The sequence below is a fragment of the Lampetra fluviatilis genome, chromosome 39, assembly GCF_964198595.1.
Source record: "Lampetra fluviatilis chromosome 39, kcLamFluv1.1, whole genome shotgun sequence".
Taxonomy (NCBI): Eukaryota; Metazoa; Chordata; class Hyperoartia; order Petromyzontiformes; family Petromyzontidae; genus Lampetra; species Lampetra fluviatilis.
This window is the reverse complement of record NC_136313.1, coordinates 1,508,471-1,630,514: the sequence shown is the minus strand read 5'-3', so window position 1 is coordinate 1,630,514 and position 122,044 is coordinate 1,508,471. Positions and strand designations below refer to the sequence as shown.

The following is a 122,044-nucleotide window of genomic DNA, read 5'->3' as shown; positions in this document are numbered from 1 at the left end:
GGGGCTGGTCACCCCGTGGTGCCCTTATAAAACTCAACGTTTAACCTACTCACGCCGGCTTGTGCCCGCCCTCACAGTCGGGCATATTTGCGGAATACACCACGCCGCCGTTGACCCTGACCATTGACCGAGCAACCCAACGTTCCTACCAGCTCCCTCCGCAGGAATGTGTGTTAACCGTACTTCACCATGATGGTCAATGCGTGTTTGCGATGGTCGGTGGAGAGGCGGGGGATAACCGGTTCAGATATCGCTCATTTTATTGACCATGATCAGGAATCAAAACTCTGGCGGCTGGGTTCGGTCTGTAGTAGCGCAGTGCGCTGGCCACCGCGGCGCCACCCCTCCACTCCAGAAGTTAAAATGTCTCGGTGCGATATCAAAAGTGATTGGCTTCACTTGAAGGTCCGTGGTGGGGGGAGAGGCGGATGTTTCCCTGGCCACTTGCTCCTGACTTGAGACGTCACTCTTCACGGCAGTTGGTTCTTATAACCTTCACTGCTGCTTTTTCACCCCCTTCGCTTCTCAATAGTTCATGTTAATAAATACGTAAAGTTTGATTAAACGAAGGAGTTGTACCATCGTGCCCGTGCTTAATTTGCGTTTCAACCTTCTAAGAACATCTGGCCATGTCTCGCAGCCCCAGAAAGGGCATTTCGCACCCCCAAGCGGTTGCGTGCACGCCAGGTTATAAGAACCACCGCTTCACGGGATGGATTATTAGAACACTCATCCGTACAGGAACTGCCCCCCTTAAAGGCCCTCTCCCCCCCCCCTCTTCTTTTCCCATCGCTAAAAACAAGTCTGATCTCCTGGCAGCAAATTTATGGAATTGAGGGGGGAACCAAATTGCAGCGCGCGTGGCTTTATCGAGTACAAATTATTTGCAGTTTAAAAAAAAAGAATGAAGGTAGGATTATAATGTTTTTTTACACCAAACAAGCAGGAAAAGGATGTCCCAGATCTAGCTGAAGTCTTGACTCACGCGGTTTAAAGAGTGACTGACGGAGTACCTGGGGCTTTCCTTAGCCCGACGTCTCGTGCAGGGGCACAGCAACTGTGGGAATCCGGACACCCACGTGCTTATATATGGCCAAGACATACAAACTACAACAAACAGCCACGTGATTTGTTCAGAAACATTTTGTGTGAGTAACGCGTTAAGCGAGGCCTTACCGTAACTACGAGTTGAGCAGAACTCGTGTGTGACGGAAGTCAGGGGGCGAAGGTCGCCTGCAATTTACCCAGCGTCCACCCGCGACACCTTCGCTCGGGAGACTACCACCCCTCCCCCAGCCGCTTCCAGGTAGGGCTGAACGATTTGGGGAAAATGTCTAATTGCGATTTTTCTGACAAATTGCGATTTGGTTAGCGATTACATTTTTTTAAGTCAAGCTTCAGTTCAATATTCACTGTGTAATAGATGTAAAACATGTGATGGAGCATTACCACATGATACCATCAAAATATGAACTGCTCTATATATTCTAATGCAAGGATGAGAACTTAAAATACATTAATTGCTTCCAACATGTATCTATCAAAATGTTTTAATTGAAATAGAACAATCAAACATAGAACAATTGTTAAGTGAAATAAATCAAGTTATAATAAACAATAAAACAATTCCAATAAGAAAGTCACAGGACTTTTCAAATCGCTAAAAATCGCAGCCTTTGCGATTTGCTAATCGCATTGTTTCAAATTGCGATTTCGATTTAAAATCTATTAATCGTTCAGCCCTACTTCCAGGGCGACTGGGTGTCACCACTTGCCTCGTGGCACAACAGTGTTCCTCTCGGGTTCCACGTCCTCCACCACCAGCATCGCCACGGATCGATCGAGCGAGAAAGCCTTCTCACGTGAGTCATCTTCCTCCGTGGTTGTGTATCTCGAAAAGTGCCTTTTAGCCCTCCCGATGTGTTTCCACGTCGTTCCGCGCCTTCTTCGGCACGGCGTCCCGACGTTTTCACTCCGGCACGGCGACCGAATTTGCAAATGCGGACACTTTGTAAGGAAGGCGTAACCTGGCGAGCACCTTTCCCCCGATTCGAATCGGGAGCGACATTGCCCCGTCGCTCCCGAGCGCGTTGAGAAGGCGAGCCGGGCGTTGGATGTGAACTTCATGCAAGACAACAACATCATCATCATCATCACCACTGGTTTAACGACAGCACGTGCCGTAGCAGCAGCTGTTGTTGAACGAGAAATGTGAGTTGCGCGCGGTTTGAATGCAAAGCGATTTGCCAGTGAGTGACTTCAGCACCCCAGGTCTGGAGAGCGACGCGAATTGCTCAGTGACAGGGGTCTGAATGGCTTGGGGATGCATGTAAAGGATGTACGTTGAACTTCTTTCGCACTGTACGTAGCCAATCATGCTTCACGGAGGTGCGGGGGAAGGACGACGAACTAAACACAAAAAGCCGTTCTAAAGAAATGAATCGGTCGGAAGGGGCGTATGTGTGTACACAATTGTTTAAGTTATAATAAGCTTGCGTTGGTCGATTTTATTGTTGTACGCAATTGGACACTTAAGAGCAAACAGGTAAAATATGACATTAAAAATATAAGCACAACAAATATGTTTTGCTTTGCTGTAGATTTAATGCAATTAACACACGAAATAAGCCACGCGGAGAGGAAAAGTGGACCGATATAAAACGTGTGCTTCTCTTAGGGATAATAAAGTTGTAAGGGTTGTGCCCGCACACTTGTATTCATGGTTTGAACATTTTGGTACACTATAAAGCCATTTTACACTCGCACATACATGTTATGGGCAGTTCCTGTTAAAAACGTGTCTCTTAATAATATTGCCAGCACGATTCGAATTGCAATACTGCAATGTGAATTGTACAATTTATTCGTAAATATGTCAACTCTTCTCCAGAGCACGTAACATTACCATTCAGGATGATTACAAATGTCTCCAGAAATGACGGAGGCTTACATTAAATTATTATCCAGTCCTCAAAATAACTCATGAGCACGTGGGGTCCTGGAGTAATTTTCCCATTTCTACCATTATTATGCCTTTCTCTATTCAGATTCCTATTTCTTTTGTTCAAGCAGTAGGAAAATTCCCAAAATGTGTCTGTTCAGATCGATGCTGAGCAGTGCATGTCGAACAACCGGTCAGTAAGAAGCACAGCGTAGAGGTGAATCAAAATAACACACATCGATAACACTGGTCAACACACTTTTCTGGCATAAGGTATTCCAAGGGTTTTAAGGTAATTTTGGAGTGCTGATTCCAAATCTGGCATCAGTTTTTGTCTATCACATCAGGTTTTTGAGATATCAAATATTGCATTTTCAATAAAAACTGCAGAAGAAAAATATTAAATAAATGTGGATATCTACATAAAATGATATTATAAACAAACTCTCCTAAAAATACAGCACCATATTTTAACACTAAAGCAGTCACTGACTCGCAACAACTTGCAATCATAAAATCAATGAAAATGTGGTATGCCGATAGCATAAACATGAGATGTGATAGCGCAAATCTGAGATCAGATTTAGAATCAGCACCCTGAAATTAGTCTAAAACAGCTGCAAAAGTCCAGGCCAGATTTTTTATTTTCATTGACCAGTGGAATAACTCTGCAGCCAGTTGCACGGCACAGATGTGACGTGGGCCCTGATGCAAAGAATGAAATGGGGGCCCCTGTCCAAAATCCCCTTTCTGCATGGCCCCAGTAGCAGGACCCCTCCATCTCATAGGTGCCAGTGTCAGATGCATCTGCACACTCGATCGCTGCACCACTGACTGAATCCATACCTGTGACATGTCCATACCTCAAGCAGAGCCAAGGTGAGGGTCGCCCAGGTGTGGCTGTGTTCCAACACCTACTGCCCCCCCCCACCTCACTCCATCAGTTATGCATCAGCCAACACCTCTTTCATGCGGTTGAGCATCCCACAAAGCATCGTCGTGTGATGAGGTGACATCACATTTTCCTTGCGACACACAACTTCAACTGTTGTGCATTCGTACATTCGCAAATGAGCACGGAGCACCGACAAGCAGACACGATGGCACCATTTTTTTGGGCAAAAAAGCAAAATCACATGTAACATGTGCCACGCAGTCTCCTCAAATGTCCCTTAACAGCGCCTGAAAGCTACACTGCTACGGTGATAACTTGTGGACAATTCCGTGGTTAAGCGGCGTTAGAAAGGTGAATTATTGCGCTGTTCTTGCAATGACGCAACAAACTAAGGGTGAGGATCAGTGCGATGAGTTGTGCATGGGAACGCGAGAAGTCGTTTTGGTGCGATGTCGTTATGCCTGTGTAATTGTGGTGCCATCTCCATTACATATACACTGGACAAGGTGACGGTGGTGGGGGGGGGCAGCCTGGGTAGGGGAGCCGATAGTGGCTCACTCATGATGGGAAGGCAGGAAAGTGACCGACCTGGACTGTGACTTCCTTTGATTTAAATTGGATTTCTTAGAAAAGTTCCACATTGCAGTCAACCGCACGCCCGGCAATGAGCACCAAGCAATCCAGTCCGGGTTTTTCAGCCACCCGCAGATTATGAAAAATAACCCCCACAGATATGATGTGTGTTCCGTTATCACGTGTTCATTAAACTCTTGGGAGGGAAAAACATCGACGAGCCTGGCACGGATCATTGTCATACTAGTCGAGAGTCATCTCGTATATTCCTGGTGTCTATGATTTACAGAGCCACTGTAGAAGGCAGGTGGAATTACTTTGTGCGCCCAATCGCATTGTTGTCTGTCATTGAAGCAGAAATATGCGTTGCCAATCCAATACATGCCAGAAATACGTGTGTGCTGCACTTTGTACGCGTCGTCTAATAAGTGAACGGCTGTGATGACTTCAGCTAAATCCAAAATGTGCAGGGGCTGGTTTATTAAAGGATTTGTACTCAAAAAATTGTAGTCAGGGCTTAAGATTCCAGCCGGCTCTGCCCTGGTCGACAACGCAGCAACATTTTTCCAACGGGGCGCCAACTTTTGGCAAAAAACCTCTCGCGATATATCCTCGGCTGCTCGTCGCACGCCGACTCCGGTCCAGCAGCGACCTGGAAATGATTTGGCGAGAGACGAAGGCCCGGGCATTGAGCACGTGACGTCGGGGAGAGGAAGCCGCTGCTGAGACGAATCCCCTCCGCGCGGCTCAGATTTGCGAGCGGAGCCAGTGGCAGCCGTGCCCGTTGATGTCTCCGCGGCGCTCGCACGCCACCCCCGCCGCCCGCACGGTCCCTTTGTAGTCGTCCCAGCTCAACTGCACATCGCGCACGGAGATCGCCTGCAGGCCCCTCCTGTCGTCGCAATGGACCTCCTCGCACTTGACGTGAACGGGGCTCGTTTCCGTGCCCTCGGAGAAGGCGCGCGCCTCTTCCGGCGCCGTCCCGCCCGGCCTCTCGGCCACGCGCGCCGCCGCCGCCGCCGGATCCCCCCCCGTGCACCCCGCCCGCGACAGATCGAACGGCTCCACCTGCTCCCAGAACGCCACGATGGCGCCGTCACGACCCCCCTCTTGGGGGGTCACGCGAAGCCCTCGCGGCAACTTGTCCGAGAGCGCCCGAGCTCCGGCTCGCGCGTTCGCCTTCGTCCGGCAGCGCACGCGGTGCTGAACCGCCGCCCGCGCCACCGATGCCGCCGCAGCTGACGACGACGATGTCGCGGCGGATTGGCGAAGCGACGCCTCCAGCGACGCCGGCTCGATGCGGCGGAGGGGGGCGGCCGTGACGGAGAGGGGGGGGCCGCCGGCGCGCGGCGCCCACGCGGTGGGGGGCTCCGGCAGGAGCGGCGCCGTGGCGTCGTCGCCGTCCCACGCGGAGCCGTGCGGCGCGCCGTGCTTCATCTTGGTGTGCCGCGTCAGGTTGCCCTTGAGCGTGAACTTGCTGGGGCAGTGCGAGCACTGGAAGGGCTTGCGCGAGGCGTGCAGGTGCAGGTGGCCCATCAGGTTGTGCAGGCGGTTAAACTGCTTCCCGCAGATCTGCCGTCGACAGCGCGGGGTTAGCACAGCGGACGCGCGACTCGGTGCGAGGTTGAACATGCGGCGGTAGCGCGGAGCCCGGTGCAAGGGATGAAATGCGCTCTCCTGTACAATCCACCTCCCCCTCCCTTGTGGGGCCCTATGGAGATGCATGGCCTGCACGAGTATATGCAGCGTACATTGTTATTAGATGTTTCCATTTACAAGCATAGACTCGGTAATGTTCATGCCAAATATTGAGCTACGTGATTTCTAGGACGCGATTCATATTCGCGGCAGGCACTCCGTCCCGATTGTCTACACGTATTAGATGCACGGCCAACGACCACATCACCTTGAATGTGCCCAATTCCACCAGTACTCAGGAGCTAAGCGGGGATCAGCCCGGATCGTGCGGGGATGGGGTGACCACACTGCATGGCAGGGTGTGGATAGGCTGCAAGAGCAGTGCAGCAAAATCCACTGTTGTCCCGTACTTCTACGCTCACCAACCCCACACGTGCCAGTGTGGGGAAGCGTGCTCAGGTGACCCCGACTCTCCGCACACCCGGGCGAGCCTCTCCTCATCCAGCAGTTGGATATCGACGAAGGGGGCTGTGCGTGCGCGTGCGTGCGCGTGCGTGCGCGTGCGTGCGTGCGCGTGCGTGCGTTCCCACCGGTGGGGCCGTCACGAGCCGCTGCTCGCAGCGGGGGTGATGTTCGCACGGGGTGGGGGGGGGGGCTCGTCAAGGGTGAATTGAATCAAACGGCGATGGAGTGACACGCTGAAAGATTTCAGTGATTTTTTGTGTTGCTCTTTATTTTGTAAGTGCACTTTGCGCGCAGGGACGCGTCGGGCCGCCGGGACCTCGGGGCCCGCGTGGTTCTTTTTGTTGTTTCGAGGGCCACGAACCGCGGAGCTCTGCGCGCGGTCGCGGCGACTGCAAGTGGGGGGGGGGGGGGGCTTGGTTATCGGCGATGGGGGAAGATTGCAAGGGCGGCCGTGGCACATTTATTTACCTCTATCTCGCCTCTCCCATCTATCGGCCTATCCATCCTTCCCTCCGTTGCTCCATTGCCATTGTACACACGTGCCAGTGCTGCACAGGTAGCACGTGTACACGCGTGCGTGTATGCGAGACGCACACGCACGTGGGCGTGGTGGCTAACGGGCGGTGGCGCAGTGGTTAGCACGCTAAGCGATGTAACCGGGCAACCCGAGTTCGATTGCCAGCGACGGTTGCCGTCGGTGGCAATCGTCTAGAAGCCATCCTGGGCCTCTATGAGCTCGACTTAGCATTACATGAAGAACGGGCACGCTGTGTGTAGGGCATCTGGTGTGGCCGGAACCAGGCGTCGTGTCGGCCACACCACCACCTCACCCCATCACCCATTCACGCCGTGCCTCAACAGTCCATATGGCGACAGAGGGATGTCTCTCTTTGTGTTTTTTGCACAACACGACTGTGATCCTGTGCTGTTCCACCGCACTTGCTATTGAAAGTGACAATCTGCTTTGGCGTCGGGACTCAGAGCACCGTGAGCCACGTTGACAGTGACTCGAGCTTTATTGAGCTGGGACTGCATTTGGATTGAAATGCGATCCACTGAGAGAAGTTGGATCGAGATGTCCGATGTGATCAAACGATCTAATAGGATTGGCATAGATCAAAGCTGCCGTTGCATTCGTAAATGTATTTTTTACTGTACACGCTATATATTTAAATGAATTATAGTTATAGTAATAGGTTTTTACCCTTTCAACTGATAAAAACCTATTACTATATTTTGCCACTGGTAAAGGAGATGTCTCATAGAGTGAATACTAGTTGTAAGTAAACGTGTCTTTCTGATATTGAGCGCATGGAGTGGGCCCGAGCCAGTGACATATATTCCACATCACTGTGGCAGGGGAAAGTCTCCCCACGGATAGTGTATTACAGAGTCGGCACTGCCGCTTGCCTGCGTCTGCTGTGATTCAGTTCCGTGGGAGGGTGGCCCTAGGTGTTAAACGTCTACAGGGACTCCTCTACTTACGAACGAGTTAGGTTCCAGAGGTCTGTTCGTAAGTCGATTTGTTCGCGAGTCCAAGTTCACTCCTGTCGATTCCAAACACGTTGTAGGGCGTGTACACTAAACGCGGGGAATGGCTTTAAAAGTTGTATAATCTCCTGTGTATGTAGATGCCACTGGCTCCTTACGTTCTGCAGATGCAGATGCCAACACCACCGCCATCTATTGCGCAGCGGTTGAACTTACGACTCTCGGTCCGAACAGGCAACTGGACATACGGACCAGGGTGTTTGTACCTCTGAAAGTTCGTAAGTAGAGGAGTCCCTGAACACCAAATGTAGTGCTTGTCCCACTCTTTTTTTATCTTTTCGCCCCCTTTTATTGGAACAAACTTCCCCCTCCACGCTAAGTCGTCGCCTTCGCTCGCTACGTTTCCGCTCCTCACTCAAAGCGCACTTGTTGACCCTGAGCTCACCCCACGACGACTCCTTTCATCTCCCCCTCGTAAACACAACCCTTAGCGTTCCCTTCTTAATATTCTCATTACACGGCTATCACTCATTCACCCCATTCATTCACTCATTCACCCCATTAATTCATTCACCCCATTAATTAATTCGCCCCATTCATTCACTCATTCACCTTATTCACTCATTCGCTCATTCACCCCATTCATTAATTTACCCCATTCATTCATTCACTCCGTTAATGCATTCCACTCATGGTCATTGACTGTCATCAATTTCACCTTCACCGAGTACACGCATCATCGCAGATTTGCCCCCATTACTTCCTCTCCTCGAATTCATTCACCTAGTCTCCACCATTACATTCACACACACACACGTTGTTGTACCGTTGTTCATTCTTTGTAAAGCGCCTTGATTATGGAGCCATATTAAATTCCGTTAAAATAATGACAACTCCAGTAAAAAGGGTTAATTCTGAACAATTACCACAATCACTATCCTCCTCCCCTGTGCTCCTCTCTGTGAGCTTACACACGTTTATTTTAAATATCGCCAGGATGCAGAGCTCACATTTGTGCTTTTTGCGACGGGAAGTCGGGGCAAAGACAAAAAAAATAGCAAAACGGGGAGGGAGAGAGAGAGAGAGAACAAAGCGAGAAACATTTTTTTTAAGACAAATTATTTTTTGACGAAATAACACATTTTGGCAGGATCAAAATTGGAAAAGATGCAAAGAACAGCGCGAGGACAAATAGTGAGGTCATGGGAAGAGGGAAGCTTGGAAGGGAGTGGGGTTTGGAGAGGCGACTGGGAGCGGGAAGTCGGCGAGGGAGGGACCTCCTTCCGAAAGCACTCATTGCGGGCCGCAGTGCGCCACGGGGCCTCGAGACTCCGCGCAAAAACAGCTCCGTGCCAGGAGACGTCAGGAGACGTTTGCTGATGCCGCTGCGTGCGGGCGCAAACGTCGCAAAGGCCGGGCCGCCAGCCCAGCCTGCCTGCCTCGCGTCCAGCATTTTACATTTTTACGTTTCCCCGAGGTCGTTTTTATTTCGCCTGGTTTTTCTTGTTTCATTCACCCGAAGTTTCATTCGCAGGTGCGCCGTTGGCGTCGCGTGATCGCCCACGTGAAGTGTCCGTTACACACTCGCCGTTTCGTGAGCAGCCCATCGCCTCCGTGTTATGAGAGACTGGTCCGCGGAAGGCGATGCCGCAGAACTACTTCTGAGAACCCTCCGAGCGGCATTTTAATTCAACGATGCCGAGGGCGCTGCACTTTTCCCGCACGCCCTGCCCTGCAGAAATGTGCGTCGCATGGCAGTAGAACCACAATTTTGAACAATTCTAAGCTGGAATTTAGCGAAATAAACCAACAGAAATGTATTCAGTGTGGTGCATTTTTTGCACAATCATTAAAGACGAGGCTGTGGGCATAAACTCCCTGCACTTGAGAACCCGAGTCAATGGCTACTCAGTGCTCTGACACGACAATTATAAACCCCCTAAGCCACCAAGTAGAGCCTGACCAGATACCCACCATACCCGCAGGTGACCTGCAAAGCGGGAGGGCCGAATCTACTGCTGCATGTTCACGGCGTGCTCGCTCGGATGCGGGTCGGACGCGACGAACGTGAGCCTCGTGTTCACAGCCGGCCCTGAACACGACTTGGCGCCGACCCACTTTGCCGATGACCCTCATCTCCTGGCGGGTACCCGGCCCGACGCCGGACTCGACCCTCAAGCCCCCTCGCCCTGCGTAGTCGTTCGCCACTGCACGCAGGAGGCGAAGCCACTGCTCCTCGACGTTCCACTCGGTCCTGGCTCAACGCTCGCCACTAAAGCAACCGATCGGCAGGCTAGCTCTTATTCTTTGGTTCTTTCGGTTAAGTCACGTCTAAAGATAAAATAATAAATTAAATAATAGCATATTACGACGTTTCGATTGCAACACAAGCAATCATCATCAGGCATAAAAGAAATAGCAACAAAAATCTAACTACAAAACTATAGACAGACATACAAGCAGACAGACATCACAAGGACACACAGAGAGAGGACACATATCGGCACAAAGAGAGAGGTCGTTTCTGTGACGGTGCCTTAAATTTTCTAGTTAGATTTTTGTTGCTATTTCTTTTATGCCTGATGATGATTGCTTGTGTTGCAATCGAAACGTCGTAATATGCTATTATTTGATTTATTATTTTATCTTTAGACGTGACTTAACCGAAAGAACCAAAGAATAATTCCTGCAGTCACGAAAGCTCCAAAATTAAGGCTAACTCTTGTTTGTTCCCCATCTACGCACGGACTTGAGGCCACCATTTCTCGAATGAAGAGATCTTGACAGCAGACCGGCAGTCGAGTGACCTCCGTCTGTCAATCTGATTGGACGCTGCCGTCCCAGCTGTTCGCTGAGGGGAGCTGCAATCTGATTTTTTCAGATTTTTGCAAAACTAAATTCAGGCCGCGAAAATTTCTGCTCAACTCTGCGCTGGTGGAGCCCAGGTGTTTTCAGGTTAGAGGTGGGGAGGAGCGGTTGGGGTGGGGGGGGATGGCACAGGGCCTCACCTTGCAGTGGAAGGGCTTGCTGTCTGAGTGGACGATCATGTGCGCCTTGAGCGTCTGCTTCTGCGTGAACGCCTTGTGGCACAGGTGGCAGTGGTAGGCGCGCACGTTGGTGTGCGTCAGCTGATGGCGCTTCATGTTGGCCTGCAAGGTGAACCCGCGCCCGCACACGCCGCACTTGTGTTCCTTGATGCCCTGCGGGGAGAGCCGACAGCGGCGGCAGCGGCGGCGGTGATCGTCGTGAGCAGAGCAAAGCCAAAGTTTGGGGCCCGGGGAAGGAATTAGTAAATGAACGCACGCATCAAACACGAGTGAACGTACCGAGTGAATTAACATATACAAATCGAAGTCGTCGTCATCATCACGAGCCATGGACAGAAAGCACGTAATATTTCGTCATTTGTTTCCACTTTACCCTGTCCTATGCTCAAGTAGTGGCCACATCTTTCTGGCACCAATCTCTTATGGTGTCGTTCTCAAGCCATTCTCGGTTAGGCCTTCCTCCCTTTCCGGTTCCTTACATTTTTCGAACAACAAACACACTTTTTCAGTTGTTGTCCATCTTCCATATAATTCATCTCTGTAATCTCTATCACGTCTTCATCTCTCTTCTCTTATCTTACTCGAGTACATTTTTAGGTTTGTCCACATTCTGTGTATTTTTGCTACGTCTCTTTCTGCAGTCATCTCTCTCGGATTTCACCATTTTAAGGGGGGGTGGGGACACTAATTGACAACGCCGCGCCCCCCTCTGCCACTGTGTGTGTGGATCGGCTCTATGCTGCCAGAGCAGTGGACACCTGGACGAATGAGGGCTGTGTCTGAGCCCTCGGCTGATGTGGCGCCTCTTGCCGAGTGGGACCACGAGCTCCGACAGGAAGAGGGGAGGGGATGGGGGTGCTGCCGTTCCCCACGCTTCGCTCGTCGATCAGCGCGCGGCATCAGCTGTGGTCGTGCTGCCGTGGGGTGCGTGCCTGTGATCCGCTTGCCCTGGAGCCCCATGGCGTTGGTGGATCGTGTCGAGAAATTGTGAAACCCGCGAAGGTGGCCCGGGAGATGGTAGCACAGCGAGTTGGTGGTTCTCCTGCACCTCCGATTTGCATGGTTGGCTACGTACGGCGCGATGGAAGTTCAGCATAACACACGTGATGTTTTGTTTGCCGTTCGCTCGGCAACGCCACGAAAGACTCACAAACGAAGCGGGTCCATCACGCTCCTCCGTCCCTCTCTGTCTCCCTCTCATCCCCTCTCATTCCCTCTCTATCCCCTCTCCTTCCCTCTCTATCCCTCGGCCTCCCTCTCTTCCTCTCTCCGAGTCGTTGGCCGGGCGCGATCTCGAGTCCGCCCCGCCAGCATCCGTGTCGACTTGGGCCGTGAGAAAAACGTATCTGCCTCCCGCCCACACAAACACACGTTACCACCCCTCCCTCCCTCCCCGAGCCCCTTTCCGCTAATAACCTAACGCCCCTTTGGTTCCATATCTCCCGTGCTCTCTCCCCTTCTCCTTTCCTTCCTTCCTGGCTCCATTGTTTTTCGAGCCGCCCCATCAGCCTTTCTCAGGCCCTCTTGCGGCAGCCCCCATCCCACTCCCAGTTCCCACGTTCCGTGCTCCTCACCGTCCCGCTGTCACCCGCCCGCCCGTCGAAACGCCACGCCTGCCACATTCTTGCTCTTCCCTTTCAGCGGATAAAGTGAGACGTGGGGGGGGGCAAAGGAAACCGGGGGAGGGAGGGAGGGGCGGGGGGGGGATTTGTGCGGCGAGGGGCCAAATGTGATCCCCTTTTGTGAAGAGGAAATATCGGCAGCAGGAGTAGCGGTAGTCGGGTCTCATTTGTAACAAAAACAAATATATACATGAATTTACAGCCATAATAGAGGTGTTTTTGGGGGGTTAGATCACGTAAATGTGTCGTTAAACCCGCCACCACCCGACACAGACAATTAGTAAGGTTCGTCACGTAAACAGAACATGCCAATAGTCACGAATTGGCACGTTCTGTTTATGTGACAAACCTTGCTAATTGGCTGTGTCGGGTGGAGGCGGGTTTAACGACACACTGATATTTACGCGATCTAACTGAAAAACCTATCATGGATGATATTGGTCGTGGAAGCCTACTAAGTGTGAAACGAATCTATAGCCCTTTATCAATCTACAGGTGGATGAAGTCATCCCACGCTTATGTCGGCCGTAGGGGTTGTTTCACCACACCTCACCATACTTCACCATACTTCACCATACTTCACCATACCTCACCACACTTCACCACACTTCACCACACTGCACCACACTGCACCACGCTGGTCAGTGCGGGTTCGTGAAGCCGGATGCTGGACGAGTTGTGATATCGCTCGCCACTGACTTCAACCGTGGCTGGGAATGAAACTCGTAGCACAGCACGCTAACCACTGCGCCACTGCTCCACCCCAGTGACACACACTTATCTTCAAATGTCCCATCACCTTGTACTTTAGCAGTCAACTCCTTCTTCCTAACTCAACTATTTAGCATTTTATTTTATTTTACCAGGTAAGGCCAACTGAGCTATGTAGCCATTTTTTAGAAGCAACCTCGCCACAAATGATAGCTCAACGAAGTGGCTTATCATGTGGAAGTGTATAGCAGCCAAATACACTAAACGCGTGTTTTCTAATGTGGAGGGAATAAACCCGGAGGGCTTGGAGAACTTCCACGCAACCACACAGAGAGAGCGTGCAAACTCCAAATACAGAGGCGTCAGGGTTCGCGATCGAACCCATCACCAGTATACGAGGCGCGAGGTAGTTGACGTCTCGCCACCGTGGAGCCCTATGCTTGCAGGTTGGTGAATGGGTTAGGGTGTGGGGAGCACGGCCAGAGATGCGGTGCAGGATTGGATCCACTGTCACTGTTCTGACCGGGAATCGAACTTGCACATATTCTTAGGTTTTTTCGGTAAAGTCACGTAGGTAAAAAATTAAAATTAAAATTAATAAAAGTAAAATAAAAATAAAATAAAAATCACGACGTTTCGGAGGCAACACAAGCTTCCGTCTTCAGGTGGAACCGTCACAGCACGATAGCTGTATCACGATAGCTGTATCAAGTGATACAGCTATCGTGCTGTGACGGTTCCACCTAAAGACGGAAACTTGTGTTGCCTCCGAAACGTCGTGATTTTATTTTTATTTTACTTTTATTAATTTTAATTTTTTACCTACGTGACTTTACCGAAAAAACCTAAGAATATGAATCCTTGCAGTCACGAAAGCTTCAAATCTAGAACTTGCACATCTATGGTCCGGCTTGAAGTTGCGACCTGAAAACAACGCGGGAGGTTTCGTCCGTGAGAAACTGCAGTTGAGACGGCCGCAGAGGAACCTGTGACCATGATTACATCCCTTATTGTGCGAATTTGGGCAGGTGCGATTATGAACTTTTACCGCCGCACGTGTGCGCCCCATAAGGAAACCTACAAAACCTCGTAAACTTTCACAGGCTGCACTGCAGAAGCGTGTAAAATGCTCACATTTCCTTCTCTGCGTGTGAACAAAAACTATCCCGCAGCGCGTGCAAAGCGGCGCATGGAATAATGCCAATTCCGTGCTGGTGGACCGCTCAACGTGTCCTCGGTTCGACGCAGGCGAAGCTGAAGGTCCCAGGGTGTCGGCGTCTGTGCTCCAAGCCTACTGCTGATGATGGAATGGCAGCAACGGCAAAAATAACCGGGGCCTGCAATTGCCTCGTCCGCACGGAATGTAACTAGGCGTGTTGGTTTCAGTGAGCAATGCACGAGCCGCTGCAATCGTGGCCTCCATACGTCCAGGATAAAAAAAAATAAAGGACGTTTATCTTCTTGGTTCTTTCGGTAAAGTCACGTAGAAGGGAAATAAAATAATAAAAATAAAACATATTATTTTATTATGTTTAATTTTTATTATTTTATTATTTCCCTTCTACGTGACTTTACCGAAAGAACAAGAAGATGAATCCCTGCAGTCACGAAAGCTTTAAATCGAAAAAGGACGTTTACTCACTCGTACCCTATCCACTGGCGGTTGCAGACCTTTGAGTTGAGCAGGATTAGTTGCCTGGGTAACCCAAGGGACGAACGATTGTTTTGGAGGGAGAAAAATGCCGAGAGAAGCTAAATAATAATCCGAAAACGGAACTTGGATGAAAAGAAGAACTTCCATGCGACCGGAGAAGAAAATTTACTGCGATGGCATAAAACATTTATTATAAGCAGAAGTAGAAGCTGGGAGGGAGGGAGGGAGTTAGGAACAAAAGTGTTCATAGAATAATTTGGGCTCATCAGCAAGTATTCCAGTGACGAATTACACAAGTTAATATCTTGAAAATGTCATAACCCGTCATCGCCATCATCATCATGATCACGACCCGTGGGCAGATAGCCCGTTGGTGTCCACTGCACAATTTGTCATCTGTTTCCACTTTCCTCCGTCTCGTGCCAACATGCTCAAGGAGTGGCCACATCACGGGACCTCCTTTGCCAAAATATGAGAATAGGGTTTCCCCTTTTTTCTGGCAACAAAACAACTGTGTTAAGATGTTAAAACGCCAAACTGAAACCTTTTACAAGGAATCATGTCTGCACGCCTTTTGGCGTCCTCTGGTCTAACACCGTTTGAGACGAGGCTCCAAAGAAAGCTGTCTCTAGTGTGGACCAATCAGTTTCAAGGACGATGCATATATTATCAAAGTATGTTTTTTGTTTACATTCTGACCACAAGTATTGTGGTTAATGCAGACATGATTCCTTGTAAAATGTTTCAGTTTGGTGTTTTAACATCTTAACAGCTGTTTTGTTGCCAGAAAAAGGGGAAAACCTATTCTCATAGAGTGGCCACATCTGACTGGCACCAATCTCTTACGATCTCGTCAAGCCATTCTCTGTTACGTTTTCCTCTATTTCCTATTCCTTACATGTTTCCCCCGAACAACAACAACAACAACACACTTTAAATGCTCCTGTTGTTGTCCATCCTACATGCACAATGTGTCCAAATCGTGCCAGTTTCCTTCTCATCACTGCCTGCATCATCAAGTTCTCTTCTTCAACGTGCAACCTTTGTCTTACCTCTACGTTTCAACACTATGTAGGTCCAGTTTTGATTCAGCCTCCTTCTATAACAACACATTTCGAGTGCCAATATCATAGCTCTGTCAGTCTTGTCGTAACCTGCGTGCTTCACGTTCATGTCAATACGAAGTAGATCGTGGGGTTTAACGACCTCTTCATTTCGCCCTCGACGTGTTTTCCGGTACAAACTGTGGAATAGGTCTTTTTCATCCAACCAACACAAACGTTTATATTTCATGAGTAAAAATAAACATCGAACGACTCGTTCTACATGGAATCGTTCATGCAAATTGCATCTGACGATCGCGGAGGAACAAACAGACCAAGCTGGAAGTCTGCCAGGAGAGGAGCCGGTGCCAACAATTGTTCTGCAGTTCCCTACATATCAAGATGTTCTCGGCAAATTCGTGAGTGTTTATACACGCGGCAAGAAACCGGAGCACCTGGAGAAAATCGACGCGTGTGAGGGCGCAACGCTGTATCCCAGACAGCAGGGACAGCTTATATCAGTCCACACTTTGCTGTGCTGCATTGTGCCGGTAAGCCCAGGGTAACAGCGCCTCTTCGATCCCCACGGGAAGAGAGTCTCTCAACATTCGTTATTTATGCGGTGATCTGCCGACCCCTCACTGCCTCCACAGTGCCGGATTACAAGCCACGCGCGTAGCCACCACGTATTCCCTTTGTGGGGAAAAAATATACAGACACGGAAAAAATATATCAAACGGATGGAGATTGAGCGGTGGCACAGTGGTTAGTGCACTGCGCTGTGAATCCGACAAAGTCCACCTTGATTCCCAGCCACAATGAACGTTGGTGGCGAGTGAATACTAACTCAGTCCCCCTCCCCCCCTCACCAAACCCGCGCTGAGCAGTGTGTGGGGAAGTATGGTCAAACAATGAACGTGACCCACAAGGCCTCGGGAGGCTTGCATCCGGCAGTTTGATTGACAAATGGCTGCACGTTACATTACTTACAACTGGCAGTGAACACGGTGACGTCTTTTTTTTTTATGAAAAAGAGAATAGATAATACAAAATTTAATTTTCACAGGGTTCGTCTTGTGACATTCTCATTTACAGACGGCGGGGCAGTGTTTTAATGAGTGAAGTCGCTCTCACGCAGCTGTCTACCGATGGAAATTATACATTTTCATCACGAGATGTGTGTACCCCGTACTGTATGTAAAATAAGATTTCACAGCGCTAGTGGCCGCCTTTTGTAGGAACGTGGCCATTTTTTTTGTTTGGCCACGCTTCGTGATATTGCGTGCTTCCCGAAATGAGCATGGAAGTTTACTCAAAGTTGCGTGTAACGAGGGATACGGATCATGCGCGGATTCTGTAACGATTTGCACCGCGCGTTTGACCTCGATATAGTTTAAATTAGCGATAATGACTCTCGCCTTTCGAGCCGAGCAAACGGCATCACGCCACGCGGTGCGAACCTTTCATCACTGTGGGTGGTTTCCTTCAGGTTACGGTCCACAGTGTAACACACCCTCATTCTCAAACGTTATTTATATTTAACCATCTTCACAAGGTATATCGTGGCTCCCCGTTACAAACGGACCGAGCTGATTCATTATTGCTTTCAACCTTGGTTGGAGGGCATGGACAAGGGAAGGGACCTCGAGAGATGGCGAACGGCTTGTGCCTCCATCCAGCAGTGGAGTGATGACTTGCTGATCGATGACGACGATGATGATGACCGTGTGGCGGGGGGCTTTCCTGGGGAAGTGCGCGTTGGGAATGAAGGGAGATCGGTGGCGCTACCTCCTCACCTCGTCCGCCCGCCTCACCTTGTGGATGAGCATGTGCTGCTTGAGGTGGTGCGACTGCACGAACTCCATGCCGCACTCGGTGCAGATGTGCGGCCGCTCCCCCTTGTGCTTGAGCTCGTGGTTGTGCAGCTGGCTGCGGTACTGAAACGTCTTCCCGCACTCCCCGCACGGGAAGCCGTCGCGCGTCTCTGCCGGCGCTCCATGCTGTCCATGGTGCTGAATGCCGCCGCCGCCGTGGTGGTGATGGTGACGCACGACGCGGCCTCGGTGCTGCTGGTGCACCGAGGCCTTGTGCCTCCGCAGCAGGGCGGCGCTCGCGAAGGCCACCCCACACGCCGCGCACCGGCGCTCCGAGCCGGGCGCGGGCCCCGCGTCCCCGCCCGAGGCCGCCGCCGACGACGCCACCGACGCCGCCGACGCCGCCGCCGACGCCGCCGACGCGACGTGCCGGCTCTGGTGCGCGCGCAGCTCGCTGGGGTAGGCGAAGCCGCGGCCGCACACGCCGCAGTTGTAAGGCCGCACGGCGCTGTGCTGCATGAGGTGCCGCTTGAGGTGGCTCGTCTGCGTGAAGGCACGGCCGCACACGTGGCAGCGGTGGGGACGCGCGCCGGCGTGCGTGAGCCGGTGCGTGTTGAGGTGGCTCAGCTGCTTGAAGAGCTTGCCGCACTGGGTGCACGCGTGCGGCTTGACGCCGCTGTGGCCCAGCACGTGCGTGACCAGGTTGTACTTGGAGGTGTAGGACTTCTCGCAGAGGCGGCACTGCCAGCGCCGCTGCCCGTCGGCCGTCTCCACGCAGTGGGAGTCGTCGATGCGGTCGCTCACGTCCACGCGGTCCACGGGCGCCGGCTCGCAGGGCTCGGACCGGCCCTTCCGCCGAGGCCACTTCTCGCCCTGCGGCGGCAGGCGGGTTTCGCCCTCCCCGTCCGAGCGCGACGCCGCGTCGGCGGCCGTCGGCGGCGCGCGTCTGTCCGCGGCCGGGGGCCTCCCATTGCGCTCGACCTTCGGGTGCCGTCCCAGCCGCTCGGCCACCTCCCGGCGGTAGCCCCACACCTGGGCCAAGTGGAAGCTGTTGAGCATCATCTGCTGCAGGTCGATCATGGGGGGGTTGATCGGGGGCCCCCATGAGAGGGGCTGCCCGGCGCTCGTGCTTTCCAGCGGCCCGTCGCAAGGACTGGGCCCGTTGTAGAAGCCGGACACATCGTAAGGGCCAGAGCCGTTGCAGGGAACGGATACCTCATAAAGACCAGCGCCGTTGCAGGGGCTGGGTTCGTTGGAGGAGCTGAGTTCATCGGCGCGGCCGAATTCCTCGGAGTGGCTGCGTTCATTGGAGTAGCTGATTTCGTCGGAAGAGTGGCTGGGTTCATTGGAGCGGCTGGGTTCATCGGAGGAGTGGCCGGATTCTATGGAATGGCCAAGTTCATCGGAGGAGTGGCAGGGTTCATCAGAAGAGTGGCCTTGTTCATCAGAGCGACAGGGTTCATCGGAGGAGCGGGCGGGTTGATCGGGGCGGCCGGGTTCGTCGTAGGAGTGGCCGGGTCTGTCGCAAGGGCTGGAGGAGTCTTCTTCGCAGCGGCTGGGCTCACCGCAAGGGCTGCCCACGACATCCTGGCCGGGGCCCGGGCTGCGATGGACCAGCTTGTTGGGACGCCTCTTGCGCTTGCGAGAGCCGCACTCGCCGGCCGTGGAGCGGCCCTCGGAGTCGGGCTTGGGGGAGCCTTCTCCAGGCCCGTGGGGCGACGCGCGGCACTGCCCCGGGTCGTCCGGGTCGTACTGAGTGGCCGCCTCCTTAAACTCCCTGGTGCCGAATTGGCTGCGCGAGACCTCCTGTGTGCAGGGGAAACGCCTGTTTTTAAACAAAGCAATTATTTACATATATTTAAAATAGTGACACTGCAAAAGCTGCAGTATTTTAAAGTCAGAGAGGAGAGAGGAGGCTTTCAAAAAAGTTGACATGAAGGCCCTCTGCTTTTATATTTTTTATCGGTTTTTTCTGTGTTGGTTGAAAATGTTTCTTCCAGTCCTCAGGGACACAATCTGAGAACTTCAAACACGTCGAGTGTGTATGCGTTTGCGCGCGTGCGTGCGAGCGAGCGTGCGTGTGCATGGGAAGCAAAAGTGTCATGGTTGTCACAATGCGCCACGAACCCGGTGACCCGTTTTCAATTCCGGCTCGTGACCAATAACAGTGGCGAATATTTTAACTGGTCATGGGCCCTACCCGAGGTCGAAAAAGCGTTAAATAAGTATGCGGTGCGGTCTGTAAATATCGCCACTGGGGAGACAAAGGCGTGTGCCGTGTCGTCCTTCATAGCCACTCATTAACAGGGCTTACCCCAAAAGTCTGTTGAAAGCCATGCGGGGAGGGGGGAATTTTTGTCTTGGCACACACACACGTGTGTGTGTGTGTGTGCGCGCGCATGCGATGATATGGTGGGAAGAGAAAGGTGGCGTAGTGGTTTGTGCGCTGCGTTATAAACTCCCGTGACCTGGGTTTTTATTCCGGGCCGCAAAATAACACGAGCGGCAAGTGAAAATTGAACATCTTCTGGGTCTTTTGCAGGTCGACTCGGCCTTAAATGCATGTCTGGCATTGCGGTGTGTGGCCGCCGGCACTGGTGAGGCGGTCGTTGCCAGGCAAGGTTCTCGGCCACGTCGCTGATCGAGAACAGCACTGCCCTAACGAGCGTGTGTGACTACATGGGGGGGATCTTTGCCTTTGCGCACAATACCATGTAGAACAAATATTCACACGTGGAGAATTACCGTGCAAGGTGACGTGGTCATTGCGCGTGGTCGTTTTGTTTGGTGTTGCGACGAGACCGCTTTTATGTTTGCGCTTTATGGGCACATCCGGAAGGGCCACTGCACAAAAAAATGTCACCCGTTATAAATACGTTTATTTTAATTGTAATGGTAGCGTTAATGATGAATGTGTTGACAGGAGTTTGGCTCGAGCAAAGCTCGGTATTTGATTGATATGACGGTACTAACACCTCGTAGGCGAGTTTGATTGAGTTTGCGCACTTAGAGTCAGAGCGCCTCCCTGCTCCAACAAGCACGTGGTGGCTCTCCTTTGCAGTGATGCCCTAAAACCCTTGGTGGAATTTCCGCATTGTTTTTTCACACATTGTGCTTTCCCCCCTGATTTTATTCAAATTGTTTGCAATTGGCGTCACATCTTGAGATAAAGACGCCACCGGAAATCTCAAAGAGCGGTTGCGAAACCCCGTATTATATAATGGCCCACAGAAGCGGATATTACAGAACTACTTCTGAGACCCCTTCAAGTGACCTCTGGTGCACACAGCAGGAGGCAGCAATTTCCGACCCACGCTGCTACTGAGTCATGTTTGTCACCTGACAGCCAAACCGATAGAAATATTTAATTCTCAGCGGTGGAATTTATCCGAATTAGTTGCGAATCCAAATTTGAATATGACTATTTTTTTCTCCAATTAGTTTCTACTGTCATTGTTTGGTCGGTCTGAGATCATCAACTTGCTACACTGGAGAACTCGAACTTATCACAGACGGCTGCCTGGATTCAACCCCAGGATCTCAGTGGTGCCAAGTCGGCCTAGCGAGCTTGAAAAATGCCGCGCTGTTACTTTCTGCGGTCGACTTAGCTATCCATAGCCCAGTTTGGAAGCGACTCCCGTCGGAGTGGAACTCAACTTCCACTCAATTGCAGGGGGGTTCCGACGGGCTGACAAGAACGGGTCAAGGAGCGCGCACACAGAGAGAGCGCGGCTGCGATGGAGATCGGTGGCCACCACGCCAGCGCCCCACGAACGTGGAATTTTTGCACACAGCGTTGGTGTATGGTGCTTTTTCTGCAATATTTTGCTGTCTTTTCTTGGATTTTCTGTTTGCACTCAGTCACATATTCACTTTAAGATGTTTTTTTGTTCGTGTTTTTGTTTTTTGTTTGTTGCGGTTGCACCCGATTCAAGAACCGAATGGCTCACAGGGCTATACCAAATACATGAACTTGAACTTGAACGTGCCCGCGAGCATTTACCCGAGCGTCTTCGGCGTGGTGGGGCACGTCCGTGGTCTGCGTTGACGCCTCCGCTGTCAGAGCCATGGCGAGGTGGGCGGCATCGCCCCCCCCGCCCGCCGCCCCTGCGCACAGAAACCCGTCCGCGCTCAGCTCGTGAATTATGAATCGGCAAGCAGAGGGAGAGAGAGAGAGGCTTTTAATTGCAATAATTCAAAATAAAACGGGGCCTCTTGTGAGCCTCCGCCTGTGAGAGGAGCGTGCCGGGCGGCCGTCTCCTGCGCGTGACGTTCCCATCGGGGGGGAGGGGGGGCTGGGGGGGAGGGGGGCCTGGGGAGAAAGCGCCGGTGGGGGTTCTGGGGTGACTATCGGATGGGGGATTTAGAGCTCTAGAAATGCCAAGGAGGCAAAGAGGCAACTGCGGGTGGGCTCTCATTTGAGCAGATATTAACCACCCCCCCCCTGCCACCCCTCCTCCTCCCGCGAGAGGAGACGAGGTGTCAACATTACGTCGCAAACTAGCGCGACGATTACAACGAGAGAAGCGGGAACGTCGCGCGTCCGACCCGCTGGGAGAGCCGAGGAAGAGGCGGTTCGCGTGACGAGTTGGGAACAATGTTCATATCCCATAGGGAGGTGACAGTGGCACCGCGCTAAATAGGTTACCGGACAGAATAAAGCGCCAACCGCTCTAAACAGGGCGACGTGCTTCTCGGCGTACTTCAGAAGTGAGCGTACGTAATGCGACATTGAGAATGCTTCGGTGAACACGAAATGGTCAGATGTAGAAGCAACTTCGGCAAGCGACGGTCACGCGGCATCGCGCGCTCACATTGCACTTGGCTGTAGACGGCTCATGGGTCGGGGCCCAACGTGTGGCGCGTGACGTGTGGCACATGCGTGGCACGTGCGTGTGGGGCATACGTGTAGCGGCCCATATGTGTGGCGCATACGTGTGACTTGTGGCACATACGTATGATGGCCCAGATGTGCAATTGTTTCCAGTTTGTAATTTGGGGCTGTCCGCAAAGGTGTTGACCGCGTAGGGTAGCTGTGCCCTGCACCCTCCCTCCTCTCTCTCTCTCTCTCCCTGTGTCGCACAGCAAAATAAGCGTCCGTTGTTAACTGCAATCGAATTAGCAGCAGCAGCAGCAGCGTTTAGTTAATCCGCGAGGGAAGTGTGCTTCGATTGCACCTGCAGCGCGTCAGCGGGAACGGGGCTATTAATACAAACTGTTCTCTGTGAGCCGCTTGCCATCCCAATTATCATTTAACATTTATCTGAGAGAGAGAAAAAAAAAAAGCAAAATGTGGATTTGATGGCGTTGTCTCCCACTTGAGGAGCACGTGACAATCCCGAGTATTTGTGTGAGCGTGTGGCCGTGAGTAGTGTGGGGAGCGGTGGTGCAGCGGTTAGCGCTACGCTGCGCTCAGAACCTGGCGACCGGGTTCGATTCCTGATCACGGCCAACACCAGTGACGATTATCTGAACGGGGTCATAGGTCTCCCCTAGGTTGACTCGGCCTCAAATGAGTGCCGGCCTTTATAGGTGCTCGCTAACAGCACTTGCCCCAACAGCTTGTTCAGGCTATAGGGGGATCTTTGTCTTTATTGGTACGTGCATATGTATGTCTGTGGAACTTCTTTCGCACCGCACGTAGCCAAACGTGCTAATCCGAGGTGTGCAAAAGCGGTCGAGTTTTCAATCTCGATTTAAAAGTACACAGCGCCAGTGGCTTCCTAATACTATGCGTAGAGTCTGTGTGTGTGTGCATGAGAAGATGGAACTTGGAAGGCATCTCGAACATAGCTCTGTGATATCCGCTTGCGCTGACCGTTCTCCGGCACGATGGGTCGTGCTCTTCTGCAAGAGTTCTCAGCGGGGACCAGAGGTCGCAAACGGGTTTTGATTCCTTACCCGTACCCGTACCCGGCCGCACCAGGGTCGCAAATGGGTACCCGTACCCGGCCGGGTATGGGTACCCGTTCCCTACCCGTACCCGTACCCTACCCGAAATGAGTGACAAACGGTTACTCAACAGTGACTCACGGCCTACCTGTACCCGTACCCAGCCGCACCAGGGTCGCAAACGGGTACCCGTAACCGTACCTGGCCGGGTACGGGTAGCCGGGTATCGGGTAGGGTACGGGTATCGGGTACCCGGTTGCGACCTCTGGCGGGGACACCACGGCCTCGCCTCGTGGCGCGATGCCGATGGCACGTTCCGGACGGCGGCGAGCGGCCTCGCGAAGAGGGGGGGGGGGGGCTCTGGGGGGCCGATTGGTTGTCACGGCGGCCAGCACTCCGTGCTGTGAGCTTCGCGCTGTTTGTTGAACCGTGGGGCCTAGGGCACGCCCAATGTGTCCGTGCACGAGAGCCGTGAGCGGTTCGCATCCGTGGTAGAGGTTTTAGTGTGGTTCGATCGCGTGAGATGTAAATGCGTCGTTAAACCCGCCACGTTCCCGGCACAGGCAATTAGTAAGGTTTGTCACGTGTGCTGAACTAGACACGCAGTGGCCTGTTTTGTTTACGTGACAAACCTTGCTAATTGGTCGTGTCGGGTGGTGGAGGGTTTAACGACACGTTGATATTCACGCGATCTAACGAACAAAAAACCTCGGGAACGGAACCCGTTCGCAAGTCGGGGACCGCCCGCGTTCGTCATTTCCGAAGATTCTAAACGAATTATTCCGAGTGCGGTCTCAGCGTACGACAATCACATGCCGCCCCCCACCCCCTCCCGTGCTTCCGTGCGTTTCTCCGGTGGCCGAGACACGGACGCAGACGCGGGGACGAACAAGGCTCGCGCCGGCGCCACGAACGAGGAAGAGTCGCCGTGCACAGCCGTTCCGCAACGTGACCACGGGCCGCGCAAACTCTAAAAAAAATCTCTAAACAAGCTGCGGCTTATCGGCCAAAACAAGCTCTTCCCCCCCGCCCCCCATCCCGTTCGCCCCCTCGGTAACAACCGGCAGAGGCCACATGTCGGCTCCCCGCAAGATTTTTTGGAACGGGGTTAGGGGGGGGAGTGGGTGGGCGTATCGGCCACGCCAGAAGGGGTGAAGGGGTGGGACGCTGCCTCGCTGGATAACACGGCAGCCCCCGCGCTAGGGGGGGGGGCTCCACCTGATAGCATCGCTCGCAATTAGTTCCTGCTGATAGCCGTGCCAGCCCATGCCGCACAAACACACACACCGAGCACGATGTACACGCTCGCCCCTCGCCCCCCAACCCCCCACCTCCCCATGCCCCGACCCCGCCTCCTTTCCCCTCCACCCCCCCTTGCCCCTCCCGCCCACCCCCACCTTTCTTTCCCCCGCCCCCTACTTTCCCCCCACCCCCGCTGCCCCCCCATCTCCCCTTGCCCCCCCATTTCCCTCCAACACCACCTCCCCTTTCTCTCCCCCGCCCCCCTTTCCTCCCCCCCCGCTCCCTCTCTCCCCACCCCCACTTCCCCCCCCCACCCCCACATCCCCCCGCCCCCCACTTCCCCGACTTGCACGTGATCACCTCTACCTCTGAAACGCACGAACTGCCTGGCGCCTGCACACCTGCTGGGTCTGTGCACGCTGGAGTTAAGCGCTAATTGCGCTCTGTCGTGTTCAGTGACAATCATCATAACGCCTAAGTTTGGCGTTGTTCCGAGCGGGCATGGCGACCCGTTCTCAGGCGTGCCGTCGTTCGACCCCCCCCCCTTCCCGCAGGACTTGGGATGAGTCGGGGACGTTATTGGGATTGCTGCTCTCGGCAGAGAAAATTATAGATCACGACGTTTCGGTCGCAACAGGTGAAGACGATCGCTTGTTGTTGCGATCGAAACGTCGTGATCTATTATTTTTATTTCAATTTTTTTCTACCCACGTGACTTTACCGAAAGAACCAAAGAGTATGGATTCCTGCAGTCACGAAAGCCTCAAATCAAAATCAATAAATACGCTTTGACGAGCGCGATTCAACACACGTTATCGTGAGCGTCGGCTGCGTACATGCATCGAGTACGTAAGGAATGGCCAATAAGGCCAAAGCAACAGACCGCCGAGTTAATAATTATAAAGACGCGCGTAAGCATATTTAACATTTTAGAAAGTTCACCGCCGTAGAAGTTGACCGTGATTATAAATCGGCGCGAGTCGGCGGCGGTGCCGATATCCCTCTCCCGTGGGATGTCGCGCTCCCCAACGCACGGCAAACATCGCCCCACCACTTGGGTCCCTCACCCGGCGCAGTTGCACCGCCTGCACACTCAACAGCTACTCCGCTGTCCTGAGCTCCACGCGGGTCCCCGGGACTCCAAACTAAACTATTTATACGATATTCTTAGGTTTTTTCGGTAAAGTCACGTAGGTAAAAAATTAAAATTAATAAAAGTAAAATAAAATAAAAATCACGACGTTTCGAAGGCAACACAAGCCTCCGTCTTCAGGTGGAACCGTCACAGCACGATAGCTGTATCAAGTGAGATGTATATAGTCTTTGCCCCAACAGTCTGTTACAGGCTATGGGGGGAGGGAGGGGGGGGAGTTTGTCTTTGCATATGAGCAATGGGCATTACTCGTGAGATGGGACAAACTTTCAACTGTTAAACCATTTTTTTTTTCATTTTACCAGGTAAGGTCCACTCAGCTATTTTTCAGAAGAGACCTGGCGATCACAAATGATAGCTCAACGAGAAGTGGCTCATCGTCAGGCGGAAATCTATAGCGGCCAAATACCCTAAACGCCTGGTGATGTTGATTCTAAATTTGAAGGGAAAACCCCGTGGGCCCGGAGAAAAATCCACGCGGCCGCGGGGAGAGAAACACAGCACACTGCAAATATACAACAGGCATCAGGGTTGGGATTGAACCCACGACCTCCTGCGTACGAGGAGAGGGAGTTAACATCTCGCCGCCGCGGCGCCCGCGATGCCTGCCGCTGCTGCTTGTGGAAGGATCGCCTCTCGAGCGCCTCGAGCTTAAATCAGAAACCCCGGAGGGTGGCGGCCGCTCGCCGGCGTTTTCTCACTCTCCGAGCCCCGAAATGCCACGCGTTGGTGACGCGCGACTTGGGCGAACAAGCGACGCGGCTGCGCAGAGAGAGGAGAGATTCCGGGACGGAACCCACGCTCCGGACGCTTGAGGGCGGCCCGGCAAAAACGCGACCGTCGCGTTTCGCCGTAGGCCAATGCCGCGCGGATCCAGCGTGGTGAAGTATGGTCAGGAAACTCATGGCGAAGGCGGAGTGGGCAAAGCAAAGTGCGGTAGCCAAAACCGGCACTGACCGGCACGGTTGGCTATGGTCACACAATTGTTGTGGTATTCATTTTCTTGGTTCTTTCGGTAAAGTCACGTAGAAGGGGAAATAATAAAATGATAAAAATAAAACATATTTTGTTATATTATTGCATTATGTTTTATTAATTATTTTTATTATTTTATTTATTCCCCTTCTACGTGACTTTACCGAAAGAACCAAGAAGATGAATCCCTGCAGTCACGAAAGCTTTAAATCGAAATGTTCTGGTGTTGTTTGCTGTTTTCTGCATTGTTTCCCCACTGGACATCTGTGAAAAAGAGCTTCATAGCTCATCGGATTTCTCCAGCATGAATAAAGATTCCGATTCGCACAGCCCCTTACAAACCGCCATCCATCCAGCAGTGGATTGACAAGGGGCAGCGATTCGTACGTGCGGTGTTTCACGCAGCGCCCCGAGAAAAACAAACTGCACCTCTTGGTGGGACCGTGCACACGCCAAGTTGACGCTTAGCCAGACCCCGCGAGGACAGTAGATGAGACGGGCTCTTGCCATCCCCCCCCCCACCACTAACTCGTCCGGTGCTCGCTGAGCTGCATTGGCTGCCGAACGAACACATCACAAGGTCGCAGTCATCACACACAACGTGCCTGCCACAAATGAGCCACAATCACCTTGCTGGTGTCGTCAAGGAGCAACAACCGCCACGCAAACTCCGGTCATCCTCGCAGCCGCTTTTGGGCTAACCATTGAGCAAAGGCGGTCACTGCATCGCGTACTTTCAGATGAGCCTCTGCGGCCGTCTGGAACGCTCTTCCTTCAAGATGCGAGGAAACCACTGGAGCTGTGCACTTTTAAATAAAAATTGAAAACTCATTTCTAAACAATTGTTTACATACAAATGCCCCTTTCCAAGCCATTCGTTTCTTTGGAGCTGCTTTTTGTGTTTAGTTTGTTGTCCTTCTCCCGCACCTCTGATTCGCACGGTTGGCTACGTACGGTGCGAAAGAAGCTCAACGCACATTCGTACGAACGTGGCAACATCCCCACTGTGTCAGGGCCACGTGGGGTGTCAAGTGCAGGCGATGTGCGCGATAATGCCTTCCAGTTAACTTTAAATTTCCCTTATTTTAGGAGCAGCTGCCAGCCGGGCGAGATACGAGACTGCTTTATCTAGGGGGAAACCTGGGATTAAATGGGCACTGCTTGTGTACATTTAGAAACACGCCCGGGCCCATCAAGAAGTGTACCGTCTCTGTGGGGAAGGGGACACGGTGAACAACACGGGGTTTCATGATCAAATATTCGCAGGCAGTTCTTGATTTAGTGATCGGGCTAAATGGTAATCTGATGCACAACGTTTTCATTTCTGTCTTCTGATAAGTCACTTGGTGGAACGTGTCCCTTGGGGCCGAGCACTTGATAATGACTTAATTAATAAATGTCACTTCGGCGAATTAACTGGTATAATTCCGCACGTGGAAATGGTTCAACATGTGAGCGAAAGGGGCGTAAATATTTCGTAACGACGGTGACACTGCTAGTAGCTCTGCACCGCTTTCTCCCCCCCCCCCCCCCGTGTGTTTTTTGGATTGTACCGTGCGTCGTTTTGACATGATGTCACTTCCTGCAGTTCACTTCCTGATATTCAGTCTCCCGGCACGTGGGGCGAAACGTCGGACATCAGCCCCTGCAAACCGCACCGGAGGTTCCGAGCTGCTGCGACGATATGAAACGGGGGGTGCAGCGGGGGTCGTGCACTCTGACCTTTCGCAGCTTAAGGCCGGCGGCAAACTCTTAAACAGGTGCACAGCATCATTAAATACTCCTGATTGAGCACAACATGAAATATAGATCACAGCTGTGACGGATCGTATAATGTGCCCTGGGATTAATCAAATAAAGGTGATACTTATTAACACCTTCTTCCGCAGACCCCCGGCTCGTTTGTTATTTTTACAGAGCGGTCATATCGAGCTGCCAAACTGATGCCCAAGTGTTTGTGCGAGCCTGTTGCTCGAATGCAGACTTCTCGCTTCGCGTCGTATCGAGCCTTTCGCTCTACCTCCATCGGCCACGGCGGACGGGTGCACGGCGGTACATTGCGTACGGCCACGGTAGAGTTCTCCATCTGAATAAGATGGCTTTTTGAAAGATAAAACTAAAATGTTAAGGTTCATTCATATGATGATTTGGCAAGCCTTCAAGAGAGTGACGGAAAGTGTATATTTAATTAAAACTTATCAGGGCATGCTTTCTTTTTTTCTCTTGATGTCAGCTTTCTGTTATTCCCCTTTTCACGAATCGGCCAGCCGTTGCACCCAACTAAACATCCCCGCTCGAGTTAAAGATGGTATAGGTATTCCCAACACGGTTTTTGATGATTTGGGTTCGTACCGGTGCACGTGACCACATTACAACTAACGCCCTGCACAGCGCAGGGCAGTTCACGGTTGCCCGGGCACAGCAGCCCGGGCACAGCTGTCCTGGTACAGCTGCCCATGCCCTGCCCAGTGCAGGGCTTTAGTTTTAATGTCGTCACGGCTGCCCGTGCCCTCTGCCATCGACCCTCTCTCAGGTCGACTGTGACCACCACGCCGATTGTGACCACCACGCCGACCGTGACCACCACGCCGACCGTGAGCACGCCGGTCGTTCGAGACTTAAAACAGCACCGCTTCGCCACGTGAGCTCGACTTGAAACTCGCAACTCGGGGTCCCGACGAACCGCGTTACTCTCTCTCTCTCTCGCATTCTCACGTTAACGGTCGCAGATGGTGGAGACAAGAAGCCAATCGGTGATGAAAGCTCACGCTGCCGAGGTGTCACACGCCGGCAGCGACAGCGGCTGATGCGTCCGGTCCGGCAGCTCCGGCCAAGACTCGCGAGGGCCGCGGTCGTAGCGCGAGCGCTCTCCTCCCCCGACCACCCCGGCCTGTGACTGATGCGCCCCCACCTGCTGTTGCCCGGAGCGCTGCTTACGGGAGGTCGTGGTACCTCGCGGTGTCGACGACGCGAATCAGCGGCGCGATGAGCTCCAGTCGATCCGGCGCTCGCCTCGTGCGCTCGACGGCGATGACGAGAGAGAGGTCCCCCCAAGGCTCCCTCGCCTCCACGGTGGCAGCCTCTGTCGCTGCTTCCTCCCCGCACGCGTTCGCGCTGGTTGGAAAAATGGCAGCGATGAAACGATTGTTGGGGGAAAATGTCACGATTTTATACTCGGATGGCTCGGAGGTGACACTGGGGGGGGGGGGGGCTGACGCCGAGGGGGTTGAGAGCGCGGAGGAAGAGCACTTCGATGAGAGAGGGGCAGGGAGAGAGGGAGAGAGGGAGAATTAAGGGGCAGGGCTGTTTGGAACACGAGTCGCCCTCTCGGTTAAAAAAAGTGCACAGAAGGAAGGAAGGGAGGGGAAGAGGACTCGAACAAGCCTCCACTTCCTCTTTTTTTGTTGCAGCCACCAGGCCGCCCACCAGACATACAGCTGCACTGCAAAATGCCATCGACTGATAAGCCCCGTGTCGTCTACCGTTAAATTGGGGCATTTTGGGCTAAAACCGTCGTCCCTTTTCAGCGACTCGCATCTCCACGGGCCTTTCCGTTACAGAAATAATTAGCCGTATGAACACTGTCGTCGGAATGATGATGTTGTTCAATTACATCCCACTGTCAATCAACTGCTGGTGAAGTATGGTCAACCCCCCCCCCCTCCCCCCCCCTCATAACCGACATGGTGCAGGGAGGCCTTCGTCTAGCAGTGGATTTAAAAAGGGATGAAACTTTACGTAATCATTGCAGCAGCACATAAAATGTAGTACACATTATTTGGTATTATCTGCCAGAGGTGTGGACTCGAGTCATGCGACTTGGACTCGAGTCAGACTCGAGTCATGATTTTGATGACTTCAGACTCGACTTGGACTTGCCTCATCTTTGACTCGACTTGACTCGGGACTCGAGAGCAAAGACTTGAGACTTACTTGTGACTTGCATAACAATGACTTTGTCCCACCTCTGTTATCTGCTAACAGACATTGCATTGACTTTCAATCCTATCAACCCATACGGCCCATATTCAGGTCCATACGGCGTTCAGCCGTTTCAATTCGAGCAAAATCATGTTTTTTTTTTGTTCGTGTTTATCCCTTGTGATGGGACTTCGTAGGATGAACGTTGATGTTTATAAGGGCACGGGGTGACCAGTAAGGCCTAAATTGGTCTGTAATAGGGTCGGCACTGACAAGGGATTGGCAGGTATGTAGTGGAGGGCTAATCGAGAATCTGTCCTAGTATATATCATGCAAAGTGAATGTTCATGTGTTAAAAGCCATCATCAGCCAAGATCTACCAACAGCTGGCTGAAGGCCCTCCCCAAGCTGTCGGATCTCAGTCTTGCGATGCAACAGTTCGACTAGCTGTTGATTTGTATCGCTCCATCTCCGGGGTGGACGTCCTCTCAAAGCGCGCGTCCCTCCTTTGTCTGCTACTCCGCCGTGAGTCTCGACCACTGGCCACGACGTGCCCTGCGCAATCCCACTCACTCTCCTCCGCAGGCCCTATGACGGTATCTTTCACTCGCTCGCGTCCTCCGGTTCCGCGCGTTCCTCTTTCTGCCTCTCGGTGAAATTCCAAGGATCTCGACGCTTCTTTGCGCCAAAACTTTCAGGTTTCGTTCCATTCTTCATCGTCGTCGGTGTCCGCGTTTCATCGCCCGCGTGCTAGCGCTCGTGTCACCGCGGCAATAGCGGGCGGCGAGCGAACCGTGGCGGCCGCGTTGTGGCTGCCGCGGCGGCTCTGAGAAGAGCCAAATAATCGCTGTCGCGCACCGTGAGCGCCGCGCCACGGCGATGCTGCCGCACCTGTGCCAAGATCGGTGCGACACAGCGATCGAGTCGGGCAGGCGGCGCAACTGCCCCCGGGACACCACGTGCCGGAAGGCTCCGGGCGCCCGGCTAGGAAGAGAAAGCGGTAAATTCGAACGGGGGGGGACGGGGACCCATTTTAATTCCTCGTTTTGCACCAGGGCCCCATGCCGACGACGTGAAACGCAGCTGGCCAAGATCACGTCATCCCACCCCCTCGCTACCCTCATCATCGTTGGCCTCTTCAGCACCGCCGCCGCCAATGAACCGACGGGCTCTGATGTGCTGGGGGCACTGCTCGCTGGCGCTGCCAGGCCTGGCATTTCGCTCCGAGTCTCGCAGAGAGATTTGAAAGGAACCGATTGCGACGCGGAGCAGAAATGAATTATGGAATATTACGCGTCGCGCCGTCTGAATGCTGCTTGCGACGACGACGATAATTGATCAATGATAACAACAAAAATAAATAAATATACTATAGTTGTTTGGGGGCGGAGGAGGGTGGGTGGGTGGTGGTGGTGGTGGTTTGTAGAATAAAAGGCAGAAGAAAAGGAATGAAGAATGAGCAGATATAAAAGGAGGTTGGGGTAACATCGCGCACGCAAAAAAAAAAAATGTGAAGCAACGGGCAAAAAAATGAAGATAAAAGAACAGCGGGGTAGAGAGAAATAGGAGAGCGATGAAAAGCAGGATAATGTGACGGAGGGCGGGAATGGGAGGCTTGAAAGAGAGCGGCAAAGGCTCGGGCGTGTGTTTTGTGATTCTGCGCGGAGCTGAGAGAAAGGTCGTTTCAAAAATGGATAGATGTGAGAGAGAGAGGTGTGTGTGAGGGTGCGAGCGAGTGGCTTCCTCTCCTGCCGCTGCGAGGAGGAGGAGGCGGAGATGCATAGAGATTGAGGGGAGAGGCCGTGGAATGGGAGGCGGGGGTGGGAGGCAAGGGAAAGGGCAGAGTGATGGAGAAAAGGGGGAGGCTTGAGTGGGTGAGTGTGAAAGAGGTAGAGAGAGAGAGAGAGGAGGGCAATTTGAGAGAGTGGGGAGACGGAGTGAAATAGTGCGATGGGGAGGCAGAATGAGAAGGGGGATGGGGTCAGGGGTTTGGGTGAGAGAGGAAGCTGCATCAAGGGTTTGGGAGGAAGATGTTGAGATAAAAGCCGAGGCAGTTGTGGAGAAACAGAGAGCGAGCGTGGCTTAGCAACGGAGGAGAGGGGAGGGGAGATACACCGAGGGAAGGAGGAGGAAGGTGGAAGCGAACACAGGATAGGTAGAAGGGGCATGGTGGGAGAGAGAATGAACAGAGTGAGACAGGGAAAATGGGGTCGGGGGGGGGGAGTGTCAAGAGAACACATCCATAGAGAAGAGAGAGAAAGGCAGCCACGGAGATACGGATGCGTGCGTGTTTGTGTCTGTGTGTGTGTTTGTGAGACTGAGCGGGGATGATTGGAGACTGATACATTCTCACCAACGTGGTGAGATTTTAACTACCTCGCCTGGTATATGGGAGGACGTGGGTTCGATCCTGACCCTACCTCCTGTATATTTGGAGTTTGCATGTTCTCCTCGTGGTCGCGTGGATTTGTCTCCAGGTCCTCCGGAGTGTCCCTCCACATTTAGAATGAACATCACGCGTTTAGAGTATTTGCAAAACATTTCCACGCGATAAGCCACTTTGTTGAGCTATCACTTGCGGCGAGGTCGCTTCCGAAAAAGATCTATACAGCTCAGTGGGCCTTTCCTGGTCAAATAAAAATAAATTGTTGAGTCTAGAGATGGACATTTGGAAGGAGGAGCAGAAGCTGCTGGGAACGCGGACGACGGCCCTGACTACTATCCCGGGCTCATCCCCTTTGCTCCGGCACTGAGCATCGTCTGGGGTTCAAGAGGAGTGGCTAGTCTGTTTTTTTTGTATTTTCGTTATGAATTTGGAGGGCAGTTTTTTCCCTTTTCTCACAGCCCAGATGCAAATTCACGATCTTGGCACCCAGAAAATAAGGGGGCAAGCAGGATACCCTTCCTTGGTAAACATTTGCAAGAGTTGTCTTGAAGAAAAAAAACTTCCTATTTTATTGCACTACTTGTAAGTTAGGAACTGGAAAGAACGGAAGAGCTAACAGAGAATGGCTTGACGAGGACAAACAAGGCTAGTGCCAGAAAGACGTGGCACCACCTGAGCATATTGGCACGAGACAGAGGAAAGTGGAAACAAATGACGAAGAATGCAGTGGACACCTCTACAGGCTTATCCGCCCATGGATCGTGATGATGATGATTTGCCCTCTCATCATGAGATAAATTCATTATCGTATTGCAAGGCTGCAGCCAGCAGATCCGTGCGGTGTGAAATGGGTCCATTTGACCTGCTGCAGCCACTCCAAGTGTGACGTTAACCACGGCATAAAACCACAAATTGAATCTAGAGACGGTTGTGTTAAATCCTGAAAAGTCACCGAAGCACCGGTGGGCACGAGTGGGGCCAGTCAATAAATGTTTCCACCCCTAATAACAACCACAACAATAACAACCACAACAATAACAACCACAACAATAACAACCACAACAATAACAACCACAACAATAACAACCACAACAATAACAACCACGGATAATCATGCGTGCGATGAATTTGTTAATTTAATTTATTTAATTGCCCCTTGACAAGTGGCAGGCGGTGACAACCAATCAGCTGGGGCTTCGCTCGTGGGTCACGTGACCGACGATTCTGCATCGCGTGGAGCATCCTGAGCGTGAAGTGTCCAGCCGGAGCGGAGGTGTTGGCGTTTTGTTGTCCAACGTCGTGCTAGCGAGGAGCCCCACGTCGTTGTTTAATTTTTTTTATGTTTTTGAATCTTGCTTCACGTTCCGCGTGTGGCTCCAATCATTGTTGTTAATATTCGTCCTTTCGTGGCTCTGGTCCAGGTCGCATGAAGAGGCGTTAAGTGTTCTGCTTGCTACCCAGTTGCGCGCAAAAACAACAGCCTCGCAATCCTCCTTCCTCCCAAAAAAATAAGAAGGAAAAAAAAACTCTCCCTTCCTTCCTCTCTCTCTTTTTCATTTTTCACCTTCCCCTTCGACCTCTTGCTTCCTCCCTTGTGAAACTTCCTTCTACCCCCCGCCCGACGCACCCCCCCTCCGTCCCCACACCGCCCCTCCTGCCCCCCCCCCCCACAGTGAGTCGTTACACTTGCCCTGTCGGCCCCGGGGCTTGTTTTGTAAAAACCTCGTTGCCCCAGGGGTGACTGCAAAGGGCTCCTTCTCACCTCTGAGCTGGAGGTGGGTTCGAGCCCGGGACAGGGACCTGAGCGACACTACGTTTTTATCGATGGAATGTTTTCCCGAATAATTGTTTTTTCAACGTCTCAGTCAACGATGAACCGAGTGGATGAAGATCACGCGGCGTGACAATCACGACTGCGCGCCCGAGACCAGAGCACGACCCGTTATAACGATATGACACTATGAAGACGCGCACTGAGATAATTCGGTACATATTTTTTGAGGACTGCTGTGAAAGCTCGAGGAAGACCAAACACGGCAACTGAATGTGCGTGGTGTGTGTGTGGTGTGTGTGTGTGGTGTGTGTGTGGTGTGTGTGTGGTGTGGTGTGTGTGTGGTGTGTGTGTGTGATGTGGTGTGTGTGTGTGGTGTGTGTGTGTGGTGTGTGTGTGTGGTGTGGTGTGTGTGTGGTGTGGGGTGTGTGTGTGTGATGTGGTGTGTGGTGTGGTGTGTGTGTGGTGTGTGTGTGGTGTGGTGTGGGGTGTGTGTGTGTGATGTGGAGTGTGTGTGGTGTGTGTGGTGTGTTTTTGTCTGTAAACATTTTCACCCGTGTCACTCCACGGGGGAAGGGGAGTAGAGGATCGACTACGTGGGTCTAGAGAAGAGCCGCTTCCTGTGCGCAGCACGGGAGGGTTCTGCTTCCTCGCGGTAAGAGGGCCGAGAGAGGCGTGAGTACGAGCACAGGTACAGGCACAGGTGAGGGAACGGGAGTCAGAGTTGCTTTTGCCCACCCTTCGCGATTGGCCAAGTTGCCGTCGGGTTTAATTGCCTAGGCAATGCCCCGAGAGCACTGGAGAAGTCAAGTGGGGTAGGTCGTGGGCGCGTGTTGGTGTGAGCAGGGCGGAGCGGGGAGGGTGCGAGTGAACGCGATGGACAGAGACCTAACTGCGCAAAGTCGCGGGTGGTTGTTTATTGTTCCTCGAAGGGAAGGCTGGGGCAAGTTGACAGTGGGGCAAGATGACAGTGGGGCAAGATGACAGTGGGGCAAGATGACCCGCAAAGGGAAGGGAGGCCGCTTACGGAAGTGCCCAAGGCAGACATCGAGGAGGGCACGGCTCAAGATGAGCAGCAGGAAGACAGGAGGAGGAGGAGGAGCGCCGGGCAGGACTGGGAGTAGGGGAGAAGGAATGACCGCGCTAAGATGTCGGGGACCAGAGGGTGATGCTGAGAGTGGAGGGAAGATGGAGAGAGAGAGAGAATGAACGGGCAGAAATGAGCTGCACGGAGCAGCGTCTGTTCTAACATCGAGCGGCAGAGAGAGTGAAGGGGGTCGGTTTGGGAGTGGCCACAGTGAAGTCACGTGGTTTACGGCAAGTTTGAGCTGACTTAGAGATGTATGGGCAGGGAGGGGAGGATTACATTCCCCTAAACTTAGAGAAAAGTTTATTTCTGACTGTTTGAGTCGATGAGGCTTTGACTAACTCAAATCCACAGACGAAACCCTGACTACAATTCCACGGGTTGTTGTCAAAGAGACTAAGATTGTGACTGGAATGAAACATGAATCGGGTGTTATTGTTAATCAAACGGGAAGAATGATGGCACAGTGGTTAGCGTCCTGCGCAACGTGGCCATCGAGCTGTTTGACTCCCCTCCGATGTGACATCAGCGGCGAGTGACGTCTGTAGCGGCGTTGAGCCCCCACCCCTCCAACCTGCACTGACCAGCATGGTGAAGTATAGTCCAACGACCTCCATCGCTGATATTGTGTCAAGGACCTTGTCCAGCAGTGGATTGATTGTACAGTTTTGTTCACCCCCCAGTAGCCTCAATGCAACATGGGCATATCATGACCCTCATATCCTGGTGTCTCGCGTGTAATCTACAACAATGGACTGATGTCGACAGTTCTCTGAGTGAAAGAATACATTTTCGAACGTAAATATTTCCATACTCTTTGGTTCTTTCGCTAAAGTCACGTAGATAGAAAATTTATAGATCACGACGTTTCGATCGCAACACAAGCAACCGTCATCAGGTGAGACAAACACACCAGGAGAACTGCTGACGCAGGAGGTACATTTCTGGTAAATATTTCTGTATTTTCAACAATCAAAGCGTGGACGCGGAACCAGGATTTCAAGGGTCGCGTCACCTCGGCTCGACATGGATGGATCCAACACTCCGAGCTATGATCCAAAGCGGAGGATACGCCTCCCTCCTGGCAAAACAATCGCGAGCGTCGTCCTGGAGAATACAAGTACCAACATAAATAAGCGGACAAATCGCCTCCTTCACACCTCGGTCCCTCCACCGAACGAGTATCTTTTAAATAAATTAACGCATCCGGTTAACCTCACGGCCTTCTGGGAATGCGTAATTTCAGCAGCATTGCTTTGAAATGTACGCACTCCCAAAAAGGTCGTGCGGCTCATGGGATGCGGAAGGGGGGGGGAAAGACCTCGGTTTTTTTTACGTGAAGAGAAAGGCAAGTGAAGGAGTCCGCATCTTCAGCTTCTTTATTTTCGTCCATCGGAAATCGTGGCGAGCGTGGGCTCGCGTCGTGACTTGTGCCCGACCCTGCACAGCGTGACCCTTTGGCTCCTCAGCGTCCTCCCCCAACCCAGGCCCGTGCGGTGATCGGGCCGTAGGGGCTCCTCCAATCGGTGGTCGAGGTCCTCGTCAACGCACGTGGCCTTGGGCCGATCCCCTTTACCGTTAACGGTGATGGCTATAACACATCTGCGGGGACCGTTTTTACGTGGCAGTATCAACACGGTGAAATCAAGAACTTGATGCCTTGCAAATAGGTGCCTATTGGGTGTTTGAACATCTTAACGCCTGTGCTGTTTTGCCAAAAAAGGTGTCGGGGCTATAACGTGCGCAACAAATTGCGGGCAAAAGCAATTGAAAATGCCGGCTCAAAATTAAATCTAATTAAAAATGAATTTGCCTGGGCTGGAAAAGCCCTAGATGTGTTTTGCATCGGCTGCAGAGGGAACACCTAATGTGTTGTTGGTCAGAGCTCAATTGAGGGAACATCAATTAGGTGCGGCGGTGGCAAGATGTTAACCACCTCGCCTGGTAAACAGGAGGTCGTGGGTTTCATGTGTTCGATCCCTACCCTGACGCCTGCTGTATATTTGTAATCCGCTTGTTTCTCTCTCTCTCCCTGTGATCGCTCAGATTTGTCTCCGGGTCTATCCCTCTACGTTTAGAATCAACATGCGTTTATAGTGTATTTGGCTCTTCTAAATTTCCACTTGATAAGGCACTTAGTGAAGCTATCGTTAGTGGTCAGACCGCTTCTGAAAATGAGCGCTATAGCTCAGTGGGCCTTACCAGGTAAAATTAAAAAAAAATGTTTAGTTTAATTATCTGGAGAGAATGCTCCTGAAATATTTTGCACACGGATAAAACAAACTAAAGGTTTTGTTTATTCCTCTCTTTCACTTTTTTCACACGTTTTACAATTATCGTATTGAGTTTCCCGTTTGTCGTATAATTTGACTGTGCTTTATCCTGTTCGCCGCACTGTATAATTCTTTCATTTATTCCTGCAGTTTATCTCACTTTTCAATCACTCCTGTCCTCCTTTGGCTTATCTTTTCATACCCCCCCTTTCTCAATTTAGAGCAGAGAATAAAAAGGAGATTGCAAGCGATATGGAACGTGGGTAGAATTACGGAGATGCGTTGAATGAGCGCTCGAGTCGCCCACCAGAGCACGGTTATTGAAATTTTGGGAAATATTTCAACGGGATGTGTCCACACACGCATATTCGCACGCGTATATCTACATACGCGCTGCAGGAATTCTGTAATGTGTTGAAATGCCACTTTAACCCCTGGCCAAGGTTCCAAATCTAAAACAGGCTGAATTATCAGTCGTCAAAATATTGTGAAATTTAAATTGGCCCCAAATACTGGAAGTAAAAACACCACAAGTTTGGACACTGAGCCGCTCTCACGCTGCTTGAAGTGGCTGTGATTTGAGTAAAAATTACAGCAATTCCCAATCCACTGCTTGGTTGAAGGCCTCCCACACGCACCGTGGGTTTTTATTCACCAAATATGACCATGCTGGTCAGTGCGGGTTGGTGAACGCGCAAGGGCAGCACCGCTTCGGATGTCGCTCGCCGCTGATGTTAGTTGTGGCTGGCTCAGGTCACAGGGTTCATAGCGCAGTGCGCTAACCGCTGCACCACCGCTCCTGTCTTTCAATCCCAAATTTTGGCACCTATAACATCATTGATTGCTATGAACTGGAACGAATTAAAAACGCACGTGGGTTTTTAATTCACGTGGGGTTTTAAATGGAAACGAAGTTGCTGACAAACATCTATTCATCCACGTGATTTGTGGGAACGCCCTCACCCTTCACGTGTATGGCCATCACGCAGTCGTGCTCATGCGTGGATGCCACGATTTACTGTCAGCCGCACGTCGTTTCTTTCCCCAATTGATCATGACCCATTGCTCAACTCTGCTTTACAAACCCTCAATCTGAAGTGTAAATTCCACATTGTTATGGTCGGGGTGAGTGAATCTTCCCATGGGGGGCAACAGCCACTGCTGATTACCCCACAAAGCGTCACTTCGTTTGTCAACCCCCATCCCCCCCCGGAGTAATGCAGAAGGACTGAGTCGACCACCAGACAGGGTCTGGGGTGGAAACCACCCGTTAGCGCGCCGTCTACTCCACTTCCCCGCCGTGCCGCCGGAACGCGATTAAAGGTCGCGTCGGTTCAAAATGCCGCCCGAATTGTGCTCGAGAAAGTACGCGACCCGCACGCTCGCACGCGGAAGACGCGCGGTCTTGTTTTCGTGACGCGAATCGGATACAACGCGATGAGCGAATTTGGGAACGCGTTCTTTTTTATGACGCAGATGCGAAGTTGGATATAGAACGCGATGAAGCGAACAGAACTACTGGGAATAGGCGGTGGTGTGGCTGCCTCGGTGAAGCAACGCACAAGGCGGGGATGCTGCTGGATTCTTCTCGGTGCTATATATTATTTAGTATAACGCGATTTGTCCATAACGTGGTGTTCTTCAGGAACGCAACTACCGCATTATAGGAGAACAGAGTGTACTACGTGGATGTGTGTACTGTGTGTTTGTGTGTACTGCGTGTACTGTGTGCACTACGCGTCTGCGTGTCTGTGTGTAACGCACGATGAGTCACAACCGACACCCACGAGTGGGACGGCAGCGCGCTCCGTCCCCCGCTCCTACAGGTGCCGCCCTCCCACCTCTCCTCGTGGCGGCTTTGCTCCCCACACCTGGGCCGGCCGGAGTACGAGAACACTCCCTGAAGGTTCGTCACAGAATCTGTGACAGGCCTACGATTGTCGCGATCACAAACAGGCAAACAAAAACGAGACAGCGGGTCTTGAGTCACGCTGGAGACCCGGGCGGCTCAAACCTGAGACCCGGCGATCGCCTGGATTTCTCACCCGAAGCGAAGGCTGATGAGAAGTGCAAGGAAGGGCAGGAAGAGTTGGAGGAGGATGAAGAGGAGGAGGTGGTGGTGTTCCAGGCGTGCTGCGGCTCTCTCGAGCGGCCCTACCTGGGAGACCCGCAGCGCTGTGAACTCCAGAATCGCCCGGATCGTTATCGGCGCACGCAGGGCAGTCCACTCCCGGGGAACCCTCGCGTCGAAATCGATGAGACGGGTGGCAGGCGATACCGATCTCGCAAGCGCTCCCCTTGAAACGCTCCTTTTGTTTTCTCTCTGTGTGTGTGCGAATGGAACTTTTTGAAAAAAAAAATAATGGAAGTAGTTTTTATTCGCTTTAATATCGAGTGCGGTGCGCGAGTGCGCGTGGCGCGTTTCACGATGGGTAGAAGTCGGCGGGGCAAGTGCTGTGGAGCGACGCGCGATTATTAAACCCATCAACGCGGAGGGGGGGGGGGGGGGGTTCGGGAAGTTTCCCCAGAAAGAAATCGCTAGGTGCTTGCAAACGAACGGAGTGGTGTTTGATGAGTGTGAATGTGGTGGACAGCTGCAAACACCGGAGCATCGAGTGAGCAACTGATCACTGAGACGCACTCCCCAGAAACACGGCTTGCATACACTCTGCGTCTCCTAAAGCTCTTGGCCCGGATGTCAAATCCACACGTGAAAACGGTCAAATGTTCGCCGTTGCTCCCACACAGGATCATCAGCGGTGTAAACACGTTATCTGGGGCACGGTGAGTTGCAGGCAACAAGCAACAATAGTTTCTGAGAAGAAGAAGAAAAACATCCCACGCACTCCTGACAGCTGGCTGAAATATTTATGGACCCGTTTGACTTTTCGAAATGCTCGTACGGCTCACGCCGCCGCCCGCCCGTCCTCTGTGCCTTCGAGACGCTGTTGTTCTTTCTCTCCCCTGCGAGATCGTTCCTCCGAGATTAGCGCGAGAATTTAAAAGGAGAGGGGGGGGGGTAAAGAGAGAGAGATGAGAAACCCGATACCAAAAGACGAACGCAAGCGGTAACAGGATCGGAAACCGCGACCGTTTGCGATCCAGCTCGTTATTTTTATTTATTTTTGCTGCTAATTGCTGAAAATTTAACACCGTTGCTCGTTCTCTGAAAAGAAAAATGTTTTGGTCATTTAGCGATGATTTTTGTTGTTGTTGTTGTTGTTGTTTGTTAGCAACATCTGTTTCAAACCAAATGTTGGGGAAATTCGGCAGCGGCAGTCGGCAGGAATGAGCGCTCGCTTTCAATACGCGTAAATGTGTTCATTATCTTGTGTGCGGCCGTGAAATGTTCTAATGATAAATTGTGCAGCTTCCCCATGCCGAGTCGATCATATAGCGGTCGTGTGACCATACTTCACCGCGCTGGTCAGTTCGGGTCGGTGAAAAGAAAGAGCGGGGTGGAGACCCCGGGACCGGTTCAGAAACAGCTCGCCGCTGATAATAGCCGCGGCTGGGAATCGAACCCAGACGAACCGGCCTCACCATGCATTGAGCTCACCGCTGCGCAACCGCTCCTCAATTCGGAACTGAGTTTAATTCCCACCATTAAACACGAGCGCCAAGTGGCAGTTGATAAAAAATGAATAGATTTCATGGAAGTCTTAAAAAAACTAAAGCCTCTTCTGCACGCCGTAGTTGCTACAGACATCGAGAGTGTTTCCAAGTTCCGTACGACTGTCCATCGTACCCGCCCCCCCCCCCACTGCAGAGATGAGACGGCACTTGTGCACACGCACGAGTGAATGGACTTCACTTGTGCACACGCACGAGTGAATGGACATCGCTAGGGCACACGCACAAAGGGGGGGGGGGGCACAGCAGCACCTGCAGCCCGAGCTCGCGCGCGCACCTCGCAAGCAGCGCCATCCACGCGCTCCGAAGCGCTCCCGACGCCGCCGCGGAGCGGCGCGGGCAGACGGTCCTCGCTCTTACCCGGCGCTTCGCTTCGCCCCTCCTCCTCCTCCGCGGTGCGCGGCCCCCGGCTCCACGCTGCCGTCTCCGGCGACGGAGCGAGAGAGCGGAGCGTTCGCTCCACGAGGGAGGGGGAATCGCAGCACTCCGGCGTGGAGTGTCTGGCACTCGGATTGGCACGTCTGCGATAAAAGTGAGCCCTCTCTCCCCGTCGTGCATTTGTGGAAAATTAACCTTTACGCTGCGCGCTTTAAGCCGCGTGCCCTTTTCGTGGAGGTGTGGGCTGGGCCCGGCTTTCAAAGGCACCGGGCAGGGAGTGACATCTCCTGACCAGACATTGACTCATCACCCCGGTGCCGGCTTCAGGATTTTTTTGCACCATCATCTAGCGCTGGCAAACGAGTGGGCCCTTAACCATGGCGTGACAAAAACAGCTGCTGCTGCTGCTTCTGATTATTTTTGCGTTTAGTTTGTTGTCCTTCCCCCGCACCTCTAATTAGCAAGGTTGGCTAAGTATGGTGGTGTGAAAGAAGTTCAACATATGTACATATAAATGCTCATAATGTGTTTTTGAAATGGAAATTGTTTCTTTGAAGTTCATAATCACAGCTGTTATGTTTTGTAAAAGGGAAACAGCACTTGCAATCGCTTGTTCATGCAAGAGCCTTCATTAGAGGGAGCTTGAGAGAGCTCCCTTTAATAAGAGGGTGTTTGGCCTACTCTTCCACGATGACCAGATGTGTTGGAAGAGGTGGGAGGAAACCACACTTTACCCCACCACACGCGACCTGCCGGTCGACCAACTCCGAGGAGCACAGAGGCACCAGCTGATTCAAGAACTTTGTCCAACATTGTTATGCATGTCTGTTAAACTTATTTTGCACACTACGTAGCCAACCATGCTCATCGGAGGTGCGGGGGGAATGACGGCAAAACTAAACACAAAGCGCGGCGGTCGTCACGCTTAGTTGTGACTGCCGCGCTGCGAGATATCTCAAACTAGCGACCTCTGGATTGCAAGTCCAGTGTGCTGACCATTCTACGTTTTGGGGTGGACACCGTTAATTACATCACTGATGTGGAACGAAGTTTTGCGCTTCGGACAAGGCACCGTTGTTCTATGAGGAATCCAGAAGATCGCAGTCCTCACTGGTGAGCACATCCTTGTCTCTGTCCTCCCCAAGAGGAAGAAAGTTAAATTCCCCTCTTTACCACGGTAAAAGGCTCATGCCAATAAAGAGAGTTTCAAATGTCAGCCGCTTGAATATTCCTAATTATAGTTAATTCAACCTTGGTATTGTTCAGAATGCACATGTTTAATAAACCCCTAACCCGCACTCTAAATGTAATCACGTTCATCATCGCTTTGTTGTGAGGAGCGCTTTGTGGGATATGAGTGAATTATGATGATTGTTTATTATGAGTGGATGCCAGTCAGCAGCATTGGCATCTAGCAAACCATGAGTGCAACGCTCAATCGTGGAGCTCGCTGATCACAATAGTCGGTATCAGCAGCCGTGATCTATCCACTGCTGGACAAAGGCTTTCCCAAAGTCGTCGTCATCCCTCGCGGTTCCACGATACGACAATCCATCCAGTGTCTGCACATGAGAATGTTTAATCGCTCCATCTCTGCGATGGGCGTCCTTGCGGGCGTATTCCCTGTATTAAGGACCTCAAATTAAAACAATTAAACGGTGACAATGCAATTCTTTACGGTTCAGAAACACGGCCAGAGACGCTTGGAGCGACGCGTCCTAGCAGTCCACATTCAGACAGACAGAGGAAGGCGCGGATTGGTGAACACTCGCAAGTTCGTGACGCCCTTCAAATCGTTAATAAAAGTGGGTACGGGCGGGACGCGTCGCTCAAAAACGGGGCGATGGTCAGGAACATTGACGGCAGTGGGCGCCAGGGAACGGGAGACACGCCCGGGAGGACATCCTCCGGGGAGACGGAGCAACGAACTCTGCTCGCGTGCAGGTTCTCAGTGGGCGGTTACACCGCGGTGGCCTGTGCAGGAGGCCTTCGTCATCCAGAGGTGGATTGATCGTGACTCAGGAATAATCATCATCATCATCAGAAGAAAAACTCGCCCGTTCCAATCGGAACTGAAATGCGATGTCGATCGCACGACGTCGTTGGGACCGTTTCCTTGGCCTCAGGGTCGCGTCGTGGCCGCTTTGAGATTGCGCGCATCCCGTCGCCCATTGGCACGACGAGGCGTCATCTGCATGTGCGCAGTATTCGCCGCGCCGTCGTGTTATCATTATCGGGGCGGACGACACGCAGGGTGCACAACCATCGCATCATCTCGTGTCGCGGGGCAGGAGAGAGTGCGAGCGAGACGGAGAGGGTCGAGTGGTGACCCCGACAATGGAAAGGGGACGCTGCGCAAAAAGGTTTTGGACGGTGTTATTCGTGGATGCAGGAGGCTTTTGTCTGCGTCTTCGTGAAGGATAATCATAAACAGTGAATCAAATAATAAATAGGCGAATGACAAGGGGGGAGGGGCGGGGGGGGGGATGTGATGAGATTGACGGTGATTAAAGGAGAGAAGAGAAGTCACCTCCGTGGCTGCTAAACAACAAACCGTAGCACGGACCGGTCCCCAGCTTCTTTTGTCCATTTCACCGCAAACGAAAAAAATAAATAAATGTAAAGCGGACGTTTAAAAAAAATGAGCGCTTCCTTTGCCGTCGACCGAATGAGGGAATCACGTTTCGCGAGCGGCGCCTTCACGTGTGGCCTCGTAGTGCTGAGGGCACTGAGGCTGTGAGACGTGGCCACTTTGTGCCCCGAGAGGTCGCGCGTGTTTGTGTGCCCCATCTCTGCTTGGGAGTCGATGAACTCTGCCCGGTGGCATTTCTTGCGAGTGCACATTTTGAGCATGGGGGGTTTGAAAGACAAAGCGAAGATTGGCAAAGATCGCCGGTCTCGTCTGTGTGTGTGGGGCAGCGGTAGTTGTAGCGGTTAACAGCGCGATGCGCTCCGAACCCGGCACCCTCGAGTTCGACTCCCACTCAAGCCAATACCAGTGACGATTATCTGAACCGGTTTCTGCTCGCCGAGATCATTTTTGCTCGCCGTGTGTGTGCGTGTGTGTTAAGTCTTCCGTTATCGTGCACATCCCACGCGTGTACCCTCAATTAGGATGGTGAGCGTGATGTGCGCAGACACCGCACTGCCCCCGCGTGGCTTCACGTCGATTCCTCGACGTGGTGGAAAAGGTTAAGGCAGGGCAGTGGCACGATTTCGGACGACGTTTTCGATGCGTTTGGAGATGGCCGGGAAATCATGAATAAAACCAGCAAGTGGCTTTTCATTCCATGAGTGTACAGGCGCATGGGCGCACACACGCACGCACACACACACGCGCACACACACGCACACACACACACGCACACACGCGCGCGCACACACACTCACGCACACATACACGCGCGCGCACACACACGCACGTGCACACACACGCACACACAGACGTGCACACACACGCGCGCGCACACACACGCACACACATACAGGGTCCCTCCCATCAATATGTCACTAACAATGATATTCTCAGCCAGAGTTAAAGAAAAAACACCCACCATTAATCTGCTTGGCACAACAATCTCATGAGCCTCAAACAACACGCAACACGTGTGAAGAGCAACGCAGCCTCCTCTATGCATTCTGCGCCAACGCCAACCATCTCAGCATTTGCTGGACAAAGTGCACCGTGGCGTGTGGCTGTTGTCCACAACGGGTGTCGCTGCGTTGCCCCCTGCAGCCCACCACGCACATTGCTGAGATGGGAGTCCGTGCAGCAGGCGCGCGCGCGCGGTCTCGTTATGGGGAGCGGTGGTGAAGCGGTTAGCGCTACGCTGCGCTACGAAACTGGCGACCCGGGTTCGATTCCCGCTCACGGCGAACACCGGTGACGATTATCTAAACCGGTCCTGGCCTCCCCTAGGTCGACTCAGCCTCAAATGAGTACCCGGTGCGATGTGTAAACATCGCCGCTAGGGAGACAAAGGCGGCCGGGCGTGGTGTTGGCCACCCACCCCCTCGTGTGCCGTGCCGCCTTTATAGGTGCTCGCTAACAGCACTTTCCCCTACAGTCTGTTAAGGCTATACGGGGGGCCTTTGTCTTTGTTTGCACCTGCGTGGGGAGAGGCAGTGCGGCGGTTAGCGCTACGCTGCGCTACGAACCCGGCGACCCGAGTTCTATTCCCGCTCACGGCCAACACCGGTGACGATTGTCTTAACCAGTCACGGGCCTCTTCCCCTTGATCGACTCGGCTTCAAATGAGTACGGTGTGTAAATATCGCCACTGGGGAGACAAAGGCGGCCGGGTGCGGTGCTGGCCACTCGTGTGCCTTCATAAGTGCTCGCTGACAACACTTGTTTCTACAGTCTGTTAAGGCTGTACGGGGGATCTTTGTCTTTCACCTGCGTGCGTGCGTGTAGCTTGCTGGATTTTCTTTGGCACATTTGTCTTGGCCCTATGCGGTAGGCATCGGTGTGCGTACTTGAGGGCATGTGGAGTGGTGGCACAGTGGTTAGCGCACTCCGCTACCCACCCGGCGACCTGATGTCCATTTCTGGCCACAGCGAACATCAATGGCGAAGTGATATGAAGACCAACCCTGGGCCCTCCCCTAGGTCGACTCAGCCTTAACACGATTACCTAAGTAAAAATTTACATTCGTTATTGCGGACTGTTATGGGTCCAGTCTGCCACGATTGCGTACTGGGTTGCATTGTGCAAGCATCATCATTGGGGAGACAAAGGCGGTCAGGCACGGAGCTTTCCGCACCGCCCGCTCGTGTGCCCGTGCCAGCCTTAATAGGTGCTCGCTAACAGCACTGGCCCTAACAATGTGATGAGGCTATACCGGTGGGGGGGGTCTATGTTTGTGTGTGTGCACACGCCCAAGCGAGACGCTGCAGTGCGAGAGACAAAAAGGTTTTTTTTGTAAAGAGAAGTACGGGGGGAGGAGGGGGGGTGGTGGTGACGGGGGTTGGGTGGGTGGGGTGGGGAAGAGCTCACTACAAAAGATGAAAAGACACATCGGGCTGATATGCCCTTTCCGAGAGATGGATGCGTACAGACAAAAATGCCAAAAGAAATACAGTAACGCGGAGAGAAGCACGGGCGCTCTCGCAGCCTCCTCCTCCGCTACGGGCACCCCCCCCCCACGCCACGAGTCCGTGCGACGAGGCCCAGGCCAAACGATTGTAGAGCGCACGGTGGTGGCGGTGGTGGCGGTGGCGACGGCCTTATTGAATTCGTCTTTTTATTGTCATGCTGAACCCTGTGCATCATCCATAATCGCCATGTACACGTTTTCTGTTGCGTTTTCACGACAATTTTTTCCCGTTGTACAATTAGATACACATTTTAGGTAGCCTCTAAACGCCATCGCATCTCGAGGCTCTTCACTAAACACATCAAATTTCAAATTTTCTTGCTGTAGATTTCACACCTGATGATGATTGCTTGTGTTGCAGTCGAAACGTCGTGAGAATTTTTATTGTTTTATATTTATATCATTTTAGTATCTCCCTTCTACGTGACTTTACCGAAAGAACCAAGAATATGAATCCCTGCAGTCACGAAATCTTTAAATCAAAATAGTTTATAGTTTAGTTTTAGGTTGGCCTCTATATTATCTGTATTTGTTTCCTCCCATTTCCGTGAGAAATTTATATCCGCGCAACAGCGGGCTAGCTAATGGGTCTGTAATTCTATAAATCCTTGTTTCATTTTCAAATGTATTTTTTAATGCATGACTAAACAACGACACCAACAACAGATCGACGCGCATGTAAGAGTAGATCAAACGTAGGAAGAAGTTAAATCGACTTTTCAACGGGAGCATAAACCAGCCCGCAGCGTGACGACTTGGGAGCCCGCGATGCAACGGTGGGTGGAAGGAGCAGAGAGGAGAAGCGTGATCGGTAAATTTGCCAAATGGGGGTGAGGACCGAGAGAAGAGCGCAATCGCCTATTTGGGGGATTCGCAGCCAGTGGCGACGTGAAGGCAATGAACACCCCTCGAGAAAGAAATGGAGGCCGCACACTTTGGGGTGTGCATTGCCACAAGCGGAGAAATTGTATCCGAGATAGATTCTCAGAGGGGAAGCTCGCGGAGTCACAGACGTCACTTTCCCCGGCGAATTCGGCACGGGAAGTGATGACCGAGCCGGCTCTGCACGTGGGCACTGCCGACGAGAGGGCAAAGGTGTCTGCCGGCAAGAAACACGAGTATTAACGTAGACTGATAGTCGTAATACCTTGAATTGAAATAGCGTCATTCATGCGAAAAGCTTTCAGTTATTTATTTCAGTTTCATGTATTAGGTATAGCCCTGTGAGCCATGCGGCTCTTGACGCGGGTGCAACCGCAACAAACAAAACCATGAACAGAAAACATCTTAAAGTGACGACGCGCAACAGAAACATCCAGGAAAAAACAGCAAAATCTTCCAGAAAAAAGCACCGTATATCAACGCTGTGTGCAAAAATCCCAGTGGGATGCAAGTCAAACAATAACAACCATAAGACAATTTAAATTAAAGTCATCAGGCTAACTCCATACTTCAACAAACAAACATGGCTTAACCAAAACGTTTTCGAAATCACCTAAAGAAAGCTATAAAAACAATGTAACAGTGACCATAGGAACTGTGATTCAAATTTAACAATAAACAATATACATAACATGTACAACCATCCCACAATATTGTACATTCATTATATGTAAGGACCAAAGCACATGTACAGCTACTCCGGAGGAAAGGAAAACCCTACTACTATCAAGCAAAATCTAACAAATTAATAAACAAATGAAGAAATGGGCACCAAAACAAAAAAGCACAAACAACAACAAAAAGCGATCACAACAAAGAAACGAGTCCACGAAGGTCGATAACATCCCAGAACGCACTTTGTGAGACCGGAGAATTATGACCGATTCTAAGCAACAGATTTAAAGTCCAGGAGAGGGGAAGGGATTAATAGGCGCGCACATCACCGCTTCACGAAATGAAATAGCTCGCGTGGGGCGACGGACCGAGCGCTCAAAGTGGGCGGCGAGAGGTCGAAGGGCAGCGGACGGAGCTGCCCGGAGCAACACAGAGCACGTTATGTAAGGAGATGGACACCTCATTGTGAGACTAATGCGACTATAAATTGGAGAAGACAACGTAAAAACAAAGCAAATAAGTTTCAAGATGTCATAAAAAGGAATTGGAGCATGAAAGCAGCAACGTGGACTTTGGTACAATCACAAATGGAAAGATTCAAACAACAGAAATGTGTAAAACGCACCCAGCGCCTGTGCGTTGTGCAAGAACCGGCAGCACTTCCTGAAGAAGTGCATTGTGGTCCTTTAAAAATAGATTCGAGCCACTGTGACCGACTGACTGCAGCGGTGATGCAGTGAAAGGCAACGACTGGCGTCAGTCGGTCACATTTGCTTTAATATGATGTTGTGGTGACCAAAGACAAAAGGCGCACAGTGCAAATATCGAGGAACTGCTGATGGTTTTTACATAATGCACAAAGGCTGTGTGCTCTTTCATCATCATCATCATGATATGGGCAGATAGCCTGAAGGTGTCCACTGCACATTCCGTAATTTTGTTTCCACTTTTCTCTCTGTCTTGTGCCAACATTGCTCAAGTAGTGGCCACGTCTTTCTGGCACTAACCACTTACGATCTCGTCGTCAAGCCATTCTCTGTGAGGTCTTCCTCTCTTTCCAGTTCCTTCCATTTTCCCGAACAACAACAACAACAACACGCTGTTAAATGCTCCTGTTGTTGTCCATCCTACATGTACAATGTGTCCAAGTAGTGCCAGTTTCCTTCTCACCACCGCCTGCATTATCGTCCGGTTGTCTCATTCCACGTGCAACCTTTTGTATTACTTCTACTCTGGGCAACTCTCTGGGTCCCATTCAGATGCTCTTTCACACTCCGGTATTGAGTGCGGTTTGAAACGTACGGTTTTACAACCTGCACCATGACGCTGTCCCTGATGTATATCCTCATCATTTACAGATTTCGTTGAGAGAGCAAGGTGGAACCCTGCTGCACGGTAGACACAGAATCAAAAAGTTGGAGGGGGAATCTTAATAATGAAGGAATTTCATGGGGATTTCGATCGCAACTAAAACAATCATACTCAGTCTGTTCTCCTACAATGCCGATTGGTGTTTTTGGATATAACGCGATTGAGTCAACAGAACTACGTCGCGCGAGTAGGAATAAGAAGTCGTACGATTGCCACCGCATATCATCGCACAAGGCGGGATGCTGCTGGATTATCCTAAATGCTACCCACGCGCCCCAAGTCTTTGTTCAGCGTGCGTACGCCTCTCACGTGACTCATGTGGCTGCCACCCTCCCCCACCCCCCCCCTCTGCAGACGCTGCTCAGCGCTGCTCGATTCCTGCTCGCTCCTTCCTTCTCTGTCTCCCTCTCTTCCCTCCCGTCCCATCGTCACGCTCTCATCCCCAACATCGTGGCCGCGGTCGTTCCTTCTCCCCCTCGGCAACATCTCTCTTCGTTGCTGCTCATCTCGAGTGGGGGCGCCCTCTTTATCGTGAAGACTTCTGCTGCTCAGTCTGCCCTTATCTCACTTCCCCTTTCCGTTCCCTTTCCACACATTCAATCCTTGGCTGCTTTTCCCCTCCCCCGTGGTGTGCCATGAGTAAAAAAGTGTTATGTTTTCGAATGCAGTAATCCGTTGCGGGCGTTGGTGGATCATTTGTAAACAACAAAAATATACCAGACCGTACGATGCGAGTGCTTTTTTTTGCAATTTGCAACGCGTGCGGTGGGACTTTCGTTACAAACCCAGGCCCCTAAGCGATGGCAATAGCTTGAGGAGGCCCTCGTCCAGCAGTGGATTGGCAATGGCTAATGATGATTATGAAGTGGTAAGTTTGGCTGTTCTCTTGGAAGTACGCCATCACTTACCAAAATAATATGTGTACGATGCGTGCGTAATTGATTGGCCACGTAATGGCCAACAGCTCCAAGGATCCTTGCAGATGCAGCTCCTGAAGGAAGCCCACATCTGTTCTCTGTGCCGTCCGAAAAACTCCGTCGATGATAGCCGACGGTAAGACCGCAATTCCGCTGATCTGATTCTCCACTGAATTTGTCCACAGCACCACAGATTGTGGAGACTCGCGCTCAACCAGTGAGGCACGCGCTCTCAATTGGCGACTTTGGGTAGCGCCGTGTCTCGCTCGGCCCCGTGTCCGACGTTTCGCCGTGTGGTGCCGGGAGCGAGCTCCTTCCTGAACAATTGCATTTTTGGCAGATGCGTTATTCCGTCGCGCCCGTGGAGTGAAACGTCGGACGACGTCGCGAACAACACGCGGTCACAGCCCGAAAACTCATCGAAATGCCATACAGCCCAAAACCGCCAAACGTTCTCTCTCCTTTCGTGGTAGATGGCTGCTACGGTGCTCCCCCCACACAACTGCTCTACTGCTCCCCCCCCCCATCCGAGAGGAACTGGAGACGGGGGTGCCGAGAAAAGCAATAGATGTTAGCATGAGGTGCGGTGATCTATGAGAGGGTCGCGGTGTCTTGGTGGCTAAGATGTTAACTACTTCGCCTGGTATACAGGAGGTTGTGGGTTCGATCCTGACCCTGCTGCTGGTCGTGTGGATAGAATCAACGTGCGTTTCACAGAATTTGGCTGCTAGAAATGTCCACGTGATGATAAGCCCACTTCGTCGAGCTGTCATTTGTGGCCAGGGTTCGCTTCTCAAAAAGAGTTATACGTCTTTTTGGTTCTTTCGGTAAAGTCACGTAGAAGGAAAATAATAAAATAATGAAAATAAAGCATAATAAAATAATTACATTTATATTTTTTATGTGTTTTTTTTATTATTTTATTATTTTCCTTCTACGTGACTTTACCGAAAGAACCAAGAAGATGAATCCCTGCAGTCACGAAAGCTTCAAATCGAAATTTAAGAGTTGTACGGCTCAAGTAGATCTTACCTGGTTTAAAAAAAAATGTGTTGATCGTGGGGTGCGCATGTCCCGAGCAACAGGGGCTGCCAGAGTGGCGTGGGGAGGCCGCAGCCTCTTCCCTACGACACCCGCCTCTCCCACTCGTCCCCGGGGCGTCTCCGAGCCCAGCTCGCTGCACATAAGCGGCCGTGCCTCGAGAGGGAGCTCCTGTACCTTGCGCGCTGCCCCCTTGCCTGCCTCCCCACGGCCTTGTCCCCCCGCTTCGTGTCTCGTACGCCACTTGGGTTGTGCGCGTTGTCCATACAGAGGAGTTGTTGTCCTTCCCTCGCAACTCCGATTAGCACCGTTGGCTACGTACGGTGCGAAAGAAGTTCAACGTACATTGTTCTGTGGCCACAGGTTCGTGAGTATATCTGGATAGTGTGTCCTCTGTTCCAACAACATCGGTGACGAATATCTGAACCGGTCCTGGGCCTCCCCTAGGTCGACTCAGCCTTAAATGAGTACCTGGTGTGGTGTGTAAAATATCAGCACTGGGGAGACAAATGCGTGGTGTTGCCCCGCTGTGCCATCCCTTAATCGGTGCTTGCTGAACCACTTGCCCCAAGTCTGACGATGGCTCTAGGGTGGATCTTTGTTGCCTCTGTGCGTGTGAGTTGGCAGCCTTCTGTGTCTGGGTCGCCGACTTCCTCTCTCGTTCTGTGGCCAATGCTCGCATCTGTTGTCAATCCAGCGATGTGTTCTGCGCCTGCGCGTGTGACTTCTGACCCGGGGGGGGAGTCAACCCAAAATGTCAAGTTCGTTGGCTTTTCTAAAGTAGGACATGTGGCGTGGATATCAAGGGCGAAGGCGGCGTAACTGCAAGTGGAGCTGGTGGGGTGGCTGGAAATTGGTGCATGGGCATCGCCCCGTCTCATTTGCCCCATCGGGTGGCCCACGCCCATCGTGCTGCTGGATAAGGAAGCTGTTTCACACGTGGCAATATTATTCACGGTCAAGATCGCGTAAATATATAAATGCGTCGTAACACCCGCCACCACCCGACGCAGCCAATTAGTAAGATTTGTCACGTAAGCAAAACGTGCCAATCATTTACTTTCCAACACACCGGTGTGGGGAAGTCGGAACTAATTGGAACCAATTGTCTGTGTCACGCGGTGGTGGTGGCGGTGGGTTAACGACACATTTATACGTCCGCGATCTAACCCTAAATAACCTTCGTCGTGGATAGTGAAGCTGTTAGGCGCAAGCTTCCTGTGACTCGGGAGGAGGTGGGAAACGCAACCTTGAGCCGACTCCAAACGTCGTGAATGTTTAATGCAGATGAACAACAGCAACAACAACCAGGAGATCTACTTTCACAACCACATACGACAGCGCACAACCGGCAACACTACCACCACCAGCACAACCGCACGCAAAAACCACACCAACCCCACTTCCATTCCGTGTCTGAGCCACAAGAGGACACCACGACACGCGCCCACGAGCGAGCGCTCGCGCGTAACGGGCTTCTCGCTCCACGGTACTCGAGGTCGTTGGATTTGAGAACAAAAAAGGCAGCAAATTAATTCATGACGCTGAACGATAACCTTTTTTTACATACGAAAAACAAGTCCAGCTTTCACGATGTCCTCTGCAGTCGGAGTGCACCGCAAACGTCCTTGTAGCTTGCGGTCGACCAACACACAACTCCCATCGAGTATGTACATCATCGAATGAGCGGCGTGACATCGGGGAATGCGGCCTGACTTGCGTTACACACGGTGGGCAAGCATGCATAGACACGGTGACACGTTTTCATTTCTGTATCATGCAGTGGAAGTTGGCGAGTGGGGCCAATCCGCACCGACCTCTTGAGAGCTCGGTGCACAGGCCAGGAAATGCAACCAATGAGCGTGTGTATGTTGCATGTTTGTATGTTGTATGTATGTTGTATGTATGGTGAACTTCTTTCACACCGTACGTGACCAACCGCGAAACGTGGCCCAACACAACAGACGGACACGCGAAGCCGATGCCAATTCTCGACTATTCGTACCATTTTGCACCCCTGTTCAGGCGTGGACTTCCTTCCCCCCCCTCCCTCAATCTCGAGTCCCCACGTGACCTAAGACCGGTGGGGCTCGACAACCAACATAACAAGGAGAGACCGTTTTTTTCCTTCGAATTCGGTGCAGTACTCAATCACCCAAGAGCCGCAATGCTCGTCCGTGCGTGTGCGTGCGTGTGCGCGTGCGTGCGTGTGCGTGCTTGTGCGCGTGCGTGTGCGCGCGCGCGCGCGTGCGTGCGTGTGCGTGCGTGTGCGTGCGTGTGCGCGCGCGTGCGTGCGTGCGTGTGCGTGCGTGTGCGTGCGTGTGCGTGCTTGTGCGCGTGCGTGCGTGTGCGCGTGCGTGCGCGTGCGTGAGTCGCACGGCGTCACGAAGCGGTCCGCATGGAGGCACACAGAGTGCCGACCCCTACCACGTGACCCGAATCGCCCGGAATGTGCCCCGGCCCCATCGGATCTCGCAAGCTAAGCAGGGCTCGAGGCTGGGGACTGCTCGTACGGAGGTGACCGCCGTGCGCAAACAACGGGCGAGGTGGCGTGGTGAACAGCAAGGGGGCGACGCAGCCAATTCCTTGGTTGCACTCTATGTCTATGCTCCCGCTTGTATGATCGCCTCCTTCACCAATCTGCACCGACCAATATAGCTAAACTCTGCTACAGGCTACGAGTACAGTATATTCGTGAGTAGTTATAATGAGCAAAAATGCGTATAATGTTAATCGTCGGTCTGGATAAATTAGGATGAAATTTGATTTAATTCATTTGTAATGGTTCATATCCAGTTGAAATCGGGGTTATTCCCGTGAGGTCATGATCACTTATTTAAAAAGCCAGGCCAGGTGACGCAGTGACTCTCACTTGCTGAGGATGGCTTGACGCAGTTCCAAGGCTAAACGTTGCACATTCCATCGCTGCTACATTTGATAGTGAGAGTTGCGGTGGTTGAGACGCTTTGTACGCAGCGCGACAATTTTTTTATATTTGTTTTCGCTGTGTCCAGCGGTTGAAGGTTACACCACAAATAATTGGGCTAATTACGTGGCCGTAGCTCCATAAAAATAACTCGCGATTCATAATAACTTGCCGCGAGATCCGACGTGTGAAGCTCGTTATATTCGCATGCCGTATGACGCGTGTGTAAAAATTGTGTAAACAGCGACAAAGTTCCCCCATGTTCACAAATATCTGGTGCCTCCTCCTCCTCTCGTCCGTGTGACCGAGTTGGCCTTGATAATTGTGCCCACTCCCCCAAGGCCAGGCGTGACATCACAGCTTTAGAATTCCCCCTCCACCCCCCAGAATTATCTGTGTGGGAAGTGTTATTATGGGTAGTGTTATTATGGGAAGTGTGATTATGGGACGTGTTATTATGACTAAACTGCATTGCCCGCTGTCACAGAGATATAATTCATTAGCGGTGCCGTGACGTCATTGGCATTGCGTAGCCAGTCGAGTTGAAATGACACCTCGCGACTATTCGTTTTCCGGAGCTCAGTTTCAAGAGACAAAGACGAATTTTGGGGTTCGTCAACAAAGGCGGCGGAGCGAAACGTCGCCGGCTTGGTGCCAAAAGCGCGCCCGTGGGCTGCCCCGACCCCTGACCCCGTCACGGCGTGCGATCGCCTCCCGGGTTCAGCGAAAGGACACCGACTCCAGGTGAATCTCTTCGAGTGACTTAGCCGCCCAGCCGATTCCTCCCCCACGCGGGGAAAGCCACGGCGAAGGGCTCGAGCCTGCAGCATCTGCACATCGCCGGCGCGGATCTGCAACTCGTGCACGAACGATTGGGAGGCTTCTGTCAGGCGGCGGCTGCGTCGCTCTCCGATGCGCTGTTCCGCTCGTGACCGCGCGAACGCTTCGGCCTAAAGCCCGACGTTTCGCTCCACGTGCCGGGGGCTTCTTCGGGAACTGAATCTCTCCTGAAGGAGATCCCGACGCGTGGAGCGAAACGTCGCGACGGGGAAGCTCGTCGGGAGCGAGCGAGAAAACTTTCGCGGGAGCGTCACAGTTACGGGTGGCGGCATCGTTCACAGTCGAGGTTCACGATCAACACTCCGCAGGCGCGCGCGAGCGCTCGCAGAAGTCTGCGAGGTCGTGGTGGCGCGCCGCCGGCCGCGACCGAATCATTCGGCGACTTCGCCGCTACCCAAAGTGTCTTTGTTTGGTCTCTCGCCGCGCGGTGTCCGGGGGACGCGCGGCGGTCGGCTTCGATCGCCGGATGGTCACTTCGCCGTGGCGACCCCCGCCGACCGGCGGTGAATGTGCGGAGAGGTGGTCCCAAAAAGGGGGCTCGGAGAAGTGGGGGGAAGCCCAAACTAAGGCACCGAAATGAAACGTTTTGAACGAATTATAAATAAATACAGTTAAACGAACATCGAAATACATTACGTGACATGTCGCGAGATAAATACCCCACCACCCCCGCCAAGTGGTGCAAAACATACACCCCGGCTCAAGAATATCAGACAGAAGCATCAATGACAGATGAGACAGCGCCGTACTGGGTGGCCAGGAATACCCTGTTTACATGGGGCCCAAGAGGGAACAGCAAGGGGCGAACAGCAGTGCAGCACCAGGAAGCCAGGGACGGCAGGGATTAGTGCAGGTTACAGCAAAGGACAGCAGGAGAGAGTTGGAGACAGCGAGGGATGACAGGGGTGCAGCATGGCACAGCAGTGCAGTTAATGACGGGATGGCAGGGTGCAGCATGGCACAGCAGTGCAGTTAATGACGGGATGGCAGGGTGCAGCATGGTACAGCAGTGCAGTTAATGACGGGATGGCAGGGTGCAGCATGGCACAGCAGTGCAGTTAATGACGGGATGGCAGGGTGCAGCATGGCACAGCAGTGCAGTTAATGACGGGATGGCAGGGTGCAGCATGGCACAGCAGTGCAGTTAATGACGGGATGGCAGGGTGCAGCATGGTACAGCAGTGCAGTTAATGACGGGATGGCAGGGTGCAGCATGGCACAGCAGTGCAGTTAATGACGGGATGGCAGGGTGCAGCATGGCACAGCAGTGCAGTTAATGACGGGATGGCAGGGTGCAGCATGGTACAGCAGTGCAGTTAATGACGGGATGGCAGGGTGCAGCATGGCACAGCAGTGCAGTTAATGACGGGATGGCAGGGTGCAGCATGGTACAGCAGTGCAGTTAATGACGGGATGGCAGGGTGCAGCATGGCACAGCAGTGCAGTTAATGACGGGATGGCAGGGTGCAGCATGGCACAGCAGTGCAGTTAATGACGGGATGGCAGGGTGCAGCATGGCACAGCAGTGCAGTTAATGACGGGATGGCAGGGTGCAGCATGGTACAGCAGTGCAGTTAATGACGGGATAGCAGGGTGCAGCATGGCACAGCAGTGCAGTTAATGACGGGATGGCAGGGTGCAGCATGGCACAGCAGTGCAGTTAATGACGGGATGGCAGGGTGCAGCATGGCACAGCAGTGCAGTTAATGACGGGATGGCAGGGTGCAGCATGGCACAGCAGTGCAGTTAATGACGGGATGGCAGGGTGCAGCATGGTACAGCAGTGCAGTTAATGACGGGATGGCAGGGTGCAGCATGGTACAGCAGTGCAGTTAATGACGGGATGGCAGGGTGCAGCATGGTACAGCAGTGCAGTTAATGACGGGATGGCAGGGGTGCAGCATGGTACAGCAGTGCAGTCAATGACGTGATGGCAAGGGTGCAGCAGGTCGGGAACGGAACAGCAAAGGGCAAAAGGATATGGCGGGACAAGCAGGGCACAGCAGATAAGAGTGAACAGCAGGTAACAGCAGGTGACAGCAGGAGAAAAAGGCAGTAAGCGAGCAGCGTCCAGAAGGAGATGGCTGGAGAGAAATGGAGACAGCTCCGGACGGACAGAGCAGGGCCAAACGGTGCAGCAGCAGGAGCCACCAGGCCCAAGGGAGGGGCGGCTGCCGCAAGACTATCAAGACGTGCGCGCACCCCTCGGCCCGGCTCAAGGATCCGGCAGCGGCACGGTGACCAGACGTCGGTGCCTTCCCGCACGGGGCGTCCCGATGGGTGCTTGCTCGTCTGCGCTGCGCTGCAGGTTCGGCGAGCAACGTAGCCTTGAAGATGCACCGACATCAGTGACAAGCGAAGTTTTTAGGTTTTGATTTGATGTCTGGGCAGTAGGAAGCGCTGCAGGACGCGGGGCCCTGGTGCGGAATGTGCTGCCTGCTAGCGCTGCTGGTGCAGAACGCGTGTCCGGTAGATGTGGACTTGGCGATAGATCACAAAGTGGTCGGCATCGATGCCGGCATGTGGAGCGCAGGGGAGCATCGTGCGGTGCGCTAAGAGGGACGGACCATGTTGGGACTTGTGGTGAAAATCATCGTCGTCATCGTCGCCATCGTCGTCGATGTCACGTGGGTGATCCTCTTCGTTATCCGTCCTCGACGGATTTTCAAGTCATTGGGTTTTGGGGGGGGGGGGGACAGTGATGCGCACGCACAGACCTGAAGCATTTTCTTGAAAGTGAAGGCATCGGGTCAACCACACCGGCTGATTGGTGGTGAAAACAAAAAAATCGAACACTTTCCCTGAGCACTTTCCTCCCAAGTTGTTATAATCCACACATCTTCCCTCCATTCGCGGTGCCTCGAGCCGCAGCCCAATGTCACGCAGACCCTTCCATGCTGCTGCTGCTGCTGCTGCGGTGTCACGCTCCGGGCACCGCACTCGGCATCTCACGGCGCGCCAGTTGAAGCAACGAGGCAACTTCATCAACCCGACCCTTCCTCCCTGCCCCCTTTCTGCCACCGTCTCTGTCCACTCGCCGGTATGAATGGGCACCCGGCAGTGAGTCGCCCGGCAGGCCGCGTGCGGTGGGGTATGAAGTGTGTGCACTCACGTCTCCTGCTCCTCCAGGAGACGTTGGGCCAGTGTGGACTAGCAGACGAAGGGTCCCCTGGAGGCGCTTTCTCAGAGCTCCTTCAGAGAGTGTGAGGAGGCACTTCCACCAGTCGGGGGGAGGGGGGGGATAGGGGGGGGGACACGTGAGACATCAAATCGCAGGGCCACACTTTTACCTTTAACGCCGCGACGGGCTCGGCGGTGCAATTCACTGCCGTTGTCACCCGTCCGCGAAGAAGGTCTGCCACTCTCCCAAGCGGAGAAGAGGGGGGAATAAATAAATAAAAACCTTCGGAGATTTAAAAAAAAAACTCTGAGCGACGACGACGTCTAGAGGAGCTCCTCCTCCCCCGCCAGCGGAGCGACGCGCGTCACGCCGTTGGCGCTCTCCACGACGGTGGCGCCGTTCGCGGCGCGCTCGGAGGAGGACGCGGAGGAGTCGCCGGTGGCGGCGGCGGCGATGACGCCGGCGTGCCCGTTCGTCGCCGCGCCCTCGCCCTTGCCGCGCGGCTGCTGGTCCAGCGGCTCGTGGCTCACGCCCTTGCCCAGGCGGCGCGCCATGCCGCCGGGGCGCAGGCAGCACCAGCAGGCGAGCAGCGCCAACACGCACAGCGACACGGCCACCAGCGCGCCCAGCGCGATCAGCAGCGGGCCCGACGCGGGCCGCTTCGACAGCGGCTGCCGGCGGCCGTCGTCGTCGTCGTCGTCGGCGGCGGCGTTCGCGACGTCGCCGCTTGCTCCTGAGGCCACCATGCTCCGGCCCATCTTCGGCACTGGGGAGGAAGTCGGAATGTTTGTCTCGGCTGGAGGAATCCGATGAGCTATACAGATGTCCAATTGGTGCGGGTCAGAACGTTATAACAGCAAACAATAGAAAAACACGATAGGAGTGCAACGTTTAGGAAAGGTAAACAAATTACTTTTTAAAAAATGCACAAATAAAACGAAACGAACTTTTTATCTGACCAGGAAAAGCGCACTGAGGTATTAACTCTTTTTTCAAAAGCGACCTGGTCACAAATGAAAGCTCAACGAAGTGGCTCATCATGTGGACATTTATAGCAGTAAAATAAAATATGAATAATATTACCCTTCAACAATAGCAAATAATATAATGATACAATAATAATATTGGTAGTAGGATAACAAAATAGTAGTATAAATAATCTAATGATGTAAATAATATACAATAAATAACCTGGATGAGAAAATAATACAAACAATATAAATAATTATACTAATTCAGATACCATAATAATCAAATAATAATATGAATAATAAAATTATAATATAAATATGATTATATAAAGAGGGGGGTGGGGGGGGTGAGGCTGGTGACGGCACCCACGATTGTGATCATGGCGCTGGTGAAAATGCTGCAGATGGCTCCTGGTGGTGATGGCACCAGTGATTGTGATGGAATTGATGCTGGATACGTCTCTGCACTGCACGCAGCAAGTATGCCGATCGGTACTGGGCCGACCGAGAGATTGAGGGAGAGACTTGGCGGTGGTGCTTATATCAGATTATTTTTTTTTAAAGGTCACCACATTTTATTAAATGTATAGCCCCTTTGTCAATGTGCTGCTGTATTCATATTCTTGGGTTTTTTCGGTAAAGTCACGTAGGTAAAAATTTAAAATTAATAAAAGTAAAATAAAAATAAAATAAAAATCACGACGTTTCGTAGGCAACACAAGCCTCCGTCTTCAGGTGGAACCGTCACAGCATCACAGCAGTCAAAGTGCTGCTGGTTGAAGGCCTCACTGCAACCTGTCGTTCTCGACAGTTGTTCGACCGTACTTCTCCGCAAGGGCCGGTGTGCCTTGGTGAAGGCGGGGTTGCCCCTGGGACCCGTTTAGACATCGCTCGCCACCGGTGTTTGCCTGCGTCCGGGAATCAACCTTAGGTCGGGGGGTTCAAACTAGCGCTCCATAACCACTGTGCCGCCTCTCCCTGTGAATCACCATGAAGTCGCATGGCATGGAGACTCCGCTGGGGCATTGAGGGACAGCCGTGTGTGGGGGAGGGCGAAGTTGTTTGGAATTACTGCTCGCTTCCCAGCCGGCTGTCACTTTCTCTCGCAAGCGTAACGGACGAGCGTGCGAGACAGCAGCTGCAACGCCTGTAAAACGGGAACCACGACGGTGACCGGGGGGGGGGGAGGTGCTGGCGCCGTGCCGCGGTGGCTAGGAGATGTTAACTACCTCGCCTGGTATGCAGGAGGTCATGGGTTCGATCCCGACCCTGACGCCTGCTGCTGTATATTTGGAGTTTGCGTGTCTCTCTCATCATCATCAACACGGTGGCTCGGAGATGTTGACTACCTCGCCTGGCAGGCAGGAGGTCGTGGGTTCGATCCCGACCCTGACGCCTGCTGCTGTATATTTGGAGTTTGCGTGTCTCTCTCATCATCATCAACACGGTGGCTAGGAGATGTTGACTACCTCGCCTGGTAGGCAGGAGGTCGTGGGTTCGATCCCGACCCTGACGCCTGCTGCTGTATATTTGGAGTATGCGTCTCTCTCTTATCATCATCATCACGGTGGCTAGGAGATGTTAACTACCTTGCCTGGTATGCAGGAGGTCGTGGGTTCGATCCCGACCCTGACGCCTGCTGCTGTATATTTGGAGTTTGCGTCTCTCTCTCATCATCATCAACACGGTGGCTAGGAGATGTTGACTACCTCGCCTGGTAGGCAGGAGGTCGTGGGTTCGATCCCGACCCTGACGCCTGCTGCTGTATATTTGGAGTTTGCGTGTCTCTCTCATCATCATCAACACGGTGGCTAGGAGATGTTGACTACCTCGCCTGGTAGGCAGGAGGTCGTGGGTTCGATCCCAACCCTGACGCCTGCTGCTGTATATTTGGGGTTTGCGTGTCTCTCTCCCCGTGATCCTTTCCACATTTAGAGACGTCACACGTTTAGAGTATTTGACTGCTCTAAATTTCCACACGATGATGATGAGCCACTTCGTTGAGCCATCATTTGTGGTAGCCAGGTCACTTCTGAAACAGAGCTTCATAGCTCGGTGGGGCCTTACCTGGTAAAATAAAAAAAAAGAGTTTAGTTTAGAACCTAAAAGCAGCACGGCCAGCGGTTCGCACTCGCCACAGATGTTAGCCGTGACCGGGAATCAAGAGTCTGGTCGCAGGCTTCAGAGCGCAGTGCCGCGAACCATTGCTGACCAGCTTAACCACCGTGCCACCACTCCACCGCTCCAGCCCAATGTTCCGGGCCACTGGAACATCGGCGCCCTGAACATTTCGCGTTATCGGGCAACGCGAGCGGTGAGCGTGTCGAGTGTCTTGATAATGAATGTCAGCTCGGCCGGTAGCCCTGCGGTTTATCAGGCGTTCTGTCTGCTGGTGGCCCTTCCAGAGCCAGTGGCGCGATGTCCCCATTACTATGGCGGGAGCCAGTCTGTCCACGGGAACAACCACCGTTGACTTCCCACGTAATGTTCATTAACTGCATTGGAATGGTTGGCTGAGTCGCCTGCCACCAGATTCGAACTCACAACTTTCTAATTTTGTTCTTTATAACAATTATAACGAATGGAGCACGTTCACCATCCTGTACTGTCCAGTGTGGTGAAGTATGGTTAAAACTCCGAAAATCCTGATGCTCTGGAAAGGCCCTAATCCAACAGTGGATTGACTAGAGCTGTAAATGATGATGATGATGATGACGATGGTGATGATTGTAAACAAAGGTACTGCTGTTAATTTATCTGGCCTATCTACTCAAACTTCCACAGCATTAACTTCCTGATCCTGTCAAGAAGCATACACCATCACGCAAACTCCGGTCATCCTCGCAGCGGCTTTTGCCAAGCTATTGAGCAAAGATGAACACCGCATAGCGTGCTTTCAGATGCACTTCCGCGGCCGTCTGGAACGCTCTTCCTTCCACTATTAGGAAGCCATGTACTTTTAAACCTAGATTGAAAACTCATTTCTTCAGAACTGCTTTTTTGTGTTTAGTTTGTTGTCCTTCCCCTGCACCTCCGATTAGCGCAGTTGGCTACACATACATACAAACAACATACAAACAACATACAAACAACATACATACATTCTGTGACACTGGAACTACGACTGGTGTGGACGTGCGTACCTCCTCTCCTGCCACACTTGAGACCGACGTCACTTTCCATCATCGTGAGATTCTGAAGCAGCTCTCTGTGAACGCGGAAACCAAGACGAGTTCATCAAAATGACATGGATAAGCTCTTTGGCGGCGTCTGACCGAATGAATCGGTGTGTGTGCAGTCATCACAAGGGACCGGCAGTGACGGCGTAAGAGGAGACTCATCCGAGGAGTTAACCCCAGTAATTCACTCCACAGTGCTGACCTGCCCCGACTGAACATCTGTGAAAAATAGCTTCACATCGCATGCAGTCTAAATAAAGAATCTGATTCAATACTCATTATTATGATTGTGCTCGTTCGCCCAGTAGAGCTTCACTGAGTCTCAAATAATAATTTACAGGAGGGTCCTGCCAAAGGTTTTAGCTGTATGGGGGCGATGCTGCTGCTGTAATCCCAATTGAGTCATTTGAAGGTGATTTTTTTTAGCAATGCGACGTTTGGCCAATACTGGTTACATCGCTTGCCTTTGTTTCAGCTATGTGGGAGGAAGCCGAAGAATCTGATGGAAAGCCTTGGATGGAAATAATAGAAAAATAAACATTTAAATTTCGAATCTTATGCACAGTGGCACATGTTCATCATACAGATACATGAGGCATTCGTAATATGTGCTTAATATTATTCAGCCCCATCACCAACGACTGCACACAAAACATGACGTGACATTTGGATTGTCACTTAAGATGGCGACATTCCATATTTGAGATATAAACATTTCAGTTTGATTGGTGTGAAATGAACACCCTTTTCAGGGAAGATACAAGGTTAAAAACTATTTTCAATTTTACCAGGTAAGGCCCACTGAGCTATATAGATATTTTTCTGAAGCAACCTTGGCCACAAATGATAGCTCAACGAAGATGGCTTATCACGTGGAAATGTATTGCAGCCAATTACTCTAAACGCGCCTTGATTCTAAATGTGGATGGAAAAACCGGCGGACCCAGACAAAAATCCACGCGACCATGGGGAGAGACGTGCAAACTCCAAATATATAGGGGTCGGGATCGAACCCACGCCCTCCTGTATACCAGGCGAGGTAGTTAACATCTCGCCACCATGGCACCCAGGTCTGTCCCAAGGGTGTGTGGGTAGAGGGCGCTGATCGAAGTGACCTCAAGAGCTAGATATGAAATTTCATTTTCTAAAAATGTTATTTGACGCTGGGTGATGCAATGCAGGGCTACATAGTTCTGAATGTGGAAATGTCTTATTTCCATAACATCACTAATCAATGTATTAATTTAAAAAAAACCGTAATTCACTAAATGTATGAAAGCGCTTGTACTCGGAATTGAATTGTAATACGCTGGGAGATATATCAGCTTAGCCCATGCAAATGTAATTTGGGAAAAGTGAACGGAATGATATGCAATGAAATTAGGAGTCAAGGGTGCGTGTGGGTGTTGTGCCGGACTGGGCCGAGGTCAGGGGGGTCACCGTGGGGAGTCCCCTGCTCGCACGGCCGTGCAGAGGGATCGCGATGTGTCCCAGGCGCAGAAGGGGTCTCGGACCAGGAGGCAGCGCTCACAGCCCCCGTGCATGGCACAGCCGTGCAGAGACAGCTGGGTCACACCCGAGGAGGCCGCCACGTACAGCATGCCCTGTACGCACAGCAGGGGCGCAGCGCGCACAGCAGAACCAACACGTTCACCCCCACCCGCCAGGATACACAGCACGCACACGGCACAGCCGTACCCAACAAGGATGCGACGTATAGCATGGTCTGTACGCACAGCATGCACAGCAGTCCCAACACATTGATCTACCACCAGGATACACACACACACCACAGAACAGAACATGGCACAGCCCTTCCATGACAAGGCTGCCACGTACAGCGTGCCCTGTACACAGAGGCACACACAGCACACAGCACCACCGCTAGCATGTGCATGCATGCGTACACACGGCAAGACAACACAGAACGTGATGATCGTGACGGTGACGATGACGATGAGCTTGGACCGTTCTCTCCTCGTTCCACGGCCGTACCGTGCTGGCTGACACGACGATGCTGAGGATGGATTCGTTGTGAGCGAAGAGCTGCGTCTGTGAGACAATGCGAGTCTTCCCGTCCACACGCACCGCCTTGTGTAACGACCCGTTTCCTGGCACAGCGACACAGACGCGCACGGTGAGGGGTCACGGCGACGGTGGCAGTGATGGTCGTGATGAGGATGGTGGAGTTGGTGATGATGGCAGGGTTGGTGATGGTGGCGGTGATGGTAATGTTGGGGATAGTGAAGGAGGTGATGGTGATGGTAGCGATGACAGTGATGATAGCTGTGATAGTGATGTGCTAATGGTGTTGGTGATGGAAGTGATGATGATGATGACGACGACAGTGGTGTTAGTGATGGTGATGGCAGTGGTGATCCATGGCGATGCTCTATGGTTACGGTAGTAATTGTGGAGGTGGTGATGATGATGATGACGACGACAGTGGTGTTAGTGATGGTGATGGCAGTGGTGATCCATGGCGATGCTCTATGGTTACGGTAGTAATTGTGGAGGTGGTGATGATGATGATGACGACGATAGTGGTGTTAGCGATGGTGATGGCAGTGGTGATCCATGGCGATGCTCTATGGTTACAGTAGTAATTGTGGAGGTGGTGATGATGATGATGACGACGACAGTGGTGTTAGTGATGGTGATGGCAGTGGTGATCCATGGCGATGCTCTATGGTTACAGTAGTAATTGTGGAGGTGGTGATGATGATGATGACGACGACAGTGGTGTTAGTGTTGGTGATGGTAGTGGTGATCCATGGCGATGCTCTATGGTTACGGTAGTAATTGTGGAGGTGGTGATGATCCATGGGGATTTTTGCAGATGATGGTCGCTACGACGGCAGTGATGCCGGTGTTGGTAACGGTGGCGGTGATGTTGCCGACGAGAGCACCGCCGATGACCGTGACGTCGATGCCGGCGGCGCACTTACTCGTGCCCAGGTAGAGCACGAGGTGCGTGCGGTTGTCCAGCGCGGTTGCCGTGGCGACCGCCACCCTCGTGTACGCGTGGCTGCGGCTCAGCAGCAGCGGGAGGCCTTCGCGAGGCCGCAGCGTCTCCTGCAGCCTCGGGTGGTCCTGCATCCACGCCAGGTAGTCGTCCGGGAGATCCTGGGACGACTCGATGCCGAGAGCCCTCAGTTTGGGAGTGATGCACTGTCGTGCGGAGAGAGGGGGACGGGGAGGGGGGGCACCAAGGGAGTTGGCGCGCTTTCTTACCCACGACAACCACCCACCCGTCAAGCGAGACCTCGGCCATGGTCCTCGCTGGCAATTCGAGTGCCGATTCCCCCCTTTCGGGGTTCGCGCTGACACCGTCCTAGAATCTCGGCCCGAATCCGGGAGAACGCTCGCGAATAATTGTGGAAGAACGCGGACAATCCAGAAGGAACATGTCATTCGAGGCGCAAACGTTGCACCTCCTGGCTTTGACATTCCTCCTCGTAGACACTGGTGGAACTATCGACCTATCAGAACATCAACAGGCCGATGCGCGCATCTTTTATGAACGGATAATTTACGAAACCCAAACTACGTGAAAGTAAACCACTGTGGTATGCGCTCCTGTAATGGAGGAAAAGGAAAACTACTCTCTCCTGAAGCCCTCTCGTGGCTCGCGTATTGCTACCATCATGCACAAAAATATAATATAATTCCCTTAGCGCAGTCTACGAAAGCTGTCAAACGTGCAGTTTCATCTTAGTTGTTTAAATGTTGGTGTGTGGGTCACGCAACTTCTACCCCCAGTATTGTCAAGTCAGCCAATCGGTGAACTCATTGAATGGTGTTAATATACGTCTGTAGCCGTTTACTATGCTCGGTCTCTCTCGGCGCACCGCAGTCGATGTCACACAGTCATCTCGGTATTCATCTTCGTTCAGACTCGTGAACTTCGCCTTCTCACAGCCGTGGCTCTGGTCTCCGTTTAGCAGCGGCAGTCGCCGTAGTCATTGTCACGCTCGACTCGCGGTCACCGTCGACTCAAACAAACAAAACGTTGATGTTCAACACGTAGTAGGCTTTCGCGACCAATATCATCCATAATAGAGGGGTTTTTGGGTTAGATCGCGTAAATATATAAATGCGTCGTTAAAACCCGCCACCACCCGACACAACCAACTAGTAAGGGTTGTCACGTAAACAGAACGTGGCCAATTCGTCACTAGTACAGCTGGCTGTCGCCTGATGAAGCTAGTTGTAATTACTGGCGAAACGTCGTACTCAGATTGTAAATGTTGCGGCTTGGCTCTCCAACACACCGGTTAGTGCTGTACTAGTGACGAATTGGCCACGTTCTGTTCACGTGACATCTTTTACTAGTTGGCTGTGTCGGGTGGTGGCAGGTTCAACGACAAAACGTTGCAGCGGTGGCGGCGAGCTTACCGTGCCGGGGCTCAGAGTGACGGTCCTGCTGGAGCCTGCCGTCCCGATGGTGAACGCTCGTTTAGGCGGCCGAGCGAAGGCCTCCTCCACGTCGCTCAGCGTGTACTCGCAGACGGCAGAGTACGGGAGGTCTCCCCTGCAGGGAAACAGACACGGCTGCTGGGAAATGCAAGGAGATAGTGGGGGGGGGGCGAGGGGCAGCGCAGGGAGAGACACTGGAATCGAAGCTGGGAGAATTGGTCAGGTGCTGAGCCGGCACTGCTGCGATCCTGTGTTCAAATCTAAGCTGCCTCCTGCAATTAAGCCGGATTTTCAAGGGTCGCAGAGTTGATGGTGTCAGTCTGGTCACCAATGGCTACCCTGAAAAAACATAAAATTGCTTGCCTACTTAATTTGGCCAAATTGCAGCTCTGAGAATGTATATATTGGTTTCACTGCCATGTGATGAATGTGAGTCTCACATGGCAGAGTAGATTGGGAACAGTCCTGCCTTCTATTGTGTAGACCGGAGGCCACCTGAAGGGATCCTAGAGGTAGCACTACGATATCCGCTTGCATGGAATATCCTCTAGCACGAGGAATTGCACTGCTCTGCAATTAAATCGTAATGGGTTATCGAGACGTGGTGCCAATAGCGCAATGGGAATAGCGCACAACATGACGGAAAGTTGGGAGTGAGGCTAGCCGTTAATGTGTTTGTACGAAGCAATGCTTGCGGAGTTCCAAATGCAGGTGGCTCTTTGAAGTATAATCAATAACACATTTGCACTACACGGCAAATTAATATTCCCCATTTTGACTTATATCATCAGGAAGGGGTATGCCTACCATCAAGGCTGACCCTGTGCCTCGCCTGGCTTGGCGACTAGGTCCGACTGCCCTCAACTCGGCCGCTTTTGATGGCGGTATCGACGTTGAACTTCATTCGCACTGTACGTAGCCAACCACGCTAATTGGAGATGTGGGGGATGGACAACAAACTAAATACAAAACTCAGTTCTAAAGAAATTAGCTTTAAATCTAGGTGATTGAAAGTGCATAGCTCCAGTAGTTTCCTAATATGGGAACGAAGAGCATTCCAGACGGCCGCAGAAGCGCATCTGAAAGCGTGCGATGCGGTGACCGTCTTTGTTCGATGGCCAGCAGCCAAAAAGCCACTGCCGCTGCGAGGATGACCGGAGTGTCGCGCGATGGTTTACACTCCTCGACGAGATCAGCGAGGTAAAGATGGACTCTTACATCACCCGGGCACTAGTCGTCACGGCGGGGCCTCACCACTGCGAGGAGAGCAGGGCGTAGAAGCGCATGTCGCCGTCGCTGTTGTCCCCGTGCCCGCCGGAGCGCGCGGGACGCAGGGTGGACACGTCGCGCAGGATGCTGAACGGCAGCTGCAGCTCGGCCACCGAGCACTCGAGCCGCAGCTTCACGAAGGAGGTCCACCTCTTCTGCAGCACGCGCTGCCCGCCGCTGTCCCCCTGCGCACGGGCAGCGGGACATCCGGGGCTTGTGGTGAACATGCAAACAAGCATGCTCTGATACTGATTGGCCTACACCACATCAGAGACATCAGCCTTCTTTAGGGCCTAGCCTCACCAGTGTCAGACCAGAGAACGCCAAAAGGCGAACAAAGAGACAATGTATATATTCTTCTTTGGTTCTTTCGGGAATGTCACGTATAAAGAGAAAGTAATAAATCAAATACTAGCATACGAAGTTTCGATTGCAACACAAGCAATCGTCATCAGGTATAAATTAAATAGAAACACAAATCTAGTATAGTTATAAATGTAATGTAATACAACAGAGTCGGATAACATAACAGTTAACACCCTACCTGGTTGATGATTTTTGTTTGCATTCCGACTGCAGGTATTGTGGTCTATGCAAACATGACTCTTTGTAAAAAAGGTGTCCGTTTTGTTGCCAGATAAAAGGGTAAAAAAACAATTATCAAAATTATTCAATTCGCCACATGAATGGTCTCTTGCAAGATCTAATGTGCAGGAGAAGAGAGGGGTCAACGAGTGTTTCACGTTTTGTTTGGGACCTGGAACCAATAGGGTGTGGGGTGGCTGGGTGGGGGGGACCCACCGTGCAAACGCGAGCGATGCGCGCCACCCGCGGCTGGAAGATGTAGTCGTACTCCATGGCCGTCTCGGTGAAGAAGAAGTACACGTGGCGGCCGCCCCCTCCCTCGCCGGGCTCCACCACCTCCGAGGCCACGAAGGCGGGATCTGTAACACAGGAGCTGATTTTATCGCCCTATCTGAGATGCATGTAACCACCCTGAATACACCTGATCTCGTCGAATCTCATAAGCCAAGCAGGTTTGAGTCTGGTTATGTACGTGGATGACCAACAGAGCTTGCCAGGGGTTGTAGGCCTGGAGCTGAAGTGGCTCGGAGGTGTGTGGCAGGTTTTTTTTTTTAGATTATCGCATGAACCCAAAGGGATGGATGGAAATAATTGCTTTGAGGCATGTGACCTATTAAAAACCAGTCACATTGATCAAAGAGTTCACCAATACTTGGGAAATATATTTTTTTAAAAGATAACTATCTGCAAACGTGTTTGGCCCTGACAGATAACCGTCCATACTCTTCTACAGAGCTGATTTAATTCGAGACAGGCGGGCCAACTGCCGGCCTGATGTTTCCCAAACGTGTTGCGATGCATAAACGGGCATAGACACGGCGCAGCATTCGTTGCCGCATGAAGATCGGAGGTGCCGGCACTTCGCTGCCCTGTAGTTTTTGAAACAATGGTACCAGCGAGTCATGGAAAACAACAAAAAAGAGATTACAAAAGACGGACAGGCGGTGCCGGCGTACTTCTGAGAAACTTGGCTGAGTCTTCCGTGCGGACGAGGGTTTGCGAAGCCGAGCTGCGGCAGATGCCTGGGTTCCTCCCCAGGAAATCCCTCATGGTCGCTGAGTAGAGGTCCTCATCTGCACGAACCAACGGCATTGTGCAAGTTAGCGGTGGGCCTCCGGGGTCGTTTCACCACACACTATTTCACCATGCTGGTGAGTAACGGATTGGTCACGTGTCACTCACCAATGCAGTTAGTTATAGATGGGAAGCGAACTATGGTCGTTGTGTTCATACCGCAGCGCGCTAATAACTGCGCCAACACTCCCCACACGCATGACCATTAATCGGCGATAAATCACGGGGCATGGTGACTCCATTAAGTGACAGTGGCATAAGGGCGACGGAAGAGCGAGGCTCAGTCTAGAATTATTGGTGTGTCCATCGGCTGTCAAGTCCCCCCCCCCAGCGTGACGAACGAGCGAGACAGCAGCTGCAGCAGCGCGCAAACGACTCGGGGCACGGTGCAGACCGGCCGGGGGTGGGGCTGGGCAGTGGAATGGGCGGCTGGTTAGAGTTTAAATCGGCGCAGTGGGGCGGATGTCGGGGGAGGAGGGAAGCACAGCAGATGCTCTCACCCACGAGCACGGAGGAGAACGCCTGCGCCGGGTCGTAGGGACACTTGTCTTTGCCGCTCTCCGTGCCGAACGCATGGCCGCTCTCCGGGTCCTGGGTGCGAGGAAATTCAACGGGCACGTGGCAACACCGTCCCCCGGTTACCCAACGCAACCACACGCCGTTGCTCACCGCAGCCACACGCGGTTACTCAACACAGCGATCACGGACACCGATTTATTCGCGCGTGTGTGTGCCCACGTAGGCACGCGCATGCACGCGGGCAGACTGCGCTGCCGGAGGTTCTCACTCACAAAGTGCGCGCACACAGGGCTGAAGGCGCCGGTGCCGCAGGCCAGCAGGCGCGAGCCGTTGAGGTGCAGTGCCCGCACGTGGTTGTGGCACTCGTCCTGAGGGAACACCAGCACGGGGGTGGTGACGCGCGGGGACTGCTGTCAATTTAGTCGGCGCCCTTTATATTTAGACGCTGTCTCCTCGACAGACCTGTTCTCCACCTGAGGACGGCTGAAACGTCGTGAGAATTATTTTATTATGTTTTATTTTTATTATTTTATTATTTCCATTCTACGTGACTTTACCGAAAGAACCAAGAAGATGAATCCCTGCAGTCACGAAAGCTTTAAATCGAAAAGTCTTGGGCTAGTCGACGAATTATATTTCACTCTGTGGTCCGTGGAATTTCCTCGGTCTCGAATAACGTTGCGATATCATCTTAGTCTGCATATTAATTTAGAAATAATAGAATACAATTCTCAATTGTGAGAATTGTATTTTATTATGTTTATTTTTATTATTTTATTATTTCCCTTCTACGTGACTTTACCGAAAGAACCAAGAAGTTGAATCCCTGCAGTCACGAAAGCTTTAAATCGAAAAGTCTTGGGCTAGTCGACGAATTATATTTCACTCTGTGGTCCGTGGAATTTCCTCGGTCTCGTATAACGTTGCGATATCATCTTAGTCTGCATATTAATTTAGAAATAATAGAATACAATTCTCAATTGTGAGAATTGTATTTTATTATGTTTTATTTTTATTATTTGATTATTTCCCTTCTACGTGACTTTACCGAAAGAACCAAGAAGATGAATCCCTGCAGTCACGAAAGCTTTACATCGAAATTTAATTTAGACTCGTTAATTTAATCTCGCAGTCAGTCGTGGGTAGTTGTAGTCGTCGTGCTTGATGATTTTCATCTGTGGCTATAACCAGGGCTTATTTTTTTTTTTTGTCAATAAGCACGTGGCAAGCAGCCAGAGCTTTAGTTAGGGGTATGTTAGACGTAGTGTGCCGGGTACAGATACAATTGAAATGAAGCTCTGGCTATAACGTTGGTATACCATCCTCCCGGCTGCATTTACAATTGCTTATGTCCACCTTAGCCTCTGGCTTTTTTCCCACTTAAAAAAAAACATTAACAGTTTCGGCTACCGAGTGTGTAGGCGGTGCAGCTGCACAAGTCCCTACGGGCTGTAACGAGCCCAGTGGCTGAACTAGACGAGGGAGGAAATTGAAGATTGGGAGCCCCATTGAATTGGACATCTGTGAAAAAGAGCTTTACCGTGTAGCTAATGGGATTCCTCCAGTACAAATAAATATTCCGATTCTGAATTCCTTGCACGAGGGCCCATGCCAACCACACCACACCAGCGAAAAGTCTCTCTCGGCTTCCCCCCAAACACGCCCAGCTAACTAAACGCTGGTTCTCTGCAGCAGATTCATCATGGGCACGGAATCGCATTAATAGGGGATGGGGAGGCGGGTGTCAGGAGGCGCATAAAAAAGATATATTGAGATAATAAATTACATTAATTGCTGCATTCGCAAAGTAATAGCGTAAGTAAAAATATTAAAATATTTTACAATTATAAATACCCAATATACGATGCTGCCTGCGTCGTAGGGGTACGATCCTGTCTCTGGTGCCAGTGTCCAACCTATGGATGAACCTCGGAGGCTGCGTTGGCGAGTGGCTGACTCACCTCCGTCCTGCCTTTACTCCGGCAGTCTTGCTTGGAGGCATCGTTCGCCTCCCAAGGGATCTGTGGGCACACGGCAAAGGTGGGGGCACGCTCGCTTGTGGACTCGAGTTGTCTTCTCGTTCTCCCGGGGAGTAGCGGTGGTTCTAGATTCGAAGCTTTCGTGACTGCAAGGATTCATACTCTTAGTTCTTTCGGTAAAGTCACGTAGGTAAAAAATGAAATTAAAATTAATAAAAAATAAAATAAAAATCACGACGTTTCGGAGGCAACACAAGTCTCCGTCATCAGGTGGGAAATCTGGCTGTGACGGTCCCACCTGATGATGGAGACTTGTGTTGCCTCCGAAACGTCGTGATTTTTATTTTATTTTTTATAAATTTTAATTTAATTTTTTTACCTACGTGACTTTACCGAAAGAACTAAGAGTATAGTAGCAGTGGTGTAGTGGTTAGCGCGCTACGCTACGAACCCCGCGACCCAGGTTCGATCACAGTTCACGGCCAACACCAGTGGAGATTATCTTCACCTGTCCTGGGCCTTCTCTAGATCGACTCAGCCTCAAATGAGTAACTGGTGCGGTGTGTAAACTTCGCCACTCGGGAGACAAAGGCGGTTCGGGCATGGTACTGGCCACTCACCCCCTCGTGTAACATGCCGGCCGTCATAGGTGTTACTCGCTAACAGCACTTCCCGCAACAGTCTGTTGAAGGCTATATGGGGCATCTTTGTCTTTGTTGGTGGGCAGATTGGTAAGTAGGCAAGGCCTAGTGAGCAGCAGGCGGGGCCACTTGCGGTGGTCCAGTGGTCGTGGCTGTGTAACAGACCGGTTGACAGAGGAAGTGGCTGCCAGCTCACCAATGTGTCCTGGTTGAGCCTCATGAATGTCGCTAGCCTCTTTACGATTGCACGTTGAACTTATTTTTTGCAGCCGACTTCTTTCGCACCGTACGTAGCCAACCGTGCTGATCAGATCTAGGAGTTGGTGGCAGCCGTATTTATAAATCCGAGCAGGAGTCCCACACCCAAGCGGACGCCACCGCCGAGGGCGGTGCTCTGTGGAGCCCTTCTGAGCAGTGCTCCACCCGAGACTGGCGACTGCAGATGTGAAAGGTGGAGCTGTACGATGTGTCACAGGTGGAGCTGCGTTACCACGAGGCTGGGCTTGGAAGTGACGTTGGCGGCCGTGAGACGCAGCACGGCTCCACGCGCCCCCACGAACAGCGCTCCACGCTCGGGCTCCAGCAGCAGCACCGAGGCGCCCAGGCCCGGCTTGAGGAAGCGCTCCACTCCCCGAGATTCTAGACGCACGGGACACGGAGGTGGCAGCGGGAGGGGGTACACATTTCCTCGCACACCGCGCCTGCGTGTGCCCGTGTCCCTGGCGGCGTAGCGGTGGGCGACACGAACCTGGCGACCTCCGTTCGATTCACGCTCACGGCCGACGTAATAAGTTGAACCGATCCTGAGTCTCCTCGAGGTCAACTCAGCCTTAGACGGGTGGTGCAGTGTGTGAGCATCACCGCTGGGGAGACGAAGGCAGTCCGGGCGTGGCTTGCTGGCCACCCGGCCCCTTCGTGTGCCGTGCCGACCTTCATGGGTGCACGCTAACATCGCTTGCCCCAACAGTCTCTTTCGGGCTATACGGGGGGAATCTATTGCCTTTGCGATCTCAAACTGGCACGGGTGAAGCACGTTTGTCATCATCCACTGCTGGATGAGGGCCTCCTCGCCCACTTCTGTTGTCGGCCCGTGGGGGTTACGGGGACCCAGATTCAGCAGGCCGGGGCCGCTCCGCGTGAAGTCTGGAGCCCAGACGTGGCGTACTGCGCTGAGAAGTACTTTAGAACGGCCTGTTTAGCGATTGTTGTTTGTTGTCCTTCCCCCAGCACCTTCGATGAGCAAGGTTGGCTATGTACGGCGCGGAAGAAGTTCAACGTAAGTACGGCGCAACGATGGCTGTCGCTGCACTCCACCGCTGTCTTGGCCGTCCACAAAATAACAACAGATTTGTTTTTTAAAAGTTACAAAAAATATTTGTAATCAGGAACTTCGTTGGCATTTGTGGCCGAGCACAGATAAAATAATATCTGAATTCGTTGTCATTACTTCAAAACCTACATGGAAGACTAACATATCAGATTGTAGAGAAAGCAGAAATATTGTATGCATATAGTTGGAGATCATATTGCATGGTTTTTAGTGCCTTAAACTGTTCGAGTGGCCAAATGAACACTTTTAAACTATTAATATAAATCAATTGAAACCTGGTGAGTTGTGTTGCACGTGTGCACAGTTTTCACACAAGTAGTGTATGAGCCAAATTGTTAAGGGAGCGTTTAATTCACAAAGTCAGACGTTCGGAGGACAAAAGATCATGAGAGGTCACTTCATAATCAACGTTTTTGGGTTTAGATCGCGTTATTTATAAATGTGTCGTAACCCTCCACCACCCGACACGGCCAATCAGCAAAAAAGTGTCACGTTGACAAAGACAAATAGTTCACTGCTTTAGCCCACCGGTGTGTTGAAGCGTAAAACCACAACATTTATAAATAACGCGATCTAAACCCAAAAACGTTGATTATGAATAATATTGGTCGCGAAAGCCTACGTGTTAAACATGAGAGGTCACGTTCGTTCCTGTCCTCAGAAGCGCGCCTGCTTGAACCATGGCGTTAGTCATCCACAGAATTTGGTGATCATTATTTTGGTCGCATTTGCATCGGAATAATTCGGTTACTGGGGCAGGGGGGGGTGGTGTTTTTGCTTCAGTGGTTATCGCAGTGCGCCGTGAAACCCAGTGAAGTGAGCTCATTTCCCAGCCGCGGCGAGATATGTCTGATCCAGTCCTGGGACCTGCAGTACGGATGAAAAATGTGGATCATCCATTCGGTACTCTCCCGTGGCCATGCCGCATGACCGACACGGCAATGGGGGGAGGCCTTCAATCAGGTCGTAAATTGGCACAATAAGGTTATGAATAATAATTTTTATTTCGTTATAGAACCATTAAAAGTGCTTTCAACCTCATTGCGAATGGTATTAGTGTGGCTGTCTAAGTGTTTCCTCTGGCAGTGAAACAAGGGCTGGAAAAAAAATGTGCGGAGGACCATTTTCCACTTACGAGTGAATAATCAGAAAAAACGATTGGGTAGAGAGTGGGGAGAGTGATGGGTGAGTCACACTCCAGATGACTCAGTGTTGCTGGGCTGTGACAGGTGTTCAATGTGTACCGCTAACAACATTCCATAATTGCAACATACAAAATATTTATTTGCATGGAGGGGACATTTTCAAGCGGCACATTAATTATTTCTGTATCTGTTTTAAACGATCTACCGAATATCATCTGCAGCCCTTTTTGTCAACCCACTGCTGGAACAAGGCACCAATGCCGTGTTGGTCACGGGGGTTGTTTGACCATACTGCACCACGCTGGTCCGTGTGGGTTGATGGAGGTGGGCCTCAGGTCACTGGCTTCATAGAGAAATGCGCGATTCGCGTGTTTTCCGCTGGATTCTAATCAAGAACAGCTCCGTGACATTCACTTTGTGTGCGGTAAAAAAAACTGCATTTTAAAGGAAGTCGTTAACGATTTTAAATGTAACCCTGACTCGCTATTTAAAATATTTCCGCGAATTACTAACGCTCGTCGAGTGCCTTGCAAATGTAATGTGCGCGATTAATTATTTACAGTCGGGGTTTTACATGCGCAAGACATCCTCAAGCGCGAGCCTGTTAAACGCGGCTTTTCGGTCATTTAAATTATGACTTTTTATCCAGTGCAGCCTCGCTGGGTCTCAAGACTCGTTATCAGGAGGGTCCTGTGTGGAGATGTTTGCCAATTGTCATTCAAGATTATTGACCTCTTCGTCTTCTTGGTTCTGTCGGTAAAGTCACGTAGAAGGGAAATAATAAAATAATAAAAAGAAAACATAATAAAATAATTCTCACGACGTTTCGACCACAACGCAAGCAGCCGTCCTCAGGTGAAGACCAGGTCTGTCTACCGAAAGAACCAAGAAGATGAATCCCTGCAGTCACGAAAGCTTTAAATCGAGATTATTGACCTGTTGGAGAACACCAGAGTGCCCGGAGAAATACTCTTAATAACAATCAAATTTCCGCTCAGATCCCTTAAATCCATTACTGTGCTTCAATCTCCTAGCCACCTTACATCCCCGTGCCCGGCATTCCCATTGGCAGTGACTTCATGCCAGTATGTACCAGGCAAATAAATCCCCGCTTAGCTTTTCAGATCTAACAAGCCCTGGCACATCAGATTGATTGGGTCATAGAAGACCAATGATTGCCCCTGTTAAAAGGGAGTTATCATGAACTTCCACGTACTGGGAAGTCATCATTGGTGTTTTTCCATTTACTATGAGAATTTTACATGTTGGAGGAAACTGAGAGAAAAAAATATAAGGCAAAAGCGCAGCCTGACAATTGCTTTCTCGCTCCACTGCTGACGGAACGGCCTCCACTAAAGCGAGTTCTAGAGATCCCCCCCCCCCGCTAGAGTGTGTTTGGCCTACTCTTCCACACTGGCGAGATGTCGTTTAAGAGGTGGGACTACCTCGACTTTTCATCATCTTGCTGAAACGGACCCACACATTACTCTACCACATGCAACTTTTTTTGGTTTAACACATAGGCTTTCACCCGGCATAGCCAACTGATAAGGTTCGTCACGTAAACAAAAATGCCAATTAGTTACCAGTCCAGCATACCGGTGTGTTGGAGAGTGAACCCACAACATTTACAATTCGAAAGCGAAAAGTGTCGCCGGTAATTTACGTGGTTTAACGCAAAAAAACCTCCTATGGATAACCTTCTTTTTTCAAAATTTACCCGGTAAAACCCACCGAGCTCGTCACTCTTTTCCAGAGGTGACCTGGCCACACGTTCATCGAAGTGGCGTATATCATCGATTATCAGCCAAATAATCTAGACGCTTGTTTCTAAATGTGGCGGGCAAAACCTGAGATCCGGGGGGAAAAAAACGGCCGCAACCACAGGGAGAGGGGAAGCACGCAAGCTCCAAATATACAGGCGTCGTCGTCAGGGTCATGATCGAACCCACATTTCCCCGCGTACCAGACGAGCAAGATAACATCTCGCCACCATGCCGCCTTTACCTGCCCACGAACTTCCTGGAGGCATTTTACGTGTCGGAGAAAACTGTACTGTAGTTCCCACGGAAAAGTCGTGTGCACAAGCTTATAACACAAAATATGCACAGATGTGTTCGCAACCTACTTGCTGTATCGTCAAAGACTGGACACGTCAGAGGTCTGTAAGTACGTATGTTGGACTTTTTTCGCACCGTACGAAGCCAACCGTGCTAATCGGCGGTGCGGCGGAAGGACGACAAACCAAACACAAAAAGCAGTCCGCAAGAATTAAGTTTTCAACCTAGATTTGAAGTTGGATAGCTCCAGTGGCTTCCTTATATCAAAAGGAAGGGCGTTCCAGACGGCCGCAGGAGTACGCGCCTGAAATCGTGCGGTGCGGTGACCGTCTTTGTTCGACGGCCAGCCAACAGTAAACGTTGAGCCATCGCACGCCGATCAATCTCCGTGTGATCCACCACTCCCTGGATCGCACAGCAGCACCACGGGTTGGCTACATGCGGCGCGAAAGAAGTTCAACAAACGCACATGACCGTAACTGCATCTGGCTCGGTGTGCGGTAACATTGTCTCCGGAAGGTGAAGTGACGGACAGACGGGCGAACGTGTTCCCTTGTGGTGTGGGGGGTGCAGCAGTGGGGGGAGGGAGGGGGGGAGGGAGGGGGGAGGCAGCCTACCCTGCTGCTGGCGCTGCGCTGACGGGTGAACCTCGATGTCGCTGAACCCGTGTGACATCACGAGCGTCGCCGCCGTCGCCAGCATGACCCACGCAGCTACGGACGGTGCCACCATGGCCGAGCAGAGAAGCACGCGGGCAGAGGACGGCGGACCTGGTGCCATGGTGCGGTGGGGAGGAACGGGCGGGGAGTGGAAAGGGGGGGTGAGTTTATGGCCGGCGGGCGACAGCACGGCCTCTTTAGAAGCAACGTTCCCTCGTCACGCGCCGGCGGTCGCTTGGCGTGAGGGTGTCCGTTTTAAATTGGGCAGCTTCCTGGCTTCCTGCGGCGAGCAAATCAATCAATGGATCAATCGGTGACAGTTTTTTTTGAATTTAAAGCAGCTGAGAGGTCGCTAATTTACATTGTTTCCTTTTGCGAAGCAAGACCTGGGCCACCGTTCAAGACCGTCGTTCAGTGAGCTTTTGCTTATCAGCAAATAGAAAGAATGTAGTTTAGTTGTAAATGTTTACATGTTGGACCTGGGCTCAAGTGCAACGGCTACTTTTTCCCCCTTTTTTTACAGGTTTATTTACAATTGTGCTCTTGGCACCATGTTTATGAGATGATGTGTCCCACCCGGTGTTAAAGAGTGGCCTGTGGAAGAAGATATCATAAAACTACTTTCTGACATCCATTTCAGTGACCTATTTGCGCACCTTACCGGGTGCTGCGCACATCCGGACACAGTGATATATGTCCGTCGCACGGAATGTTTTTTTTCTTCCAGAGCTCGAAATTAGATAAATAAAATAACAAACGAAATAAAATTTGACACTTTTCTTCTGTACAGATATTCGTTAGCAGGCCGAGACCATAAACTTCCAACAAACCTGAGAACCCCATTTAACCATGGGCTGCTGGCCGGATTCAAACCCAGGCTCTGAACGTTGCCGGTTCAGTTGCTCCGACCCTGGAGCCACCCGGCCACTCCTCGCGGCCGACTGCCGTCGTGCGTGCCGTCAAGGCGAGAGCAGATGGCAAGCTTTGGCGAGAGAGCGTCCCCCGTAGGAATTAACTGGAGCAGCTGGAGCCCGATCGAGCTGTCAAACTCTGGTGCCGTGGGCCCGGTGGGGAGCGAGGGCCGGTTGTTGTTCTCCGCACGCGGTTGGCCAGAGCGCCCTTTGTGGCGTGTGGGGGTGTCGGGGCTCTCGGTTGTCAGTTACGCGGCGTGAGGTCGTGGCCAGATTTATTGACTTGCGCGACAGCGTGTTCACTCTCATGGAAGTGCAACCTTCAATGCTGACGCTTGCTTGTTATTGTTTGTTTGTTGCTGGTCACTCGGCATTTTGGACCCTTTGGGCACCTGTGATAAAAAAAATTAATTGTCATCAGCCGCGGGTGAGTTTTATCCGCGGGTGAGTAGGCGTAGGAAAACGGAACGCCACTGAATCATCCTCCGACGCGCGAGTGGCCGGATTTGATTGTCCAGGGTGAGAAGCCGCTTGGAGTTGGTGGCACGTGGGAGAATTCATCTGCAGCTCCGTTAGACCCTCCTACAGCCAGTCGTGATACCGGCCTCAACGTCATCTGTTAAACATGTAACCATACATGGTTTTGCAAATTTAACAATGTTCCTTTTAATTCAAAAAAATTGCTAGGGGGGAAGAAATTATTAAAACAAACCGCAGCTTCATTTTATATTTCACTCCTCCGGCACAGAGCCGTGATAGATGTATTGGTCGTGGTGACGTCAGCGGAATGCCTTATCTCACCCCCGACGCACATTTCCCACTGTCAGAAACCGGACTGGGAAAGCGGTGTGCATGGTATTGTGGGGGCCGCAGGCCAACCAGCATTGGGAACTCGGAGCCTGGCACGCACACGGTGAAGCACATTGTGCGTTACGTAGCGTACAGACCACTCGCTATGTAGAATGTGTGAAATGCATGTGTCCGGGTGATCCAGTGGCTCGGAGCGTTGCTAATATCCTGAGTTTGAATCCGTATCTCGGGCCACCCGTGATTCAACTGGGTTCTCGCGTGTGGCAAGATGATGGTCTCAGTCCACTCACTATTATTGATTGTAAACTCACATTAAAAACCGCATCACGTTAAACGTAGTTTTTAACTCAGTTTATTAGAAATTGCAGCTCGGAACGTATAAAAACGTTGGCTTTATTGCCTTTTGATGAGCACAATTTGCAGGGCATGTAAAGAGAGTACCCCTTCGTGTGGACAAGAGAAGTTTAGTGAAGTAATTTCAGGAGTAGTTCTCTGACGTAATCAATGACAAAGTGTGATGCACTGCTAGCTGTGAGAGTTCCCGATGACACGCCGTCAATGTCGACGCGGAGAGCACGTTTGGGAATTAAACATGGAACAAACCAAACTACGGTACAGTAACATGAATGTACACTTCAAATAACGCCACACACGCAATGTGAGAACGAGCAGGATGCAATCGTGGCCAACGCCGCTGATGCCACCCTCATCCAAATGCCGCAGCTGCTGCACAGTGACACGTGACCTCCAAGATCAGCCCTCACGGTATCCCACCATCTGCTCTTAGGTCTGCTCTCCCCCTTGGTCGCCGAATTCATGGAGACCGATCCAGTGTTTCCTCCACCCACCCTGCACACGTGTTGCAGGATCGACAAGACTCACTGCCACGTTATTCTCTTCCTGACTGCTGCGTGGCTTATCCTGTTTTGCCGTGAAATTCCAAATGGATGGGGTCTGTGACTAGGGGCATTGCTCACTCAAAGCATGGCTTATTGAACCTAACGTTTGGCTTATTTTGTAGCCCTGTCAATCCCTTTATGCTACACGATAAAATATGAACAGCGGGTGACTTCGTGAAAGAACAGAGTGACGAGTGCGAGTCTGTACACACAGGGGGTGTGGCGGTCGCACAGTGGCAAGCGGCATACTATGAACATGGCCACCTGAGTTCAAGTCTATGTCTTGGCTAAGCTAGTGGGGAGGTATTATCAAATTTTGTTCTTGGCCCCCCCCCCCCCGTCTTCGACTTACGGTCAAAAAACATTGTATACGGAGGCCTCTATTCAGCAGTCGATTGACAACGGGATGTACGGTATTTATGCACATTGCACTTCTTCTGCACTGTACGTAGCCAACCGCACTAATCGGAGGTGTGGGTTGCCAGTTATTTTCTACTTGTTCTATACATACCTGTGCAGTACTGTACATCGAGAAACCTGCACACTCTTGTCCCTACAAGACTTCACACGCACCATACACCGGGCGTAGTTGCAGCGGGTTCTGTTCGGCGCAGCACATCCGGTGGCAACGCCATCTATTCTACTTTACCAGCGACCCCAAAAAAGAAACATTCGGTGAGAAACGCAGCCCTGGCTTTGTTAACCCTGCCGAGACCGTTGAGTGGGCCTCTATTCCCTGAAGCCACGGACGCGTGAGCGAGGAAGCTGCCGCTCCGCTGTGGCCGCGTCCACCTCCAGCCGTGAACTTTGAGGTGGCAGCGGGCTGCGTTGGTTCCACTGTGTCAGCAAGTATTGGGTTTTCCAGCGAGCGCTGCAATCCGCAACGACCTCGCTGCCACCCAACCCCACGGGCCTGAACACGGCCAATAAATCCGGCATGAACGCCGGGGCCAAGGGCAGCCTACAAGGTCCCGTGATCCTCGTGCTTCTGGGCCTGCCTTCAATTTGGTTGCTTCAGAATTTCGACGTGATAAGGGAAATTAAATCTCGCGTGACTACAAAACCCACAAAATCGGGTGGTAACGTGCAGTCCGTTCTACTAAAACGCGGTAGCGGTTGCGTTCTTGAATAACACAAAATAATGTATAATGTAGGGTCAAACACAGTCCGCAGTAACACAAGAGATGCGTACGCAGGCTGAACAAAGACTGAGGCGCGTGGATGGCATCTAGAAGCATCCAGCAGCATCCCGCCTTGTGGGATGCTGCGCCGAGGCAGCCACACAGCCGCTTGTTCGTACTCGCATCCAATTCTCGGTGCATCCAATTCTCGTCCGCGTTGTAACAAAAATGCATTCCTTCAGACGTCCGTCGCGTTGTGTTACAATTGTCGTCATGAAAACACCACGTGGCGTTACAGGAGAACAGAATGCATTTAAGGTTGTGACGCGATAAAAACAAAAAACTCCCACGCGGAAGTTGGTCGCGTCTACGTCCTCCGGCAATCGGCACGGTGGAGCGACGGCTCAAAGAGAGACCAAGTTCTTCACCTTCGCTCGAGGGAAGCGTGGAGGAACTGCGTTGGTGCCGAGATGGCTTTGTCAGCTCAGCTCTGATAAAAAAAAAGTGAGGGGGCAGGAGGTCAGAGTGCTGAGCTGGCACCGCTGAGATCCTGGGTTCAGATTTGTGGCAGCTGCATGTTACTCATGCAGCTGCCACAATGACAAATAAAATAATTTGCGTTAAATTTGGTTCTGGATTTTTGGCTAAATTCCAGCTCTGAGAATTCAAATATCGGTTGGAATGTCCGGCGGCAAACATTACTCCCATGCGTAGCGGATGGTCAAAGTTGTGCCCTGCATCGTGTGGACCAGAGGCCAATTGAATGGATCTCAGAGGAAGCTCTGTAGTTCATGGGCCATGGGATGTGTTCGAACACGACAGGTCGCACTGCTGTGCAGGAGTATCAATCAGATACTTCGCCTTATGATGTACAAAATGTAAAATTTAGCTGGGTACAGATTAAAAACAAAAATTGTATGCATTTATATAGCGCCTTATTCCGAGGCACTTTACAGAAATGATAACATTGTATGTAAGATGATAGTGGCTGAGATAGAGAGTGGGGTTATTATTAAATGTGGTGGTGTAGTCATGGTGACAAGAGAACAGATGGGGAGTAGATAAGGAGGGGTAGAGGTAGTGATAGGGGTTGGGCTAGTGATAGGGGTGGGGTGGTGATAGGGGTTGGGGTAGTGATAGGGGTAGTGATAGGGGTGGGGTGGTGATAGGGGTTGGGGTAGTGATAGGGGTGGGGTAGTGATAGGGGTTGGGGTAGTGATAGGGGTTGGGGTAGTGATAGGGGTTGGGGTAGTGATAGGGGTGGGGTGGTGATAGGGGTGGGCTAGTGATAGGGGTGGGCTAGTGATAGGGGTTGGGGTAGTGATAGGGGTTGGGGTAGTGATAGGGGTGGGCTAGTGATAGGGGTTGGGGTAGTGATAGGGGTTGGGGTAGTGATAGGGGTTGGGGTAGTGATAGGGGTGGGGTGGTGATAGGGGTTGGGGTAGTGATAGGGGTGGGGTAGTGATAGGGGTTGGGGTAGTGATAGGGGTGGGGTAGTGATAGGGGTTGGGGTAGTGATAGGGGTGGGGTGGTGATAGGGGTGGGCTAGTGATAGGGGTTGGGGTAGTGATAGGGGTTGGGGTAGTGATAGGGGTGGGCTAGTGATAGGGGTTGGGGTAGTGATAGGGGTTGGGGTAGTGATAGGAGTGGGGTGGTGATAGGGGTTGGGGTAGTGATAGGGGTGGGGTAGTGATAGGGGTGGGGTAGTGATAGGGGTAGTGATAGGGGTAGTGATAGGAGTGGGGTGGTGATAGGGGTTGGGGTAGTGATAGGGGTGGGGTAGTGATAGGGGTGGGGTAGTGATAGTGGTGGGGTAGTGAAAGGGGTAGTGATAGGGGTAGTGATAGGGGTGGGGTGGTGATAGGGGTGGTGATAGGGGTAGTGATAGTGTTGGGGTAGTGATAGTGATAGGGGTTGGGGTAGTGATAGGGGTAGTGATAGGGGTTGGGGAAGTGATAGGGGTAGTGATAGGGGTTGGGGTAGTGATATGGGTGGGGTAGTGATAGGGGTTGGGGTAGTGATAGGGGTGGGGTAGTGATATGGGTGGGGTGGTGATAGGGGTGGGGTAGTGATAGGGGTAGTGATAGGGGTAGTGATAGGGGTGGGGTGGTGATAGGGGTGGGGTAGTGATAGGGGTGGGGTAGTGATAGGGGTGGGGTAGTGATAGGGGTAGTGATAGGGGTAGTGATAGGGGTGGGGTAGTGATAGGGGTGGGGTGGTGATAGGGGTCAGGTTCGGCCTGGCTCTGGCTGGGGGGGCGGGGGCAAGGAGTAACGGTATGGTGGCCATTGCTACGCAAATATTTCCTCGTGAATTTGGTATTTCACTTGCAATAACGGGTAGGCGTTCATCACTCTGAGTGGGAGTGTCGGTTTCAACAGCCTGGTATTTGGTAACCTTCATCAGGCCGCATAACGCTGCACAGAACCCTCTATGATGTCTACAGCTACGGCATCCGGCAGCAGCAAGGGCTTGCAGCGACCGCTGTAAATACTCAACCACCCAGTGACGTGATGAATACGTCACAATTCGGAGCGTGATTTTTTTTCTGTTGTTTAACGAAAGCATCGATTTTTGTTGTTGTTATAATATAGTGCTGTCTGCAACGTCTGTCTCCTGCGTCATGCGCGACTCATCCCTGCGGTCCAGTCTGTCCCGTGTGGAATCAAGCATCGGCACTGTCCGTCTCATTTCTATTGACTCATTGGGTCTCGCTTGCACCAAGATATATTTTATATTTTTGTTACTGTTGTCTGCCCCGCGCAGTCTTTTTATTTGTGCAGCCTATCTAGTTTGTGCTGCCTGCGTCGTGTGTTCCATGAGACTAAAGGTACAATCAGCGTGGAATTTGTAAGCACGTAAATAGTATATTACTTACACACGTTATTTAATTCAAGTATTATGGGCTAAATCATCTAGTTTAATTGATGAATTGATCCATCGAGGGATAACGATGCCTCATTGCCACTTACCCATGCTCCTAAAACAACATTATCCCCAACCGAAAGCTTCCATCTCCGCTAAGTGTGTCCTCAATGATCAAAGGATTCAGCGGAAATGAAGACTCATGTCAACCGCATGCCTGAGGAGTTTCGTGCCATTGACATTCCACCTTTGACCTGTAAACAATACTGGGAAATTCGTAAATGCACCATCAGTAATTTAGATCAATTATTTGAAACATCTGCAAAAATCTCATCAATGATACCATGTAACACATTGCTGTTGTCCTATCATCGTTTAAATGCTGATACTGTGCCTCCCAATGCGGAATATCTCAAGGCGCGAGAGCAATGGGGCACTTGAGGCAATCACTCACTCAGGATGTGATGGCAGGCCAAATGCGCTGTTCAAATATTTGAAGATTGCGTCTTCTCTCTCCCCGTGGCCGCGTCGATTTTTTTTCCTCCGGTTTTCCCCTCCACATTGAGAAACGTGCATTGAGATGATTTCGATTATTTTTGCTGATTTAAACTTACACATGACAAGCCACTTTTGTTGAGCTATCATTTGTGGCCAGGTCGCTTCTGAAAAAGAATTAATACCTGAGTGGGCCTTACTTGGTTCCATAAAAATGAGTTTAGTTTCATTTGAAAATATGTTTTGTGATTTGTTTACCTTTCCTATACTTTGCAATCCGAACGTGCTGTTGTACTGTTTGTTGTTGTAACATTCTGACCCGCCCCTACGAGACATCTTTATAGCTCATCGGATTTCTCCAGTACAAATAAAAACATCCTGATTCTGAAATCTCGCTGCGTTAACGCCGTGTCCCCACGTCGATGCATGTCCTCTGCGGCGATGCGCGCAGAGCCGTCGTCTGTGGTTCTCACGGTGAGATCAGTGGGGCTATTGAATGTCCCCCGCTCCATCATGGGTCCCGTTACTCAATCGCCTCCCTGTTCTCAAATTACCGACAGAGCCACGGGCCGAGCACGCCATCACTACCCCATTGTGGAGGGAGACGGAGGCGCGGCTACGCGGTTCCTCTGGCGTCGAGCGGTGGAGAATGAGTGAGCTGTACGCCGCTATTCGACATGGTTTTTGTCATTGGGTTCGCCGTTTGATCGCCGCAGTAAGAAGCAAAAGATACGTAACAATGATGTTGCAATGCATCGATTCAGCAGTTTTAAAAAAGCATGCACAATGCACGCATTGAATCGTGTGCGTAGGAGTTGCTTATTTTTGTTGTCGTAAGCATTGTATGTAATTGGTTCACGTGACCCCCTGCAGCCACTAGAGGTTCTACATTCACCACGGAAGGTAAAATTATTGATTCCCGAATTGAATCGCAACCCCTTAATTGTGACAGTTTTTTCTACTTGCCAGGCATTCACATTGTTCCATGCCTCTTGTGTCGTGAATATTTGTATGATATAGAGCCGGGGTAATTACATCTATAATTGCCATTACGTGTGGAACGCGTGTTGAATTGAATGTCGGGTCCTGAGCTTCAGCGCTGAAATAATTTCATCACTGTACAGTGTCAAGTCCATCTCTGTGTCCTGCTAATAAGCCCTGGCAAGCCACTGAGTGCTTGGGCTTAAAAGCTCTCAGGTCAGGCATGTATTAATTCCATTAGGCCATCACTGCTTCACAGAGGTTGATGAACAACACATATTTATAAGAATTTGTTTTACCCTTTCTGGCAATAAAACAGTTGTGTTAAGATGTTAAAACACCAAACTGAAACCCTTTGCAAGGAATCATGTCTGCATTAATCGCATATACCTGTGGTGAACATGCAAACCAAACATACACTTAGGTTTTTTCGATGAAGTCACATAGGTAGAAAAAAAAAATAATAATAGAAATAATAGAAATAATCATAGAAAGAAAATAATAAATTATGATGTTTCGGAGGCAACACAAGTCTCTGTCATCAGGTGGGACCGTCACAGCTAAATTTACTGTATCATGATTATTTATTTGTATTTTTACCTTCGTAACTTTACCGAAACAACCTAAGAGTATGAATCCTTGCAGTCACGAAAGCTTCAAATCTACAAACCAAACATGCTCTGGTAGTATATGATGCATTGTTTTTTTTAACTGATTGGTCCACACCAGAGACAGCTTTCTTTAGAGCCTCGTCTCACTAACAGTGTTAGAACAGAAGACGTCAAGAGGCGAACAGCACAAAGACAATGCCACTACCAGGGCATTGAGAGCCCGGGGCGAGAAGATGCATCATGGGACCGTCTCTTGCTACTATCAAAATATAAGAATTGGTTTTACCTATTCTGGCGATAAAACAGTTGTGTTAAGATGTTAAAATACCAAACAGAAACCATTTGCAAGTGTTTGATCAGGGAACGCCAAAAGGCGACTCGGCTCTAAAGAAAGCTGTCTCTGGTGTGGACCAATCAGTTTCAAAAACAATGTATCATCATATACTACCAGAGCATGGTTTTGTTTGCATGTTCACCACAGGTATATGCGATTAATGCAGACATGATTCCTGGCAAAGGGTTTCTGTTTGGTGTTTTAACGTCTTAACACAACTGTTTTATTGCCAGAAAGGGTAAATCCAATTCTTAGATTTTGATATTGACAAGAAAGGGCCCAACAACTATATGTATCTATATACCTCCTAGCTGCCGATAAACACTGTCCAATCCTTGTACTGACAGATCCTTTATATTTATTTCAAAAAAACATGCCTCAGGCCGAAAATCTGCAGCGGGATTTTGTTATCCAGTCCAACTTGAGCCGTTTTATTTGTAACACATTTCTCAAGGCCGCCGTGGTGCCTTACAGGCAGGCGGAGGAAGGGACCTCGCGCACTGCTCGCCCAATCCGACTCGAAGGCGGCCCGGCGATTAGTTCCCACGGAGGACATCGTCGTCCCCTGCCCGGTGAGACCGCTGCCAACGCCCCGTGCCAAGCGACGCGCGGATAATTCCCCAAATGTGCCGCGCTCTATTAGCGCGAGCGCATGAATATTTAACGCGAAAGCACACGCGCATATTCCGATCATCGCGGCTTTGTAAATTTTTCCCTTCCCCCCCTCCCCCCCCCCCGCATCTTAACCGCACCGCGATACCATCACGGCAAAAAATAAGGCCAGCTCCAGGTGACCGTGGCGAATTCTCACGCGACGGCTTCCTCCCCGTGATTTTATTCGCACGCGCGCATCCTCCCCTTGCCCCGTCGTCAGCGATGTCCGTACGGACGCACGCAGCAGCGCTCGCTGCGTGATGCGAGCGCATCGTGTGCATCGCCCGTGTGGGTGCGTTTCTCGCCGTGCGCGGTGGTAGACGAGCAGCAGGGTACGGACAATTGTGAACGTACCTTGGCGAGCGAGCGACGTGTTACAGTGCCCGGGCAGGGCGCTCCTTCGGTGAGTGTGCAGCGTGCCGCCAGAAGGCAGAGTGGCTATTGTTCCACGTCCCCCCGCAAAAAAACGGACAAAGGCTCGAACCACTTCGACCAAAAACAAAGACCAGTTGGCAGGATGAATGTATTTAAGCCTCCACGACTGTGCGGCTGCGTCTTTCACAAGAAGGAAAGGAGAGGCGTGTAACAAAGGAGCGCGGATTTTCTTCCCGGCGTTCAAATGACAAGAGGACGTCGCCTGTCGTACTGACGCCAGATGTTGCACGCGATGACGGATGGCAAGCCGATGCTGCCGATCTCGCCCCCCCTTTACGCAGAAACTGAACGATCGCTCCGCTGCAGCGATTTCGTTTTAAAATACAGGATACGCAACTGACGCTGTTCTGAGCATCGTATATACACACGCGCGCGCGCGCACGTCTAAGACGCAGACGTCATCCGCTTACTGTAATTTAAAACAGGCCACCACCCACAACGTGACGGACGCTCCTGGATGTGGAGAACCGAAGAGCCTTCTGCGTTGGTATCTCACGCTTCCAGTAGGACGCGCCCGAATACCCCCCCCCCAACCTCTCTCTCCTCCTCATCCCTCGGCCTTGTCTCTCCCTCCCACCCACCACTAATCCCTCCCCACTCCCTTCCACGCAGTATCTCTCCCCCCCCCAAGCAACTCTCTTCCCAGAAGGGCTGGGAGTTGTTTGTCTGCAGCATTAGCAATTTTTGTAATTTTTGTTTTACTGAGTACTGCTGCGAGGGCTTATTTGAGCTGGGTTTGGCCATTGGGTGACCATAGCTTCTATGACGCCACGGTGGGCTTTGTTAGGATGGGTTTGATGTTAGCCACATATTTGAAAATGGGAATTGTCATTTTAAAATTAATCCTTATTTGATCAGCGTATCAGGTGATGGGCATTGTTTCATATTCATGTTTATGATGAAATCGAAAATGTTGATGTTGGGTTTTTTATTTATTCTTAATTCACGATTTTCCCTTGCTGAGATTAGTTGTATTCTGATGCATGCATATTGGGTGGAACTGTGGTGCAGTGGCTGGCTCGCTGTGTTAGGAACCCGGTGAGCTCAGTTCGACTCCCGTGGATTTACAAAGGGCTGTGCATAACAAGCGTCCTTGTTTTAATCCATTACACGCCAAAAGAAATGTTCATTATGCAATGTGTCTCTTGCACATTTGGCCATGCAGAGACGAACCTTAAATGCGAGTGGCTGCATTTTATGGTTCGTTCAAATGTCACATGCGTGCACAAATATAATGATGCTGCAGTTATGAAACTGCCTTGGCCACTGTGCTTCTACCCTGCTCACGTGCCCGTAGCGCTGCGTCGTGCAGCACGAATCAGGAACATCGTGTGCTGTGATCAGCACCACACGACTCGCTCCGAGCGCTCGTAACAAAGAAGAAAAGTGTCCCCCACCCCTCCGTGAAATATGATCGTCAACCCAAATATCGCGGCGTCGCGTTATTTTTCCATCCTAAATTGCCCCTGCGTGGGCATCGACCGTTCCATTAGCAGCGAGGGCTTGGAGCTGTTATTGTGAGTGTTTCACGCGACCCCTTGGTGTGGGCCCTGTGTCTTTCTCAAGTGCAATGTGAGTCAACCGGGATCAGTTTAGACACTAAAATTGGACCGCGCCTGTCGCAGACGAAGGAGCGTCGGCGAGCAGCGGACATCGAGCTGGCAACGCCGTAACACGAGGTGTTGCTTCCCAGCGGCGCAGCACGCGGCTTGTGACTTGCTCAGTGATATCACATTTTAGCGGCGCTTGCAGCCTGAGCGAGGTGGCGTGGGAAATTGCAACATCAAAGGCGACGTCTAAAAATACACCATGTTACGTTATAGGGCTTGTTTAATTTCATAAACGAGTGCCACTTTCGAGGACGTCAAGAGAAGCCGTCTTTCAGGTGATTTGGTGGATGATTCCGGTCCTCACCGTGGAAATGTGGAATTTTAATTGAAACAAAGTGCCAACCAAAAGCTGGTTGAAGTAGGCACGATATTTTGACTTTAATTTAAAAAAAAATGTAGCAATATTCCACTTTAAGCATAGATTCTCTTTGGTTCTTTCAGTAAAGTCACGTATGTAGAAAAATAAAATATTTCTCTACCTACGTGACTTTACCGAAAGAACCAAAGAGTAAGGATTCCTGCAGTAACGAAAGCTCAAATCAAGATTTAAGCATACAGTAAAAAAAAAATGTTCAAGGTGACCAGCCAAAAATCATGTTATATGCCGGAAAATTTTAGATGAGGGACTTCGAAAATGAATTGTGGGCAAATTCTGAAAAACAGGGAAGTTATAATCAAGATGCCAAGTGTTGTAATCCATTCATTGACAGACGCTTTACTGCTGTACATAATGCCATAAATTGGGGGTTCGCAACCACAAGTCCTCGCAACCCACCGCTGTCTGCCTTCCCATGCTTGCAATCCTGTCTGTTCACATTGACCACAATTTATTACACGCGACACACGCGCCTGATGATCGCTAAACACAAGATAGATGATCTGCACGTACGTGTATGTGTGACCGTGTGTGTCCCACGTGGGGAGCGGTGGTGTAATAACATTGACGAATATTTGAACCGGTCCTGGGCCTCCCCTAGGTCGACTCAGCCTTAACTGAGTACCTGGAGCGATGTGTAAACGCCGCTACTAGGGTGACATCTCAGTGGGGCCCCCTCCGACTCACTCCGAACCTAGTCCAGTTCCGGGCTCATCATGGCCAGCTTTGGGGCCTTACCGAGGGGCCGTCAGACCGTTTCCACAGCAAACCCCCTTGAGTTCAAGTTCAAGTTAATTTATTAGGTATAACCCTGTGAGCCATTCAGCTCTTGAATCGGGTGCACCCGCGACAAACAAAAAACGAAAACGTGAACAAAAAACATCTTAAAGTGAATATGTGACTAAGTGCAAACAGAAAATCCAAGAAAAGACAGCAAAATATTGCAGAAAAAAACCGTACACCAACGCTGTGTGCAAAAATCCCAGTGGGATGCAAGTCAAACAACAAAGACCAGTCTTTGAGCTTTGCCAGGCCTGACGTGTAGCGGTGCTCCAAGTCCTGGTTTCACAGTGAGAGCAAAGGGGTAGTGTCCCAGTGGGATGTCGAGAAAGAGAGAGAGCTCACAATGCTCGCACACCATGCTAATTGGTGGAGGTTCCCAAAGCATCACAATGCTTATGCCAGTGACATCAGCGCTGCAGCTGTTACCCCGCTCTGGGAGAGAGTCTTGGCCAAAACAACGTTGGTCGACGCATCTGTCTTGCAATAATAACAATAACAACGCAAGGAACAAGAATTGGACCCTTTGTTTTCGGAGGGCCCTGCGAGATGTGGACGTTCGACCAATTCAATGTATTATGTTCATGTTTGAAACTTAAATCGGAAGAATTTTTTTTTTTACAAAAAGTCTAAATCGATAACTCTTGTTCTTGTAATAATATATGAGTGTGATTGTTAAATATAAGTCATATTTTGTCATGCTTGCCAAATATAACTATTATACATATTTAAAAATATACTTTTTATTCCAAAAAATACTGCACTCTTTGATTTCACATTTAAATTTCTAATTGATTTTTTTGTTAAGCCACACAATAATCTGGTCAAACAAATAAAAAAATCCTATTGCTCACACAAAATGGCACGTGTACGAATGCTTAAAGGGGAAAAAAAGGCACAAAGCAGCGTGTAGTGGTAAATTCTTAAAATTACGCAAAAAGACAGAGGAACAACCCACGGTTCAGTGGACACACACAAGTTAAACGTCACAATGACCGTTGAGAAACAAGAGAGTGACGGCCAAAGGAGGGGGAAACGTTGCCCACGAGGACATCCACGGCCGATAACAGTGCGATGAAATTTACGTTTGTCTGTTACGTGGATGGGCCTCCCCCCCGCCACCCCCGCCCCCCCGCTACAGCCAGTCGCACAGCGCGCGACAAAACAAAGACATCAATCCTGCAGGGAACGATCCAGACGTTGCATCGCCAGCCTGTGACTGGTGGTGGCGGCTGGGGGAGGCAGCGGATAGATCGTGGCCAATGTTGGTTAGGATGACGACGACGACGATGAATGGCGTCGACAGAATTCTCGTTGATCACTTCCGATTAACCACGGTTGGCTACGTGCGGTTTCGAAAAACAGTTCAGCATACATCACAGAACGCCCTTTCTGGTCACGGAAAGGATGCACCTCTGGGCATAACTTTTGTTTCAACCCGAACCCTTCATAACATCAACCACTCATTTCCTGGGAACAACACATTCCTTGGAACTACACATTAATCCTGCCTGTCACCGACACTTATACAGTTCAATATACAAAGCTTCCTGTATTCTTACATCCTCGTGACATCAGAGCTGACGATAAGCAGCCTGACCGAAGAGGCTGCTATTCACGAGACAATGTTTACACGCACAAGCGCCGGTCCCACGTCCGTCGTACCGCGCATCGCTAACCCATCGCTAATCCTGGCCAGGTCATCTCCTCCATTTAGTGCAATCGCGAATAATCTGCTTGGGATCCTAGGGTCGCTGTTCCTTTGTTTTTTTCTCTCTCCCAATGCTCAAAATCCTCGTGATGCAGAACTTGTTTCTGTGTGTGCGTCACGCCACGAGAGATCGGGGCGCCGCTGCCACAGCGGTGTCACGGTTCGCTCGCTGGACTTGCAATTCTGGAGGTTGCCAGTTCTGGGGCGCGTGGGTAGGATCTATAAGCATCCAGCAGCATCCCACCACAGCGTGTGACGCTACACCGTGGCAGCCGCACGGCCGCCTGTTCCTACTCGCGCGACGTGGTTCCGTTCGCTCCATCCCGTTGTATATCCAATTCGCATCGGCGTTATAAAAAAAAAATCTGTTCCATAATACATCCATCGCGTTGGCGTTACGAAACCCCGCGGCGTTACAGGAGAACAGACTGTACATACTCCAGCATCCTAATCGAGACCCCAAACGAAACCCCTTCAAGGGGTACTCCACCGAGCCCTATCTCCACTCCTCAATGTAAACCCCTTTCCTAACCCCGCCACCTTTAACACGCCTACTGCCCTGTCACCCACCACGTCTCCACCACTTCTCCATCCGTTGCGTCACCCTTCCTTACATTTCTACACAGCAGCATCGAGGCTTCCCCATCCGTGTCGGACCTGTGCCCAGGTCGACCGCGTGCTAACTACAAAATGTGCCATTTCAGCTCGAGCTGAGAGCACGGTGGTACTCATCTTCTTGGTTCTTTCGGTAAAGTCACGTAGAAGGGAAATAATAAAATAATAAAAATGCAACATAATAAAATTCAATTCTCACGACGTTTCGGCCACAACGCAAGCAGCCGTCCTCAGGTGAAGAACAGGTCTGTCGGAATTTTATTATGTTTTATTTTTATTATTTTATTATTTCCCTTCTACGTGACTTTACCGAAAGAACCAAGAAGATGAATCACTGTGGTACTGTTGCAGTTCCGTGTGGTGAGCTGAGCACGGCATGCACAATAAGTCGTCTGCGACACGAATCTGATCACCCCAGGCACGGCTGTCACCAGTAGTGGCAAGTTCTATCTGAACCAGCTGCGTCTGTCCTCCCTTCAGTTTGCACAACGCGGTTAAGTAAGGCCACGCAGCACTGCACGAATATATCTGCTTGATGAGGCCTTCTTTGTCCGGCAGTGAACTTTAACACAAAACTGCACATCATCATTATTATTATTATTTTGCTCAGCTAACTGTGTTCATTGTTTGTGATTTTGTGCACTGCAAAGACAAAGTTTCTCCCATGTGTAGCCTTTAACGGACTATTGGGACAAGTGCTGTTGGGGAGCGTACATGGAGGCTGAAGCTTCTGCCACACCACCACAAACAGGAATATCTACTTGCTTGCTTCCGCCAACAACACCACGTTGCTTTCTTTGTAAATGCCATGTCGAACACGCTAATAATTACAATTTACTGATATAATGTACAGTGCTCGCAGAAGTGACAACACATTGATAATAACGATACCGACATTTGTTTACCCAAGCCCCATAAAGTATGAAGACCTCCAACTCAGGGAGGGCTCTTCCATTGGAATGTTTGACCAATATCTTTAATGAGAGTGCTGCTTGTGGATGGTTACACTCGCGTACCCAGACAAAAATCCAAACATCACAAGGTTACACTGTACAGCGTGGTCCAGATGTCTTGTGACACCCTCCCCCCCATTTAATTCTCTCCCAGGCATAATATTTTAAGTGAAGTTTGTTTAAAACAGCAATGAATTTGCAAAGGAAAAAAAAATAGTGTCCAATTAATTTGGGGGGGGGGGTGTCACAAGACATCTGGACTAATCTGTACAGTCCATCTCACATCTCAAGCTTACACTAACTAGTATTTACAGGCATTCTCCCTGCCAGCTAGAGGCTGTTATCCTACAACGCCGCGTGTCGCTTTCATAGCACGCGAATTTGATGCAACGCGATGAATGATGTATTCGGGAACACGTTCCTTATGACGTGGATCCGAATGGGATGTAACAGAACTACGTCGCGGCGCGAGTCGGAACAAGCGGTCGCGCGAGGCGGCGGGATGCTGCTGGATGCTTCTCGATGGCTACCCACGCTCCTCAGTCTTTGTTCGGCCTGCGTACGCATCTCACGCGTCACGCACCTAGGGGGGGGGGGGGGTCAGATATTTGTGACGATGTGTGACGAAGGAGGGGAGGGGGGTTGAGAAATGTGACGTCACATCAAAATGCGCAACTTTAAATAAATATAGACAACACGTTCAACTTAATTAAATATACTTTTTGATAAATGTTTTCTCCTACAACATCAGAGTGCAGCGGCACATTAAATATGCATTACAATGACAATAGTTTAAAGCGATTTGAAGCATGTTTTATTTTGGGGGGGGGGGGGGTGCAGAGCTTTGTGACGTCATATTTGAGGGGGGGTCTGACTTTTTGTGACGCCGTGTGACGAGGGGGTGGGGGTCAAAAATCGTCCAAAATCGCGTGACGTCATTTATGGACGGCCCCTTTGCCCCACGTTAGATATTACTTATTAAAACGAGATTTTTCCATAACGTGGTGTTCCTCGGGAACGCGTTTAACGGGGAACGGACCCGCGCTTGCCATGATCGACTTTGCTTGACTTCTTAGGTCACAATTATTTGACGCAGTAAATAGAGTAAACATTTACATTGAACACCTTGTCTCAAAGTGTCTGCCGGAGGTGTGTTTATGATGGACAGTGGTCACCCATCAGCTTTGTAATGTTCACACATCGTATTTATAAAATGATCACGAATGTGCACTTGCGCACACACGCACGGTTACTCGAAGGGGCGTGCAGGGTCACTCTTTTAAAATAGTACGTCAAGAAGAGACGGCTGCCTTTGCTTTAAAAAACCTCTCCGTGTTTTGTAACCGTCCGTCTGCACTGAGTCACACCGACATGGATAATGTGCCAACCTGCACTGACCAGAGAGGTGAAGTATGGTCAAACAACCCTCATGTCTGAAACTGCATGGGGAGGACCTTCAATGGATTGACACGGAGCTGTACATTATTATGAATCATGAAAAAGAATGAAAATTTAATTAATGATACATTTCATAGCCTGAGTCAATCCACCAAGGTACTGATAAGGGATTGTGCATAATTATAATGATCGAACAATGTTCATCCCATGCCAATCCGTTGGTGTATTTACGCCTTTTTAACACTCAACATCCTGACACTGGCGAGCGGGTCTCAATCATTATTACGCTCTTAAAATGGATGATTCATAATGTATAGAGCGTGGATGAGTAGCGTGGGGCGTTCCTAAACTCGCTTAAGGAAGTGTTCCGACCACTCATCCTCAACTGGTGCTACTGAACACGCAACAGCAGCGGCAGCAGCAGCAAGACCAACAACAGCTACAAAAGCAGCTGAGAGATGCTGTTCCCGGCAGGACCATTCACCGCCGTGGTGACAACTGCCCTGCTGCTACTGCTGGGCACCTGGCAACAGGTGCGTCTCTCTCAAGCCCTGGATCCCAGCAGCGGACATCCCGACACCGACGAAGGTAACGTGGTCGGGGCGGGTTTGGGGGGGCAGCGAGCCGTCGCTGGGGTGGATCGGGCGTGGCGGCTGCCACGCAAATCCGAGTGTGTTGAAGTGCTGCGAAAAAAGCGAGCAGCGGAGTTTGGTGGCAAATATGTTTGGTGGGGTGGTGCCAGCGGTCGCAGTAGCGGGTCTGGGGGGGGCACAGATAAGACCCACACTGAGCTATCGATACAGCTCTTTTTCAGAAGCAACCTGGCCACACATTATAGCTCAACGGAGTGGCTTATCGAGGGGAAATGTATAGCAGCCAAATCCTCTAAACGCGTGTTTCTAAATGTGGAGGGGAAAACCGGAGGACCCGGAGAAAAATCCACACGACCACGTGGAGAGATATGCAAACTCCAAATATACAGCAGGCGTCAGGGTCGGGATGGAACCCACGACCTGCATACCAGGCGAGGTAGTTAACATCTCGCCTCCGTTACAGCTCTGGGTTTAGGAGGAGCAGGCGGTGGGGTGGGCGGCGGGGCAGATGTCTATGGTGAAACAACTGTCATGTATTAAATATTTTAGTGTTGTAATATAAAGGGGGCAGGGTGCTGTGGTTAGACTCGGCTTCACATGAAGAAATACATTGCGGTTGGATGCTGACTTGGCTAATCGGCTGTGCAAGGTCGATTAGATTGGTAGCGTTTCAAATAGCGATTTAAAGCTTTCGTGACTGCATGGATTCATATTCTTGGTTCTTTCGGTGAAGTCACGTAGAAGGGAAATAATAAAATAATAAAAATTAAACGTAATGAAATAACATTTTCACGACGTTTCGGCCACAACACAAGCAGCCGTCCTCAGGTGAAGAACAGAGCTGTTGGAAAGACAGCTGTCCATTAGGAGTTCATTAGGACGCTGTTTTTCCGACAGTTCTGTTCTTCACCTGAGGACGGCTGCTTGTGTTGTCGCCGAAACGTCGTGAGAATTTTATTTCATCATGTTGTATTTTTATTATTTTATTACTTCCCTTCTACGTGACTTTACCGAAAGAACCAAGAATATATTTCCAATAGCGGTTATTTATCCATTGACAAACTGAACAATGCCATAAAAATGCGAAAGTTCCCCCTTCGGGTGGAGAGCTGTAAATAAATTAGTGCCGTCAATTGTCATCTTGGGCAGCACCACGACTGTCATGTGAAATACACGACACAGCGTTGGTGTACGGTGATTTTTTTCTGCAATATTTTGCTGTCTTTTCTTGGATTTTCTGTTTGCACTTAGTCACATATTCACTTTAAGATGTTTTTTGTTCATGTTTTTTGTTTGTTTTGGTTGCACCCGATTCAAGAGCCGAATGGCTCACAGGGCTATACCTAATAAATGAACTTGAATGAACTTAAACTTGAACGCAAACAACAATAATAATGCCCTTCGTTTAGAGGTGTGGGATTGCGTTGGCAGCGGTGCAAAGGTACAGACAAACTCAACACGACGCTCCTCAATAACACTGCCCTAAAGAGGAAAAAATGTTTCCAACATTAAACATTTGAGACAATGCCCCCGCTCCCCCGTCCCCTTCATAGCAAAGAGACCGCTTATTTATTGCTCATTTCCTTGCCAAACCCTTTTTAAAGTTCACATTTCCGAAATGACCAAATTGCCTGAGGTGCATCGGATCGTGTCACATCGCAGAAGCTGATTTTGTTGGCCTGGATGGTGTTTAAACTAGTGACCCCCATGCGTATGAGGTTGTTGTAGACTGCGAGATGACAGGGTGGGGAGCAGAAGGTAGTGGCGAACAATTGTTGTACTGTAGTATGCCCCGATTGCTAGGCCCCCCCCCCCCCCCATTTTTATCAACCCGCACTGAACAATGCGGTGAAGTATGGTCACATACTCTTTGGTTCTTTCGGTAAAGTCACGTAGGAATAAAATGAATCGCGACGTTTCGGGCGCAACACAAGCGTCCGTCATCAGGGAAAGCTTGGTCTGCTGCTGAGGCAGACTGTTTTAAAAGGTTTGAAATGGGTGTAGCCCAAGGGTCATAAAGAAGTGGCCGGGGCTAGTGATGTTAATGTGAGAAATTAGCGTGCAGCTGTAAGATAGGAGGAGAGCGGCCTCCTCGACGAGGGCACGGAAGTGGCTATGTTAATGTGAGAGATTAGCATGATGTTAATGTGAGAGATTAGCATGATGTTAATGTGAGAGATTAGCATGATGTTAATGTTAAAAATTAGCATGTAACTGTAAGATAAGAGAGCAGCCTCCTCGACGAGGGAGTGCAACCCAACGGGTGCAATCCAAAGGCATGTGAGCATGAGAGTGCAATCCAAAGGCATGAGAGTGCAATGCCAAGGACATGTGAGCATGAGAGATCTAAGATAAGAAAGAGGCATTGAGAGAGAGACACACACAGAGAGTCGGAAATAACAGCTGACATAGGCAGGTAGGATGGAAACATCACAGTCAGTTAAGACTTTACCTGGTTAATAACGTCCTTCCAATGATAGCTCAGTTTGTACCCATCCTATGGGTTGAAGTTGTGTCTGTGTTTATGGTCACATAACCCCACGACCCGCACGCTGTGGGGAGACCATCATCCAGCAGTGGATTGACAAATGGGTGTACATGCATGAGGATAATTTGTGTTAAACTTAGAACCAGAGCATGTTGTTGCTCTAACAGTGAAGCTGGGTTTAACGTGGTATGTTTAATATAGTTTGAAAGAAAAATAAAATAAAATGTTTGCTCAAACGTGACCAAAAAATATACCACATCGTATTGTTTAATAATTCACGTGACACTAATTGGGCCAAAAAAAAATACAAGCCTATTTTTATAATATTATACCAATTACTATAATGTCACTGACCCTAATTATCGAGGAAGTGCTGAATTTAATTGGACGCAGTCTACACGGGGGGTTAATGGGTCCGTCAATTGACATTTGATCTCCCAAATTAATCACCTCCCAAACAAAGCAAAATCTAATTTTTACAGAAAATAAGCAGGCTTAATCTACTGATGAAACCACGAAGGTCGAAACTGGCCCAGAGATTGCATTTTCTACTGCCTCGGTGTGCACGACTTGTGCTGTAAAACTCTCCGATGTGTTTTAGGGCCCTACGGTCGCCAACTTCTCCTCATGAATGAATTAAGTTCCTAAATGAGCTCCCAGCCTGTGGAGGGAAACGTCGGACATCGTGCCGAACAGCACGCGGTACGATACAAAAACACGTCGAGAGGGTTTTGCGTGTTTAAACAATTTCTCCTGTATGGCATTTCTCTCGGGGAGCCGGCTGACTGCAATCAGACACCACAAAAAAATGTAAACACAACAAAAAACACCGATTCTAGATTTTAAGTTTTCGTGACTGCAAGGGTCCATACTCTTTGATTTTTTCGGTAAAGTCACGTAGGTAAAAAATTAAATTAAAATAAATTAAATCACGACGTTTCGGAGGCAACACAAGCTTCCGTCTTCAGGTGGCACCGTCACAGCAAAATTTTACCTACGTGACTTTACCGAAAAAAACAAAGAGTAAGAACCACGGAGTTCATAGCCTCATTAAAATACCAAGCGCAGAGCCAGCGTCCACACCGCCCGTTCTACGGAGCCCCCTCCCCGCGGAATCGTAATATTTATTTATCCTGGAGAATTTCGATGAGCTAACTCTGCTCATGCTGGCCCTCTCTTCCATTCTCATACTCCTCGATCTGTCCTCAACTTTTGACACGGTTGACCATCTTACTCTTTTCGCCACTCTCTCTTCTCTTGGTGTCTCCGGCACACCGATGTCCTGGCTGAAGTGCTATCTCTCTCTGCCCACCTTTGCGGTCTCATTCCATCATTGCCACTTCACCCCCCCCCCCAGCCCCCTTCACTGTTGGTGTTCTCCAAGGGTCAGTTCTGGGTCCACTACTTCTTTTCTCTCTCTATATCTCAACACTTTTTTCTCACCACTTGCATCTTTTGCTTTCTTCGCTGAACTTTCCCCATCATTGATGACATCCACGTTTTCTTCTCATTCCCACCCTGTCCCACTACCTCTTTCCCTCTCTTTTTTTTACTATTTCCCCTATTTCCTCAGCCTGCAGCCTTGGCGTTATCTTTGACTCTTCCCTCTCACTCACCGATCACATCTCCGCGACGAACCCGTGCTTGCCGGTTTCATTCGTTCAACATTCGCAAAATCCCACCGCTTATTTCCACTTCTGCTGCAAAACTCCTCATCCAATCCCTTATCCGTACCCGTCTGGACTACTGCAACTCTCTCATGCTCAGTCTCCTCACTTACTCTTTTGCTCCCCTTCAGCAAATCCAAAACAACTCAGCTCGGATCATATTCAACCTTCCCTATCATTCCCATACCTCGACCCTCTTCGCCGCTGCCTGTTCAAATCCCTCACCCTGCTCTATAAATCTCTTCATGGTGTCGCCCCACCATATCTTGCCACGCTTGTATATTTCTATGTCGCCTTCACGCCCTCTACGCTCTCAATCTTCGCTGTCTCTCCTTCTGTTCCTCCGTCTCCTTGAGCTCAATCCACGCTTTCGCTATTTTTATTTTCACCCCCCTCCCCTCTACACTGGAACAAAATCCCCCTCCAGATGAAGCAGTCACCTTCGCTCGCTAGTTTCCGCTCCGCACTTCAAAGCTCACTTATTTTCCAGAGCTCACCCCGCGGCCCCCTTAATCTCCGCCTCCTAACCGTCACCGTTATTTTTTTCCCTCTTCGTATTCTCGTTATGTCGCTTTCACTCATTCTCGATTTATTCAATCCATTCATTCATCATCGTTTACCGCCATCAATTTCACTGTCACCGAATTCACGCTTCACAGAATTGTCCGTTGCTTCCGCTCATATATTTAATTCACCACGTCTCCACCATTAAATCCATATGTGCCATCGTTAATTTTGTGTGAAGGGCCTTGGACAAGGCGCTATATAAATTCCTTGAAGGAAATGTGTCCAGTAGGGGCAGGTCAGTTATGACAACAAACAAAACAAAAACCACGACGGAAGTGCAAATTATAGGACAGGTAAACATATCACTAAAAATAAATAGCTAAAATATAGAAAGTCTACGAGTTAAAATTGCCAATTATCAAGCTTGAGCAAGGCAACAAAACAACAGCAAAAACCTTCCCAGACCACACCACATCCCTCAATAAAAATTGCACATTCAAATTAAACTATCGATACATGGGTAAGAAGCATGATACCTTTCTTGCCAGTATCAAAATATAAGAATTGGTTTTACCCTTTCTGACAATAAAACAGTTGTGTTAAGATGTGAAAACACCAAACAGAAACCGTTTGCAAGGAATCATGTACTGCATTAGCCACACATACTTGTGATGAACACGCACAAGGTTTCCGTTTTGTGTTTTAACATCAGTTTAACACGTAGCAGGCTTTCACGACCAATATTATTCATAATCAACGTTTTTGGGTTAGATCGCGTTATTTATAAATGTGTCGTAACCCTCCACCACCCGACACGGCCAATCCGCAAAAAAGTGTCACGTTGACAAAAGACAAATAGTTCACTGTTTTAACATCTTAACACAACTGTTTCAGTGCCATAAACGATCAAAGCTGTTATGATATGGGTAAGAATGCTTACTTAACTCATCTTCATCCCCTATGGGACACAAGGCTACAATGAGCTCTCCATCTCGCCCTGTCGCTGTGATTTTCAGACCGCGTTCCACTCACTGGCATTGTATTCTTTGCAGGGAATGGATTCTTTGCTCCGATGCAAGTTTCCTACCACTACTCACCCATTGACATATTTCGTTGCTTCCTCTTAGTATCTTTCACACGACGGTCAATGGTACAGTGTATAATAACAAATAGTATAAAATTTATATGCTTAATACAATGTACAAAGTAATATATAGTATCGTAATTGTATAGTGAATATACAGCAGTGTGATATACATTAGAGTGGGTAGAATAATACATAGTGTAATATTACAATGTATAAGGTTTAGGGTGGTTTATAGCAATACAGTATATAATGAAATGTTGGGTTTGTCTATGGCAGTATATAGTACGGTGTAGACTCGTGTAATGTAAGAGAATAAAGTTTAGATGGAAGCATATAATATTTTTTACGACGTAGAATTGTAATGTATTACTTACTGTTAGTAACTCAGCTTATTGTAGAGTATATTTAGTATACTGATGATACTATGTAGTTTATACTTTAGTTGTTTACGTGGTGGTTTTAGTTACTGCAGCTACATACTATTAACACTCCTTCCTTTTATTAATGCTACCCCTATCCCCTCCCTTTGATGCTGCTAATCCTGCATAATGCACGGACATAAGTAGTACTATTCACATACCTGCATTTCCCATGTCCCCTCCCTTTGATGCTGCTAATCCTGCATAATGCACGGGCATAAGTAGCACTAATCACATACCTGCATTTCCCATATCCCCTCCCTTTGATGCTGCTAATCCTGCATAATGCACGGGCATAAGTAGCACTAATCACATACCTGCATTTCCCATATCCCCTCCCTTTGATGCTGCTAATCCTGCATAATGCACGGGCATAAGTAGTACTAATCACATTCCTGCATTTCCCATATCCCCTCGCTTTGATGCTGCTAATCCTGCATAATGCACGGGCATAAGTAGCACTAATCACATACCTGCATTTCCCATATCCCCTCCCTTTGATGCTGCTAATCCTGCATAATGCACGGGCATAAGTAGCACTAATCACATACCTGCATTTCCCATAACCCCTCCCTTTGATGCTGCTAATCCTGCATAATGCAAGGGCATAAGTAGTACTAATCACATACCTGCATTTCCCATAAATATGCTAAATTCCTCTTGATATGCAAATTCCATTGTCAAGGTGCTCTTCCCCCTCCAACCCAGCTTAAATATACGCTGCCAAGCCTGGTGGTGTTCATTCAGACGCTGTATTTCTGACAGACCTGTTCTTCACCTGAGGACGGCTGCTTGCGTTGTGGCTGAAACGTCGTGAGAATTATTTTATTATGTTTTATTTTTATTATTTTATTATTTCCATTCTACGTGACTTTACCGAAAGAACCAAGAAGATGAATTATGAGTTTAACAATGTTTACATTTTTTTGAACCACATGGATTTCATAACGCTGACCGTATGAGGATATTAACGTTGGCATTACTGTGTGTTCCGACTGATGAACCGTTCGAGTTACGAACGGGTCTCAGGAACGAATTCGGTTCGTAACCCGAGGACTGCCCGTATAGTGTAGATTTGCTAATAAGACATTTATGGATGAACAGGATCAAATGTAGCTTTCTTCTTGTATCCAGTAATGTGAGATTTAATTTTATGTAGATGTCGCAATGGTATGGTACACCTAGTGCAAATCGAAGAGTAGAATGATGAAGCGGGTTTAGTCTGTTTAGTATTTCATAATTAGCTGATAATTAAGCAGTGTCACAGTAGTCAAAAGGTGGTAGAATGATTGCTTCAACAATTTGCAGGCGCAATCAAATGGGAAATCAATGTTTCCGTATAAAAACCCTATTTTTTTCCCTCTGAGATGTGATCAGTGTGCGTGTTGAGTGTTACATTATAACAGACATTCACACAAAACACACACGGTTTAACACGTAGGCTTTCGGGACGAATATCTAAAATAGAGGTTTTTGGGTTTGATCGTGTAAAAAAAGTGTCATTAAACCCACCACCACCCGACACAGCCAATTAGTGACAAACCTTAATAATTGGCTGTGTCGGTGGTGGCAGGTTTAACGACACATTTATATTTACGCGATCGAACCCAAACACCTCTGTTATGGAAAATGCACACGGTAAAGAAATTGTGCTCACGGTCGATTCATTCGCACCTTCCAACGGATGCAGCACTCCCACAGCACTTCTTTTCAACGCGGATAGGAGAATCTCAGTGGCGTGAAACCCCATAGAGCCGGAACATCACCCCCAGTGTTCCTGAAAACAGTCCTCATTAGCTGGTCTGGTGTACAGTAATCGCCGAAAACACGCATACGATGAATCCGCATTGGGTAAGGTTTTACATGTACACTGCCAATAGCACGTGGGTTGCCTCGTGTTGATAAAATCTGCGGTGAAACTGGCAGTCGTGATGGTGGTGCAGACGGGATACAGATGCTGTGTGATACAGGTGCACCATTCGTGGTGCACGTTCAAAATTTCATGCGGGGGTTTTTTTTTACAAAAGCGTAACGGAAGTATTACAATGTGAGAAAATAATGAAGAAACGTTGGGTCGCTTGTCAAATGCGATCGTCTCAACGATTGTCTTCGTGTCAAACGTCTCCGTGACAGAGGACAGATTCGCAACCGTGATCTGGGGTAGAGGGGAAAAGACCTCTCCCCGAAACCTCCAAAAAGACGAAAGGGGGAGGTCTCAACTTGCCTTCTGCTGACCCCCACTGTCGTTACGCGTAAACAGATTTTGCATGTTTTTTTTCCGTGCACGTATTTCCTTGTGCAGTTGTCTTTAAAAAATAGTAATTTATAGTAACAGAAGTGAGCCGGTTCGTGGCATTAAGTTCTCTTTAAGTAAGTAACATTTTACAGGAAAAGAAAAAAACTGTAGATTGCCAATTGCGGTGCAAAGTTTATTTAAAATGCAGAAGCGGTACGATTTCAACATGCAGTGCCGTGGCATATTCAAAAGTATATTCTTACATGAGTTTTTGGGCCGTAACGTGTGTTGTTTGGGATGAGGTCCGATGTTTCACTTAACGTGCTAGAAGTTCAATGCACGGAGGGAAATGTGCCAGATGAACCTGGACACAATGTGGTTTCAGGTCGGGGCAGTCCCACACAGGTTCCACATTGCGTGTCCCCCTTCTCACGTCGTTTCGCAAATATACGTCGTCACTTTACTCTTATTAATACCACCACCACGTGACTTGCGTGGCCTCAACCCCACACTCGCGTAGACTGACAGCACCGTCCGTCCTTTCTCGTTATACGTCGCCTCTCACCCTTGGACTCCACCTACCGTGTCCATCGCTTTGATTGACGTCGTTTCGATGTTCGTCGTCGCACCTTTCAGCGAACGCATCACCGACGTAAACCGAGGTATTGCCGTATAAGGAATTTCAACAGGACCTACATATACAACATATTTGTTTCGATTTAAAGCTTTCGTGACTGCAGGGATTCATCTTCTTGGTTCTTTCGGTAAAGTCACGTAGAAGGGAAATAATAAAATAATAACAATAAAACATAATAAAATAATTCTCACGACGTTTCGGCCACAACGCAAGCAGCCGTCTTCAGGTGGAGAACAGGTCTGTCGAGAAGACGGCTGCTTGCGTTGTGGCCGAAACGTCGTGAGAATTATTTTATAATGTTTAATTTTTATTATTTTATTATTTTCCTTCTACGTGACTTTACCGAAATAACCAAGAAGATAACCATATTTGTTGCTATGTTTGATTTTTTTTACGTACTGTATGCTCGATTTTAGACATTTAACGGACATTATTTAATGTTGTCAATAATTAATGTTTGCGCGCGCACCATGTCAGGTAAGTGGTCTGCCGCTTTCGGTCTTTACGCGCGTTACAAACGAAGTTAACTCAAATATCCGCTTGCGTGTGTCTATCCGCTTGCGTGCGCATAGAGTTGCGAAGCTGGGGGGTGGAGCGCTTCCTCAAGCCGGGCCTGGCGGCCTCGGTGCTGCTGCTGGAGCCCGAGCGTGGAGCGCTGTTCGTGGGGGCGCGTGGAGTCGTGCTGCGTCTCACGGCCGCCAACGTCAGCTTGAATCCCAGCCTCGAGGTAACGCAGCGCCACCTGTGACGCATCACACAGCTCCATTCTGTAGCGGCTCCACCCTCCTGTATCGCAGGCTCCACCCTCGCAGCTCCACCCTCCTATATTGCGGCTCCACACACGCCCCACTCAGCCCCACTATCCGCCGACTGCTTATAGGGCAGTGGTTCTTCACCTTTATTGCAGCTTTGCACCCCAGTCCACGTGCCGCACCCCTCCCCAATAACCATTAGCGGGTGACGTCACTCCACATGGGGCAACCACCCGCCCACATGAATAATCATGAGCTGAACAATTTTTCAATTGAATATTTCAGATTTACTGCAATATACACCCGTCCTTGGCAAACAAGCTAGTAATTAATATATGTATTCTAGAAAGATATTTGGTAAAAAAAAAAATCATCATGCAAATAAAAAATGGTCAAATTTTTTTTTGTAGGCCCTTTAGTTTTCTTAGGCCCTTGCGGGCACTGCATGTTGGATAATACGACCCTGACCTTTGCCGTGTGCCCACAGATCTCTTGGGATGCTGAAGAATCTTCCAGGGACCTATGTAGCAGTAAAGGCAAGACGGTGGTGAGTCGCTCGCCGACTTTCTACATCCGTTGAGATTCATCCACATGTCTGTACAGAGCTTCCAATGTCCAGGCAAACCCAGGATGCGTTCCCCAATACCAGAGCGTAAATCGAAAGTACTTACTTAAATCGAAGCAAGGAGATGGGATGGTGGATCATCACGTGATACAGAACCTACTACTACTGCTAGGAATAGTACTACTACTAGTCATAGGCACTCGTAGTTGTAGGTAGTATTTAGTAGTTGTAGGTAGTAGCAGGTCCTACCTGCCATAAGGGATTTTGGATCATAACCTGATACACAACCTAAACAGGAGATGCTCAATAACCCATTGTGCATCCGTACCGTACAACCGTTGGTGTGAAAAGTTGATATTATCGATGCATCAAGATACATTCCCGTGTCTATGATACAATATGTATTCTTATTAATAGTTTATTATATATATATAAAAAAGTAGTTTACACTTGTATGAATAAAGTCGCAATAAAGGCGGCATGTGGAGGGGGGCGATATGAATAGAGGATGTGTAGACACGACAGATACTGCTGCCGAGAGAAACGCAAACGCTTTGGGCGCCACCTACCGCACGAACTACAAACCTGTCAAGCCCTCATCAGTGCCCTAGCTTCTAACAGACCAATTCAGACCTTACTGGTCACCCCGTGCCCTTATACATCTCAACGTTCATCCTACAAAGGCACTATACACGACTCTACTATACACTATATTACTATACACTACACTATACACTGTAGTGTATAGTGTAGTGTATAGTATAGTGTACAGTGTCGTGTATAGTGTAGTCTATAGTGTAGTGTGTAGTGTAGTGTATAGTGTAGTCTATAATGTAGTGTATAGTATAGTATATAGTGTCTTGTATAGTGTAGTGTATAGTGTAGTGTATAGTGTAGTGCCTCCATCGAACCCAATCTGTTCACTTATCGACCATTCCCCTGTTAACGATGGGCTGTTCGAGGTACAGTGAATATTAATTGACGTATAAATCAACAGTGTTTATTTGAATACCATGTGTTAATATTGTTGTTTGCTATCTTTATGTATTCATATCCATTGTTTACATATTATTAGGTATTTTTGGGGCAAAAAAGGAGTAACTTTCGATTGCTTCAGAACGAATTAAGTCTTTGATGTGGAATTCCTAAACTGGCTTAGCGAGCGATTTCGTGGAACCAATTGCCGTCGTTAAGAGGGGTCCTACTGCACGTTATAGCGAAAGTGCGTACCATGGGAGGGCTTTAATCGGGGCATTACTGTAATTCTGTAAAGCATGAAAGGCTATAGCCATTCACGAAACAAACATCTTACACAATGCAGGTAGCATATGGGGTGGAAATGGGCCGGAACGCTGTGGTGGGAGTGACATTTTTAACGGAACTGCGTTAAGGAAGTAACCAGGTGGGAAAAGTCTCTCTCTATATATACACATCCTGTATAGATCTATGTATATATGATTCACACGTGTCTGTCCGTCACGCTTTCGACCTCCCAAACGGTATGCGTGATGAAACGTAACAGAAATTTTACATTGTTTTATTATTTGAAATGACCGTGCTAAAGCAGGGTGAAAAAGTAATGTATTGGTCAGTGCTCTCTATGTATATATGCTGTGAAGAAGTTACATTGTTTGAAACATCACGATTATTGTATTTTTGTTTCTTTAAAGGCCATTGACAAATGTGTTGTGTTTTCTGAATTGCCAGGCCAGTAGCGGCATTTCTGGTTATAGCCAAACCCAAAATCACGGAGAGTGGAGAAGCTTCATCAGCACAGTCATAATAATTACAGAACTCCTATCATGATTAGGGACAACACACAAAATCAACGTGGAAATTACACCACTCACGTTGTTTTTTGACTGTTTGCGTGACGTCACCGTTGACCCACGCCGGTCGGCCTTACCCGGCATGCCGTGCTGGTGTTCCCGCAGGACGAGTGCCACAACCACGTGCGGGCACTGCACCTCAACGGCTCGCACCTGCTGGCCTGTGGCACTGGCGCCTTCAGCCCTGTGTGCGCGCACTTTGTGAGTGAGAACCTCCGGGCACCCCCGTCTGCCTGCGTGCATGCACGGTGCCTACTTACCCACGCAACGGCTGAAAAAACACACTGCTGAGATAATGCTACCAAATATGTATAGCAGCCGTATACTCTGAACGCATGTTTCTAAATGTGGAGGGGGAAACCGGAGGACCCAGAGAAAAAATCACGCGACCATGGGGAGAACATGCAAACTCCAAGTATGCAGGGTCGGGATCGAGCCCACGACCTCCTATATACCAGGCGAGGTAGTTAACATCTCACCACCGGGATGCCCCTTTGAAAATGTATCCATTGCACAAAGCACAAACAGAAAGGCATGTGCGCAAAAATCAAGGCTGCAATTATTATTTATTGGGGAACCTTTTTTTTGCCAAGGGCCATTTGGATATTTATAACATGATTAACGGGCCATACAAAATTATCAACTTAAAAAATTGCCTGTTATATTTGGTTAAACACTTAATTAACTCACCCGGTTGCCTTGGCAGGGCCAGACCAAATGATTTCCCGGGCCTTATACGGCCCGCGAGCCAGACCTTCCCCACCCCTAAACGATGATTTGACTTGTACTCTTTGGTTCTTTCGGTAAAGTCACGTCGGAATAAAATAAATTAAATCACGACGTTTCGGGCGCTACACAAGTGCCCGTCATCAGCTGGGACAACCACAGCAAGAAACAATTGCTGAATTGTTATACTCGATGTTGGAGCTTGCACGTCTCCACTCCCCCTACCCCACACCCCCACCCGTCTCTATCTCTCCTCCCTGGCTCCTCCCCCCTCTCTGTCTCTCCTCCCTGGCTCCTCCCCCCCTCTCTATCTCTCCTCCCTGGCTCCTCCCCCCTCTCTATCTCTCCTCCCTGGCTCCTCCCCCCTCTCTGTCTCTCCTCCCTGGCTCCTCCCCCCTCTCTGTCTCTCCTCCCTGGCTCCTCCCCCCTCTCTTACCTATATAGCCTCTTGTTGCAGCAGCCATTTTGCCCACTTCAGCAATCACGATAGCTGTATCAAGTTACTTGATACAGCTATCGTGCTGTGACGGTTCCACCTGAAGACGGAAGCTTGTGTTGCCTCCGAAACGTCGTGATTTTTATTTTAATTTTACTTTTATTAATTTTAATTATTTACTTACGTGACTTTACCGAAAAAACCTAAGAATAAGTCGTGATTTAATTTATTTTCTACCTACGTGACTTTACCGAAAGAACCAAAGAGTACGGATCACTGCAGTCACGAAAACTTCAAATGTAGATTGATTTGACTTGTGGTAATCTGCGGATCTACCTGCAGATCCAGGTTCGGACTGAACTCGCCAATGGCGTACTCTGTTGCTGACCTTGTACATCGAACACCAGCTGTCATGCTCATCGCTTTAGCAGCAGTCAACCCATACGGTTTACCCTGTATTCTTGTACAGAGAGATTGAGTAAAAAACATGTTTTTGTCTATTTGTTTATGTTTCTCCCTTGTGATGGGACATTGTAGGATGAATTTTGAGATTTATAAGGGCACGGGGGTGACCAACATGGTTTGAATTGGTCTGTAATAAGGTAGGGCACAGATAAGGGATTGACAGGGATGCGTGCCCATCACTTTCTCCATTTGCAGGACCCTGACAATGGCACAATGCTCAGCACAGTGGATATGACAAACAAGTTCGTGTACAACCCCGCGAGCCCATGCATCTCCGTGCTCATCAGTGAGTGATACCGAGCCTCCTGACTGCGTGGCAAATTCGGGTTGCCGCTAAAGTTACGCTTTGCCATTGCTCTTGTTTCGTTCAACCTAGTCAGAAAATGTATATGCATGTGCATAAATGTGGCATCCCGGTTGGATGGCACGCGATATTGTTTTGGACTCGTTTCTTGCATGGGCGATAATTACACTCTGCCGTCAAATCCTCGTCCGCGTGATGGCGGGCGGGGGTGATGTCACTCGGCTTCCCGCCCCATGCGTGTAGTGAAAGTACGAGTCACAAAGTGTACGAATCGGGGTCGGTGGCATATGAGCGGGTCCGCATGCTCTGAGCCCTTCCCGTATTTTTCACGTTGTTTGTGTTGTGAGCCTCGTGTCTTGTGCCAAGTACCCGTTTAATGCTGCCCACTCTTTGCAGATAACAGCCTGTACTTGGCGACAAGCAAGGATTTCAAGGCAACGCTAAACAGCATCTTCCGGACAGATGGATCTCATAGAATGTTTGCGACTGAGGGAAGCGCTGCTACTCTCAATGGTAATTGATGAGTTAAACATCGCTTCTCTTTCTAAAAAATGCAGTCCGATATGCCCCCCCCCCCCCCACTGTTCCCCTCTTGTCTCATGCATATCTCTGTATGGTCTGTGTAATCTTCGAGCTTTGCACATCCATACAGGACAACAGACTCCTGTGCATGGCCAAGTGACCCAGTCGACCCCCAGCGTTCTGACTGATGTCACAAGCAACTCACTTGTCATTAGCCGTGGCTGCTATAAATGTCCACATGATCAGCCACTTCATTGAGCTATCATTTGTGATAGCCAGGTCGTTTTTGAAAAATAAGCTAACAGGTTAGTGGGCTTTACGTGTTAAAATAAAAATAGTAAAAAAAAAATGATTTGCTTACCTTTGCACTCCTATCGTGTTTTAGTACTCGTTGTTGTTGTAACGTTGTGACACACCCCTACTGAACATCTGTGACAAAGAGCGTTATAGCTCATTGGATTCCTCCAGTATTCGAAGGAATATTCCCTTTCGGATATTCTGATTCTCTGGCTCTGCCTGGCCCTGAACCAGAATTCGATTATTTTTTCGTGAGGCCAGTGTGTCTTGGTTCTGGCTTGGCTTGGGGAAACAGCCAGGTGAAAGTCACTCGTCCCACGAGGACCGCACGCTGGCTCGGCCAGGGTGTGCTGGTGGAGAAGGGGTGTGGGCATTAAACCCAGGGCAGGGGGGGGCTCTACCAGAGGTCGCAAACGGGGTTTGATTCCTTACCCGTACCCAGCCGCATCAGGGTCGCAAACGGGTACCCGTACCCTACCCGATACCCGGCTACCCGTACCCAGCTGGGTATCGGGTAGGGTACGGGTACGGATACCCGATTGCGACCTCTGGGATGAAGCCGTGTTGCAGGCGCGGGTGGGTTGATTCTAGGAACTTGAATTGTGAGAAGAGACAAGACGTTGGGAAATGAGTGACAAACGGTGACTCACCAGTGACTCACGGCCTACCCGTACCCGTACCCGGCCGCACCAGGGTCGCAAACGGATACCCGTACCCATACCCGGCCGGGTACGGGTAGCCGGGTATCGGGTAGGGTACGGGTATCGGGTACCCGATTGCGACCTCTGGGCTCTACGTTACAGATCCCACCTTCGTGGCCTCGGAGGTGGTGGAGCCCGGCGATGGAGGGGGCGGCCGCCACGTGTACTTCTTCTTCACCGAGACGGCCATGGAGTACGCCTACATCCTCCAGCCGCGGGTGGCGCGCATCGCTCGCGTCTGCACGGTGGGTTCGGTGGAAACATCTTCGTCGTCGTCCGTCATTTCGTCTTAATTATCCTGCTTCATGTCCATTTGTCGGTGCATTGACTTGTCATTATCAACACAAAAATAAATATCCGTTTCTCCGCGTAAAAAATAAAGGTATTTCTTACACGAACCACGAACCGCACAGCCTTCTGTGAGTGCACATTCTCAGCAGCATTATTGCTAAACAAGCAAACTCTGGAATTGATTTTAAAATGCAGTGTCTCATCGGCAGAGACAAATATGAATGAAAACCGACACGTTAAGTTCAATCTGAGATAAATACTTTCACCGTCGAGCTTAACACCTTTATTTCTCCATTTAAAGTTTTCGAAAATATATTCTCGTGTTGCTATGACAATCCTCTTCAGTTTTGTTCGAGGATTTTGAACGTTTTTAGAGTTAATTCTTGATTGAGGCTTTGGTTTGTGAAAGCTTAGATGACCGCTTTCGATGGCTGCTGTTATGGTACGCCACGGTGACGAGATGTTAACTCCTTCACCTGGCTTGCAGGAGGTCGTGGGTTCGATCCCGAACCTGACGTCTGTTTGTTTGGAGTTTGCGTGTCTCTCCGTGGTCGCGCGTATTTTTCTCCGGGTCCTCCAGATTTTTCCCTCCAGATTTAGAATCAACATCATGCGTTTAAGAGTATTTGGCTACGATAAATGTCCACGCGATAAGCCACTTCGTTGCTTTATCACTTGTGGCCAGGTCGCTTCTGAAAAAGAGCTATATAGCAGAATGGGGCTATCCTGGTAAAATAAAAATAAATGTATAGTTTAGTTTTCACGAAATCAAATTCATTTTCATTATCTACAAAGCCAGGCAAAGGTGTTCATTTGTCTTACCTATAATTTGATGGACAGCATCAATGTCAGCTGATCATCAAGCATGGTCCCACGGAGAGAATGATACAATGTAATAATACAAAATTTAAGTTTATAACTGGCATATCCTGATGTTTGTAAGCGGAATGTTAATTATTTATTTGCATCTTGCACAAAGATACAAGTTCACAAAGGCGGTGGCTTCTCGTCACTACGTAAACAGGCGTGTGTCCTGGCCCCTGGTAAACACCTGCGAATGATAGTTCACGGAAACCGCTATAGAACCGACCCCTACCGTCAGCTGTGAAGCCGTGGCTCGCGCATTCAATATGTGTGACCTCTTTCCAGCCAAAGGTTAAAATCGTTCACTTATTCACTCTGCGTCAGTCCTCGATGATCGATCAATCGAACTTAATCCTCTCCCGTTCCGATGGGTCTGCAAGTTGCAGGGTGGGTGTCCCGTTGACTGCAGAATCTCGGAACGTGCAAGTGGTCCGGCGTTAATTTCATTTAGAGAGGCGCAGCGCCATTATTTTTAAAAACACTTTATTCACCGCAGAGAACTGTAGCGGCACGACCGCATTCTCTGCAATAGCTGGCGCCAAACTGTGCCGCACGCTCTCCTGCGTGGCCTTTTACTTCCGATTCCGTTCCGATGACTTGTTTATTTATACCGGAGAAATCTGAACACGTGCGTCATCGCAATGCGAAAGGGTTTCGTTTACTTCGCTTTGACGGACGGGGAGGTCGCCGTTGGGCTTTGCCACGAGCTGCGTGCAGGACGACAAGGGAGGGCGGCACATTCTGCAGAATAAGTGGACCTCCTTCGTGAAGCTGCAGCTCGAGTGCTCAGTGGCCGACCTGCAGCTGCCATTCAGCATCCTGCACGACGTCTCCACCCTGTGCCCGCCGCACTCCGGGGACAGGCGTGAAGACACGCGCTTCTACGCCCTGCTCGCCATGCAGTGGTGAGCCGCGTTGTGGCGATGTGTCTCCCCCGGTGTCATGACACCCTGGTGCTGCCACCAGGGTCCCTGGACTCGAGTTCCCACTTGCTGAGAGCCGTGGGTCCAGAACCACTGTGCTGACCCCCCCCCCCCAGTGTCTCTCCCTGCACTGCCCTTCGCCCCCACTATCTCCTTGCATTTCCCAGCAGCCGTCTCTGTTTCCCTGCAGGGGAGACCTCCCGTACTCTGCCGTCTGCGAGTACACGCTGAGCGACGTGGAGGAGGCCTTCGCTCGGCCGCCTAAACGAATGTTCAAGATCGTGACGGCAGACTCCACCAGTACCGTCACTCTGAGCCCCGGCACGGTAAGCTCGCCGCCACCACCGCCGCGACCTCCCGGCGCGGTGGGGAGCGAGTGGGGGCATCGCTCGCCCCGGCCCAACTCAGCCACGGCTCCCGCGGCGTTAATTACGTTTACGGAATTAGTGACGAAAATATCCATCAACGTTTTGTCGTTGAACCTGCCACCACCCAACACAGAGGTAACGTGACCCACGCACCAACATTTTAAAAAACTAAGAGTGGACCGCAACGTTTGACAGCTTTCGCAGACTGCACGAAGAGAATGGCGATATGAAACGCACGGACTGAGACTCGACAAATTCTACCGGTTGTCATGGATTAAGACCTAGACGCAAATAAAAATGCTGATACTGGTAGGGACCCACTGGTTCCACCAGCCCACAGGGGATTATTGTATCCGTCCGTGGTGCAGGGATGGGCTGGGTGGGGAGGGAGGGGCTGGGTGGGGAGGGTGGGGAGGAGCTGGGTGGGGAGGGGAGGGTGGGGCTGGGTGGGGAGGGGAGAGTGGGGAGGGGCTGGGTGGAGAGGGTGGGGAGGGGCTGGGTGGGGAGGGTGGAGAGGGGCTGGGTGGGGAGGGTGGGGCTGGGTTGGGGGTGGGAGGGGTGGGGCTGGGTGGGGAGGGGCTGGTCACCCCGTGGTGCCCTTATAAAACTCAACGTTTCACCTACTCACGCCGGCTTGTGCCCGCCCTCACAGTCGACCATATTTGCGGAATACACCACGCCGCCGTTGACCCTGCAGGCCATTGACCGAGCAACCCAACGATCCTACCAGCTCCCTCCGCAGGAGGAATGTGTTTAAATGAGCACTGAAACGACCTCCCCACATGTCCCTCTCCGCGCGGCAGTGCATCACTCCTGAGCTGAGAAATTCCAGCATTAATTCGTCCGAAGACCTCCCGGACGACTACCTGGCGTGGATGCAAAACCACCCGAGGCTGCAGGAGACGCTGCGGCCTCGCGAAGGCCTCCCGCTGCTGCTGAGCCGCAGCCACACGTACACGAGGGTGGCGGTCGCCACGGCAACCGCGCTGGACAACCGCACGCACCTCGTGCTCTACCTGGGCACGAGTAAGTGCGCCGCCGGCATCGACGTCACGAGCATCGGCGGTGCTCTCGTCGGCAACATCACCGCCACCGTTAACCAACACCGGCATCACTGCCGTCGTAGCGACCATCATCTGCAAAAATCCCCATGGATCATCACCACCTCCACAATTACTACCGTAACCATAGAGCATCGCCATGGATCACCACTACCATCACCAACACTAACACCACTGTCGTCGTCATCATCATCATCACTTCCATCACCAACACCATTAGCACATCACTATCACAGCTATCACCACTGTCACCACTACCATCATTACCACCATGATCATCATCATCATCTACTTCACTATCACCAACATTACCATCACTGCCACCATCACCAACCCTGCCATCATCATCATCATCACCACCTCCACAATTACTACTGTAACCATAGAGCATCGCCATGGATCACCACTACCATCACCATCACTAACACCACTGTCATCATCATCATAACTTCCATCACCAACACCATTAGCACATCACTATCAGAGTTATCACCACTGTCACCACTACCATCACCATCACCTCCTTCACTATCACCAACATTACCATCACCGCCACCATAACCAACCCTGCCATCATCATTATCACCAACTCCACCATCCTCATCACGACCATCACTGCCACCGCCGCCGTGACCCCTCACCGTGCGCGTCTGTGTCGCTGTGCCAGAAAACGGGTCGTTACACAAGGCGGTGCGTGTGGACGGGAAGACTCGCATCGTCTCACAGACGCAGCTCTTCGCTCACAACGAATCCATCCTCAGCATCGTCGTGTCAGCCAGCACGGTACGGCCGGGGAACGCGGAGAGAACGGTCCGAGCTCATTGTCACCGTCACGATCATCATTGTTGTTGCCATCATCACGTTCTGTGTTGTCTTGCCGTGTGTACGCATGCATGCACCTGCTGGCGGTGGTGCTGTGTGCTGTGTGTGCTCTATGTGTACAGGGCACGCTGTACGTGGCAGCCTCCTCGGGTGTGGCCCAGCTGTCTCTGCACGGCTGTGCCATGCACGGGGGCTGTGAGCGCTGCCTCCTGGTCCGAGACCCCTTCTGCGCCTGGGACACATCGCGATCCCTCTGCACGGCCGTGCGAGCAGGGGACTCCCCACGGTGACCCCCCCCACCCTTCCCCTGACCACTCCTGTAGGATCAGCCGAGTTTTCGTTCATTAGTTGTGATGTGGCACTGGTGGTTGTGGTGGTGATGGGAGCGGTGGTGTTGGGGGAGGATCAGAAAAACACACCACAGTGAGCAGAGTGCCGGGCAGATACACCACATCGCAGTAACTGAATTCATGACACCGGGGTCTGTAAATTAATTAATCAAAATGAGTTTTTTTAAAGGCAAATTTCTTGAAACCAAGACAGCTGGACTTAAAAATAATTCTCCATTCAAATGTTAACCCCGTGCAATTAAAATAGCGATTCGGTTCATCTGCAATCATGCAACGTGTAGAATGTCTTTAGTTTTCATCTGTGAAAGCCAGGCAGAACAGGAAACATTTGTTTTTACTTTGGACGGCCAGGCGGTCCTTTATGTGGCGAAGTAGGGGTTGGGAGGGTGGGTCGGGAGGGTGGGGCTGGGTGCCCGCCCTTACAGTCGGGCATATTTGCGGAATACACCACGCCGCCGTTGACCCTGGCCATTGACCGAGCAACCCAACGTTCCTACCAGCTCCCTCCGCAGGAATGTGTTATAACTGAATGGGATGGTCGTAGTGTAGTGGTGCTGGTGGTGGTATTTTTGTGGTGTTACAAAGGGAATGCTGCCAAGTGATGCACCAACATTATTGTGAACATTTGTTGTTTTGCAGGAGCCTGCTGCAGAACCTGACGCATGAAGACGCCCAGGCTTGCGGTGGTGAGACCCCAAAATCCCCGCCTTGGGAATGCTAATCAGGGGAAATAAATAGATTCACAGTATATTTCACCCAAATAAATATAATCATTGTAAGTGTAATGTCTTAGATCATCAGCCATTGTCGATTCACTGCTGGATGAAGGCCTCCTCCCTGCACCTTCATCTCCCTCCTCCACATGAACTAATCTCGTAGCTCCATCTCCACGGTGGTGGTCACCTCTCATGCGTCCTCTCCGTTGGATTCCACTCTCCGTCGCCACTCTCTCGGAGGCCATCGCCGCGTCGGGTGATGTCCTGCCCAAGCCCGTTCGCCTTCGTTGCTTCTCATGGTCAACTCGTTCAGAATCAATGCGAATGTTCACTTATACTGCAGGAGGAATCCAATGAGCTGTTGGAAGATTTTTTTTCACGGATGTCCAGAAAGGGGGGCGGGGTCAGCAAGTTACGACAACAGACAATACGAAAATATATAGGCGTGCGAAGTAGCAAAAACGTAAGCAAGTCACTAAACAAATGAATCATGTATATGAGTACAAATTGCATAAGTATATAATTTCCTGCCGGAGACTAAATGCCAGCTTGGGAAAGGCAGAATAACAAAAACAGCATTCCCCGATACTGTCCACTGATGAACATCCCAGAGTAATTCATCCTCTGTTGTTCAAAATGTTCAATCTGAAAGCGCGATGTTGACGGGTTTCTCATTCCACTGAACCCTGTCGCTTTGCAGGTGCAGAGGAAGAAGTGACCATCTTGGAGCGGCAGACAGGAAGCACGTGCAATAGCTATCACAAGGAGATGGTGACCGGGTGGATCTTTTTCGTCTTGTCCGCCTTGTCCGCCTTAGTGTTAGGTGTGCTGCTGTGCAGACAGCAGGCGTGCTTTGAGTGCGTTAAGTACGATCGCGCAGAGACGATGAAGACAGTCCCTGACGGTGACTCCAAATGCACGGCGCAGAATGGAAATACGGTGGCCGCGCTGAGCAAACCTTAGCCCGCGCCCAGTGTCCGCCGCCGTCTCTCATCATGCGTGTGACGAGGAGGCTTGAGCTGGTCGAGAAGGGTCTTTATTCTCAACGCCAACTCACACTTCCACTCGTCATCCAAAGCCAACCCCGAATTCTCCAACTCGGTCTCCTTTGTATTCTTGGGTCTTTTGGTAAAGTCACGTAGATAGGTTCAAAGAAAATAACAAAAAATTAAAAAAATAATAAAAAATAAAACTACGGCGTTTCGATCGCATCAAAAGAAGGGGACGAATGCTTGTGTTGCGATCAAAACGTCGTAGTTTTTTTTTTTACCTATCTACGTGACTTTACCGAAAAACCCAAGAATATGAATTCCTGCAGTCACGAAAGCTTTAAGTCAAGATTCAGTCTCCTCTTATAGCCCGTCTCCCCACTATGCCGTCAATCACCTTCTCGTGTTTTTTTGCCCTTTTACCATCCTTCTCCGCACCAATCCAATCGGAGTGTCCTCCACTCCAGAGCCGGCCCTAGACCTTTGGGAGCCCTAAGCAAAATTTGGTTGGAGGCCCCTTTGATGTATGATTTTTTTCACCCCCGAGCTAGCAGTGACTCTAGGGGGCCCTCTGCTGGCCACGGGGCCCTTTGCAATTGCAAGGGTCGCTTAGTGACTGGGCCGGCTCTGCTCCACTCAATCGTCGGATTGCGTGTCGTGTACGGCAGTGCTTCAGTGACCCCTGACCCTTAACCCGTGGTTGTGCGGTGTTTGTGTGTGACGGTGGCAGACGCCGTGTCACCCTGCGGCAGCGACTGTGGCTGTTCGTACATTTTACGTAAGACGATCGCTCCTGCGGAAAAGTGTGACGCTTTATAAAATTATAATCGGTGTGCACGCTAGGGATACAACGCATCACGTAGTGCTGGCACGATATAATTTGTTGCACATGAGAGAGGGGGGGTGGCGTCTTTATTTTAAAATAAATTGCCCCCTTACCACCTTATATTAAATGTAAACTATACTTCTAGATTTGAATCTTTCGTCACTGCAAGGATTCATACTCTTAGGTTTTTTCGGCAAAGTCACGTAGGTAAAAATAAATAATAATAAATAAATAATGGGAATAATAATAGAAATAAAATAATACATCACGACGTTTCGGAGGTAACACAAGTCTCCGTCATCAGGTGGGACCGTCACAGCTGAATTTACTGTATTAGTACTGTATTAAGTACTGTATTAGTACTGTATTAAGTACTGTATTAATACAGTAAATTTAGCTGTGACGGTCCCACCTGATGACGGAGACTTGTGTTGCCTCCGAAACGTCGTGATTTATTATTATATTTCAATGATTATTAATATCATTTTATTGATTATTTTTTATTTCCGGCGGCCGGCCTACGCCGAGGTGTTTTGTTTATGAACAGGAATTTGTTTTACTTTCACCCCCCAAAGCCCCCCCCCTCTCCTCCTTTTATTGTTGTTGAAATTTTCTCCGATTGACACCGTGGGTGTGCTGCGCCGTCTCGCACGCGGATGGACGTCGGGCTCGCTCACGTAATTCGCAAGCTGCCCCACAAACGTTTGGTCGGCGTCGTGGTCCGAAGTTTCCAAAATCGAAAGCTGCCCGCAAACTCCTCAATTAGGATCATGCGGAGAAATCATCGCCCCCCCCTCCCTCCTCCTGCTTACTGGCAGACCAAAGCCGACTTTGATTAATAATATTAACGTGTTTAAGCAAACAGATAGTCCACCGCTGGACTATCTAACTCATTTGAAGGCCAATGTAGACAAATTATCGAGGCTTCACCCCCCGTACGCAAGCGTACGCATTTGGGTTAACCCTCCCGCGCTCCATGCATACGTACTAAATGGATGGCCCCCTCATTGGGACCTTCCCGCTGAGTTCATGAATAAAGTCTGTCATCTACCGCGTTCAATAGATGCACAGTTACAACAAGTTAAACGCTTATGCTGCTCAGAATTTATATTCCTGCTCCAAGGCAAGAATTTCCAGGAGCCCTTTTAGTTGCCACCTTCGAACAAACACGATGCATCTTCTTGGTTTTTTCGGTAAAGTCACGTAGAAGGGAAGTAATAAAATAATAAAAATAAAACATAATAAAATAATTCTCACGACGTTTCGGCTACAACGCAAGCAGCCGTCTTATTTTATTACTTCCCTTCTACGTGACTTTACCGAAAAAACCAAGAAGATGAATTCCTGCAGTCACGAAAGCTTTAAATCGAAATTTAAACACGATGCATATTTATGCTTCGAAACTGGAGGCTTTTTTAAATATTTGTATAGGGTTTTTTTATACACGTATTTTTTTTTTATATAATCAGTGTATAAAGTGACAATTATTTGCACTTGCATGTGTTTATAATGTCGGTTATATACCTCGAGAATCCTGCATTCTGTCCATTTCAGCACCGTCCTGAGTAGAGAAAAAACTCAATAATGTGAAGAGCCGAAATGCACTGTGGTGAAGAGGAGGCCGGTGGGCCCTCCATAAATAACGGTCACGAAGCGGTCACTCAAAGACAGCCGCAGGTTGCCGACTGCTGCTCGAGAGCTCGTTCGAGCTTGAGGCCATTCTGCCAGCAGTGACA

At 50.5% G+C, this 122,044-nt stretch overlaps 3 protein-coding genes across 6 annotated transcripts; 1 reads left to right on the top strand and 2 right to left on the bottom strand.

The window, feature by feature from the left end:
* Positions 1–2,542: 2,542 nt before the first annotated feature.
* Positions 2,543–42,753, bottom strand: LOC144945839 (uncharacterized). The gene is made up of 6 exons (XM_078874399.1): positions 42,588–42,753; positions 40,753–40,917; positions 21,898–22,001; positions 17,895–19,700; positions 11,012–11,203; positions 2,543–5,981 (listed from the first exon to the last, which is right to left on the bottom strand). Exons 3-6 carry the CDS (start codon positions 21,961–21,963, stop codon positions 5,157–5,159), a joined length of 2,889 nt encoding a protein of 962 aa, XP_078730525.1. The 5' UTR covers positions 21,964–22,001; positions 40,753–40,917; positions 42,588–42,753; the 3' UTR covers positions 2,543–5,156.
* A 15,311-nt stretch (positions 42,754–58,064) lies between these two features.
* Positions 58,065–89,899, bottom strand: LOC144945838 (semaphorin-4D-like). 2 transcript variants are annotated; one of them, XM_078874397.1, is made up of 15 exons: positions 89,344–89,898; positions 79,267–79,419; positions 74,605–74,753; positions 73,456–73,515; positions 71,767–71,862; positions 71,476–71,566; positions 70,858–70,974; positions 70,118–70,260; positions 69,302–69,501; positions 68,027–68,162; positions 66,577–66,799; positions 65,624–65,739; positions 65,069–65,232; positions 63,593–63,657; positions 58,065–60,244 (listed from the first exon to the last, which is right to left on the bottom strand). In XM_078874397.1, exons 2-15 carry the CDS (start codon positions 79,379–79,381, stop codon positions 59,802–59,804), a joined length of 2,118 nt encoding a protein of 705 aa, XP_078730523.1. In that variant the 5' UTR covers positions 79,382–79,419; positions 89,344–89,898; the 3' UTR covers positions 58,065–59,801. The 2 variants fall into 2 exon arrangements, with proteins under 2 accessions (XP_078730523.1, XP_078730524.1); XM_078874398.1 differs by lacking the exon at positions 73,456–73,515 and having other exon boundaries at positions 89,344–89,899.
* A 7,371-nt stretch (positions 89,900–97,270) lies between these two features.
* On the top strand, positions 97,271–120,574 carry LOC144946017 (semaphorin-4D-like). Of its 3 annotated transcripts, none has more exons than XM_078874755.1 (14): positions 97,271–97,455; positions 107,074–107,228; positions 107,741–107,800; positions 109,753–109,848; positions 111,470–111,560; positions 111,975–112,091; positions 113,201–113,343; positions 114,971–115,158; positions 115,367–115,502; positions 116,348–116,570; positions 117,273–117,388; positions 117,550–117,713; positions 118,417–118,463; positions 119,200–120,574. In XM_078874755.1, exons 1-14 carry the CDS (start codon positions 97,326–97,328, stop codon positions 119,454–119,456), a joined length of 1,923 nt encoding a protein of 640 aa, XP_078730881.1. In that variant the 5' UTR covers positions 97,271–97,325; the 3' UTR covers positions 119,457–120,574. The 3 variants fall into 3 exon arrangements, with proteins under 3 accessions (XP_078730881.1, XP_078730880.1, XP_078730882.1); XM_078874754.1 differs by having other exon boundaries at positions 119,194–120,574; XM_078874756.1 differs by lacking the exons at positions 97,271–97,455; positions 107,074–107,228; positions 107,741–107,800; positions 109,753–109,848 and adding an exon at positions 110,036–110,110 and having other exon boundaries at positions 119,194–120,574.
* The last annotated feature ends 1,470 nt before the right edge of the window (positions 120,575–122,044 follow it).

Excerpts from the sequence above, each read along its gene's own strand:
- LOC144945839 (XM_078874399.1), bottom strand. The coding sequence starts at position 21,963 with ATGGCTCTGACAGCGGAGGCGTCAACGCAGACCACGGACGTGCCCCAC. Across the intron at positions 11,204-17,894 it reads AGCACATGCTCATCCACAAG|GGCATCAAGGAACACAAGTG; the intron begins GTGAGGCGGGCG and ends CTCTCCCCGCAG. Across the intron at positions 5,982-11,011 it reads GCAAGCCCTTCCACTGCAAG|ATCTGCGGGAAGCAGTTTAA; the intron begins GTGAGGCCCTGT and ends TGTCGACGGCAG.
- LOC144945838 (XM_078874397.1), bottom strand. The coding sequence starts at position 79,381 with ATGGTGGCACCGTCCGTAGCTGCGTGGGTCATGCTGGCGACGGCGGCG. Across the intron at positions 70,261-70,857 it reads CTCAGCCAAGTTTCTCAGAA|ATCCCGCCTTCGTGGCCTCG; the intron begins GTACGCCGGCAC and ends CCTGTGTTACAG. Across the intron at positions 65,233-65,623 it reads TCGTCGTGTCAGCCAGCACG|GGCATGCTGTACGTGGCGGC; the intron begins GTACGGCCGTGG and ends CTGTGCGTACAG.
- LOC144946017 (XM_078874754.1), top strand. The coding sequence starts at position 97,326 with ATGCTGTTCCCGGCAGGACCATTCACCGCCGTGGTGACAACTGCCCTG. Across the intron at positions 97,456-107,073 it reads ACATCCCGACACCGACGAAG|AGTTGCGAAGCTGGGGGGTG; the intron begins GTAACGTGGTCG and ends GCGTGCGCATAG. Across the intron at positions 115,159-115,366 it reads GCCCTGCTCGCCATGCAGTG|GGGAGACCTCCCGTACTCTG; the intron begins GTGAGCCGCGTT and ends GTTTCCCTGCAG.